The sequence below is a fragment of the Coffea arabica genome, chromosome 8c, assembly GCF_036785885.1.
Source record: "Coffea arabica cultivar ET-39 chromosome 8c, Coffea Arabica ET-39 HiFi, whole genome shotgun sequence".
In the NCBI taxonomy this organism is placed as follows: domain Eukaryota; kingdom Viridiplantae; phylum Streptophyta; class Magnoliopsida; order Gentianales; family Rubiaceae; genus Coffea; species Coffea arabica.
The window spans coordinates 42,995,123-43,133,115 of NC_092325.1; the positions used below are offsets into that span (position 1 = coordinate 42,995,123).

At 36.8% G+C, this 137,993-nt stretch overlaps 20 protein-coding genes and 1 non-coding gene across 41 annotated transcripts in view; 11 read left to right on the top strand and 10 right to left on the bottom strand.

Annotated features, from left to right (window-relative positions):
- Positions 1–5,765: 5,765 nt before the first annotated feature.
- On the bottom strand, positions 5,766–10,674 carry LOC113706401 (NAC domain-containing protein 7). The gene is made up of 4 exons (XM_027228307.2): positions 10,436–10,674; positions 7,664–7,847; positions 7,305–7,576; positions 5,766–6,692 (listed from the first exon to the last, which is right to left on the bottom strand). The coding sequence occupies exons 2-4, from the start codon at positions 7,821–7,823 to the stop codon at positions 6,039–6,041; spliced, it is 1,086 nt and encodes a 361-aa protein (XP_027084108.1). The 5' UTR covers positions 7,824–7,847; positions 10,436–10,674; the 3' UTR covers positions 5,766–6,038.
- Positions 10,675–21,764: 11,090 nt separating this feature from the next.
- LOC140013949 (U1 spliceosomal RNA) lies at positions 21,765–21,926 on the bottom strand. Its single transcript, XR_011820801.1, has one exon. It is a non-coding gene; the product is annotated as a U1 spliceosomal RNA (small nuclear RNA).
- Positions 21,927–27,879: 5,953 nt separating this feature from the next.
- Positions 27,880–29,201, top strand: LOC113703355 (auxin-responsive protein SAUR36). Its single transcript, XM_027224697.2, has one exon. The coding sequence runs from the start codon at positions 28,409–28,411 to the stop codon at positions 28,958–28,960; it is 552 nt and encodes a 183-aa protein (XP_027080498.2). The 5' UTR covers positions 27,880–28,408; the 3' UTR covers positions 28,961–29,201.
- A 1,144-nt stretch (positions 29,202–30,345) lies between these two features.
- Positions 30,346–37,293, top strand: LOC113703903 (ATP-dependent RNA helicase DEAH13). 2 transcript variants are annotated; one of them, XM_027225412.2, is made up of 13 exons: positions 30,346–30,518; positions 30,819–30,989; positions 31,090–31,177; positions 31,259–31,333; positions 31,428–31,477; positions 31,587–31,647; positions 31,722–32,102; positions 32,223–32,582; positions 32,693–32,923; positions 33,062–33,175; positions 33,315–34,547; positions 35,132–36,738; positions 36,840–37,293. In XM_027225412.2, the coding sequence occupies exons 3-12, from the start codon at positions 31,127–31,129 to the stop codon at positions 36,608–36,610; spliced, it is 4,035 nt and encodes a 1,344-aa protein (XP_027081213.2). In that variant the 5' UTR covers positions 30,346–30,518; positions 30,819–30,989; positions 31,090–31,126; the 3' UTR covers positions 36,611–36,738; positions 36,840–37,293. The 2 variants fall into 2 exon arrangements, with proteins under 2 accessions (XP_027081213.2, XP_027081211.2); XM_027225410.2 differs by lacking the exon at positions 30,819–30,989.
- A 724-nt stretch (positions 37,294–38,017) lies between these two features.
- Positions 38,018–41,683, bottom strand: LOC140013724 (legumain-like). Its single transcript, XM_072063722.1, has 9 exons — positions 41,361–41,683; positions 40,718–40,882; positions 40,487–40,643; positions 40,288–40,373; positions 39,990–40,192; positions 39,836–39,884; positions 39,540–39,749; positions 38,613–38,819; positions 38,018–38,517 (listed from the first exon to the last, which is right to left on the bottom strand). The coding sequence occupies exons 1-9, from the start codon at positions 41,577–41,579 to the stop codon at positions 38,341–38,343; spliced, it is 1,473 nt and encodes a 490-aa protein (XP_071919823.1). The 5' UTR covers positions 41,580–41,683; the 3' UTR covers positions 38,018–38,340.
- Positions 41,684–43,018: 1,335 nt separating this feature from the next.
- LOC113703237 (legumain) lies at positions 43,019–47,339 on the bottom strand. Of its 2 annotated transcripts, XM_027224536.2 has the most exons (10): positions 47,199–47,339; positions 46,846–47,114; positions 46,341–46,505; positions 44,985–45,141; positions 44,716–44,801; positions 44,432–44,628; positions 44,167–44,215; positions 43,873–44,082; positions 43,385–43,591; positions 43,019–43,296 (listed from the first exon to the last, which is right to left on the bottom strand). In XM_027224536.2, the coding sequence occupies exons 2-10, from the start codon at positions 47,089–47,091 to the stop codon at positions 43,114–43,116; spliced, it is 1,500 nt and encodes a 499-aa protein (XP_027080337.2). In that variant the 5' UTR covers positions 47,092–47,114; positions 47,199–47,339; the 3' UTR covers positions 43,019–43,113. The 2 variants fall into 2 exon arrangements, with proteins under 2 accessions (XP_027080337.2, XP_027080336.2); XM_027224535.2 differs by having other exon boundaries at positions 46,846–47,239.
- Positions 47,340–51,661: 4,322 nt separating this feature from the next.
- On the bottom strand, positions 51,662–54,135 carry LOC113706329 (uncharacterized). The gene is made up of 2 exons (XM_027228212.2): positions 53,996–54,135; positions 51,662–52,818 (listed from the first exon to the last, which is right to left on the bottom strand). Exon 2 carries the CDS (start codon positions 52,796–52,798, stop codon positions 51,887–51,889), a length of 912 nt encoding a protein of 303 aa, XP_027084013.1. The 5' UTR covers positions 52,799–52,818; positions 53,996–54,135; the 3' UTR covers positions 51,662–51,886.
- Positions 54,136–54,490: 355 nt separating this feature from the next.
- On the top strand, positions 54,491–58,153 carry LOC113706909 (hsp70-Hsp90 organizing protein 3). The gene is made up of 7 exons (XM_027228966.2): positions 54,491–55,583; positions 56,626–56,914; positions 57,033–57,118; positions 57,247–57,470; positions 57,575–57,641; positions 57,727–57,786; positions 57,910–58,153. Exons 1-7 carry the CDS (start codon positions 54,675–54,677, stop codon positions 58,021–58,023), a joined length of 1,749 nt encoding a protein of 582 aa, XP_027084767.1. The 5' UTR covers positions 54,491–54,674; the 3' UTR covers positions 58,024–58,153.
- A 6,106-nt stretch (positions 58,154–64,259) lies between these two features.
- LOC113706771 (elongation factor G-2, chloroplastic) lies at positions 64,260–68,539 on the bottom strand. Of its 2 annotated transcripts, none has more exons than XM_027228759.2 (4): positions 68,114–68,539; positions 65,753–67,167; positions 64,803–65,315; positions 64,260–64,551 (listed from the first exon to the last, which is right to left on the bottom strand). In XM_027228759.2, exons 1-4 carry the CDS (start codon positions 68,388–68,390, stop codon positions 64,381–64,383), a joined length of 2,376 nt encoding a protein of 791 aa, XP_027084560.1. In that variant the 5' UTR covers positions 68,391–68,539; the 3' UTR covers positions 64,260–64,380. The 2 variants fall into 2 exon arrangements, with proteins under 2 accessions (XP_027084560.1, XP_071919207.1); XM_072063106.1 differs by having other exon boundaries at positions 65,753–67,164; positions 68,114–68,535.
- A 5,114-nt stretch (positions 68,540–73,653) lies between these two features.
- On the bottom strand, positions 73,654–80,809 carry LOC113706207 (pectinesterase inhibitor 9-like). 13 transcript variants are annotated; one of them, XM_072063403.1, is made up of 9 exons: positions 78,456–80,809; positions 78,147–78,197; positions 77,793–77,886; positions 77,444–77,532; positions 75,943–76,065; positions 75,211–75,285; positions 74,871–74,958; positions 74,430–74,516; positions 73,654–73,987 (listed from the first exon to the last, which is right to left on the bottom strand). In XM_072063403.1, the coding sequence occupies exon 1, from the start codon at positions 80,582–80,584 to the stop codon at positions 79,967–79,969; it is 618 nt and encodes a 205-aa protein (XP_071919504.1). In that variant the 5' UTR covers positions 80,585–80,809; the 3' UTR covers positions 73,654–73,987; positions 74,430–74,516; positions 74,871–74,958; positions 75,211–75,285; positions 75,943–76,065; positions 77,444–77,532; positions 77,793–77,886; positions 78,147–78,197; positions 78,456–79,966. The 13 variants fall into 13 exon arrangements, with proteins under 13 accessions (XP_071919504.1, XP_071919502.1, XP_071919505.1 ...); XM_072063401.1 differs by having other exon boundaries at positions 78,448–80,809; XM_072063404.1 differs by having other exon boundaries at positions 74,934–74,958; positions 78,147–80,809.
- A 1,849-nt stretch (positions 80,810–82,658) lies between these two features.
- LOC113705449 (uncharacterized) lies at positions 82,659–85,948 on the bottom strand. The gene is made up of 9 exons (XM_027227300.2): positions 85,784–85,948; positions 85,531–85,677; positions 85,311–85,408; positions 84,528–84,600; positions 84,393–84,453; positions 84,216–84,301; positions 84,038–84,127; positions 83,202–83,286; positions 82,659–82,910 (listed from the first exon to the last, which is right to left on the bottom strand). The coding sequence occupies exons 1-8, from the start codon at positions 85,904–85,906 to the stop codon at positions 83,224–83,226; spliced, it is 741 nt and encodes a 246-aa protein (XP_027083101.2). The 5' UTR covers positions 85,907–85,948; the 3' UTR covers positions 82,659–82,910; positions 83,202–83,223.
- A 3,552-nt stretch (positions 85,949–89,500) lies between these two features.
- Positions 89,501–90,175, bottom strand: LOC113706422 (peroxynitrite isomerase Rv2717c-like). Its single transcript, XM_027228323.2, has one exon. The coding sequence runs from the start codon at positions 90,047–90,049 to the stop codon at positions 89,549–89,551; it is 501 nt and encodes a 166-aa protein (XP_027084124.1). The 5' UTR covers positions 90,050–90,175; the 3' UTR covers positions 89,501–89,548.
- Positions 90,176–92,066: 1,891 nt separating this feature from the next.
- Positions 92,067–94,457, top strand: LOC113707169 (non-specific lipid transfer protein GPI-anchored 7). Of its 2 annotated transcripts, none has more exons than XM_072063355.1 (3): positions 92,067–92,525; positions 92,976–93,014; positions 94,016–94,149. In XM_072063355.1, exons 1-3 carry the CDS (start codon positions 92,207–92,209, stop codon positions 94,060–94,062), a joined length of 405 nt encoding a protein of 134 aa, XP_071919456.1. In that variant the 5' UTR covers positions 92,067–92,206; the 3' UTR covers positions 94,063–94,149. The 2 variants fall into 2 exon arrangements, with proteins under 2 accessions (XP_071919456.1, XP_027085165.1); XM_027229364.2 differs by having other exon boundaries at positions 92,087–92,525; positions 94,113–94,457.
- Positions 94,458–95,765: 1,308 nt separating this feature from the next.
- On the top strand, positions 95,766–99,857 carry LOC113706883 (FAM10 family protein At4g22670). Its single transcript, XM_027228928.2, has 11 exons — positions 95,766–96,053; positions 96,394–96,445; positions 96,896–97,060; positions 97,151–97,238; positions 97,326–97,406; positions 97,529–97,593; positions 98,011–98,151; positions 98,387–98,503; positions 98,579–98,785; positions 98,976–99,033; positions 99,546–99,857. Exons 1-11 carry the CDS (start codon positions 95,944–95,946, stop codon positions 99,641–99,643), a joined length of 1,182 nt encoding a protein of 393 aa, XP_027084729.1. The 5' UTR covers positions 95,766–95,943; the 3' UTR covers positions 99,644–99,857.
- A 7,408-nt stretch (positions 99,858–107,265) lies between these two features.
- LOC140013229 (MYB-like transcription factor ODO1) lies at positions 107,266–109,686 on the top strand. Its single transcript, XM_072062413.1, has 2 exons — positions 107,266–107,777; positions 108,656–109,686. The coding sequence occupies exons 1-2, from the start codon at positions 107,515–107,517 to the stop codon at positions 109,224–109,226; spliced, it is 834 nt and encodes a 277-aa protein (XP_071918514.1). The 5' UTR covers positions 107,266–107,514; the 3' UTR covers positions 109,227–109,686.
- Positions 109,687–114,479: 4,793 nt separating this feature from the next.
- Positions 114,480–118,415, top strand: LOC113702870 (uncharacterized). The gene is made up of 2 exons (XM_027224028.2): positions 114,480–114,720; positions 117,454–118,415. The coding sequence occupies exon 2, from the start codon at positions 117,477–117,479 to the stop codon at positions 118,023–118,025; it is 549 nt and encodes a 182-aa protein (XP_027079829.1). The 5' UTR covers positions 114,480–114,720; positions 117,454–117,476; the 3' UTR covers positions 118,026–118,415.
- A 697-nt stretch (positions 118,416–119,112) lies between these two features.
- LOC140013879 (uncharacterized) lies at positions 119,113–122,708 on the top strand. Of its 5 annotated transcripts, none has more exons than XR_011820721.1 (4): positions 119,113–119,303; positions 119,935–121,647; positions 121,748–122,036; positions 122,122–122,181. XR_011820721.1 is itself a non-coding variant. In XM_072064099.1 (4 exons), the coding sequence occupies exons 2-4, from the start codon at positions 119,982–119,984 to the stop codon at positions 122,577–122,579; spliced, it is 2,037 nt and encodes a 678-aa protein (XP_071920200.1). In that variant the 5' UTR covers positions 119,115–119,303; positions 119,935–119,981; the 3' UTR covers positions 122,580–122,708. The 5 variants fall into 5 exon arrangements, 4 of the variants coding, with proteins under 4 accessions (XP_071920200.1, XP_071920201.1, XP_071920202.1 ...); XM_072064099.1 differs by lacking the exon at positions 121,748–122,036 and adding an exon at positions 122,554–122,708 and having other exon boundaries at positions 119,115–119,303; positions 122,122–122,466; XM_072064100.1 differs by lacking the exon at positions 121,748–122,036 and adding an exon at positions 122,580–122,708 and having other exon boundaries at positions 119,115–119,303; positions 122,122–122,466.
- A 3,716-nt stretch (positions 122,709–126,424) lies between these two features.
- Positions 126,425–129,994, top strand: LOC140013882 (flavonoid 3'-monooxygenase CYP75B137-like). Its single transcript, XM_072064104.1, has 2 exons — positions 126,425–127,518; positions 129,148–129,994. Exons 1-2 carry the CDS (start codon positions 126,574–126,576, stop codon positions 129,766–129,768), a joined length of 1,566 nt encoding a protein of 521 aa, XP_071920205.1. The 5' UTR covers positions 126,425–126,573; the 3' UTR covers positions 129,769–129,994.
- Positions 129,995–130,660: 666 nt separating this feature from the next.
- On the top strand, positions 130,661–132,989 carry LOC113703704 (flavonoid 3'-monooxygenase CYP75B137). Its single transcript, XM_027225155.2, has 2 exons — positions 130,661–131,996; positions 132,222–132,989. The coding sequence occupies exons 1-2, from the start codon at positions 131,034–131,036 to the stop codon at positions 132,840–132,842; spliced, it is 1,584 nt and encodes a 527-aa protein (XP_027080956.2). The 5' UTR covers positions 130,661–131,033; the 3' UTR covers positions 132,843–132,989.
- An 846-nt stretch (positions 132,990–133,835) lies between these two features.
- On the top strand, positions 133,836–136,034 carry LOC140013881 (geraniol 8-hydroxylase-like). Its single transcript, XM_072064102.1, has 2 exons — positions 133,836–135,100; positions 135,277–136,034. Exons 1-2 carry the CDS (start codon positions 134,129–134,131, stop codon positions 135,901–135,903), a joined length of 1,599 nt encoding a protein of 532 aa, XP_071920203.1. The 5' UTR covers positions 133,836–134,128; the 3' UTR covers positions 135,904–136,034.
- A 132-nt stretch (positions 136,035–136,166) lies between these two features.
- Positions 136,167–137,993, bottom strand: part of LOC140013878 (amine oxidase [copper-containing] gamma 2-like) — a 4,510-nt gene continuing 2,683 nt past the window's right edge. Inside the window, exons 3-5 of the mRNA XM_072064097.1 lie at positions 137,937–137,993; positions 137,070–137,617; positions 136,167–136,561 (exon numbers count right to left, since the gene is read on the bottom strand). The exon at positions 137,937–137,993 is cut by the window's right edge and continues 57 nt beyond it. Of these exons, the coding sequence (XP_071920198.1) occupies positions 136,351–136,561; positions 137,070–137,617; positions 137,937–137,993 (816 nt within the window). The 3' untranslated portion in view covers positions 136,167–136,350. The remainder of the gene's footprint in view (positions 136,562–137,069; positions 137,618–137,936) is intronic.

Genomic DNA, 137,993 nt, shown 5'->3' on the forward strand with positions numbered 1-137,993 from the left:
TGTGGTAGTCATCAATTTGCCATCTCTAGAGTACTGCAAAGCATTATGGTTAAGAAATGTGGTCCCAATCATTTGGAGTTTGATGAATTTGTGAGCTTTGAAAAGCTTAATTATGCCACAGGGCATCAATTGAAGTAATCATTAGGCCTGCAATCCTAATCCTTTTCATATTCCTCCTTATCCCCACCTCAAGGGCTCCTCCTGATTTTTAGTGCTAGAAAACATTGAACGGAAGATAATAACTGTTTCATTCACCTGCATAAATGTGCTAAATGTATTGGCAACCCAAATTAAAAAAAAAAAAAAATTGTACTCGTAGGGAATGGATATCAAGTGTTTAGCTTGAGGTTAATTCATTAACAAAAGGCAGCTTCTTCATGTAATATCTTCTAGCGCATCTCCTGGAAGGTTTATGACAATTTCAATTTGCACCTCTTTCGTTTCATAAATTACATCTACATCTCTTAGTTTGTGGTTTCATGTAGCAAAATCAGCCCGTGTGTTGTTAAAATGCTGCACCAAATGCAATAAAAGACATTAAGTTTCCAACTTCCCACTGCCCTCCCCACAAGGTTGTGAAGGTCAAAATATTTCAAGTAATTAACAACCCGCTTGGACTTCCCCTCTCCATTAGTGCTGTTTGATCTTTAGAGCATTAAACAAAGGACACTAGCCCACAGGCTCTCGTCAATTGGTGTAGAATAGAAATTTTAAGAAACATTAAGAAAATTTAACAGAATCTAAAAACAAGCAAGAATTAACAACACACCTAGAGAGTTGTTATACACATTAATTATGAAAGAAAAGTGTAAGTGATAGAAAAAATTCCATTTGTAACCACACTTGCAAAATATCAAATCAATTGTGCCCAACTCAATTCAACACCATTACTGGATATTTGTAGAGCTTATTAATTTATGTCACTGCCAAGGGAGGTAAACGTAACTAAACCAGAAGGGAACTAGTTGCGATAGTCATTAACCTTGATTTTTAAAGTTATCCATTTTTGTTGGTAGCATTAAGCGTTTGTATCTGTCTTTGGAGGCGATATTATTGACACTTCCAAATTACCCTCTCACAGTACTCTTGGGCGGTATTTTATTCAATGCGTAAATTAAATTGTAAGAGACAAATTTGAGAGTGTGAATACTACTTCCGGTCTTACTATCCATGTGGCATGTGTTTCTTTGCTATTCTGTTTGGATTGCTATCTCTTACCGTAAAATTTTTAGATTTTTGTGAGAAATTTTTAATCATTTTTTACGTTACATGCACCATATATTTATAAAATGTGTTCTGGTAATTTTTTCATCAAAAATTTTTCGAAGAATGCAATCCAATCGGGCTCTAAGTCTTTCACATAGTTAGAAGGGATAGGCAAGAAGCATATGATGTGTCAACCAGCAAGTCAAGGCTCGTAGCTAGCCATAGCTCTAATGATTAAAGAATTCAATCAAATTGCTTCGTCTTTACTTGTTGAATTCCCATAGATAAAGTGTGCACCAGCAATTCCCCAACACAGAAACTGCTGTCCCCGTTGTGGACTCCTCTCGAGAGTTTCCCATCAGCCATTGTGCCCTCTTTTCTTGTCAAGTCTATTTCCACAATTATCATCGCTTTTGTGTCAAAACTTTTTTACTGCTCGATCATAAAACATATCCACTTTACTACCAGTTTAGTCGTATTTCCTAACAACATAAAAGCAAAAAGAGGATACTTCGACCATATACGGACAAGTATATACTGGAAGACATTGTAATGGACTGAATATATAGGGACTCTAGGATAGGACAAACACTATAATTTCTGGAGTATTTCTGAATGAAATTGAAGGAAAAGTTTAAGGCGAATAAATTGCAACATTTCCTACTTAGCAATTCTTCCATCTGTAGGAAAACTGAGCAGGCATTTGAATGTACTTACTCAGGATGCAAACTCATCTGGAGAAGGCATAATTTGATTTCTTTTAACTAAATGCAATTGGACTGTAGCATGAATATATTATCTTTCATTAGTTTGAATAATATTCTTCATTGAGTATGCTGTGTAGTTATACGTCTGTACAAATCAACTAGAGTTTACAATCAAAGAGAAAGGTTATTAGATCAATTTGTCTAGGGTAGTGAATATTAGATTGTTTGTTGAAAAATTGCACTTCTTTTGATTCTGGATTTTGTTCTACTGTTTATTCCATACAACTAGTATCCCATTTGTAATCCATGCCATGCACTTACTTATTATCAATTAGTTTGAGTATGCTTCATTCTTTTTGAACGAAATTACAAGAATCCACAATTGGGCAACGCAAAACAGATTACAACTGAAAAATTACTGTGCCAATTACCAATTAACATGCATGTAGTTAAAACAAACTCACGTATAAATTCTATACTTGAATTAAGAATCTCTTGACCATTAAACCAAAATTATTTGGCATTTCCTCAAATTAAGTTCTCAAAAGTTTTGCAAATTGTATAAAAATTAATGACAAGCAGTACCAGCTTTAGTATGAAGGTGTATTTAACTTATTAAATTGACTTGGCTAGCTCCATCATGAACTCGTAGAGTACCATTTTTTGAACTCATGCACTGGCATTCCCTTGAATCATATGGTGGTTCTTGAACTTCATTGACAATTTTTTTTTTTAATGAAATTGGACAGTGCGGCCAAAATAGACATCGGCCTGTACCAAAATTTGAAGGTCAGTAAGTATAAAGATTTTCTTTTTCCCATGCTTTGACATTTTGCAGCAACTATGGGCTCTGCCTGTCAATGTTAAGAAAACTGAATGAGGAAATTTTTTTTTTCACGGAACTAGAAGCATAAGGTACAAATCCACGCACAATTACAAGAGAAAAAAATCAATATAATACTGGATACTAAAAGTGACATTTTTTTGCTTAGAGCTGTATCATATCACTTTTTAACTTTCCAACTCTAATTTGTAGTTATTTTGTCATGACTAAACCCTAGTTTCATTAGCAGATGATTGAGGAATTTTATTTGAATTTTGAGCCAAAGCCTCATCGGTATTCGTTTTTCGACTTTAGAGCAAAAAATCTCGTTGGTTAATCACGAGGATATGACAAAGTAAAAATACTTACCAAGAAAGCATAAACTAGTTTGTCTCTCTCTCTTTTTCTTTTTCATCTAATGTGCGTGAAATAGATTAGCGAAAAGGGCAATTTATGCATAGTTGAAAGAGTAGTCATTACCTATGAAGAGAAGTCATCTTTCGCTTAAACCACTGAGTCATGATTCAGTGACCACTAAAAAGAATGGATTATAAATTGAGAGTTCGAACCTATCTATTTTGAAAAAAATTTAAAGAGCACTATTTTGATCTAATCGGATCTTTTATTTGACTAGAAGAAAGGAAGCACTGGAACTTTATTTTTAAAGATTGAGTTAAGCAGTATAGACTGAAGGTAAGACTTATTATAAGTACCTTTCATTCATACTCGAGAGACGACAACCATTAATATCTCAGAGTATAGGAATATGAAAGTACATATATTATACGCACTACAAAAGACAGTCGTCGTACACAGGTGCACCTTTTTTTTTTCTGGGTTCTAATCCACGAATCCCTATCCTTAACGCGAGGAATTGAGGGCCAGCAAAGGTCTGGTGTCTGGGGAGCAAAAAGGCAGACAAATGATACATGCCCACATGGAATTTTATTATAATATAGTCAATCACAATTCAAAGGCACTTGCAATTTCTTGGCCTGCAGACAATGTGTTTAGTAACCCTAATAATATGGCCACACATTTTCACATGCAATGCATCAGTGCGCATGGCTTGACTTGCTTCCTCCTGAAATTTGCAGAAATCTTAGTGACACCATTGCTTATCATTCTTTAAAGCTAATCAAGAGACTGCACAAGTAAAATATTCAACACTTCGGGGGGAAAAAATTCCAATTGGACAAATGTTCCACAACTGTTAAAAGTGAGAGCTAAATGAGTTAAACTAAGAAGTGAAGAGAAACTAATGCCTTCCTCACATATATCCTATACGGGATATTGCATGAACAATCTATTAAGAATAGCCATTCAACTTAATTAATTTCCTCAATGGTTTTTTCTACCATAACCCCACTAGCCCTCGATCTTGCCCTAGCAAGCCAGCGTTCAACATGAGAGAGAGAGAGAGAGACTTATGAGCCCATGAAAGCACGCTCACTTATTGTGTCTGCTGTGAAATTGGCATTGCTTGAAAGGTACTTTCAAGCATGAATTCAAGCCAAGTAAAAATGATGTTACAGGTCAAACAAGAAAGATAATTCTTGTTTCTCACTTTCATTGCATAATAATGAACAAAACAACTACAAGTCTCTTTTTCCAAGTATTAAAAGCCAACTCGATCAAATTTTGTCTACCTTAGCTAGTTCCCTGATTCTTGACCTTACAGAATCTCCAACTCTTTCCTTTCAAACTCAAAACACCACGAGAGACTACTTTTCGGGTAGTTTAGGCCTCGTTAAAAAAAATGTCTACAGCAGGAAAGTAAATACTTCGTTCTTTTCTTCCTGTCTCTTGTGGTGTTCAAACTATTTTTCCTTCCCAAGTGCTCAGATTTTACCAATAAGGCCATGGCTTCCCTTGCAGCGCTAATATACCATATCAACTTCCAAAGTGTTAGCAGATAGATAGTCTGGTCATGTTTATTTATACCCAGTGAATAAGAATGTCTCATCACAATTATTACTCCATATTTGTGAACTTCATCCATCGAACAAGTATTTGACAAGTTTTGAGAGGCCGTACAAACATCCAAATTGACAGTCTTCTGGCATGAAACATTTAGGCGATCAAGGGGGTTTTGGGGCTGTGGTCATCCGGATGGTACAATACGCATGCATTTCTACTTGTCTAGCAAGTTATTCTTCGCCATATTCCACAATCAAATTTCATTGCTAGAACTTTTGTTTGGTGATAGTAACATAAAAGAAATGGCTTTTGTACAGCAGTTACACCGGCTAAAGTTGCAAACTTGTATGCACAATCTCTTTTTAGAAGAGTATTTTCCGAAATTGTTTGGTCCTTGAGGAGAGGAGGTATGCTCTCTAGGAAAATCCACAAGCCATGTAATAGAAGTTCCTAGTAAGCATCGACATGTGGATCATTTTTCTGTCTGCATGGCAATTGGTTGTCCACATGCATTTTTAAGAGTTAATTGTCAAAACAGGATAATAAGCCTTAAGAATAGCACTCTTGAGGCAGGTCGTGGAGAAAAATTCCAGGTAATTCGAAAACCTTTTGCTTTTGCTCTAGTAGTTTGAGGTCATCTGCGTGTATAAACCGGGGGGAAATTCTACCATGCCTTCTGCATTCTCTAGTTAATAGCAGCCCATTATTGGATTTCTCATTCATAGAAAGAAACTACGCGAAATTCAAAGATGCAGACCTTCTTCTACCTAGTATCTCAGTATTTCGACTCATGATAACCCCAAGGAAAAGGATGAAAAAAAAGAAGAAAACCAACATCATTTTGTATTTAGAATAGGTCGCAACTTGCTTCTGCTGCATGCGGTGATTGAGTTGTCCGTTTTTTCTATATATTTTTCAGTAAGTTCAATTCATGAACATCTCAAGGAAGAGAAACTAGTATGATAAAACATAAGAAAATATACAAAAGAAGGAATGATGCCATTGAGTATCTGTAATTAAGATTCCATTTTTGGACAGAGAAAAAGCCAAAATAAACTTCAAAAGTTGCAAAAAAAAAAAAAAAAAACCCATTTAAGTGCTTGTTGAACTTCAATAAAAGGAAACATATTCAACAATCCCACAGTAGTAGTGTCACCAGCACTTATAGCTTACAAACCATATACGCATCCATATATACTTACTAGTAGGTGTCTCTCATGAACCTATATATATGCCTCTGAACATTAGTACATTGTGTACAAGCAACCAAATAGCTACTTAGTAGTACTTAGCAATTTATTATGTACAGAAACTGTCGTCACATTTCTTTCTTCTATTTGTAGTAACTTCCTATGACTGATTACTGCTATATGTAATTGTAGTTAAATTAACATATTCTTACTTCCAAAGATCACTTGAGGACTCGGGGCGGATACACAGCCAAATTCTGGTGACGTCATTTCTTGTTGCTTTGATTCATCATTCACTAGCATATTCATGTGTTCTGCCACTTGAAGTGAAGAAGGTCCATCAGAATAGGCAGTCTGCTTTGCTGCATCTTCATGACTTAGCTGAGATGCGACAAACTTGTCGAGAACTCGCCAATCAGTCACTTGTTCAACACCTTGATCAGTGTTGTTAATGTAAACTATTTGGGCTTGGTGGCTTTGTTGCAGATGTGGTGCTTCATGCGCAAGTGTTGAAGACTGTAAAATGCTTCCACTGCTCCTATCAAAACCGTATGGTACCATTAAACTGCAGCTTACATTGGTGATCGACTGTGGAACTTTAGGGCTCTCAAGTTGAGGAAGCTGGAGGAATACATCCTGGGGGATGTTGTTTTGCAGTTCAAACTCTTGCTTGCAGGAATACTGAGGATTGTATGACGAATATGATTGAGGTATCCGCCTTGGAGAGTCAAATTCGGGCATGAAAGAAACTTGATCATCGTACCAACATAGTGACTCGAGGTCTCCTTCCTTCCGTACAGTTGTCAATCTCTTCTTGAACACCCTACACACAACCCATCCTTCTTCCTGGTTCAATCAGAAACATCTTGTATTAGGCTTAAAGTCTTCTTTGGTCTCAAAATAGATTAAGTACAGGTCGTCCTTTGATATAATAGAGAACAAACTGTTGCGATGCATTTGTTATTTCCATTTTCATGACGGCAAAGAAGGCTACAGGTATAATATATAGGACATGTAAATGGTACGAGAAAACTCCTGAAGTAGGTTTAAAGAAGGAATTGAGAATTAGATCATAAAACATCAGCACATAAACAAGCGGCTAAAATTAAAACTATTCTCCTGAACTTTGTTTTCAAATAACCAGCAGACCAGATAAATGCCATCATCTGGGTCAACAGGTTTAACCCCAGAATTTAGTATCTAAGTATTTCCGGGAGAAAAAAAAAAAGAAAGAAAAAACAGTTGATGCATGGAATCGAGAGAGTTGAAATTTTATTTCGGAAAAGGTTTTGTTCATCAAGATATACGCATCTTTATTTGAAGAGATAATTGTTAATTAAGGGCAAGGAGGAAATTGCCATGCAGAAGCAATGGAATGCTGATGTATGATATATTCTTTTATAGTTTTTGCAAGCTAAGCAGGCATCTCGGATGTATTAGTCTAAATTTAATACTTGCCTGAGGAGTCCCATTCTCATTGGTTTCTAGTCTGTATTCATGCATTATCCAGTCTGATTTTTGTCCATTTGGGGCTCGACCTTTATAAAATACCAAGGTCTTTCTCATGCCAATTAAACTATGCTTAGAGTAAATAGCTTTGTCTCTTCCTGTAGCTTTCCAGAATCCTGCCTTTGTAGCTCTATTAGTGCGTGTTCCAGTTGGATACTTCTTATCCTTATGACTAAAGAAATACCACTCATTCTGCTCCTCGGTACCTATCTTGCAAAGTTCTGTTCAAATAAAAATTTCAGGACAATGAGTGAGGGTTTTCTCCTGAATTCAGAAAATCATCATCAAAATTGATAAACAAATGCTACCTTGAAGATCCCATGGTTCGATTCTGTAAAGATCAACATCCTTAATTACATCTAGATCAATTCTTTTTGAAGCAATCTTCTTCCGTAGATAGTAGTCAACTAATTCTTCATCTGTAGGATGGAATCTAAAACCTGGAGGAACGTGTGAAAAAGTATTCATGTTCTTTCAAGTGCAGAGGAAGACCTGCATTGGACAAGGAGAAGGTGTTAGCCGTGGCAACACCAACATTAGCATAGAGAAATGTAAAAAGAAAAAGGGGGGGCATCTTACTTTGCCATCTCTCAATTGATAACTAAACTATGAATTGTGTTTCCAAGGTTAATGCAAGTATGCAACTTGGCAAAAAGCTTCTACTACCTATGACAATTATATGTTCACTTGCAATGTTATTCAAAAACTGAAGATGACTTGAGTTAACGCAAAAAATCTCCAAGGCAGGGAAGTAAGAATCCGTTTACAACCGAAAATACAAATCCTTCGTTCATTGTTCAAGTTTCTGCGCTTTTATATGTTTCATATACTGGATACCAGAAATAAGTTTAAGAAATGTGATTAATGCATAAAATATGGAACTATTAGAAATGAACATTCATTCCAAGTTAGCTAACTTCTCCAAAAAATAAAAAGAAAAATACTAGTCAGATTGGAGGGAGTTGGAGTACTTTTGTCTGAATGGACATCATCTACACCAAATCATAAGAGATCAAAGAGTGCGTAGAGTGAAAAGAAACAGATGAATGATCACATTCACACTTCAAATCGAGAAACTGTTTGCCAGTAGTCTCTCAAATGGGATAAAAGGACGATATTAGACAAAGTTTTGATCAACAAGGAGGTAGCAACTCTTAGAGAAATATTTTCTGAAGCCTAAAGCCTTTGCTACAATAGAAGCGTAGACAAAATAATGATTGAGAACGTGAGATTATAGTTGTTTGCTTGAAATTAGCATTGTGCAAAAAGAGGAGGTACAGACACAACTGTCTTCATAGAAAAAAGGAGGCGCCAAAAATTCCTCCAAAACTATACTTTAAGTAAAAGGTTGTCTGTTATCCTTTTATCCACCATGCAAAACTATATAGGAAATTGAGAAGGAGAGAGACAAGAGTATCGAATTTACACAAGCAGACACCAAGGAAAAATTAGAGGAAGAAGGGAACATATATATGGTTGAAGAAAAACTTTAGAAAGAAATCTCTCTTAATTTTCTAATTATTATGAATAGCTCTTTGCAGTCGAAACAAGAGTAACACTAAATTTACAGTGACATTGGTAAAAAAATCTTAAAAGGCTCCGAATGGACTTGTACTGGCGAGCAAAGGAGACTAATAGTCATTGCTGAGCACAGAACATGAGTACCAGTTAGGAGTGTACAGACAATCGCAAAATTTTTGGAATACTTTTGCTAAGAATGAAAATCACGAAAACTTCGTAAAAATCATGAAAACTTTTAACTGGGATGGTGAGAAGAGTGAGCATGGAATCCATTTGTACTTGGAAAAGGAATTTAAGAGGCAAAATACAGCAAGTATTACGGACAAAGATGAGTAAGAAGAAGTTGCATGTATTGAAGTACATTAATAAGCCCTATTTTAGTGGGAAAAGAAAAATTATGTGTATTTCTAATTTGCAAGTTAAAATTAGTTTCTATTAACAAAGGCCTGATAAAACAATGCTTTAGTTTATATGATTATGCGCCCTAAAAACATATGATTATGTGCCCTAAAAACATAAAAGCTCCTGGTTCTTCCTGTGCAAGCCACCAAGTAATGAAAGCTTGGATAAATCTGGCAAACATAAGCATGTCTAGAAGCTAAACTGTATTGAGGCCTTAATCCCAATCAAATTAAAGGTTTTGACGGTTAAGAAATGGATCAAAATCTGGATTAATTCTGGATTATTTGAAAAAATCAGATTGATTCAAAAAATCATGTGGCAAAATTAATTATTTAAAATCAAGTTATCAAAATACAGGCTCAACAAACCATATATGACCAAGAACTTCAAATGACCAGCATGTACTGCGTATGTGATTTCTGGAGGAAGAAGACTAGAAACTCCAAGGCGAAAATGTGAGCTTGATTATAGTTATTGGTGCTTGGAGGATGTAGGTACGAGTACTCGAGTTTGCTTTTCCTTGAGGCTTGAAACCTGAACGAAAACTGGCATAGAAAAGGCGTTTGCTCCACTCATAAAGTGAAACTAGCTAGGAATAATGCGTAATCAAAAATTTGTATTGCCTTTACTTTTTAAGAAGACACAGATGACGCATACATACGCATAACAGGCAGTAAATGAAAAAGAATGATTTATCATCAAGAATTTTCAATTATCCTCCAAGGATCTGTTGTTACTCGTAGCATCATGCATCCTTATGTCCACTATTTGAGACTAAAGTTTAGTTTTGTTTAACCTTCCTACATAGATTATCAACTAAATCGAAGGATAACAAAGAAAAAGATGGTAACAATAACAGCACAAATTAACAACAAAAAACAAGCATGAAAAGCCTCGATCAACATATGAAACCGTCTAATCGACATACTTGGAGAAAAGCCATCCTTGAAGACTAAAAGCTTTAGCTACAATTCTTTCTTTTTTTTTTTTTTCCTTTTAGGTTAGCTACAAGAGTTGGGGAAAGCAAAAACTTCAACAAGGATGAAAGAAAGATGGCATTCATGGCTTTTGAAACCAAGGCAGGCAAAAAATCTAATAAGAACCAAGATTGTCATCAGAAGAAGAAGGTTGAAGAGTTGTGAGGATAAGAAGACAACCTCGAGAATCCTTTAAAAGTACTGGAAAATTCTTCGGAAAATGTTTCTTGAATCCAAACTTCTTGCCAGCCAATCAGTGAAGTGAAAGCATTTAAAATTCTTTTTCTGGGAAGTGCTCGTCACTCTCTTGCAACTTTTGAGCCCACTGAAGCAGACAGAAAAAGAAAAGCCAAGAAAGAATGTTTGGAACAAAAGGGTTTTCCTCGGGAATTGAAGTATGCTCAAATTCTGGTTGTACACCTGACAAACTTTGTCTTCTTGTTGTCAAGAATGATCAGATCCCAAGGAAAAAGAGGAGAGAAAAGTTAGAAGTAAGAAAGAATATGGTAATCAACCAAGAAAAAAAGAAGCAAATTTGAAATCAAGCAAACAAAATGGGCTTGTTGTCCATTTTATGCTACGCTATACCTCTTCAAGAACCCTCTTCAACTGCCCTTTCTCTCTCTCTCTTTCTACCTCTCTCAGCTTGTGCATGTATTTATATGTTTCTCACACTAGGGATGCATTCTTTTTGAGCATATTGCTATGAGCTTGATTGCTGGAAAAGCTTTAATGCGGGAAAAAAGGGAGGCGGAGAAAATGGTGGCGATTGATTACTCCACCACCTCCCACCAGCAACTGATAGAGACCAAAACACACAAGCTATTAGCTTTGTCAGCTACAAAATACTACAACTGATCGATGAGGTTGGCTTAGGGGACACACAGACGGTGGTGAAAGAGCGTCAGAATCTGACGGCATGCGTCATTAGGTCTTCTTAAAGCCCTCCCCACAAACACACCCACCCGACCAAAGACTAACTCATGCTTTTACTTTTGTTTAAAAAAAAAAAATCTTCTTCTAGTAATTTTTTTTCCAACAATAAGTTTTTTTTTTTGGGAGGTGGGAGGGGGGTGGGGTTGGAGGTGGTGAAGTTAAGATAGCTTCATGCATGGATTAGAGTCTCATAAGTTGAGTTTTGTTCCATTCAAATTAGTTAGTATAACTGTTATAACTTTTAATGTAAACTCATATAATATAAATGTAAATTTGAATGTATTAATGCATACAACTAAATTGGCAATTACATCAAAACTATACAAATTTATATCATATATAATAAAAATTTGAATTAGACGAAACTCAACTTATGAGCAGGGGCGGAGGGAAGGGGGGGCAACCGCCCCCCTCCAATTGTTAAAAAAAAAATTTCTAAGTAAAAAAATTTTTATTATATTGTTTTGCCCCCCCAAATATTGATAAAAATTTTCACTTTGCCCCCCCTCCAATTGTTATAAAACTCCAATTGTTATAAAAAAATTTCTAAGTAAAAAAAATTTTTCTTATATTGTTTTGCCCCCCCAAAATATTGATAAAAATTTTCACTTTGCCCCCCCTCCAATTGTTATAAAACTCCAATTGTTATAAAAAAATTTCTAAGTAAAAAAAAATTTTCTTATATTGTTTTGCCCCCCCAAAATATTGATAAAAAATTTCACTTTGCCCCCTCCTAAGAACCCAAATAATAATGTTTGAAAGTTATTTGGACTTTATCCAAATAACAGAGACTCGCCCCTCCTAATTGCAATTCCTAGCTCCGCCACTGCTTATGAGACCCTCATCATATGTAATAATGAATACCCGTAAGAAAACTCCACCTAAGAACGTATGCAAAGAAATTTCGTGGAGTGTTTTCAATTATCATTTGTGTTTTTGGGCTTCTATTTCTCTTTCAAGGGTACAATTTTCCGACTCCCGAAAAACAATGGGAACCTCCTTTAAGCACGCTCCATGCACAATGAGTTGATATTTCCATAAAGTCTATGCCAAACAAAATATTTTTAAGAAACAAAAGAGACTGTACATTTCTTGATGCAAGAAACTGTGTTGTGTACAATAAAACACTCCGCACTGTAACGGCCCAATCATTTTAGAGTATTACCCGCATGCTGCGAAAATCAAAACAAGGTCTAAGGCTGCCCCTTTTGGTAATCCAAGGGGGAAAAAATATATACATATATCTACTGAAGTTAAAAATGCAATTTCATAAACTTATAAGGGGGTCCATGTGGTTCGACCACGCCAACCTTGTATCAAAAACAACATCACAAAGACAGGTCAGAAACTAAAAGCTGATTGGTCTACACCCTCTTCCACAACAGCTACCTTTTTGCGAGTTAAACAAGTATTAATTTAGCAAAGACAAGGGTACTCAAAGTACATTTCATAGAGAATGAAGCTATAAAATTGGTGTGGAAGAAGCTTTCCTAGGTTTTGGAGAGGGATAATAAATTATACGTTGAAGCCCTGACCGGCAACCGTAGGCAGACTCAGGTTGGTTGGTCTGCAATTTTTTACAATTTCCCTTTCACTAGTTGTAGGCCCCACGGACCGACCCAATCGACTACGACGGAGACCTCTCTCCAAATACGCTCACCTTTACAAATGATTAAGAAAATCAATTAAAAAATATTTTTGGAAACAAAAATTAAAAAGGAAATTGAAAAGGGCAAAACTAGCTTCTACCTCGGCTCGGCTTAGCCGTTATGAATATATATATATATATATATATATATATATATATATATATTAAAAAAACAAAAAAAGCAGGTCGAGTGTGAGGAGCCTAAGCTTGACTTGAACCCCGTTGAGATGTTGGACTGCGGGGCCCAATCAACGGAATGATGTGAGCTGTTCTCGGGCCTTCGTTGGACGTGGCGGCTAACGGCCCGGCGTGGGCTAACTCTTTGATCATTGAGTTCACAAGCAGGCCGGTTTGTGCGAGGTGGGCCCCACGGGGTTATCCTTCCCCAATTCGGCTAATTTTTTTTTTAATTACGGGCCCACGTTCCGAGTTGGGGTACTTGAGCTGAATGCCACGTATGCAATTTATTATAATACGTGAAATTAATTAAGTGCTTGTGCGTGCCGGCAAGGCAAGTTAATCCATCCCAGCACTTTTGCTCAATTGAAGGAAAAAGTGCACAAGAATTACTTATTTTATATATATATATATAATAAGTATTCTCATTCTTGATTGCTTTTTTATAGTAGTACTTACAAGTAATTCAGAAGTGAAGCTAAAGTCACAGACGGTAATATTGCGTGGGGTGGGCAGCTGAGCTCGAGTTCTAGAATTTTGCTAATACTGCATGGCATTTTTTGCCTTGGAATTGTAAATTATGAAACATTATTATAATTTGGTCCAACGAGGTGGAGATTGTTGGAGTTCGCTTTCTGGTAGGAGTGACAGTACATGAGTAATGTGTTTGGGAGAATAATTATTTTGTGAAACCTTTAATCATTTGTATAATTTTCATCATTAGTGGATACGGTCATGTCATATATATATATATATATATATATATATATATATATATATATATATATATATATATATTGGCACCATGAAATACACTGCATGTCATATATTAATTAGTGTATTTATTCTATACCCCTCTTGGAAGTGTGTGTGACAAATATATAGGAAGCTTTTTCGTTGCCCTGATAATTAATGTTCATTTCCCTATTGATTGAGCAAAGAGAAGGGATCGATCATTCGTTTCATGATATTTTGTATTTCTTGATCGATTATCACTGTCCAGGTGACTATATATGTAAAACTTGCAATATGCATAACAAAATTATATATGCTCTCATAATAGTCTGAGACGGTCCATAAGTTAATGCAGGCGGCAAAACCTCAGCAGCCAAAAAAGAAGGGACCAAATATACGTGCGTGTTAGAAGAGGACGCAGTTTGTATGGCAAAAGGGAGTTAGAACCAGAAGTGTCAACTTCTTCTAAAGCAACAGTACACCCTCACAAAAGAAGAAGTGAATGAGATCGAGTGCCATGGCCTTATCCTCCTTGGCAAGCGCAACAGCAAGATGGATTTTCTGAGCAATCCTGATATGAACAGGAGAAATAGGGAAGCAGAGGCGGTGCCTGATTGATACAGAACGGTGGTGCAATGTCTATGGTAGAAGAGAGGATGGAAAATCTCAAAACTCGTTCCTCATGTCAAGTTACAGTCAAGGGATGATAATATCCAAGTGGCAGTAATACTTTCAAGCTGATGCCAAAGTTTTACAAAGGAAGCCAACTTTAATGATTGCTGACATAAAATCATTATTGTTCGTCGGCTCTCCACGTTTTAGCAAGAGAAAGGGCGAACAATCTCGCCTTGAAAAGCCCACTAGTCTACTAGTGAAAGTGCGAGTGACTTTTGAATGTACTTCATTCCTTTCCCTTGCATGCTTCACGTTCACTCTCTTTGGCATATAAAAGAGTTTTGCATTGTAAAGGAGAAGAATTAGATTAAGTAAACGGGTCCACCATGTCCATTTCCTATTGGTTCACCTACCAATTAGATCAAGAAAAATAAACTAAATTAAGCTTTAATGCTGCTAATTGCAACAGAAACCCTTACTTCATATGATATAATAAAAAATATATGGACGAATTTCATAATCAAGCTTTAATTTAAGCTAATGGGGCATCATGAATCTAATTAATTAATTAGTGTCACACTGTCATTTTAGCACATCCTTATTAAAATTTTGAAAGTTTATTGTTAACTGTTAAAGTCACGAAACTTGGTAGAAATGAGATCAAAGCAACGTTAGAAATCGACCTTGTTTTAAAGTCTATTTTTGCTATCATGTCAAATATATGGTACCATTTAAGAGCACACAATACTTTCATTTCTTTTTCTTGATCCTGGCCTTTCCAAGTGTATGTTGGTTACCTGCTGAAGGGTATGGAGTAAAGCTTAGGCAATCTCGATTATACAAGTAGGCCATACGTTTCATTGCGATTTTCATTTTGTATAGCCATTGAAGTTTTACATCAAGAAAGACGACTCCTCACCCTCTATATCTACTACTCCTATATATGTTGTACACCATACCAGCGCCTTAGATTCGTGGTAGTTCCAATGATCATAGCATGCCTGGGATTATACTTTTCCCTTCCCTTTCAATTTGATTAGTTAATTAAATTAAAATTGCTAAACCGAGTTTATTTTGATATGTGGTAAAGTTAGAAATACAATTCATACACAGGGAATAAATTTGTTTGCAAAGTCCTATTATTACCAATGTGGTTAAAGACTCAGCTATTTCTGTTGTCGTCCATTCTATTAGCACGTGATTCTTTTGTTGTGAATGGCAAGACAAAGGGTGAATGGCAAACATTTGCTTTCAACTAGACTTTCCTTGTCCTTGCTATGTTAGCAGGGGAGGAACGGAACGGAATTTGGTATTCAAGAAGTGGGAGAGAAAAAAGGGAAATTTCAATCTTGAACTTCTAAATTTTAGAGTCTAAACTTTAATCATTAGACCAAATTTTCGTTGGCTCTTACGATGAAACTTCATTCAATCTGTTAAATAAGTATTATTTAAGAACAAAATTTTAATCGTCTAATAAAAAATGAAAAGATATCAATTTCAAAAGGGCGAAATTATAATCTACTACAGAGAATGTAGCGTGAAGTTTTTTCTTTCAGAATGGATGCCATAGTCATAAATAGCATGTAGATTAACAATTTACGTCGAGAAGTACAAAACAGGGAAAGTCACGAACTGAAAAAAGAGTGTGTTTGGACAAACAACATTTGAAGTGAAATAATTTACTTCATAAATTTCAATCACCTTTTTATCTCATATATATCACATCACAAAAAGTGCTACAATAATAAATGTTTCAAATGAATACTCTACTATATATCGCCTTGCAAATAAATTAATGACAAGTTGCTATAACGTACAACCTTAAAGTTTTTGGGAAAGAGCGAGATAGAAATAAAAGGAAGACGAGTAATTGTGAATAAAACGTCTCTTTTGCAATGAGAGTACAATTTATGCAAGACAAATTTCCATCGGCAACCCCTAACCATCATTGATCCTCAGCAAGAACAAAAAGAAGTAAAAGGTGGATGAAATTCATTGGGATTCTGAGTTCTTGCACTTGATCCATTGGACTAGTCAACTATGCCTCTCTATTTCCTGTGACACAAACACACATGCGCAAAACGGTGCCATCATGTAATGTGTGGTTTTCGACACCTAATGGGTCATGAGCGATGCAGTCTTATTGTTTTTAAACCCTTTTTCGGTTTGATTTTTATGTTGGGAATGGTGAAAGAAGGGAAAAGGGTAGCGAGGAATAATGTCATTAGGAAGAGATGGTATGATTGCTTTTTGGTTTATATGTCATCTTCAGAATTATACTACCAATTATGATAACAATTAGTACGCGATATTGAAAGGAAAACAAATAAAGGTGGTGTAGATTGAATCATTACTCTCACATTCAATTTTATCCGAGCAGCGTGGCGCCATTTGGAACAGTGGTCATCTAGTAAAGCTAAAATTATACGTGAAGATGCTTAGATTTGGAAAATGACAGGTAAATTGGACTCGTCTGAGAGGAAACAAAAAAAAAATATATGCAGAGAATAAAAGAGTCAACTGTTCCCATCAAAATGTATGGCCTACCCCGCCATCGATGCTTGCAATGTTCTTCTCTTCCGGTATTTGGTGCACTCGTATCAGCGTGGCAGTTCAGCTTTATATGATTATTACACATGATCCATCCTCAAAATGGTTAGTAATGTTTTCCTTTCTTTTTTTTTTTTTTTGTGTGTGTGAAGGAAACTAATCTTTTTCTTATTTGCCAGTAAGTTATAATATCTTGGTCTCCTTGAATTCATATGCTTTCCAGCCAGTCAGATTCATTTAAACTTAACAACGCGGATTCTATCAAAAAAACTGAGGAATTCCATGATCAAATGTACCATATAATATTAATAATGCCCATATACACCCACGAATAAGGTAAACTTTGAGTTTGTTTGGTCTCAGTTATATGTGGCACGAACTATTATTTTGATACCAATCACATTCGCACAACGCGCTTCTGAAACAACTAAGCATGGTGAAGGAAACCGTGTGCAAATCTAAAGCTGAACCATTGATGGACCTACTACTCGTGGCCAAGACCTCTCTCTTTCATATCCCTAAAAGCCAGAAAAACTTGTTGACTGATATTTTGAATCCAAAACCTGAAAGCCGAATGAACATTGAAATGTGAACTGTGTTTCATGTAGCTCTCAAACCAAATCCAACATAATCAATGACTTGATCTTGTGAGCTTGTCGCACGAAGCGGTCCCAGCGAATGGCTGTGGAAGGCAACGGGCCTTCAGCGTTGTGTGATGGGATCGATAGGCAGCCTGCCTTTTCCCCAACCGTATACACACTTCTTTTTTCAAGCAAAAAGTTTGGCCACACTACTATTATGAGATTTTTCTGTTGTGCGACCTAAGAGCACAAATTAAGTACACCGAAAGGAGGAGTGGATCCATTGTAAAATTTTACTAATATTATCACCTACCTACTCTCTGAATTCAAGATGCTTTAGCCATGAAACTTTAGAATATTATAGACAAAAATTAAACATAGCCCCACCTGGCACAAGTAGAAGAATGCTGTCATCAATTGGTAGTATTAATGTTAAAAGCCACGGTCTCAAAGGACATCTTCTATGGTGAGAAACGAAATCGCCAATCCAAAAGGCAGCATAAACAGTTTCATGGATAACTAACTATAAGTTACAGTGATGGTTGTAGCAGGGGTGCGCTTGAGTCGAGTTGCTGCTTAAGCTCGACTCGAGGTAAAATAACTAATAAGTTTGATATCGAACTCGATCTTGAACTCGACTTCAGTTGAATTTAATTAAATCTAATCGATTCAAATCAAACTCAATCGAGCCTATTCGAGCTCAATCGAGTCTAATTAAGCTCACGTAATAAAAATTAATATTTTACATATATTTTTGAATAAAAGATATTATTGACATTTTACGATAATAAATATAAAAAGATTAAAATATATATTATAAAAAACTCGATTAAACTCATTGAACATTCGAGTGCAAAATATTGAAACTCGAGCTCGACTCGCTTTTGATGTTTACAAAACAAATGGATGATACTGATATTTCTTCAAGATATATTTTCAGTTATGAAGTTATTTGATTCCATGAACAAGTGCAATTGAAAGAAAACAAAATATGCTGAAGCTATCGGACGCTCAAAAAAACTGCATCGGACGTCCGACAACCATTGAGTATCTTCGGACGCAGAAAACCAGCCTATCGGACGTCCTAAGGAATTGAAGAAAAATTTTCAATTTTACATCATACCTTCGGACGCAGAAAACCAACCTATCGGACGTCCGAAAGAATTGAAGAAAATTTCTCAAACTCACTGCCTGCTGTCGGACGCATAAAACAGGGCTATCGGACGTCCGACACTACCAACGGCTAGTTGACTGTTTAGTTACTTTCTATCCGTTGGAAGCATTAATGAGGCACTTTCTTGGTCCTATATAAATAGTGGTTGGTGAGACACTTCAAATAACTTTGGCACACTAAAGATACAAAAAGATCTAGAGAGATTTTAGTGAGAAAATACTCTTCAAAGAAGGTTTGTAGTCTTAGTGGTGTGAGATTCATTGTAAGCTTTTCATTTGTGAGTAAATCTTTCATGAGTGTAGCTCTGTGAGGGTTGTCCTGAGAGATAATAAAACATCCTGACTTGACCGAGTGGAGTTCGGGGCAAGGAGGAGGTGAACCTTTCTTTGTACACAAGAGTGATTGTAATTCATCAACTTGAAGTAGCTTGTTTGAATTAATCTACAAGCTCAAGAGAAGCTGTGTGGTTAATTGATTTGCAATTCTTTCCTTTTTATTTACTTACTGTTACGTTTGTGCTCTTTAAATTGATTATCTCTTCTACTCCCAAGCAACCTTGCTTTCTTGTTAATTGTCTCATTGGTTGTTTTCGGGCCTTACAAGCTCGACTCGAAGTAAAATAACTAATAAGTTTGATATCGAGCTCAATCTTGAACTCGACTTCAGTTGAATTTAATTAAATCTAATCGATTCAAATCAAATTCAATCGAGCCTATTCGAGCTCAATCGAGTCTAATTAAGCTCACGTAATAAAAATTAATATTTTACATATATTTTTGAATAAAAGATATTATTGACATTTTACGATAATAAATATAAAAAAATTAAAATATATATTATAAAAAACTCGATTAAACTCATTGAACTTTCGAGTGCAAAATATTGAAACTCGAGCTCGACTCGCTGCTTTTATCAAGCAGCTTGAACTAGAGCTCAATCTCGATCAAAACGAATTCGAGTCAAGTTACTCGGTCCACCATCACCCCTAGGTTGTAGTAGTACAATATAATACTATTGTAGTGCTGAATGCTGAGACAGCGAACAATTGTAGAATGATAGTTTTTTATTGTGTAAAGTTAGCTTTGAAAGTATATCAAAATTTTGGGATAATTGCAGAAACCTCCCCTGACTTTAATAGTAATGGCATTGACCTCCCCTATCAATTTTGAAATAGCATTGACATCCCCTATCAAAAGTTGGAGGTAATTTAATAGGCAAAAGTGGGTCAATTTACTAAAGTACCCCTGACATGATTTAATTTTACCAAATGAATGTGATGAGTACTTTCATCAAGCCCAACAAAACATTTGTTAATAAAAATTACACTAAATTAACTATTTCTGCATAGTTTAACTAATTAACTAATTAACTAATAATCTAATTAATTAATAACTAATTATCTAATTAACTATTAACTAATTAACTAATTATCTAATTGTTAATAGTTATTAACTAATCAAACTATTTCTGCATAGTTAAACTAATTAAATATTAACTAATTATCTAATTAACTATTAACTAATTAACTAATTATCTAATTAACTAATTTCTATTTATCTAATTAACTAATTAATTAATTATCTAATTAACTAAAGCTGTTGTCTGTCCGAAACTAACAAACTATTTGCATGTTAAACTAATTAACTAATTAACTGCTTAACTAATTAACTACCTAATTATCTAATTAATTAATTAACTAATTAACTAATTTTTGTTTATCTAATTAACTAATTATCTAAAGTAAGAATATTGATATTACTGTAACACTTTTTGAATTTTACTTACAAACATTGATGTTTTTATCATAAATTAAATGTTTGAAAGTAAAATACCCATAAAGAACCGATACTTTAAATAGATAATGCGTACTGCATATAGTTTAACATGCAAATAGTTTTTTAATTAGTTAGTTAGTTAATTAGTTAATTAGTTTAACATGCAAATAGTTTGTTAGTTTCGGATAGTCAACAACTTTAGTTAATTAGTTAATTAGATAAATAGAAATTAGTTAATTAGTTAATTAATTAATTAGTTAATTAGTTAAGCAGTTAATTAATTTAACATGCAAATAGTTTGTTAGTTTCGGATAGACAACAGCTTTAGTTAATTAGTTAATTAGTTAAGCAGTTAATTAGTTAATTAGTTTAACATGCAAATAGTTTGTTAGTTTTGGATAGACAACAACTTCAGTTAATTAGATAAACAAAAATTAGTTAATTAGATAATTTGTTAGTTTCGGACAGACAATAGCTTTAGTTAATTAGTTAATTAGTTAATTAGTTAATTAATTAATTAGATAATTAGTTAATTAGTTAATAGTTAATTAGATGATTAGTTAATAATTAATTAGTTTAACTATTAACTAATTAGATAATTAGTTAAGCAATTGTCAAGCAAATAATAATTGTCAAGCAAGTAAGGGCAAAATTGGAAGAAAATTCTTATCTCACTTCTACAAAAGCTGTCAGGGAGGTCTCTGCAACAAATTGTTACTGTTCAGGGGAGGTGAATGCAATTTTTAAACCTAGAGGGGAGGTCAGTGCAAATGTCAGAAATTTCAGGGGAGGTTTCTGCAATTATCCCCAAAATTTTTTGATTTAGGATTCAAATTTGCACTTATTATTATCACTTTTTCTCTCTTAGCTTTTCCTCCTTGATTGGAACCCTTATGCTGGGGAACTTGTTACCTAATTGAGAAAGTACTCTTTAATCAGGGTTGCAAGGGCGCAGCTTTCAATAGCATAATTGATAACAGAGTATGTAGGTAAAATTAGTATAACCCGAAAAAGGATTAAGTCACATTCAACATTTTAGCTAACAAAGACTTAAACACAAAATGCACCCTGGCAATGTTGGGCCTGTTCTGTAAATAGGCCCTTAAGTTAGGCAGACGGACCCTCATTTATGTTAGGCCTGTTCTATAGCTGGGCCTTTCAATCTGAGCTTATACTCGCTCGTGATCATTAACGTGTTCCATATCGGCCACGAGGGATAGGCTTCATTATTCATTAAATTGTTTTATATTGGCCTAGAATAATAGCTTTCTTTGTTTTGGGCCGTTCAGAGGCGGAAACGTTTAAGACTTATATTTGGGTAGGGGCCGCGCGAACGCAGGCCCCCGCTGCCACAAATTATGACGTAGGCTCTGCCACTTGGGCAGACCTTAGGCTGGCACCCCTCCCAAGTGCAATGGAGGTCACCAGACCTAGGCCATGGACCTGCTTGATCGCCCATCGACCCCGTCCAGGTAAGTATGTTTTCCAATTCTCCCCCTTCCCTCTTTATACTACTCAGTTGCCTATCCCTGCTGATCAACGCGTCGATGTGGGAAGGAACCTCTTAAAACGCTACAAAAATAAGCAGCTGGCTGCAAAACTCTCCTCCCCTTCCCCCTTGGATTGTTTACCTATTCTCGTTGTCATTCCAGCCTATTCCCAGTTTTCATTAATCCTGCAACTACAGCTGTAGAGGAAATTATCAGATCAATGCATCATTTGCTGAAAAAAGGTTTGTAAAACATGAATTAATCCTGCGCATGGCTAGCAAATTTTTATACAAAGTATAGGTTAATCCTCAATTTTAGTACATTGGAAAATGGATTTTCTTTGTATTTGTGTGTTTGCACTTTCCTTTGTCATTTTCTTTTTATCTTCTTTTTTTTTTTGTTGGCTTTGGGAAGGAAAATTAAGATAAAAGTTCTGATAATTTTTCCTCATTGAAGTCACTTCTAAGTACTCTGTATCTGTTCTCTTGCAACCCACTTTCTCTATGTCATCTTCATTAGATTCTCATAAGCTTCTCGGGGAAATTAATATAAACGTGCACGTAGTGTATGACTTGAGGAATATCCAATGGGCATCTATTCTTCCTTCCCAGAATTTTCTTCAGGGTAATGAAATTGCAATTTTAGTTTCTTGATTTGGCTTGCCAAGATTCATTGGCAACGCAGCAGTATGGTTTCAGAATTCCCATTGTAGCTAAGATTCTATACCACGAACGTGACTTGTAACATATTCTACCCTTCAACATTCAGCTGATGATAAATGCCACGCCTGGCATTTTTTAACTTATGTATGACCAAGCTTCGAACGACAGGTAGTAACAATCAATCAATATTACTGATTGGTTAAGTGCAGACATAATTAAAGTTCATGGTATTGTTGAAGGTGATCACCCCTGCAAAACTGCTTGGTTGAATCTAGGCAAACAATAATGTATTGTTGAAGTTGATTATACCAGCAAAACTGCCCGGTTGAATCTAGACAAACAAGCAGGGAGACCAACATGTTTGCTTTTCAATTCACTGGATGTCGACAGAAATTTGATTCACTGCTAAAATTTCAACCCTGATGATGAAATATGAGCAGTAGATGGATAATGTTTCAGTCAAAAATGTGCCCAGGAGAAAAGGGACCAAATTTAGAGACAGCGCAAATAGAACTGTTAATTATTAAGATATTTTTGGCTGAAGTCTATTAGCAGGCAGCACCTAATGCGTCCTTCGATGCCGGATCCAAACTCTAAAACATAGAGAAATAGAGAATATTCTAAGATAGTGGAAATAAAAAATTATTTGAACATTAAGGATAATCTAGCGGTTTAGAGGTTGAACAAATTAAAATTTAGCAGTGCTGATGGGTGGTGAAAAATTTTTTATGTACTTTCTCAATAATTAATCTTGTTTTTTAATTTTGGTGGGAAATGATGGTTGATTCGTGTTTAGAATTTTAGGGATGTATGTATGTAGATCCCAATAATGTGTAAAGCTATGTACAGTTTCAACAACAACTTCTTCTTGAAATTGAAGCTCCTTAATAAATTTTACAACCATTGACCAAATTAGAATACTCCAGAGTCAGAATCACTTGCGTTCCTCAGACAAAGTTGCTTGCTGTCTTCTTTCTTTCATTTTTTGTTTTTATTTGAAGAACATTCTGGTGTGAAGTTGCTTGCATTCTTGCTTACAAGCTGAGTAAGTTTCATGGAAACAACTGATCCACAAAGTTTCAGCATAGAATATTACTTGAAGAACAGAATACAGATCCACATCTGAGCAGACAATTGGAACACAGAGTAAATCTATTGCATGCACTCGTGCACTAATTTTAGTACCAGTAGGAGAATGACAGTTTCCTAGACACATAGATATGTGCGAAGCTGAGTCAGATATGAAGCTTTAAAGATCCCTGTGTGGTGCAGCCTAGACAAATTGGCAGAATCTGAGGAAGACCAGCTGCCTTCTTTTGTGTGTGTGTGTGTGTGTGTGTACCTTCTTTAGACAATGACGCTGGAAAGACCGTTTCGTATGTACTTTCGGTCGCTGTAAAGCTCCTTTGTATTGCTTAACTTTTTTTTTTCAAGTTTCTTTTAATTCCTTTCAGAAATTGTTAAATTATTTGACTTGTTTAATTTTGATTAAGCACCGCAAGAAAAGCCTAGATTATAGGGACAGCGCAAATGTTCAGGATGCATATTAATGACACCAAAAAGTGTGACATCAAAATTTTTTCCTTTTTTTTTGTATTTTTGAGGGAAATAGTAACATGAGAATAGTTTATTTTTGAATAAAGAAAACTGTCACGCCCTTTCGAGGTTGGAGCGGGTAGTAGTAGTCCAGTTGGATGAGTACCATCGTCACGGTTTCAACTCCTGGTACTACCGTGGCTGGTGATGCTTGGGGCGGGCCTCTTCTAGCCCGCAGTGGGATTAGTTGGATCGTACGGTAACCAGTCCACGGGCCCAAATATCCACTATAATGACAAAAAAAAAAAAAAATGAAAACTGTCACGTTCTCTTGTCCATGTCTATCTTGGAGTGTGTTTGATAAAACTGAAATTTGAAAACTAAAATCTAAAGTTTGAATACATTAACTTACTCAATTATTAAGTATTAAATCTAATATATTTGATTTAGTTATCACTTAATTTTGGGAGCAAGTTTTACTTAGGAAATTCAGTGTCACTTAATTAATTCAGATGTTCAATCTTTTTATTATCCAACAGTCTGAATATGTTAAGATCTGAATCCAATAAATTTAAATGTTGAATTGGATTATCAAACAGGATCTTCGTCTTCTCAAAGTTCATTGTATAAGTACGGATCTCATTATCTAGTTCCGGGCAAAAGCTCCAGAAATTCTTCGAAATTGTTGAAATGGAAACCTAGAAACGAATTTAAAAGGCACAGACAAATAAGCAAGTAGAATTTTCATTCATTTGCAATTTGCACATAGATTGTATCTTGAACCTTAGCTAAGAGATTAATGTGTATCATTCAGGTTAACACGAGTGTTTCAAGGTATTAGCAATCATATTCAGGCTATACGCGTGCAATTTAGCAGAAATCATCTCATCATAATAGAATTAATTGATAGTCTATAGTGACTTCAACAGAACCACTCTAATAAAATTCAGATTTAGATTTTATGGTTTGGTCCACCCAAAAGACTGAAATTTTGTACGTTGTAAATTCTTTTAAATCTAGCAGCTTGAATTTTAGCTAAACTAGCCGAGACAATGTGAACTTTTGGGACCGACAAGACTTGTGCGTTTAACCGAATTTATTCAGGATATTTCTACAATCTAGTAGGGTATTTTTCAATTTCATCCACAACCAAAAAGGAGAATTGGACCATTCCATCGCTTAGACACGCCAAAAACATCTGCTTCAATATGTATTCCCAGCTGCTTGTTGGGGTTCAATGGCTTAGCAGTGGTTTTTTTTTTTCAATCTTTTGGTCATTTGCCACCTCAACAATACATAGAAGTTTCATCGTATCTTAGGGGACAAACTCCATTTTGCGCATTTGAATTTGTATCACTTTTCTACTTTGCTCTCTAAATTTTAATTTTGAACATTTTTTTGCCTTCAACTTTCAAATTTATCCTATTTAAATCCAATCAATGACAATTTTAGCAAAATTAACGACATAGAGGACTCAAGAAATCAATGATGATGTACCAAAAGTAGTTAAAAGTGCCAAGGTATCATAACAAAAATAAAATAATACATTGTCATCAGTTTACATCATTTTTTTATCTCATTAATTTTGTTAACAATATTGGTCATTGAGACTTTATAAATCAATGATAATATACTAAAAGTGGTCAAAAAAGCAAAGAGATAGCAGTTAGAACAAAAATAGTACATTATCATTGATTTGTACCACTCTTTATTTCATTAAATTTGCGATTGTAGTCATCAATTGAACTTAATTTGGATAAATTTGAAAGTTAAGGGTGCAAAGTGTTCAAAATTAAGAATTTAAGATGTAAAGTATCCAAAATTGAAATTTAGAGTGTAAAATGAAAAAATGATATAAGTTCGAGGGTGCAAAGTGAAATTAGTCCTATCTTAGCAAAAAAATGCACAATTGATTAGCTTTATTTACATATACATATATAAAACAAAGGCCATTATTGTTAATAAATTAGTTAAAATCGTTCAATACGATTTACTTCATAAATATCACCGGCTAATTTAATTCTTTTTTCTTTTTGGGAGCTTTAAAGTTCAAACAGCACAGATTTCAAACAGTTCCCACAATTGGAAATTTCAAATTGCGAAAGTAAATCAAGAGAATATGCAAGTAACGAACAATTTGGTGACCAAAATTTTCATGGAAAGGAAAGGCAAATACGCGTAACTTTCCCGCATAGGTTCCTCAGTCTCACGTTTATCATTCATTTCCATAACCCATCACTGTTCAAGTCCGCTACGTTCCCAGATGGTCAAAAATCAACCTTTCCGCAAAATCAAATTCTGTTCTTTTTCTTGACCTAATTTCGGCTAGGTATTTGAGTTCTCAGTTGACAAGTATGACACGGATTTCATTAAGGGACGTTGTGAGGTTCCAAGTCCCCGGCTTCGCTTTGCCTCATCTTTATTGTGTAAATTCCAAAAAAGCTGCAAAACCGGAATCTAATGCGTTAAAACGAGATAAACATTTTGTGAATAGGGAACCACCTGTTTGGCTGATTGAGGCGCTTCATACTCTGCGGTAGGAGATGCGATCTTATGGTCCCAGGCCGTATGTATCCTGAAGCCATGAAGTTTTTAGCCAGTTCAGTTTGATCTCAAAAGTTATATAGAGAAATTATTTTTGTCTGTTTTCAAATACATTTTTATGACATTTCATTTTTACCCCTCCTCCTCCTCCTCCTCTCTCTCTCTAAATGTTACTATCAAATTAAAGGAGGTATATGTAATACTCCCTCCGTCCCACTTTGATAGTCCTGTTTTCCTTTTTTGTATGTCCCAAATTGCAGTCCACTTTCCAATTGAAGAATGTAGTTGTATTTTTATTTTCCTAAAATACCCTTATTCAATACAAGTTGTTGTTGCTATAAACCTATCCCATTTAATGAGAGTTGATTCTTTTTTTACCATCAATTTAAGTTTCCATAAAGTTGTACTCTATTTAATGTGAGGGTATTTTAGGAAAATAGCAATCTAAATTTACTTTTTCAATAAAGTTAACTATTTTTTCTTAAACTGTGTGAAAAAAGAAACAGACTATCAAAATGGGACGGAGGAGTATTTTAAATTCAGCGGAGTTCAGTGAAATGGTCAGAAACTTCGTCTGAAATTATCCCCAAAATAAAGGTCAAAGATTACCTTCATCAGTCACTCATGGCTGAACTTGAAGCCTCGAACATGGCCCGCAATTCCGCAAACATATCCGTAGCTCCGTACTGGCACAATTATCTAATCCGCGCACGGGTCTTGTGTCTGCGTTACGTGGCACAGATCTGGTGCTGCACACCTACCGTCAGAACTAAATAGGGGAGCAGTCACTTTCTTTGTCTTTTTCTTCTACTATTATTAGTTGAATCCTAGTTAGTACTTTCCTTCGTACTCTTCTATTATCTCCGTATATGAAATTTTCTCAATGTCCGAGATAGAGACTCAAATTAAGCGGGGGAACAAAAAACAGCAGCCTATAAAATTTGCCACATATATGGAGACGTGCCACAAAAATTTTCCAGTACCACTATTTTATGCATCTTGTACTCGAAGCAATATATATATATATATATATATATGTATTGGAAAGGTACTTGAAGCAATATATATTGCAACATAAATGATAAATCCTTTTATTCTAACATGATGTCATGTTGACTCCTGAGACACCATGCAGCCGCGGAGCAGCCTAGCGTCCATTTAGCTGACCCCTCGTGTTTCTGCATTAGATTATTAGTCCATCTCTCTCTCTCTCATTTCCGATTCAATAGTAGAGTATCTTTCTTCAGCTATTCTCTTCCTTTATATTGCCTTTGTTTGCCGACCACTTCCCTTATCGTCCCCCCACCCCCTCTCTTCAAATTCTTCCAAATCCAAATTTGGCTCGACCTTCCAAACTGTTATGAAAGCTCTGACGAAGCACCGCTCACAAACAGAACCTTATTCTTCGAATCCCAACCATCTTTCATCAGTCTTTACACCATCATCAATTGCATCACTCCTGGAGTCTTCTTATCTTCATCTTACACTTTCTACAAAAGCCAAATAACCACAACGGACAACAACATTTAGCATCCCAGAAGAAAGGAAGAAACAAGAAAAACATTTTAGTTATCCTCTTGAAAAAAAAAAAGAGGGTATTTTTCATGTATTGTAAATGGAGTGGAGAATTCTAATCCTCCATCCTTGACATTTTCTACGGCCAACCCATTTTAGAGCAGGATTTGAGGAGCAAACCCTTTTGATTTTCCAATTTTTCGTCAACTGCAAGGATGCGAAGAAGTAGAGGACTCAGGCTCGGACGCAAAATGGGTCGGGTCTTTAAATGGTTCATTAATCGAAGAGCGCAGACGAGAGCCGCGTACCCAAGGCTGGGGTCATCTAGCTGCACCGGAGGAGCCTTGTCAAAGCTCTGTAGCTGGGGCCGTTCGTTGAGGCTTGGAGCTAAAGGGCTATGCTTTGCGAAGCGGAAGCCCGGTTACATTCGGGTCGGGCAAGAACCGGTTGCGGAGTCGAAGAATTCAGTGAGTACACCCAAGGGGCATTTGGCTGTGTACGTGGGGGAAGATGATGATGAGACTTGCAGAGTTCTTGTGCCCGTGATTTATTTTAATCATCCTCTGTTTGCTGACTTGTTAAGGGAGGCTGAAAAGGTTCATGGGTTTGATCATCCTGGTGGAATACAGATTCCTTGTCAGAAATCTGAATTCGAAAGTGTTAAAATGAGAATTGCCGCTGCCGGTAGCGGTGGTGTAAACAGCCGTGGTGGGCGGAGCTGGAGACAGTTGCTGATGAGTAATCGGCATGAGAAATTGGACAACTGACGAGATAGTGATGTGGAGGGTGCCGTCCGCAATTCTCGTTTGGCTGTTTGTCTTTGATCAATTTGGGGGAAAAAATATCAGGCGCCCTTCATGTTCTTTTTTTTTTTTTTTTGAATTAATTTTCTTTCTTTCCCTGTTGCTATAGTCTTAGTTGATGTAATAGGCTATGGTAGATTTTCTTGTGCAAACATATTCTCCTTTGGGCCAATTATGAAAAGTAACCTTATTTTGAGTTTTATAATTAGTCCATTGCGCAGTTCTCCTCGTTTCAATTTACAATGCAAAATTTGATGCACTATGTTTGCATAGATACAGATTTTCGAGCAACTCTAAATTAGTCAATTACATGTTTTACAAATCATATTTTCATATATTTTATTTTTTTTAACGGATACGATAAATCTATTTTATCTTATATTAGGGGGTACCCGACTTAAAGAGATCCAAGAATAATTCGGAGGGGACTGATCCACCACCGGACCAGACGAATACACTATGCATCCGCCTGGACTTTTTAAGCAAAATCACTTAATGTGATAATTGATGGGAGGTAAGGGTCACCAATCAAATTTTAATGTTTTGGTGGCTGCCAAACGCCGGAGCAAAGGCAGGTGGTTTACAAATCATATTCTCATATAATCAGGGGGCTTTATGAACTAAGGTCTGACAAATTCAACCTAAGCTCACTTCAAGTATCTCGGTTTCAATCCAAAACTAAACTATCAAAGCTTGAAGAGACGTTTGGCCATTAATATTGATTGATATGGCAAATGCAAAACATAGCAGCACTCTTTTTCAAATCTGCCTGTTTTCGATTGAAATCCTCTAACAGACAATAATGTTTTAAGCAATTCCTTAAAAAAATATATACATGTTTTAATAGTGTCTATGTTTTTGCCTTTTAAATAAATAATAAATAAATAACTTTGAGTCGAGACCATATAGATTTCTACCGTCAAACATGTGTAATGTTATGTGTGATGCCCTAAAATAAGAAAGAAAAAAGATTTTTTCCTAATAAAATCAGAACAAGGAAGTATATGACCTTGTTCTTGCTTGTTTTAAATTTTGCAAAATATGATCACGGGAAGTAATTATTGAGCATAATGGCAATCAAGAAAATTTACTAATTATGAATTTTGATTTTTTTTTTGTTTACTAACAAAACTTATAACCTGAATACAAAAGTGTTCAAGAATGTCAAAAAAATTAATTATCTAAAATCAAAATTTATAATTAACTAAAATAATCAATTGAGAATAAGACCTACTGCATTTCCATCACCAACGAAGAAAAGGTTGTGGGGTAAAATCGTCTTTTAATTAAAGAACAATGACCGGTTACCCAAACTATAAATATCGGTTTTTAAATTATTGACAGGGTTTACTCTTCGCTGGGTTTTAGCTGCATACACTTCTTAACGCCGTCGCTCCAACCGCCTTTATCATCCTTCTCCACCGCAGAGCCACCACCTGCGGCCTCCTCCGACCGAACAAGCAAGAAACCAATAAGCTCGAACTTGTTAAAGCTATCAAATGGAGGCCAAAGAAAATCCCTCGTAAGATGTTTCTTTTGCATTTTATAGCATATGGTGCAGTTTGTTAAATTTTCTGTTTGTGGAGCTATGGTGCTACTATCTTTATAAGGGACTTCAAAGAAGCTAACTTGGGACTAAAATTTGACTCTTTTTAGCTGGAATAATTCGAACCCTTTTTTCTTTGTGGGGCTACTATATAGTTTTAATTGATTTTTTGCATTTTATTCCTTGTCTTTCCTCCTTGACTTTTACCTAGCTGCCTCTGCCGTCCATGGGTTTTTAGTGGAAATGCTAAAAAGAATTCCTTTTTCGAAAATGCAGAATAAATGGGTTGATTAGGGGGCAAATTTGAATTGAACAGGAAAAATGGACCTTGTGGCCTTCATGAGATAGTAGATTAAAGACATAAATTTTACGAATTGGGCAGCAAATTGGGCAGCTGAAAACAATTTTGAAGTTTCGATCAACATTGATTTAGCTTCAGACTTTCTGGTTGGTCTATTACTTGCTAAAGTTTGGATATTTAAGTTGTCTCCTATTGAGTTCCTAATCCTCTAATTGTTGCCAACTGAGTCTTTTTATGGTTATACAGTATTCAGGTGGACAATGAGGATACCAACAAGATTATAATGCCAGAAAAGGAAAAAAACAAGAATCAGAAGAAGGAAAAGAAAGATCAGGTATGTACAGCCAATGTACAGTACTTTTACTTCTTGTTCTGATGGAATATGCGTGAAGATTAATGGTTTTTATATCTCTAGGTGCCTGGAAAGCTTAGAGCTATATCAAATCCTAAATTAAGTAAGTCCCAGAAAAGAAAATTGAGGAGGCTTGAGGTGCGTGCATCTTTAATATTATGTCTGTTTGGTTCTTTAGGTTAGGTCCTAATTGTTTTGGAAGGGCTGAGGTATTTGTTTTTCTGATGTGTAGGAGGAGAAGGAGAAGGCCTCTCTTTGGTCGCAAAGCATCGAGACCCTAGAGTGCGATCCCTTTCTCGTTTTTTTTTTACTTGTTCTAGTGTTGTTTCTGAGACAAACACCAACTAGTGCTTGAATATCAAAGTGAATGCTAGTATTTTTTGGTTCACAGGAAGTACAAAATAAGAGATGATGTCTATTCACTTATGTGGTCTTCACGAAACTTGGGCCAGGTTTATACAAATGTTCCCTAATTGGTGAATCAGGTTGATACTGGTTTATTAGCTAGCTTTGCTTCAAATTTCAGGTTGAAACTGTGCGTGAGAAACGCCAAAGGGAGGTGCAGTTTTCTAAAGCTGGTTTAGAATTGCCACATGCTGTTCAACCTTTCAAGAAGAGGACCATCAATGATTCTGCTTGTGAGATCGAGCATTGTTCTGATAGAATACATGTTGCTTACAGCAATGAATCAGCTAAAGATAAAGAAGAAGCGCTAAATGCCATTTCTATCTCCTCACCATCATCTGAAGGACTAACTGTCAGAAATGAAGTTGGTACCTTTACTGGAGATGCTGAGATTATGGTTAAGAAAGTACCCCATGACAATATCACATTGGCAACTCCACAATCAGTGCAGAAGTGCCCATTCAAATGCAATTCTGATGATAAGGATATCAAAAAGTTAAAAGTATAGTTCTATTCCTATATATTAAAGTTTTTAAAGTTTAACTTCATCATGGATATGCAATGGTTAGGCTATAATTTAAGGCAAGGTAAATACTATCTATTGGCATTAATTCTTTGACAGGATAAGGTTGATGAAGATCCAGAAGTCAAATCTAAGAATAAGAGCATTTTAGCTAACTCACCTCCAGAAGGACCTATTACTGCCCTGGATGGAGTGGATGTGTTCAGGAGGAAAGAGGATGAAGCACAGAAAAATAGTCTTAACTGTTCCAGTTCCAGACCTTTTGCTAACTCTCCCCAAGAAAGGGCTTTGGTTGCCCCAATGGTGGTGCATGTATCTAGATCAAAGAATGTTGAGAACCAAAGAAAGAATCTTCCTATTGTCATGATGGAGCAGGAGATAATGGAAGCTATAAATGAGAATATGAGTGTCATAATTTGTGGTGAGACTGGTTGTGGCAAAACCACTCAAGTTCCGCAGGTAAGCCAGTTATTTTCTTGATACCACTGGTATATTTTGAGGATACGTGTGTTATGCTGGTTAGGTCTTTTCCGGAAGAAGTTCTCTTATCTCTTGCTTTTGGTATTTAGTTTCTCTATGAAGCTGGTTTTGGTTCGAAGCATTCTAATACTCAAGGTGGAATAATTGGTGTGACACAACCACGCCGAGTTGCAGTCCTTGCAACTGCAAAGCGAGTGGCATTTGAGCTTGGCCTTCGTCTGGGCAAGGAGGTTGGGTTTCAAGTCAGGCATGACAAAAGGGTTGGGGAGAATTGCTCCATTAAGTTTATGACTGATGGAATTTTACTTCGGGAAGTCCAGGTCTTTCTCAACTAATGCTCTTGCTCTTGCATGAAATTTTTTCCCCTTCAAATCATTTATACGACTTTTTCTTCTCTACTTTACACCTTCCATGCTAGGGTGACATCTCTAATTATGAAAATTTCCTGTATGTTGCAGAGTGATTTTTTACTGAAACGCTATTCTATCATTATACTAGATGAGGCTCATGAGAGAAGCTTGAACACTGATATACTCATAGGAATGCTTTCTCGTGTTATACGAGAGCGGCAGGTAATTAAAGTTATTTAGATTTATCATGCATTCATTTCCTTCCATCTTCCATCTGACCTGAGGCTATGAGAATGTTGTAAAGGTACTTGTGGTCTTTTTTTCTTTGCTTACGGGGGAGTTTGTAACTTTTTAATGTCAGAGAGAATTTGAGGAGCAGGAGAAGAAGGTTGTTTCAGGAGAATATATAAAGCCGGAAAATAGGATATACCCATTGAAATTAGTTTTGATGAGTGCTACTTTGCGGGTTGAGGACTTTGTTTCTGGCAAACGAATTTTTCATGTTCCTCCACCTGTAATAGAAGTCCCAACTAGACAATATCCAGTTACTATACACTTCTCCAAGAGAACTGAAGTCATAGATTATGTCGGCCAAGCGTATAAAAAGGTCTTGTCAATTCACAAGAGGCTGCCACCTGGTGGGATACTTGTATTTGTGACTGGGCAGAGGGAGGTGGAGTACCTTTGTCGGAAGTTGCGTAAAGCATCTAAGGAGATAGTTGATAAAGTTTCTAAAGTAAAAAATGATTCGACTTCAGTGTCTGGTGAGAATCCAGGAGAGTTAAATGACATGAAGGAGATAAATGAAGCATTCGAAGGTCATGACGATTCCGGACATGACATAACAGACCGTTTCAGTTCTTATGAGGAGGATCATGAGGATGTGTCTGATAATGAATCAGATTCGTCCCATGATTCGGAAGATGACAGTGATTTGGAATTCTCCAATCAAGATGAGAATTTGTTCAATCAGGAGTCTATGGAGTCTGACAGTCAGCTTGCAAATACTCTACAAAAGAATGGAAGCCTTGCTTCATTGAAGGCAGCCTTTGAAGCTTTGGCCGGAAAAAGAACTTTTGACCCTGACTTGGAGGGACAAAAGACGAGTTCGGTTGCACCACAAGGAGGTGTAGATGAATCTGGTTCCACAACAGGAAATACAGGGAAAATAACAAACGATCCTGTTGCTGGTCCAATATCTGTTCTGCCTCTTTATGCAATGCTTCCAGCATCTGCACAGCTTCGGGTATTTGAAGCAGTCAAGGAAGGTGAACGCCTGGTCGTTGTTGCCACTAACGTAGCTGAAACCTCTTTGACAATCCCAGGTATTAAGTATGTTGTTGACACTGGAAGAGAAAAAGTAAAGAAGTATAACTCTTCAAATGGCATGGAAGCATATGAAATACAGTGGATTAGTAAGGCTTCTGCTGCTCAGCGTGCTGGAAGAGCAGGAAGAACAGGGCCTGGGCACTGTTACCGCCTTTATTCTTCTGCTGTCTTTAGTAACATATTTCCTGACTTCTCATCTGCTGAAATCTCAAAGGTGCCTGTTGATGGGGTTGTCCTCCTTATGAAATCAATGCATATTGGCAAGGTAAATTTTGGTTCGAATTTGAGACTCAAGTCAAAAAATGGTTGGTTTGCAATTTGGGATATATTGTATTGTCATGACTTACATTTAGTTAAGGTTGGATCCATTGAGTTCAACAAGGCAATGTGGTAATGTGGAATTCCCCCTGTCAATCTGTGTGCTAACTTTAAATGACCTTTTTTAAAAAAATTTTTAACGGTTGAAGGGGAGAAGCTTACAAGGGAAAAGGGGGAATTTTGGAGGGGGGGGGGCTTGTGAGTCGAACCAGGGGTCTCACTATCACTTGATTAATGTTCCTACCAGCTAAGCTAGATCTTGAGGTCAACTTACCTTTTTCTTTATTGTGTCTATTGTCATCCTCTCTTTTATCTCCCCCTTCCCCAAAAATTTTTTCGCACCCTCTTGGCTCTTCCAATTGTAACCATTCTTGACCCATTGCTATTTAATGCTTTAACTCATGAGGGTCTCATTTTGTTCGGTACAATCATATTCAGTTTATGTCTTTCTAGCACCCTCATTTCTTTGGCACAATCATGTTCAGTTTTTGTCTTTCTAGCACCCTCGTTTTTACCGTCATTTAAATTTAGGTTGCAAACTTTCCTTTTCCAACTCCTCCGGAAGCCACGGCCGTAGCTGAAGCAGAGCGTTGCCTGAAGGTGCTTGAAGCTCTTGACAACAAAGGGCGGATGACTAGTATGGGGAAAGCAATGGCACGATTTCCTATGAGTCCTCGGCACTCCCGAATGCTCCTAACGGTAATTCAGATCATGCGAAATGTGAATGACTATGCCCGGGCAAATTTAGTTCTGGGTTATGCGGTTGCAGCTGCTGCTGCTTTGAGCCTATCAAACCCTTTCAGCATGCAATTTGGAGGAAACCACACTGATGGGGATGAATTTAAACAGGGTGAGAAGGCAGGCACTAGAGAAAATGGAAAAATTTTAGACAGGGAAGAAAAACAGCGGAAAAAGAAAATGAAAGAGGCTGCCAAGGATTCTCGTGCTAAGTTTTCTAACCCTACCAGTGATGTTTTGACCACAGCTTATGCTCTACAATGTTTCGAATTGTCAGCAAATCCAGTTGACTTTTGCTGTGATAATTTCTTGCACTTAAAGACGATGGAGGAAATGTCCAAGCTGAGGAAGCAGCTTCTTCACTTAGTATTTAGCTCAAATTCCTCAGATTTGCAGCATGATTTTGTCTGGATTCATGGGGGAGTAGATGATGTAGAAGGCGCTTGGAGGGTTTCTTCAGGGAAAAATCCTCTGTTTCTGAATGAAGAGGAAATTATAGGCCAAGCTATCTGTGCAGGTTGGGCTGATAGAGTTGCTAAACGGACTAGAAGTGCTTCAGGATTATCAGATGGAGATAGAAAAGTCAATGCCGTTCGCTATCAAGCTTGCATGGTAAAAGAAAGAGTTTTCCTCCACCGTTGGTCATCTGTTTCCAAGTCCGCACCTGAATTCTTGGTGTACAGTGAATTACTGCATACCAAGAGGCCATATATTCATGGGGCCACTTGTGTGAAATCAGAATGGCTTGTAAAATATGCTCATTCCTTGTGCAGTTTTTCTGCACCTCATTCAGATCCAAAACCATATTATGACCCTCAAACTGACCTAGTTTTCAATTGGGTCACTCCAATTTTCGGTCCTCATCTATGGCAGCTTCCACTTCACGGTTCACCCATCAAAGATGATATGGATCGGGTGGCTGTATTTGCCTTTTCTTTGCTTGACGGCCAAGTTTTGCCATGCCTAAAGTCTGTCCGGAAATTCATGGCTGCACCTCCAGCTAGCATATTGAGACCAGAGGCATCAGGTGTTAAACGAGTGGGAAATCTGTTGAGTAAATTAAAGAGCGGAAGAAGAGTAATTGACAGTCGTTCTATGTTAAGACAAGTGTGGAAAGATAAACGTATGGAATTGTTTTCAGAATTGCAGGATTGGTTCCAGGAAGGATTTCATGACCAATTTGAAGAGCTTTGGAAAGAAATGCAGCGTGAAGTTCTCTTAGATCCCAATGACCGCTTGAGAAAGTTAAAAAAAGCAAATAGGAGAGTATAGTCTCCTCTGACTTCTGATACTGAAGAGATTCCAATGAGGAGATGTTTATGATCTTTACATCTTCTGGATGAGCGGAGCATCTTATGCCTGCTGTTATATGATTTGCTACCATGCTAGATTGTTAAGAGGTAGTATTCTTACCTCTGATTGTCCTTGTTTATGAAGTTTAGTTCTTTGTCATAACAAAATATTACTTTTATTGAGCTGAAAGCTCGTGAATAATCACCAGGATTGCATAAGCTTGCAAGAATATGCTGGAAGACTCCCAAATCTTTTGATCTGGTTCAGTAAAAGGTGGCGAGATTGACACTCAGTCAGCTAAAGCGCTATGTTCTTCTTGCAGCCAATACAACCGCTGCTTAATTTGCACGAGATACAGAGACCATAACTACTGGCAATCTTTAGGGGATGGCATTCGCCAATACCAGTTGCTGTCCTCAACCGGGGAGTCATCAGGCTGCCCAAACAAAAGGCCTGTCTTTGGTTGAGAGTGCATTCTGTCATGTCCAGTTACAGGGATTTTGTCTGATGACCAGATGTTGTTAGGAGGGAAATGAAATGTCGAACATCTCTTTGGTGTTATGAACAATAGAGATAATTATGATTTTCATTTGAATTAGACAAAGCAAGAAATTTGATTTTGAAGATCAAATTACAAAAGTCTTGAGATTTTAGTTCTTAAATTTCGAACTCTGAATGGTTTTCCAATTCTTGTCTGTGCTGAACCGTTTTATCAAGCAGAATTGGATGTTCAACTGGGGTTCTCCAAAGCCAGCTATTTGCCTTTTATTGATACGTAGAAAGCCTTGGAATTCAGTGTTAAACCTCATATTTCTAAGATCTCTATTCTGGTGGTCTTGAATTTTTTCTTTCCTATCAGGCTCTAGATGATGCTAATTTAACCAAATTACTAAGGTGTTCTCACTGAGTGCCGACTTCAATATTTGGTGACAAGACCTTCCTCGAAAAGAAGTATTCCCGTTATGACTCTGTAAAGTTGCCAGCGATGCTCTTGCACCGGATACGGGGCAGGGACGGTCATCAGAAGGACCGTCTTTGGACAGTTCACGGTTAAGACTTGACCAAAAAAATTGTACGGTTCAAAATTTATCTTGTATTTCAATTTTAACATGTGTGGGATTCACAAAATTAGTTACATGTTGTTGAAAGTATGCTACATCGCGTGCAAACAAAGTTACGCAACCGCCGGTGGTCCGCTTGCATCAATGCCGGTTTAATCAGCTCATGCAGCATACTTCTGTGTTGATATGACTTTATCAGCCTACTAGGGACCCCTCCAATCGCAAAAGCTGATTAATATGAACTGCTGGTCGATGTGAACTATCTGCACTGGTGACCCCGTCATAGGAATGTAAGATTAGATCAACGATGATTATCTCATAACTGTTGACAAAAACTGCGCGTTATGTTCATGAAAGCTGCATGGTGGTCCTGTGGTTCTTATCTTTGACAAGATAAGCAGGAAAAATGTTTATTCGAATTTGCATATCCTATTGCAATCGAAATGGATCATTTTTTCTTTTGTAATCAGAGTTCTTATTGGAATTTTCGAGCTCTCCAAGGGATTCTGCGACACCATGCCACTTCGGAAATTAAAGGACACACTACTAAATTCAGGAGATTAAAGGGAGATTTTGATTTTCTAAAGATAATATATAAGTGTTTTACGAGAGTATTGTATCGCCTATAAGCCTTTCTTTGATCAGGCATTAATATGGCGTTTTGCAGGATCCGACCTCCCCCAAGTCATGACCCTTGCATGCAGACTTACAAGCTGCCTCCATGGCAGACAGGGTGATTCTGTCGTTGCAAAGGTTTGCAAATGCTCGCATGTGTTTCATCCCGTATTGGGTTAACGGACCACAGTGCGTCTCAAAAACTCGAACCTGGCAATCAAAATGCATAATTGAACACCAAAGCGAAGCATCTAGATCCAAACAATATTTCATTGAGTTGAGAGACACATATGGAATTTTCTTACCATTGACTTCAGACATTCCCAGTCATCAACAACAGGCAGACCGGGTGCCCTGACATGAGTAAGAACTGAAGGACTCCTTTCCTGACCAAACAGAGAAGCTCCAATGATATCTACGCTCCCATCCAAATGTTTTCTGTAATTCTCCATGTTGGTAATTTGCTCGAGGAGCTTAACCTTTTCTGCAGAGCCATCTTTCATTCTTTTGTACTGCGAACGAAGGACATTCTGCATATCAGAGGTAAGACAGATACTGGATCCATAATAGGAACACATCATATGCAAAAGGGGTGGAATACACTCTTTTTAATTGCCAGAACGCTATGAAGTCCATAAGGATAGGTTATTAGGAGATTAATTGTCCACTGGCAGTTTTCTCACATTCAGTTATTTTATCATCGTAGGACTAGGCTGGGACTACAAATGAGCCGAGTTGAACCGAACTTTGGTCTAATTGAGTTGAATCTTGACTTAGTTTTATCAAGCTCGAATTCAAACTCGAATTTGATGAACTGCCAATTTAAAACTCGAATTCGAGCTCAAACTCGAAAAAATAAAAAATAATTATTTTATTTTTAAAAATATAAATAAAATAACTTTTTTTCTTGATAAATAATAAAATATTAGATATATATATTTATGTAATTTTACGTTTAATATTTTTAAACTCAAATTCAATTTGACAAACTCAAACTCGACTTGAGCTCGAGTCGAGCTTTGACTTGCCAGCAGCTCAATTCGTTCGCAGCAACAGAGAGTAGGAGTCCATTGTGCTATACGCCGGGTCTTCCTATGAGTCGACAAGACAAGAAGCCGTGTTTGTTCATTGTTGTGAGGCTGATTAAATAGAGTTACTCCATCTGCCAGCAAATATCGATTGTGGCTTGCAAGCATACGGAGGAAACAGAGAGCGAGAGAGTAGGAGCTCACCCGATTCCGCAGGAAGAACAGATCCGCACTTCTCTGCTCTACAACGGCCATGTGGACGGGTGAGTCCCTATCGTTTGGAGGGAAGCTTTCGGTGGCTGGATTGAAACCATGGTACAAGTACAGCTTCTCAGCATGCATTCTCGTGTTCCCATATTCCGTGACATGAGACCCATCAATATAGGTGTGGTTGTTGGATGTCCTCTCCTTGACCTACAGAACACTTTCCAATTTGTCCTGTATTGGAGTGATAAAGGCAAGTATTTCGATCCAATTCTAAAGTTCAAATGCTTGCTCACCTTCTTGAACTGCTGTTTTATTGTCTCTTTTTTCAGGTTGTGAGACTCGCTGCAGATGAATTGACTTTGATGAAATTCTGGTTATCCCTTGTCGAAGTGCAGAATGTAATGACAAAATTCGATTAATTAGGTCAATGAGGGCTAGGAATTATACCTGTCCTCCATCCAGGAAACACTGTACAAATCCCCTAGGCATGGAAAAACTTCTGGCTCTCCCGTTGCCGTGTCAGGAAAAGAACAGTATGTAGCATAGCTATCTTCTCGTGCATTGGCAGCTGTGGTGGCGTAAATGCTTAAATTTTGCGGCAGCAGACCTTCAAAGATGCTCCCACTTTCACATGCTTCGACATATATGACCTGTATGACCATCGCTACCATCTTAAGGCCATCATATGCTTATCATAGGTACAGAGATAAGATGCAAAACTAAAAAGATGGTGACAAGAATTTACCATTTCTTTGTAGGTTCCTGAGGCATGTTTCTTTTTCAATACCTCGTTGAAATCATTAGCATAAAGAGGATCACCACTGGGCATCCCTGGGACAGAAAGGGTCCATGAACCTCGAAGTCAATTTCAAAGAAAGCATGTAATCCATTCCTGTCTCAACATCCCGAATAGAACGAAGGTAAAGGATGGCTTTCCAACTCACCAAGGACTCCTGCGCCTCCATGATCAGAGTAAAAGATGAATATTCTGTCTTCATTTGTACTGTTGACGACCTTCCCACTCCCACCAGTTAAAGCCATCTTATTTCCAAGGAGCACAGCATAGAAATTCTGAGTATTTGCATGCTTCCCTGTATAGTCCTGTCAAGATTATTCAGTCAAAGTGGTTAACTGGACCCTTATAAATTATAATACTTTTTTTTTTTTAATTTTACCTTGAGAACACCCTTATAAACATCATCCCCATGAGGTCGATTGATGATGACACCAGGCTTGGGATTTTCTTGATTATTGGCAATGTCATCGTACATGAACACTACAATGTGTTCATCTTTCAAGCCTCCTTTTTTCAGTATTTGGTATGCATGACATACGTCAGCCTGTTTGACAAGGAAAGAAGCTTGTGTGTCAAATATAATAGTGTGTGCATTTCTAGGTGTTTTTGTGTGTGAGTATGTGTGCGATTGTCAAACAAAAATTTGTGTGTGATCTTGGATTTGATTGGGGTGTTGAGGTTGAAATAAATCTTAATCGAAACCATTTGCCAAATAAATCCCATATTGGATATGCCTAGCAAAAATGGGAATCGGGCTCATTTGTCTGTCCAACCAATTAATGTATTTTCGTTTTATTTTGTAAAATTCCATGTGGTTAATTACAAGTAAAACTTCCATTAAATAACATGCATTGAATACGTTGGATTATTAGCATCTTACTACAGCTAAAACAAATGCATTTACTAGCCAACCAAATGGGATGAGCACTTTGGATTGACCATCTTCCATGCGGATAATGATCCATCCCAAAAAATTCTTTCCATGGATCATAGGTGATCTGTGCTCGATGAAGGTTCTTTACCTGATGGCGGTAATTATACCACTCATTGGAACCGGCCACAAGGACAGCCCATGTTTTTCCTCGGCATTTTTCCGGTTCAGGGTCATCGGCAGGTGGAGGACTCAATGACTTCCAAGCCTGGTCAGGAAATCTTGGTCTGTTCCCCATAGCTATTGAAGGTGTTGTCACCATCTGAAGCAGCACCATGCTAAGACACCAAAAGATGGCATAAACAGCCATTCCTTAAAAGCCAACCAAACACAAAAGAAGGCCAACCAAATGAACAAGCAAGAAAATAGAATTGTAGAGAAAATTAAAGGGGTTAGAGGATTATCAAAGTGAAAGTTGCAACCAAAGCTTGGAGAAGTGAATAAAAGTTACCTACTTATAGGCAGAACAATGGAAAGGCACTTGGGAGGAAAAATAATAGAGCAATGGGTCAATTAATGCGGAAGCTTACTACTTATCCAAATATATATATATATATATATATATATATATATATATATATGTTTGTTATGATATTTGACATTTTGGGTTGGAATGTAATGACATATTACAGTAATCTATGATTGTCTAATTTGTTACCAGAGCAACTTCTTTTATTGCTGTTCAATTTACAAGGACTTTTTCTTAGCAAGTTGGGCTGATTGATGACCAAATTATAGGCTAAGCAATCTGTGCAGCTGGGTATAATATGGTTGCTAAGAAAACGCAGTTCATTATCCAGCTTGCGGTTGGATGACAAAACAAACCCTTTTCCTCCATCTTTCATCATCTGCCCCCAAGTCTGAACCGCACCATAAGAAGGAAGTGTAATTACTAATTAGTGGCAGTCATTTCAGAGTCGATAAAATGCCAAGGTTTTTAGTTGAAACGTGTGGCTAGTACATAACTGCTATGCATCAGTTTAGTGGCATGTCCGACCAAAAAGAGTTACTATAGTGACAGCATAGCGGCACTCAAACTAAACATTAACATTTTGAGACATCAGTTAAAGAAAATTTACTTGTGCTGGTCGGTCCTCAATGAAGTTTGTTCTTATGAAATTCTAAAACCAACTTGCCAGGTAGAATGTCATCATCTTTGGTTAACGTTAGAGATTTTGAAGTTTGAAGTCATTGCTCAAATTTATTTGGCACAGCAATTTTGTCAAAAATTTACTCTCCTATAATCAAGATTAATTACATTTAAAGTTTTGAACTTGAAAAGGGTAAATTGTGTCTGTCTTCTTCACAGGGATTATTCTCGCATTACAACTTCGTTCTGGTAGTATGATGAGGTTAAAACTTTTCGAGAAAGAGGTAATTGTTGTTCAATTGCAATTATTGCCACCAAATACTAGAAAAGGAAGCTACTTCCCCGGGGGGGGGGGGGGGGGGGAATTACCTATCTGGCAAGGACAAGTTATCTGCCCAATTATTCAAAGAATCAAAAGTGACCCCATAGTCTTTGCCCAACTTTTCGTGTGATTGTCAATTGTCAAGTACTCTTTGCTATTGTTATTAGTCATATTCAGTTCATCCCGTCAACTTTTGAAGTGCACAGAACCGACTATGGAACCTGCAGCACCATCCATTTATAATGTTTTCTGAGAAGAACAACTTTTTAAGGGAAACGATTTACAGACCTGATAGATACAACCAAATGAATTAGGACAGAGGAGATAGGGAGGGTAATTAAGTTTCAAGAACTCATGCAGAAACCTTTTATACTGGCGTTAGAGCAAAATGTATGTAACAGGGAGGGTACATGCCCACTACAGCCCTTTTAATCAAGCACTAAAGCCACGTTTTGCAGGATCCCACTGCCCCAGGTCATGGCCAGTACATGCTGCTTCACAAGCCTCCTCCAAAGCAGCTCGGCTGACTCCGCGGTTGCAAATGTTTGCAAATGCTCGCATGTGTTTCATGCCATACTGTGTTAATGAGCCACAATGCGTCTCAAAGATGCGAACCTGGCAACCAGACTGCAAACTTCAATACCAGAATGGACATTTGGGTTTTAATCGACTTAATCAAGAGTAACTATGGTCTAGTACTAACCGATGACTTTAGACAATCCCAGTCATCAACAATGGGAAGACCACCATGCCTAACGTGATTAAGAACTGCAGAACCACTCTCCGGACCAAACAGAAAAGCTCCGATAATGTCCATGCTTCCGTCCAAATGATTTCTGTGAAGCATTGTGTTGGTAATTTGCTTAAGCAGCTCCCCTTTTTCTGCAGAACCATCTTCCATTTTCTTGTACTGTCAAGAAAGGCAGTTTTCTACGTCAGCTAGGAGAATACTGTTTCGATCTTAAACGCCACAGGTCACATTGTAAATGGGAAACCAAAACAAAAAGACATTATTTTGGAGGACGTGTCTGAATATGATTCAAATCAAAGCATGCTAAATTTAGCAGTTTGACATAGGCCACAAATCTTGAGCTTTGTATCATTCTGTGGCAACTCGGATACGGTAAGAATTGAGTGCTAATTGTTATCAACTAACTCTTGCAATGGAAACAGAAGCAGATATAAGCTCACCCTATCCCACATGAAGACAAGATCTGCACTTCTCTGGTTAACCACATCCATACGAGGGTGAATGTCTATTTGGTTTGCAGGGTAATTCTCGGTGGCCGGATCAAAGCCCTGGTACAAGTAAAGCTTTTCAGCATGAATGCTCTTGTTCCCATACTCCATCACATGAGAACCAGCATCATAGGTGTGGTGGTTGGAAGTCCTCTCCTTGACCTACAGAATTTACATTTTGAATGGATGGAGGAGCTCTAAAAGCAAATAATCAGACAACATTCAAAAAAATTAAAAACTTCTTACCTTCTTGTACTGCTGTACTATTGCCTCTCTCTTCAGGTTGTGAGATTCACTGCATTTGTTACCAAAAGAAAAGAAAAATGGGTAGAACCTAAACTCCAGCTTTGAATTGTCTATTAAGTGCAGAAGGACTACAAAAGTAACAATTTGTCAAACATAGGAGGAGATCCAGTTCTTGGTCCACTAAAGCAGAATCAGGAATTAAAGTAAAAAAACACAATCCAATGACTAAACTGGATCGGCAAAACCCGGGGTAAAAGCAACATACCTGTCTTCCATCCAGGCAACGCTATAGAGATCCCCCAAGCATGGAAAATGTTCTGGGGGTGATGGGTCCATATCAGGACAGTATGTTGCATAGCTACTCTCCTCTGCATTGGATGCTGTTGTCACATAGATGTTCAGATTTTCAGGCATCAGACCTTCAAAAAAACTCCCACTTTCACACGCTTCAACGTATATAACCTACAGATACAGGGGAATGCTTGTAATACATTTCTAATCATGGTAGTCAAAGACATGAAATTAGGGAGATACGACGTGAAGTTCTACCATTTCTTTGTAAGTTCCTGATGCATGTTTCTTTTTCAATACCTCTACGAAGTCTTTGCCATAGAGGTAAGTATTTTGTGGCATCCCTGTCAGAAAGAGAGGAAGTTAATATCTTAAGTTAGTCTCACATTACATTGACTGATGAATTTAAAAAACTAAAATATCTCGTCAGTTCAGGGCTTGGAGGCTTAGAGGATTCATTAGTTGAGATATAATTCCATGTAAACATGCAAAACAACACAAAACCAAACGATGGGTTTCAAACTCACCAAGGATTCCAGGGCCTCCATGATCAGAATAATAAATAAATATTCTGTCATTACTTGAACTGTTGACAACCTTCCCATTTCCACCTTTCACAGCACTCTTATCTCCAAGGATCACAGCAAATAAATTCTCAGGACTCACCGCCTTACCAGTGTAATCCTGTCAAGACAAAGATGACGTGATTGACTATGAATGCTAATTTACATTTAGCTGAAAAATCATGCATGCCACTTCCTAGTCCAAGTCTCCAGCGTCAGCATCCAAGTCAACTTGTGCTAATCAAGTTCAAACCTAATTACCAGCCTTCTCCACATAATTTACAGAAGATGACAAGAAAAAATGAATGAGCTACCTTATAAAGGCTTAATGCAGAACCCTGATTGAAGTTTCACTTTTACTCTAAATATTATCCCTATGAATTAACTAGTACATTTGCATTGGCATGGACAATTGCTGAAGTAAGATCAGCAACACCATATAAAGCGAGAAGAAAGCAGCAGGAGTCTTGATGTTCCTAATTAAGTAGTACTACTTCAATCACACGAATTTGGCACAAGAATTATGTGCAAGCCAGGATCAATGAGCAACTCCATCATTCATTCACCAAAGCTTGAAATGTGGAAGGCAAAAGGTCCTTGCTTTTCATCTTCTTAAGAAGTGGAGCAACGATATAATTCCTTCTCACTAACACTCAATGCAAGTTTGTTACCTTTGACAGAGTAGCGCACTCATTAGTTCGTCAATTGCCACACTTCATCTGTTATGGAAACACACAAGACTAAGACTTTAGTTCAATGTGAAAAAGACATCAATACACTAATTTGAACATCCAAATTTCGCAGATTGACATGGCCCACAACTACTTTTCTTTCCCTTCTCAATTATCTGGAGCGGTCTTCAAAGGCAAGAGGATGGCTTATGTTCAGAACAAAATGAACCAAAGAAGAATAAAACCATTTACTTTCTTCCTCTTCTTTTGCACAATTTGTGAACGACTTCGGCTTGGTAAAGTCTGCAATCAAGTCTTGACATGTACTGTCAAGTTCAGTTTCCTACCTCCTCCCTCGTGATCAGTTCACAGGTGAATGAGTTCTATATTGTCATTAAGGCAACTGTGATGCTATAACTAGTGAAAAGCAGAATACAACAATTAAAATCTCATCAATCCCATAGTTTGTAAAGTGGCCACAAGTATCCTGAGTTCTTGAAATAAAACAATATTCTTGCTGCTCCTAATGGATGTTGAAGCATTTCACCTTTGATAAAATTAGTATAACAGCCCTGGTGCTTTAATTCTTTTATGGGACAGTAAGGCAACAATGACAAATTGACAAGACCGCTGTCTGATCATAATTTACCTTTGGAACACCGGCGTAAACATCATCTCCATCCGGCCGATTGATTATGATGCCAGGCCTTGGATTCAACTTGTTATTGGCGATATCATCATACATAAACACCACAATATTCTCATCCTTCAATCCCCCTCTTTTCAGTATTTGGTATGCATGACAGATGTCCGACTGCATCAGATCAAAAACCATGCTCGAGTTAAAAGATAGAGATTGACTAAATCTTTGGCTTATAGCCTAATCTTCAAAGGACATCATTAACCGTGATTATTATCAAAACTGTACAGATCATTCAATTAGTATTTCTTTTTCTATTTCTCCAGAAAATGTGGGCCGGGATATGAACTTGACACTTCAATCAATGTCGATCTTCAACTTCACCCAAGATATAAACCAACACAAACTTGACCGTGTACTATTTCCACATTGATTTACAATTGATACTACAAGTTAAAATTACCACTCCTCACTAAATAAAAAATCTTGGAGTAAGGTTCTTGGCATATTTTACCTGATGGCGGTAATTTGCGAACCCATTTGAGCCAGCAACAAGAATAGCCCACCTAATACCTTCATTTTCTTCGGCTTCAGGTTTACCAGGGTCATCCACAGGTGACCGGATTAAGGGGTCCCAAACCCGATGTCCAAATGGACCCCCTGTTGCTCTGCTTCTTATAGACATGCTAACAAAAGGCAGTGTAATTAGCTGAAGCAGCACCAACCACATGACACCAAAAGCAATCCTATGCACAGCCATGATGTTGAACCCGCCAACGAGCACTTTAGACACCGAAACAAGAAACTTATCAGCAAAAATGTTGGAGAGGAAAAGGGGCTAAAGACTTAAAGAAAAGGCTTGAGCACCTAGCTACTAAGGATTGAAGGATGAAGCAGTGGTGTTTCTACATTTTTCAATTGTTGGTTATTTATCGGCGGTGGTCACTGGGCTGGCTTGCCATGCAAAACTAGAGGGTGACACCTGGGAGAGGAAAGCAAAGCAGTGGGTCCAAGAACAGTGTTTGCATATACCATGTGGGAGGATTATGTAAGCCATTTAATTTCAGTTGGCTGTGGCGGAATACTCAATACAGTAACCTGTGCAATATGTTGTCTGATTTGCAAAACTTTTTCGGTGGCATTGGCTTATATATATATAACCACTGATGTTTATCCATTTAAATAGAAAGAGAAGCTTCTTTTTGGTTATGAAGTTGTAAATGTAAATCATTACCAAACAAGGGCAGAAATGGCGAGTGAATATTCTTTCTGCAAGATGAGGGTTCAATTTTACACTAGTAACCTCAATGTGGGATTACAAATTTGAATCTTCTTGAGTTGTACTCGTTGTTACAAAATGTATGTGTAATTGGAGTTGGTTAATGAAAATAAGATGGAGTATGTCCAAAACTCTCAACAAATACGAAAGATCAGCCGAAGTTTGATAGAATTTAGTAACATGTTGGCAAAGTTGATGTGTACTAGGAGTTGCAGCAGGAAAGAAAAACTCTTCTTTCTTTATTTTTTCTTTTTCCTTCTTTTTCATGTTTTTAGAGAGAAAGTAGATAAGGCCTAAACAATTGTCAAACATGAATGGCGCCCTTTCTCACCTTAAATGGTCTCATCAATCCGAACATAGTTATTAAACTCGGTCCTAAGCTTGATCAGAAAGTTGATCGAGCCACCTAATTGGCTGTTTAATTGTGAGTTACATATTGCTTATATACTACAACAATATATCTTAATTATAAAATTAATAAAAATTTTAAATTAGTTGTTTAACCGACAATTCAATTGATGATTTTTTCGATTCACTAGCTGAACCATCAAATCATTGACTAGTTAATGGATATTAAATCCGATCCAAAACTTAATCTAGAAAGTTGATCGAGTTACCTGTTTGATGGTTAACCATGAGTTGCATATTAGTTATATTATATAATATAACATATATTAAATTATAAAATTAATAAAAAATTTTAATTAGTGATTCAACCAACGGCTAAACCAACATTTTTTTAATCACCTATTGAACCGTTAAATCATTGACTAGTTAATAAATTTCTTGTTGGAAGAAGGGCTTGTTTGGAAGCTCAGTTTTTCACAAGTTTGTATGCTACTAGTTTTTTAACAATTTTTGCTACAGGAACCCCAAAAATTTATCAAAGTTTTTAACCTACACAATTTAAAATACCAAAAATTTAAAAAAAAAAAAAAATCACAACCCTTATCTTTTTCTTTTTCTTCCTCCCCCATCCCAACCTACCACCACTTCCATCGCCAACCACCACCTCTGGCGCCGAGGTCCTTTTTTTTTTGCCTTTCTCCCTCTCCCCCTCATCCTTCCCCTTTACCCAGTTTGTATGACCCCTTTTTTTCCTCCTCTCCCTTTCCCCCACTCCTTCCCCACCACCCACAAATGAAACTCTTAAGTGTTATTTTGTAAAACCCACAAATGAAACTCCGGCGTCTGTGAAAACCCACAGATGAAACTCTTAAGTGTTATTCTGGTCCAAGGCATTTCTGGAACGCCTTGTTGCGATAACCATGGAATATGCAGAACGCCTTTCCCCCACTCCTCCCCCACCACCCATTTGCACCAGATTGCAGGGAGGAGGAGGGGGAGGGAAGGCTGAAAATTGCAAAAAAAAAAAAAAAGTTTCTGCTGGGCATTGACTGTCGGGTGGGGAAGAGGGAGGGGGAAGGGCAGAGGGGAGGAGAGGGGTGGTGGGTAGGAGATGGGAAGAGAAAATGCGAAAAAAAAAATTTTTTTGCTAGGCATTGATTGCGTCTTGACTGCTGGGCATTGACTGCCGGGCGAGGGAAGAGGGAGGGGGAAGGGCAGAGGGGAGGAGAGGGGTGGCGGGTAGGAGATGGGGAGAGAAAATGCACAAAAAAAAAAAAATTGCTGCAGATTGCGGGGCTGAGGGAGAAGACGGGGGGAGGGGGTGGCGGGGCTGAGAGAGAAGGCGGGAGGAAGGGGTGGCCGGGCAGAGGGGGAAGGGGGAGGGGGGTGGCGGGGCAGAGGAGGTGGCGGGAGGAGAGGGGTGGCGGAGGTAATGGGGAAGAAGAAGAAGAAAGAAAAGAAAAAGGAAAGAAAGAAAAAGAAAGAGAAAGAGAAAGAGAAAAGGAAAGAAAAAAAGAAAAGGAAAGGAAAAAAAATTTCACCTTACAAAAACTTCTACAAAATTTTTTCAAAAACTTCTACAGTATACTACAGTAATGTTTTAGATAAACTCCCAAAAAACTCAGATTCCAAACAGGCCCCTAATTAATAGTCCAACCTAATCTTATGCTGGTTCACTGGGTTGACTGATTCGATCACCAAACCAAACCGAATCAAGTTTTATAACTATGAACAATCCAACGAAGCATAAGGTCCTCACCTCTTGCATGGATAGCATAAAAGATTTGGAAACATTCGACATCGACATTGTTCTCATGATTTCATACAGTTTTGTCATCAAATGACCTCTCTGCTAAGAAAATTGACCTTGGAAAAAACTGAAGGTGGGAAAATCATCAAAGTTTGAGGGCAAAACGGAAAATATCTTCTCGGTTTCAATAATCCCTGTCTCAACTGCAATCTGTCCTACTTCATCTTTAGTCACGCAAAGGCCTCTCTAGCTTTAAATTTTAAGCAGCCAAGTGAAATTGCTCCAGCGGAAATATAGGGCCTGTTTGGAACCTAGTTTTTTGGGAGTTTGTCTAAAACTTTACTGTAGTGCACTGTAGAAGTTTTTAAAAAAATTTTGTAGAAATTTTTGTAAAGTGACAAATTTTGTAGAAGTTTTTGTAAGGTGAAAAATTTTTTTTTTCTTTTTTTTTCTCTTTCCCTTTCTTTTTCTTTTTCTTTTTCTTTCTTTCCTTTTTTCTTTTCTTTCCTTTTTTTTTTTTTCTTCTTCTTCTTCTTCCCCGTTACCTCCGCTACCCCCAGCTGCAACTCCACCTCCCACCGCCCCCTTCTACCCCGCCTTCCCCCTCTCTCCCGCCGCCCCTCTCTGCGCCACCCTCCTCTGCCCCTTCCCCCTCCCCCCGCCTTCCCTCTCTCCCCCGCTGTCCCCCTCCCTGCCCCTTCCACCTACCCCCGCCGCCTCTCTCTCCCCCGCCTTCCCCCTTCCCCCTTCCCCCTCCCCCGCAGCCCCCCTCTGCCCCTTCCCCCTCCCCCTGCCTTCCCTTTCTCCCCCTCCCCCCGCCGCCTCTCTCTCCCCCGCCTTCCCCCCCGCAGCCCCCCTTTCCTCGCCACCTCTCTCTCTCCCGCCTTCCCCCTCTTCCCGCTGTCCCCCTCTGCCCCCCTCGCCGCCCCTCTCTGCGCCACCCCCTTCTGCACCGGACGTAGAGAGAAAAAAAAAACAAGAGAGAATGATGGCAGGGGAGGAAGAGGGGGAGAGGGAAAAAAATGGGGAAAAAAAAAAGACCGGCACCGGCACCGGCACCGAAAATTGGTGATGAAGCCGGCAATGGAGGTGGTGGTGGGGGAGGAAGAAGAAGAAAAGAGGAAGGGAATTTTTTTTTTTTTTTTGTGTTTTGGATATTTTAAGTGTGTAGTTTAAAAATTTTGATAAGTTTTTTGGGGTTCCTGTAGCAAAAGTTGTTAAAAAACTAGTTTTATACAAACTTGGTAAAAAACCAAGCTTCCAAACAGGGCCATAGTCTCCTAAATCAACTTCATGCAGAGAAGTGTACCTCAACCAAAAACCTATTGAGATCTTCCTTGATACTCCCTCCGTCTCACTTTGATAGTTCCATTTCTTTTTTCACACAGTTTAAGAAAAAGTAGTTAACTTTGTTGGAAAAGTAAATTTAGATTGCTATTTTTCTAAAATACCCTCACATTAAATATGATACAACTTTATGGGAACTTAAATTAATGGTAAAAAAAAAAATCAACTCTCATTAAATGAAGTAAATTTATAGTAACAATGACTTACATTGAATAAGGATATTTTAAGAAAATTAAAATACAACTACATTCTTCAATTGAAAAGTAGACTACAATTTGAAACAAACGAAAAAAGAAAATGAGACTATCAAAATGAGACGGAGAAAATATATACAACTGTCGAGTACTACGGTGGTACGGTATACGTAGGCAGCAGGGGAAAACCTTGAGCTTGAAATATAGAAATATTACTTATTTAAAAAAATATTAAATAAAAAAAATAAATGGCAGTATATGACAAGATATGGCCATAGATCCAGTATGTCTTGCATTCTACTATTGCTTCAACCGAAGACAAAATTGGTTGGCAACCTAATGAAGTTAGTTCGTGGATTCTATAAGCAAAAACTCCTTTATTGTGGGTAGCCTTGTGGATTCTCATTTGAAGTGGCATGGAAGATAACCGCCTTTATTGGCAAAATATTAAGGAAACAAATAAATCTACTCCGGGCACTATAATCATAGTTACTCGACTCTCATACTTATTCCTACCAGTATCATGAGGTAAGTGTGCCAGGAAGCCAAGGGAATTCATGCCTTTTGTAATTTATACTTGTTCCATCCATCCAGCAAGAATTCTAACTAATTTGCACATCACCAATTTTAGTAGCTTTCAGTATTTTCCTCTCCAAGAATACCACTTCAATTTTATCTGGAACCACAAAGGAGGAGTCCCTAAAATCCCTCGATTCAGCCTTGGATCAAACACATCAAACTGCACACGGCTTAGAGAATCCAAAATGGCCTCAGCAGGCACAGAAGGTAGGAGTACAGGCCGAGCCTCGGCAGGCACTGTTCCGTACAACTCACGGGCTTTTAGCAAATGCACATTGGCTACAGATGCTATTTCAAAAACTGCATTACATATTCCCTCACGAGAATCAATTTGAATCTCTCTCCGACCACCCTGATTCACCAGCAATCCATGCTTCTCCGCCACCTGAGCAGGTATGTAGGAAAAATGACGGTTGCGACTGGCATGGTAAGACAATGACCTGAGCAGCACAAGGAGACCGCTAGCCTTGCCTATATGTGATGCAGCATGATCTGCAGCAGTGGATGTAATACCACCAGCTTGAAGGGTTATGTACAGTAGTGTGGATGCAGTATCCTCAGCATATCGCTCTAGTTCTTCAATAGCTTCTGGAATGTTAGTAACCTCTCTTTTGGCATCATTTATGCGAGCTTCCACTGATCTTTTCAGCCAGCTTTTGCTTATTTTATGCTCAGAACGGATAGATGTTAAAGCCTGGGCAACCGGATGCTCAATTAACTCGTGGGAGAAAATTTTGTCTATGGCTTCTTGCCACCATAGTAGGCGCACAAGGCCGATTTTAGGATCAGAAGCAACATCCATAGCTCTAGCTGTTTCAACATTAAAAGCACGTAATGCAAAGGCAGCCCTTCGCATGTTTGGCGGAAGTTCAAGAAGGCAAAGGTAATGAGGATAATCATAATTTCGTACTTGCTGCACACAATAGGAGAAGGCCGCTCTTAGGCCACTAGATGTAGAAGCACCACTCATCTGATGTAAACAATGATTCTCTGCCAATGGCAATTAGAAAGTCAGAAGCTAAATACTTCAATACAAATTAGAAGACAAAGAAGGAAATCAGTCAAACACAATGACAGAAATGGAAAGTGAAACTCAAGTTTCTAAACCAAGTATTCTATGTTGATATGAAGGGGAAGAGAGCAAGTATTTTTACTTAAACGACTAAGAATTAACTGCCAGGCTTTTGCTTAAATTGACCCTTCATTGAAGATTTTCATTAATCAGCCATGAGTCTGACTTGAATTGCTGTACGTGATTGGACACTATTACCATACATCCAAGACATAATCTTGAAACTAAAAAAGCACAACTGAAAGCTTACATATATTAAGAGGCAAGTATCAACAAATGTAGAGATCATTTTTCTTGCTTAACAATAGCGCACATAGTCCAGTAGGATCTATAATTTTTCTAATTAACTCAACCCGGCTGACCAGTAAAATTCAAAGCACAATTAGCATTTTAAGTTGATAATTAAAGAACAACCTGAGTATCCTTTAGTAAGAAAACTGAAGCTCTTAAGACTAACCAAGTATAAGAATGAATATTACTGAATATAATCCATGTCCAAATCCATATTACTGAATTTTCTTTACTTTACTCAAGCAAACTATTTCAGAAAAGTTCTTATCAGGTAAAATAGTATAAATCTTCAATGAGCCAAAAGATATGATGTCTCCAAACTTATTTTTCGTTAATATGCCATATATCTGCTCTTTTACACGTTAATTGCCATATCTTTCTTATTCAAACACATTAACCAAATTATAGAATCTTTCTTTTCCAATCACACCCACCTGACTCCTGAGGGCAAACCCCATTGACAAATGGTTACCAAAAAAAAAAATAATAATAATAACCTAGGTAAAAAGCAAAGCTCATACATGCACATGTGAAAATCAAATACCGTCAAGGAGAAAGAAAGAACCCATTTAAATCAACTCAAGAATGCGTACAAGAACAAAAAGCTAAAAGCTGCGAAAAGGGCCAAAATTGTTCTTTTTTTTTTTTTTTTTCTTTTGGGGAGGGGGCAAAAATTGTTCAATAGATAAAATCCCATTGTATCTACATAAATTCTAGCAATCACCAATTTAGAGACAAATTCATCAATAACAATAAAAAAAATGCATTTTTAAGTACTACATACAAGTAAATGACAGTACTGACCTTTAAGAGCAATTGAAGCAGCATCCCATAAAAGTTCCCAAGCGGTAAATCGCAGAGAGAGAGAAAGGTTTAAGGGGTCAGTGGAGCAACCTGTGATATTCTCCGATCAGAGGGAGGAAATTTTATGACGTCGCCGGAGAAGAAAGTTGCCATCCGCAATCGGAGAATGAAGTGCTAAGGGAGAGAGATGAGAGAGAGTTATGTCTGTAACTGTGAGCTAAATAACCCAAGAAAAAATATCCATGTTTAAGATGACCCGTTTAGGATCCGCGTCTCAACCCATCTCTGCGTGGAATTAGTATTGGAAATATTAAATACTAGTCTGACTGTGCCACTTTTAGTATTTAGCAACAAGTATTTTGTTTTTCCTATCGTTGAGAAAAAAAAAAAAAAACAAGTATATTTATTTTCCTTAGGAGAAACTTAATTCCAAAATCCCGCCCGCCGAACATTCCAGAACACCACTGCTTAGTCCGGAGTCACTGCTTGACTCCTAGAATCCTCTGGTCTCCTCGTCCTCCTTTTTTTTATAAACCTCTCGTCCCCAAACCCCATCTGCCAATCCATCTGCTCTAAACCCACCTCCCCCCAAAAAGAAAAAGAAAGAAAAAAAACAGAAGCAGCTTAATCCTCCATACCCAAGATTAGCTTCTTTCTAATTACTTTTATTGATTGATTAATGGCTGACGAAGCCAAGGCCAAGGGCAACGCCGCCTTCTCTGCCGGAAAGTATGAGGAGGCCATCCGCCACTTCACGGAGGCTATTAATTTCTCCCCAACTAACCACGTCCTCTACTCCAATCGATCCGCCGCCTATGCTTCTCTTGGTAAGTATTCCGACGCGCTCCCCGACGCCGAGAAAACCGTCGAGCTTAAACCCGACTGGTCCAAGGGCTATTCCCGTCTCGGGGCGGCTCATTTAGGTTTGCGTCGCTACGACGACGCCGTTTCGGCGTACAACAAGGGTCTTGAGATTGACCCCAATAATGATGCTCTTAAATCTGGGCTTGCTGATGCTCAATCTGCTCAGGCCCGATCCAGGCCCGCGCAGCAACCTCCAAGCCCGTTTGGGGATGTTTTCTCCGGGACGGAGATGTGGGCGAAGCTTACGGCGGATCCCTCAACGCGGGCTTTGCTCCAGCAGCCTGATTTTGTGAGGACTATGCAGGATATTCAGAAAAATCCCAGCAGTTTGAATACGTATCTCAAGGACCAGAGGGTAATGCAGGCTCTCGGGGTGTTGTTGGGCTTGAAGTTGAATGCGAGAGGTGGGCCAGAAGAAGATACCGAAATGCCCGAGTCGTCGCCGGAGCGCAAGAGGCCTGCGGAGGCTGAGCCTGTGAAGGAGGAGAAGAGACCTGAGAAGGCGCCCGAGCCGGAACCGGAACCAATGGAGCTTTCAGGGGAAGTGAAGGAGGTTAAGGAGAGGAAAGCCCAGGCCCAGAAGGAGAAGGAAGCTGGGAATGCTGCCTATAAAAAGAAGGATTTCGAAGCTGCAATCCAGCATTACACTAAAGCTTTTGAGCTTGATGATGAGGATATTTCCTTCCTCACCAATAGGGCAGCAGTGTACTTGGAAATGGGGAAGGTATGATATACCAAAATTTCGAAAGCTTTTTCTTCCTTTGTCAATTTACGGTATATGCATTATTTAGAAGTTTATGGCTATTTATGCATTTGATTGGTGCATATGTCTTCCATTCTTCTACAGTTTAGAGCTTGCCATGTTGGGGTGTGTGGTATATCACTAGTTTAGGTGTATGTGATACTTGATAATTTGGTGGTTTGATTTTTACGTGGATATTGGCATTGTACGTTAGAAGTGTTAGAGGATTGAGTGGAGTCCCAATATTGATTGTCCTGATTTTGAGGGGAGTATCTCCTTTTGGGCAATCGATATGGGAGCTGGTGTTGGAAGTGGAGAAGTTGATGTTGTTTGCCCTGGGGGAAAACAGATAGTATGTGATTACAGAACAAAAGTACAGTTTGAAATTTCATGAGTTATTTGGTTGGGGGTTATTCAGCGGGGATGATGTATCGGGTAATTGAGGATATTATGAAGTACCTATTTTCCACCGGGTGCCATTTTGCCTATATTCCTGGGAGTGACATCTTTACGTGGCACTTTTTGACGATACAGTATTATTTTTATTATTTTGCTTGCTGTTGCTTTCAAGTTTTCTTCTTACGCACATTGAGAAGTGTATTGTGATTCTAGATGATCTTGACTCTCTTTCAAGTTTGTTTCTTGATCAATTATTTGACTGCAATAAATTTAGCATTTTTGGCTTATGTCTTGGATTTGCTTGACTGGCGTCTGTAAGGAACATAGTTAGTATGCTGGGTTTTGGAAGCGCGGATGATTTTTGAGATACTGGTGTTTTTACATATTGAGATGTTAGTATAAGAGGCCTGCAGGGATTATTCTAAAGACAACAGATGTAGGATGGGGAGGGAAAAAAAATTCAGTTTTGCTTTGACTCGTTTTAGGGATGCCATTTTTGTACTTCCCTCAAAGGTAGTTTATGGAATTATTGTGAGACATGACTTCAATCAAATGTGTAGTCTACTTTTTTATTTCATTAATTTTGATTCACCATCCTTGATAATTGTGGTTGCATGAACAACAGTATGAGGATTGCATTAAAGACTGTGACAAAGCAGTTGAAAGAGGAAGAGAGCTGAGGTCAGACTTCAAGATGATCGCAAGGGCTCTGACAAGAAAGGGAACTGCCTTAGTCAAGATGGCAAAATGTTCAAAGGATTATGAACTTGCTATTGAGACTTTCCAGAAGGCACTGACAGAGCACCGCAATCCTGACACACTGAAGAAGCTCAATGAAGCTGAGAAGGCAAAGAAAGAACTAGAGCAACAGGAGTATTTTGATCCACAGATAGCTGATGAGGAGCGTGAAAAAGGTACCCTATCCACCCCCAACACCCCCCTTGGGTGTGTGTGTGTGTGTGTGTGTGTGTGTGTGTGTTCTTTTTGTTGCCCCAATGTAGATATTAAATACTTGCAATATTCATATTGTAGGGAATCAGTATTTTAAAGAGCAGAAGTTCCCAGAAGCTGTCAAGCACTACACAGAATCCATCAAGAGGAACCCAAAAGATCCAAGGGTATTTCCTTATCTCAAGATTGTGTATTTGGAAAGTTAGGCTGCGTAAAAGAACATATGCTTCTGTGTTGGATAGTGAACTCTTTCTTTCAGCTGTCATAATGCATGATTTATTTGCTTTGTTTTCAGGCTTATAGTAACAGGGCTGCTTGCTATACAAAGCTAGCGGCTTTACCTGAGGGATTGAAAGATGCTGAAAAGTGCATTGAGCTTGATCCAACATTTGTCAAGGGGTATACAAGAAAGGGTGCTGCCCAGTTTTTGATGAAAGAATATGAAAAGGCTTTAGAAACATACCAGGAAGGATTGAAGCTTGATCGCAACAACCAGGAATTGCTAGATGGCGTTAGAAGGTAAATTATATGATACACCCTTGAATGTCTCTTCTTTTGAATAATACGTTTGCAGCATCTTCAATCCAGTGATGATTGGGTGACTGAAAAAAAAATCACTGCAGATGTGTAGAACAAATTAACAAGGCAAGCCGCGGGGATCTAACCCCTGAGGAGCTAAAGGAAAGACAGGTTTGATCATCTCCTCCTGTAGTTGATTACTAAGATATGTTATATGTAAAAATCTAATATGGGGTGGGGTCATTGGGATTTGCAGGCCAAGGCAATGCAGGATCCTGAAATCCAAAATATCCTCACTGATCCAGTAATGAGACAGGTAGATTTCTAGCATCCATGTAGTGTTTCCTACACAATGCCAGAGCTCTTGAACTTGAGTCAATGTGGATTTCCAGCGCCCATCTGCTGTCATGTTTCTAATCCGGATTTCTTGTTTGCCCAGGTGCTGAATGACTTCCAGGATAATCCAAGAGCAGCACAAGAACACATGAAGAACCCTCTTGTGATGAATAAGATACATAAACTAGTCTCTGCAGGAATTGTCCAGATGAAATGAAATGACAAGAAACCAAATTGGAAATAGGACACAACAAAATTCATCATGTGAATGTTTTTGTGTGAATTTCACTGGTTTGATGGTGAACTGGTCAACATTTTAATAATTTTTTAGATGCTTCCTTCTTGAATCCCTTTTTGATGGTAACTTGTTGGTTTTCTTCCTTTTTTTGGTTTTCTTTTGGATGTTTTCTAGCTGATTAAAGATACAGACTTTAATTTGGCAAAAATTTGTCTTCAACTGAGTGTCTAAAAATGTCTTTTCATCTCTGTCTAATTAGGCCAATGGCCTGCTTTTGGATCTGACTGACTGGGTTAATTGGCCTTGAATCCCACACCATTTCTATCGTTAATTTTTCTTTCAATTTTTTGTTTGTCAGACTAAAATAGAATTTTAAATACAGTGTAATAAGTATTTTCTGTCAAATCTTCCCACTGAACCAGTGGAATGCCCAGCGCCCGTCTGTTTGCCTTTCATCATGTAAACATTTCTTCGCTGCTTCGAGACGCTTCAGTAACGAACATCTGTCTCTATGGATGCGTGATCTTTTGCTTCTTCCGAAGGGGTCGCTTGCAGGCAAGCCTTAGAAAAATCTTAGAAACCGCTTCTTAAGTTTTTCATAACTAGTGTTTTGAAATGATATTGTATATATATATATATTATGGTACAGAATAATAAATATATATACTAAAAATTTTAAAGAAGATATGCTTAATATTTTGAAAAAAAAATTAATATATAATGATTTACATGATAAAAGAATTGTTAATGCATTTAAGGAGAGGGTTAGGTTGGATGGTAAGGTGAGAAGAGTTTTCTTAAAAAAAGTCAATTTATCAATATCTAACAAAACATATTATGTTATATTCATATATCAATACTCATAATATAAAAAAATAAATTATAACCAATTTATTTTCTTCCATTTTTAGAAAAAAAATCTTTCTCCTATCTTGTGCCCCTATAATTGTTGAATGCATTTAGATTATCATTTTTCATAAACTTTAACGTATATTTAAAAAAAATCTACGTAATATGTGTTTTTAGAATTCTCAAAATTATTAAAAATCACCATTATTTCTCTCTTCCCCTATCCGACACCTAGTCATGAGATGTCTCCTACGACTTTCATATCTTCTATTATGGTACCACTCTCTCTATTATTATTTTTTTGTCATCTCGGTCATATTCCTGCAATCCCATTTCTCCTTCTCTCCCTTCTCTGCCCATCCTTGTAATCCATATTTTTTTTTCAACTTTTCCTGCCACTTTTCAACTTCTCACCATTTTCTTCCCTCCCTCCCCTGATACCTAACCTCTAAATTCATATCCCTGCAACCCAATATATTTAACTTTTTACCTATCATAATGAAAATATAATTTTGAAAATTGATTACAATGGTTGCAATTATTAGTATCTAATAATGGGAATGAAAAACTGATAATATCTATAATATCCTCAAGTACTACAATCAATATATATATATATATATATTTAACATAGCAAATACATATTTACATATGAAGACAGCAATAAGAATACATAAATAATTAATGATATCAAAAGTTATCCTTAGTGTTTGGGTTTTGCACTCTTATTCAAATCTAATGTCAAATTTGGACCAGATATATACAAATTAAGTAGTATTTTAGGGTTGAATGTTCTATATCTTTCTCTTAAACTATAATGTTACTTTTTAAAAAAAATTTGGTAGAATTGGTGTTGTTATTATCATTATTTTTTTTTACCAAAAATGAATATTTAAAAAAAATTCCACATTAAAAGGCTAGTAGTACTTTGTTTTTTATTTAGTGATTTCATAATTTGGATTTCACGAATAGTACCATTCTTGATTTTTTAAATCCACGACATTATTTCATGAATATTTTTTTATTTAATTTTACCCTTTTACTTAGGATTACTAAGTTAAAAGATAAAATATTGTCATTTACTTTTTTACTTTTACTAAGTTTGGCAATGCTTTCTTTTTATTTACCTTCCCACTAATAAACTTCAAACCAAATTTCTGTATAAGTGGAGTCACTACTTTTTTAAATTAGAAAAGCATGGAAGTCACTTCTTACTTAAGAAAATATTATTTGCACTCCATTTTTTATTATTTGCAATTCCACTATTTGTTTTATCATATAGTATAATTAAGGAAAATTATATAACCAAACTGATTATTGAAGTGTGAATAACAAAAATGAAGTGTAAATAATCTTACTTATTTAAATTAATAAGAAAGTATGAAAAGATGTTCTATTTGTTTTCTTTTCTTATGATCTTATAGAAGTTTTAATTGTTGTAGAATCATAAATACCGCAAGACAATCGGAAACATGATGGGTTGAAGTTCAAATAGGATAACATGCATATTAACCAACAATTTGAAATGAAATGATTTTATAAGGTAACCAACAATTTCAAATGTGAAGAGTAGATATGGAAGTTGAAAGAAATATATTTTATAAATTAAATTAAATGTGAAATGCTAGAAAAATGGAATTGGTAGTGGGAAGATGCATGGAGGCTTGTTACTAAAAATCCCTTGTCAAATTTATATAGATATAGATATCATTGCTCTCTTGAGATTTTTAAAATATCAAATGTGTTAAATGGATAACATTATCTTTGCACTCTTAATAACTATTTAATCCAAAAAATCAAAACAGAAAGAGAATTTTCAAATAAAAGAATATACATAGAAAAATGATCAAATTGTTATTCAATAATCATTCATATTTTTCTATATTGAGGGGAAATTTTAAATAAAAAATATAGATAGAAAAATTATGTAATTGCTTGGACAGGAGATTATTTGCCTAAATATATTTGTTTACATCATCATTACAATTTTTAATATACTTTTTTATCTTTCCAATTATTTTTTTATTTTACATACATCACATCACAAAAAGTACTACAGTAAAAATATCTCAAATAATTTACAATCCAAACACACTAGGGCGATTCATATTTCTCCATATCGAGTGGGCAAAGGATATAGATAAATTAAATCTAGATAAAATTAACCACTTACAAGAATTTTGTCAAGTAATTAATATTTTTAAAAAAATAATAGAACAATTATAAGGAAGTTAAAGTATTCTTTTAGTGAATATATTTTAATAAATTATGTACCAAAAACACGGGTCAGTATAGTGGTCAGAGGAGGGGTTTAGAGTCTTTTTTATTATCAAATTTACATATCTACGAATATTTTCTTTGTGTTAAAACGGCATTCATTATACTATATAATACCTTAATAGTTGTTGTATATCTATAAAATTATTCGTTATAGCATTTATAGTCGCTCATATTTTCATTTTTTTTTACTTTTTAATCTCATTTTATTTTTTATTGTTGTTGTAATCATTATAAGTTGCATAATATAAGGATAGTGTGAGAACAAAAATTTTATCTATCTTGCATTTCCTTCTAAAGGACTAAAATGTTACAAACAATGCCAATTTGAAGGGAGGTATGTGAGATTTTAAAAAAATATTAAAAGATTTTAAAAAATTAAGAAATGCTAAGTGATATTTTGAAAAACGTTAGAGGAGTTTTCTAAAATTATCTTTTTCTTTTTTTAAAAAAAAACTATTCCAACAGTAAGTACTAGTAATTTTTATTTCATAAATTCATTTATAATTGGAACCTGTCGAAGCTTGCAGCGGCGAGCTTATGTCATCTCCTTCACCATATATATATATATATTTTTCGACGCAGAGGTGTCCGGATCAATCTTTACGGGGTTCGACTAATCCCCTGCGGCCTGGACCCGGCGCCCCAACCCGACCCAAACATAATAAGTGCGGGGAGGAATCCAGCAGAGCAGAGACTCGATCTTGAGATCAAATGGTCACCAGTGGGAGGTGCTACCGCTGGACCATTCGCACAGGGCCATCTCCTTCACCATATACCACCAAAAATTTTAGAAGGCCCTCGATCTAGTGTAATCTCCTTGACCATATACCAGTTGGTCATTATCCGTTTATGAGCAAACAACCTAGAACTAGAAGGACCTCGACTTGATACGTTGTACACTTTCATTGCTCCAAACCTCCAACTATTATTTGTACTATAGGTACTTGAGCTGTGCAAAGCACAGCTTGGGCTCCCTAGAAATTTAGCCAAACACATAACATCAAATTATTTTGGCACATGATAAATCAATAGAAATATGGGAGAAAATTGGGCCTCAGAACAATTAAAATTAACAAATGTTATTTGAACTCTCATTTTTGTTAATCACATTTTCACTATTATTTTTATCATATAGTTTTTATTTATTGTAGGAATACAATTAATAAAATATGAAGTATAAATAAAATTTCCCTCAAAATTTGTTGTGAAGAGAAATTCCATCTATGAAGTTAATACCCCTATTTATTGTGATTTGAATAAAGATTTTTGAACTATTATTATGATAATACCCAAAAAAGAGAGAAAATCAATACACTACAAGTGCATTACTGTATTAATTAGCAGCATAGTCTTAGTTGTAACTAAATCAAAAGCAGTCATAATGCTTCCAGTATTTTAATAATGAAAAAAAGTTTAGAAAGCCACTAAGACATGTCACAATCTTCAACATCAATATAACTTACTCTAAAGTTTCACATTTTTCTTTCTTTATTTATTTAAATCCCGTTTAAAGGTGATAACATTATCCTGTAGCTCCAAAATATAAATAGCAAGGTTAGATAAAAAAATATGAATTGCTACGTTTCCATATCTACATATACAAATTAGAATTGAACCATTTTTTTTATTGCAAAAACATCTTCCTAATCAAAATTGAATTTTCTAACAATTTTTAATTGTGACTTCTACCACCAACTACAATTTTTATATGCCAACCCAATTGATACTACAGAACCTGAATAATTAAAAAACAATCAAAAATTAACGTTAGTTTAAATATATACAAAATCTTATAGAACACAGAGGTAGAAGAATGCCTAACTAGATTTATCTTGGTGGAAGCATCACATGATATATATTTTCTCTTTAAAAAATACACAAAATTGTAGATAATTATAAAATGTAACCAAAAAACAAAGAAAAGGAAAAAAAATGTGAAGTAAGAAATCAAATCATGGGAGGAGAAAAGAAAAGAAAGAATTATTGTTCTATTCTTCATAGAAAATGATCATTGGTATAAAATGAATTTTAAGATCTTTTTACATATTTTAATATTTCACATTTTATCCATGAAAAATACCAAATAATAGCATCATCCTATAAATTTAACAAACAAATGCCAGTTGACTATAACATTTTGATCGAAGAATAGAGCAAATATGAGAGATTAGACATGAAGAAAAAAAAAGGAAGAAAAGAAAATGTAAAATGGGATAAAAAAATAATAAAAACTTCTCTTTGTTAAGTAGCTAATCATCTCGACGAAAAAAAAGGAACATGGCAACAATTTTAGTTAGATTAGTTTTAAAAAATAAAAAAAAAACAGCACTTGTCGCAAGAAGAAGAAGAAGCGACGCAGTTGATTTTCTGAAGGAGAAAAAATATTTTAATTATTTTGGTCCAATTGAATCAAAAAAGGGAAGGAAAAATTTAGCTAAAATGACCAAGAATCCACTTGTCAAAAATATGTGCAATACATGTGTCAAAAAGATGGGGTGCTATAGTAACTTGGCTTTTTTCTTATATAATAGGTAGAAGGAAAAGTTTAGCTAATATATATATATATATATATATATATATATATATATATATATATATATATATATATATATATATATATATATATATATATATATTAACCCTTTTTATCAATTTCAGCTATTATTTCTAATGAAATCTACCTTAAAACAATATAATTTTGATCATCTTCAATCCCCCAATCATCATGTTTAATCCTCGCTATAATTACTAACCGTCGATCAACGAACTTAGTATTGTCAAATTTAGATGAAATCACATTTTTAAACTCCATTTTTTACCTAAATTACAAAATTGGACCTAAATTTCTATGAATCTTGCTAGTTATGAGTAGAATATGCCTTGTGTATTGTGGATGGTACACTTTTTGTTGAATAGTTTGAAGGCTAACCAGATAATTTACCCTCGGTTTACATTCTTGATTCTACGGCCAAAAGTTTTATTTCTGTGCACGGCAGGTGTAAGGGCAGTAAAACGCCCAAAAAAATTCATGTCAGATCGCGGCCGAAAGCTTGAAACGCTTGGAATTATGAGCTACACCCGCTTGCTTTTCTACCAAAACTCGTATTCAAAATTTCAAATATCAACACTTTTAGTACAAAAAGAATCGACTATTTCAAGTAGTATTTGGCATTGCTCTGCATCTACAGCTAAGTAATGCAAACCAGATTAAGCAGCCACAGCTTCCTCCTTGACTTGAGAGAGTTGATTTTGGATGTGTTGAGGAACCACGTCAAATTTGGCTAATTGCATGGTGTAGGAAGCACGACCTTTTGTCATCCCTCTCAGGGTACTGACGTATTGGAACATCTCTGCTAATGGAACTAAGGCATCAACAACCTGCATTGACAAAAACCATGATCCAATCAAAATTGGAATCCAAGCAGAAATATTTACCATATTTACTTAATCATGTCACCGAGGTCTCTGATTCGTCAGTAACAGATTGAATATCTCATGACATAGCCCTGACACTTTACCTTTTTTTTTTTTTTTTTTTTTCAATAAAGCATGGAAGTTGGTGTAAATAATGCAAACCAAAATCAAATGGTGACTTGATATAACCACAATAAGGTATCCTACAAACCTACCTTAAGGCCACCAGGTTTGTCACCAAATGTGTTGATCTGGCCTCTTCTTGAGTTCAGATCACCAATCACATCTCCTAAATGTTCTTCAGGGGTGACAACTTCAACCTTCATTATCGGTTCCAGCATCCTTGGAGCAGCTTTCCTCATCCCCTCCCTAAACGCTCCTCTAGCAGCCAGTTGGAAGGCCAGAACGCTTGAATCAACATCATGGTAAGAACCATCCACCAACACAGCACGGACATCGACCACAGGGTACCCCGCCAGCACACCATTGCTCATGCACTCTTCTAAACCTTTCATCACACCTGGAATATATTCTTTTGGCACAACTCCTCCCTTGATCTCACTCTTGAACTCATATCCACCACCAGGCTCCATGGGCTCAAACCTTACTGTGATGTCAGCAAACTGCCCTGCCCCACCAGATTGTTTCTTGTGGACATACTTTGTTTCGGTGACTTTTGAAATGCTTTCCCTGTAGTTTACTTGTGGTGCACCAACATTAGCTGCCACCTGCAAGCAATCAAAGCAGAATCAATACCGGTGAATTGTCAATTATCCTTTGCTTCAAAGAAATGAGTGCAGTTTACAGCGCAAGGACTCAATAACCATACACACATATCGTATAAAACACAAAACATTGACAAGCCTCCAACAATGGTGAATATTTTCTTCCCCAATTAGTTAGCTCATCTTCATTCCTGGTTAGGCAATGAAAGTTTAAATCTAAAAAGCTGGTTTTAGGTCTTACAGGAAAGCATCTTCAAAAAAGGAAGAGTACAAAGAAAGACAAAAATTAAGATTGCTGCTGGTTTGGCATTTTATTATATCATTTCTGTTCATAAACGTGGATGCCAGGATTAAGGAACTATAATTCGCTGAAACAATTTAAGTTTGAAGAAAAATGAAAACTATTGAAGCACGAAGGGCAAAAGATTGCATTATCGAACCTTAAATTCTCTTTTGAGCCGATCAACAATAATCTCAAGATGCAATTCTCCCATTCCTTCAATAACTGTTTGATTTGTCTCTTCATCCCTTGAGAAGTGGAAAGATGGATCTTCTTGAGCAAGCTTGATCAATCCATTGGCCATTTTATCAACATCAGCTTTGGTCTTGGGTTCAATTGCCACCTTAATGACAGGATCAGGGAAATCCATTCTTTCAAGAACAACAGGACTATCAGGATCACATAACGTTTCTCCAGTAATTGTATCCTTCAAACCAGCAAGAGCAACAATATCACCAGTTAAGACTGCCTTCACGTCTTCTCTACTGTTAGCATGCATTTCCAGGAGTCTACCAATTCTCTCTTTCTTACCTTTGTTTGCATTCAATACATAGGATCCTGCTTCAAGCTTCCCTGAATAGACCCTAACGAATGTTAGGGATCCCACGAAAGGATCACTCATTATCTTGAAAGCCAATCCAGCAAAAGGCTCACCGTCATCAGCAGACCTTTCAATAGTCACTTCTGGGTTCTCAGGGTCAGTCCCCTTCACTGCTGGCACGTCAAGAGGAGAAGGCAAATAATTCACAACTGCATCAAGAAGAGGTTGGACTCCCTTATTCTTAAAAGCCGACCCACATAAAACTGGAACAAAACTGCCAGAGATAGTTCCTTTCCTAATTAGTTTCTTGATTGTCTCCTCGTCAGGCTCGACTCCTTCCAGGTACTTCTCCATAGCACCATCATCCATCTCAACAACAGCCTCAATCATCTGCGCCCTGTAATCATCAGCTATCTCTTTAAGGTCAGCTGGAATGTCTTCATAGCTAAATTTTGCACCTAATTCTTCCCCAGACCAAATGACTGCTTTCATCTTGACAAGATCAACTATTCCTTGGAAATTATCCTCTGCACCAACTGGAATTTGAATCACAAGTGGCTTTGCACCCAAGTTTGTTACTATCATGTCTCTTGTTCGAAAGAAATTTGCTCCAAGACGATCCATTTTGTTAACAAAGCATATCCTGGGGACCCCATATCTGTCAGCTTGTCTCCAAACAGTTTCAGACTGAGGTTCCACTCCTGCAACACTGTCAAACAAGCAGATTGCACCATCCAATACCCTAAGCGCACGCTCCACTTCAAGAGTAAAGTCAACATGCCCTGGAGTATCAATAATGTTAATCCGATGCTTGTCCCAAACTGCAGTAGTGGCAGCAGATGTAATGGTGATTCCTCTCTCCTGTTCTTGTTCCATCCAATCCATTGTAGCTGTTCCCTCGTGCACCTCACCAATTTTGTAGTTTCTACCAGTATAATACAGAATCCTTTCTGTTGTAGTGGTCTTTCCTGCATCTATATGAGCCATAATTCCTATATTACGGTAATCCTCCAAAGGAACTGTCCTCTTCCCTGCTGCAGATGATTCAAACCAGAAAAGATATTTGGTTAGCTAGGTGGCAATACTATTTGACCATATAACACTGTTTGAACATTGTAATCTATAGTTACTCAGAATAGTATGAATAGCATATAACTGCCTCGCTTCAAACTTATTATTATTTTTTATATATATAAAAGGAGAAGCATAGAAGTCCCTGTGCTGTTTTACTCCATTGAATCATAAAAGCATTTCCGCAAAACTGAGTATGTTGCAAGCAAAAGGCATAACAATCAACTTGTTCAAATACTTCATATTTCAACAACAAGGAGAATTGTACATTCATGCATGTCCCAGAACCAGGAAACAATAATGAAAATTTTCTTTCTCATCTCCCCTCCACCCCAATCATATTATCACAGCTCATAAGTTCATGGGCTCGAGCTCACAGATAATCAACAGTAACTGAATTGCAAGCTAAAGAGAATCATTAAAACATGGAACCCCACTGTAAACTTCCCACCTCATAATATCTTGAAAAGCTAAGCAATTAATCAAACATAAAGAAGAAACAGATTCTTTCAATTAGATAATTCGAAATTGAACCATTTTCAGTCGAATTGCCAAAAAAAGACAGTAAAGATAACAACTTTATCCAATTTCTTCAACAAAAACCAAAAGGGTACCCCAAAATCACAGCAACACACACAGAGGCAAGAAGAAGCTATTCATCAAACACAAGAACAAAAGGAACCATTTAATCAGATAACTGAAAACCAAGAACTAAGAAGCACTTTCACTCAAACTAGCAAATGACAATAAATATAACGACTTTATCCAATTTCCTCGGTCAACAGCCCAAAGGGTATTCAGAAATCACCCCAAAAATCCAAATTCATCAAATATGCATCCCAACAACATAATAATCATAATTCCACAGCACATATCTATAAGACCAGCGAGAGAGAGAGAGAGAGAGACCGTCAGCAGCCATGGCAAAGACTGTGAAGCTACTCCGTTGTCTCTGCTTTTGAGGCATAATTGAGAGCTTTGAAGTTGAGCTAAGCCGCAGGGTCCCAAAGAATTCAGATAGAGAAGAAGAAGTAAGAGAGCGGACTCTAGCACTGTTGGCACTAATACGACGGCGTAGATGCTTGGAAGGAACTGGCCTTCTTGATGAGCCATTGAAGTTACAGAGTGGAGAAGCAGCTGTTGATGATGATGCAGATGACATCTTTAGCAATGCTTCTGCTGCCATTTTTTTTTTTTCTCTCACTCAAACACACACTACACTAGGCTAAGGCGTGTGCTTTATTTTCTGTTTTGTGTGCTTCTGGCGGTTGTTTATAAGGAGGGGTTTGGCTATAAGATTGAGTTGAGGCTGGGGATAACGAAATCGTATGAGATGGGGTGGAGGCTAGATGGGCCATTCTAATGCTTTTGTGGAGCAGTGGACCGGGGATGATTTTCTGTGGCCGATAATATAGGATTTATTTTCCTTTTCTTTTATGGTGCATTTGCACTTTTTTACTCGGATATGATTTTTGTTTTCTTTTAAAAAGGAACGTAAGAGTGACAAATAGCTTGGTCACTACTTTCTTATGACCCGGTTAAATTGTATGTTATATGAATATTTGTTTAAAATTTTACTATAATTTAGTGTAATTATTTTAAACACAATGTTGGCGTTTGTTAAGCACACTTTATTTTTCCAATGGAAAACAGCCGCCCCCCACCTTCCCTCCTCCTCTAGTCCTCTCCCTGCCATGCACCACCGCCAATCTCGCCAACCATCATCGACGCCTGCCTCTGCCACCCCTACCCTAAAACTTTTTCTACAACTTTTGGGTGTTTTAGAGAAGAAATTTTTGTGTCGATTTGGATCAACCTAGTTGATTTTTGACTAATCACATATTACCAATTAGACTTATAAAAATCCTACAAATTTACTTGAATTGTATTTAATGTAAAATCAGTGGGTTCCATAATCTAATCTGGAGTATTTTGATTCGTCTAAAATCTAATTACTGAGTTTGTCAAGGAATTGGTGCCAACCAAAATAAATTTAGCAGCTGTTACAGTAGGTAGTGTTTAAAATAAAATTTATTTAAGTTTTCTAAAACAAGCCATCCGAACAAACCTTTAATTACAGTGTCTACATAGATATGACTCTGCTCCATCCAACTTTGTCTCTCCATTTCCCTTGGTTGCTCCGGTTTGTCCATAAATGAAGAAGGAAGCTTCGTTAAAAAATAAAAATGAACAACAAAATAACCTCCCATAAATATATTTAATATTAAAATTCGGTTAGCCGTTTGATCAGCCAATCGCATGAGATGGCAAAAACAAAATCCACCAATCGAGTGATGATGGTATTAAAGATGCCACGTCCCGCCAGAAGCCTATACCCTTTGAAGTCCACTTCTCACTGAAGGGTATTGACGTTGGTAATGGCGGCCCTCCTAAAAGCCCAATCTCAGCAAACTTGGAGAGTGCAGCCCTGCAGGCTGGTGATGAACCACTTAGTAGGTCCACTCCTCTTGGTTTCATTTTCAGTTTCAGATATTCATGGGCGAGTCTACACCAATCGATTTTCGTCTTTGGATGCGAAACTCTAAAAAATGTTTCTGAGCGATGAGGTGAGTGAGGTGGAAGATGAAGAAATGGCCGTTTAGCATTTTTAATAAATTGGTAAGAAGAAGCGACAACCCAGTGGAGTAGTAGCAACTATCAATAGAAGATGTTCGCTGAAAAGATCATAAAATGTCCAGCCTAAACTCCAACGCCGTAATTATTGTGAAAATCCGAGATTGAAACGGTTGTCAGTATAACCGTCTCCGGCGGTTTCGCAAATTTCATTAAAATGTAAATACATTTATTTAAAAATAAATTAGTTTAAATATAAGCTAATTCATTTTATTTAGACCTCAGACATATCGTTAAAATTGGTATATATATTTAGAGGTGGCAAAATGGGCGGGATGGGCGGGATTTGCTTGGGTTTGAGATGGAACCGAGTTACATGGGTTTGGGCCCAATCTGACCCATATGTGTTTTGGGACTAACTTGGGCGGGATCACTTTGAGATGGGTTTAGATTGATCCCGCCCAATACCCAAATCTATTTTGTACATATTTTTTTTCCTTTAATTCATTTTTTATTTTTTATATAATTTTAATATTTTTGACTTATTAAATTTCTTTTAGTTTTATTAAATAAACATGCAAGTGCTTTATACTTAGGATCCCGCCAAAAATTGGATTAACAAATAAAGGAAAAAATAGATATACACCCATATTCCAACATATATCAAGATGGCCAAGGTATTTAGGGTGTTGAATATTTATCCTCGTCATTGTCCAATAATGACAGGTCTAAACTGATTGAAATGTTGGAAATTCTTGTGAATAATGACTAGAAATACTACTAGATTATATTCACTGGTGTGACTATAAAAATTGTTAAAGATAATTTTTTAATCTAAGACTCCGTTTGGATTGACTATTTTTTCAAAAAATAAGTTTTTGAAATACAATGTTATAGTAATATACAATAACTCAAAAAACATCCCATTCATATTAGTATATCAAATATTTCAAAAAAAATTTATAGTAAAATTTTTTCATATATACTACTACAATAAAATATTTCAAAAACACCCCCAAAAAATAACTAATCCAAACAGAGCCCTTACTATTTGAGCCCAATGGGTACCCAAGTATTTTCCAAAATTTACCATCAATTAATGGGTACAATTGGGATTTATCCCATTTTAAACCCAATATTAAATTTTAGTACCCATCCCGCCCAAAGTCCCTATGGGTATGGGTAACCCATTGGGACTTGGGACAAATTGCCACCTCTATATATATTGTAATTTGAACGTGTAATGTTTTTTCTCCTCTTGACCAAAAGACTCTTGACTGTTCATGACGGATGCTGTTGTAGCCGTCCTGCCCCGAATTTGGTAATCGTCTGGCTGAGCTGCCTGTACCATACCAATTACCAACGTGTCTACTTTGTCGTGTGCTTCCAAGATACGTGTCGCGTTGTTTCCTTACTGGCTGTCAGACTTGTAAGTAGACCGGCCCACAAACCCTAAGTCCACGTGGCCTCATCGAGGACCTTTTGATCACTTGTTTCTGGACTCCAAACCCCACCATTCCGTAGCGGCAATCCGGCTTCACGTGGTCACTGTGGGGTATATCATCCATTTAAGTAGTATTTCCCTTATTTATATGTTACTTGCTTTCATTTTATACCTACTACATAGATTCCCACCCTCTGTCTTTTTATTTTTAAATGTCAAAAAGAAATTGAGTAGGTTCGATCCCAATTATCGTTATGAACCAGGACTTATCCTCGAAAGCATAGATCATTTGCAGGAGTTTCTGTAGATCATCCATTAATACAGTACTCGACTTAATAATATAATTAGAATACACAACTTTTTATAAGAAAATAATTCATTTATGTTGATTGAATCAACTTGTATTTACTTATCCTCTGCTCATGTCCTAGTTTCCTTGCACTCTGTCTTGGAATCCAGGTGTTTGTCGTATTGGTCACAACTCACAAACACGAACACTTAATACTCGTGTTTACTTTGCCATTAGCTTGCATCTAAATTTGGTTTAATTACACCAAAATTTTGTTCGACCAACCAAGTAAATCGATTCTCTAGCGTATGGAGTCACGTCATATAGCTAGCACGAAAAGCGTCGTTAGCACAACAACTGTCATATTCTAATAGTATTTTTATATTGTATACATTAAATCATTATAGTATGTTTTTCTATTTAAAAAAAATTCAGAAAATAGCAATGCAAACGAGCTACACATTTATTGAACAAATGGTCTAGTAAGTTAATGATAGGAGTATTACAGAATTGTTTGCTATCTGCATCAAAAAAAAAGAGGGGAGATTTCGCATGGAGAATACTAAACCAAATTTGTATAAGGCCTGCAATTTGGAGAATGCGAAGCAGAGAAAACACAAACCTCTTTTTTTTTTTTTGGTAAGAAGAGAAACACAAACTATTGGGGAGCAATGAAAATTGACATTTTCTATGATAGCCACCAGAGAATACAATTTGCACCCTCTTAGTTAATTAGATTGCAAAAACATAAAAATGGTTGGGAATCAATACCACCAAATTCTGCCCATAAAAGAAGTACTCCAAAGCGTCTCCATCTCTTTTTTACTTCCCAAAGCAAGCCCAAAATGTCTCCTGAAGCTGAAAGGATTTTAGTAGAGCAACTTAGGTTGAAAACGAGACTCCCGGTTCAAATTATCTTCAGCATTTCCCGCAGTCTGAGGCGAAAACTTTTGATTCCATTTTCCAATGCCTACACCTAAATAGTACTCCGTATTTATTTAGATACTAGGAGGTATAAAACGCGCTATGCGCGTAGGCAACCAAAGATAATATGCCCTGCCAAATATGCAGATTAAGGGAGTGATTGAATTTTGGTGCATTCTTCTTTTATCCAACATTGCATGCAAATTCTTTTTTGTTTTTTTTTTTGTATATCAGTATGAATATGCATGGCACTAGACAGAGGGAAAAATATCATTGAGCTATATAGATTAATGTTGATAATCCAAAAGTCCATTAAACTTCAAGGCAATGCAAAGACTTCAAATCCATTGCATGACATGAATTTGGCAACGATGATGACAATGTACCTGGCTGCTACACTGGATAGTAAAATCACAACTTATAAAGCGAGCTATTCTCTACTTTTTTAGAAAACCTAATAACTTGCAGGTTGAAGCTTTGTAAGTTGATGCTATATCTTTTCTGGATTCATCACCCGTGGCTTGTATGTAATTTCACAAAGTAATTGAAAGCAACTAAAACTTATCCATTGCTGCAGAAATAGTTGTAGCAAAGACGGATAAATTCCTCAAGAAGATACTACTGGAGAAAACGGGGAATAACCTTACATTGCATTTCAACAGAAGCATTAAAACATGGAAGATTACTGATACAGTAAAATGCCAGAATACTGATACATTACTGAAATGTGCCAGATTAATAATGGCCTAATTGAGCTGAAGATGAAAATTAAAATGCCATGGATACATTTTTTCGATTGAATACAACAACAGCAAAGGATGGTCAGCCCAAAGATTGGTAACTGCTCTTCGAATGCATTAACTTGAGTAGATATCACAATGTAAAATATTCATGCGATTACAATCTTTGATTCATTAATTCGACCAAAAAAGGAAGAAAAAGCAAAGGACCTAACAGTCCTGTTCATAACAGAATTGGAACTTAAAAGTAAATGATATACGACAAAATATCCTACTACAGAAAATTTTGACCAAAAGAGACAACACTCAGATAATTTTTCATCAGAGATACTGCAGTAGTTTACAACAACAAAGACAGACCTGGATCTAGATAGCCTAGCATCCCAGCCCATCAGTAACTCAAAACAATATCGAATTGTAACTGAAAATGGCAAATCTCATGTAACTAAAGTGGGGTAACAAGCAACTGCTAGTATGATTAAACAAAAGAATTAGTTGCAAAATTGAATTTCTGGCTACAGTGTACAATTTACTGTTTAAGTTTAGCGTACACTATATAGAAAATGATAAAGCTTCTTGAAATGTGACATAAGAGAAAGCATCACTTAGAAACAATATTTGGCAGTAGTTCTGCAATTTTACCATGATCAATACAAAAGTATGGAGAAACAAACCTAAGAGACTTATTTAAATATGCAAGAATAACAAAAGACAAATCCTGAAACAGCTACAGCTGATGGATTTACACACTTTTGTGAACGCAAAGGGCATAACATTCTATCTGGAGGCAGTGGAATTCCCTCCTTTGCAACCTGTTTCAAAATGAAGCAATAATCTGTGTGTGAATATCAAATGGCTATAGAAACACAAAGTTCATAAAGTCCTTTATATTTTTTAATCCCTATCCTTTTCTTTCATTTTTTTTTCAATTCGTGTAAGAAACCTAACCATTATAACATCTCTGCACCTATGGTTCTTATTTTTTTTTCATTTATTACCATCAATGGTGCCCCCATGCAAAATTTTCCCAAGACCTGGCAAGGGTGAGCCATATGTCTCAGATAGGAATAACTCAAATATGGAAACTATTCATATGAAACATAACAATTACCACGACTTTCTCACAAGTCATAAAAGAATATCCTATATGCAAAAAAATATACAAAAGAATATCCTACATGCAAGAAAATATAATCTTAACAAGCTACCAACCATTCACGGAACTTCCTACACAATAAAAGAAAATAACCTCACCTTTGGGGGAGGAGAAGGCGGTGGCGGGGGATACACTGTTGGAGCAGACATTCTCTCCTCAGCAGATTGGTACCACCCTTCCATCATCTGACATGCACATCAATAATGAAAAGTTATGAATTTTATCAATTATCTTGTGTGGATGTCTGTGTTTCTTTGAGTGAGAGAGAAAGAGAGAGAGAACAGGACAACAATGAAAAAGAAAATACAACTAATTAGGTGCATGATTCAACATGATCAAGTCTGAAACAAACAGAGTTTTTAATAGAATGAAAAACAGTCCCCAGATGAAGGGGACTTTAAAATAAATAAAGAAGAAGATGAAACCAATAGAAAAATCAAATGAACCAATGATGATAAGACAATGACATGAAGATAAAGAAAGAATCAAATAAAGCTGCTAATGTACGATTTGACATAATCTTGGTGAAGTGCTCTTACTTTAAAGAAAAAATACTGTAGCAATCAAACCAGTTTGTGCATAGTCAAGAACTGCATACATACTGCTTAGAAGTGCGCCTTGTACTGCCTGAATGCAAATAGCCAAGTTATTGATCATAGAACCTTCAAAATAGTCATTGAATTTATAGTTTCAAAAAAATGACAACCACTAGAATCTTAGAGCCAAATTTGTTGAGGTTCAGCAATATGATAGATAACATGATAGGCATCTATATGCACAATGCTTGAATAAACATGGTAACTGCTCCATGTAATCTCGGACTATTATCAATATCCGAAATATCAGCATAAAGCCATTAAGAAATATGGAATCACATACCTTCAGCCAAGGGGGGCCATGGAGTCTCTCACGTTTGCGGCTCCTGATTTTAGAAATTCTTGAAGATATATCTATCTACCTTGACAAAAGAAAGTGCCCATGCTCAAAGAAATGGAAGGAAATAAGTAGAAATATAACTGAAATCAATCCATAATAAATGCACTGCTAGGTCCTAAAGAAAGGTTTAAAGATGGCTCAACTAATTCAACTAACAACTACAAGTATGTCTAAGAGTGGTTTGATTGAACAAATAAACACTTTCTCCATTTTGAAAACAAATTTTCTTACTTGATCTTTTCCATCATAACTGAAATCAGTCTATCATAAATCCACTGCTAGGTCCTAAAGAAAGGTTTAACGATGGCTCAACTAATTCAACTAACAACTACAAGTATGTCTAAGAGTGGTTTGATTGAATAAATAAACATTTTCTCCATTTTAAATACAAATTTTCCACTTGACCTTTTTCTCAAACTACCAGCTCTATGGAGAAAATTATAAGACTTATATGAAAATGCACCTAGTCAAGTGTTAGTTTGATAGTTAAAGTACACATAGAAACAAAAATTTTACAGTAAGCAACATTAATGGTTTGAAAATAGGCATGAATTTCCATGCAAGATCCTATATAAGTATAAATTACCAAGTTGTAAATTGATATAGACAGCAAAGATAGTCCACAGACAAGAAGGATGACGGTAGATCTAATAGATTGGTCCACATGACACATACCTAGAAAAAGTACCAACTCCTGGCTTTAGCTGGACAAACATGAATTCCAAGAGCGTGTAATCTCAAAAAGTAGAACCCAGTAGCATCTGGTAGAATATAAAAGCTGATAAGCAAAGGACAATCCTGCAAAAAAAGGATCCCAATGGATTTGGTTGTGAGTTTGGTGGCTGTCTTGGCACCCCAGGCTTTCCAACATTATCGTACATTTCTGTAAAATCCCAAGATTAAGAATATTTTTCTTCCCTGTTTAACCAAACCAGGAAAACAATGGCAGAAAGAAATGCACACAAAATGCTAAAGAAGAAAAATAAACCAGCGACCACAAGCATGAGCATTCAAAAACTTAGCAAGTCAAAAAATCAAAAGCATACAGGAATTGCAAGAGACACAGATAAAAAAAAAACTTCTTTACAGATCAAGAGGGAAAAAACAGATCTAACCCAAAAAAAAATCCACCACCACCAAGTGAATGAAAATAAAAAGTCATAATTTGTCTCATAAGACCTGATGTTCTCTATGTTGACAGAAAAATAGAAGCAAAATTAGATAAATAAGATTAATGGAATACATAAGTTTCCAATTTTTTAGGAAAATTGTAGAGGAAAATTGTAGAGGGACAAAACTTCTTTCTTCTTGTAACTAAATCAAAAAGATACTCACAGAACGAAAAGCTTCAAAGCTAAATAAAGAAAAGCAAAACCCACAAAAATACAAAAAAACAGAACATAAAAGATGTTTGCTCCAAGGAATGAAAGTTCAAGCATCATTTGCACTTGGTATGAAAAATTATTATTCTAATCTTTACAAATTGTAGCCTCACATATGGTCTGATGCGAAACTTATTCTTTCCAAAATTGACTTATGATCTGAATGCAAAACTTATTACTCTAAATATGATCTGAATGCAAAACTTACAAATTGTACAGTACAACAGCATTAGTAATGCAACCACAAACTGATTAGTAAAAGGCATAACAGAAGGGAAAAAATTTCCAACAGCACTGACGAAAAAGCATCACAAGCCTGATAGCAACTCAAAAAAAAATGATCAAACATGACACAAGAAAAATGTGCAATAGCTGCAACACAAAAAAAAACTGTTAAGGGAAAAACAACCACCAAAGAAATCACAAACCAGTTTCCTAAAAGCAATGAAAAAATTGCTTGCACAGCTATTAGCATCAAACAAGTTTTAACAGAGGAGGAGAAAAACATGAAAACAGAGCCAATCTAAGGTAGGAAGACAAAATATGTATTCCAGCAGGAAATCCAAGTCATGGGGATTTCTTTATTTTTTTTGCCTTTTTTAGGGTGGAATCCTAGAACTAAAAAATAACCCAAATAGCACATGAAACAAGCAAAAAAAGCTTAAAAGGTATTATGAAGGAACTTTAGTCAAAGAAAGGAAAATGGATGGTCAGCATATGTTCATTCAGACCCAAACTTTTCGTATGAAAGAAACAAGAAATGAATAAATGTATAACTATGAGCTGGACCTTACACAGAGGTGTAATTAGGCTTTCTAACTCTGGGCATCAAAATCAAAGCTTCCCTGCCTCCTGAACGCTAGGCAAACCGAGCATTTTAAATCTGTAATATCAAATTTTCAAAAAATCAACTTTCAGTTTATTCACTATTAACAGGAAGAAATACAACGGGGAAAAAAACTAATCAAAAAAATGCATAAAAATAGTAACAAAACTCAAAGAACATAAAAATTGTTAAAATTAAAAAAAATATATAACAAGAAGAAATACAAAGAGGAAAAAATGAAGCACAAAAATACATAAAAATAGTAAGAAGACTCAAAGAACATAAAACTTTTTAAAATTACAAAAAATAAACCATACCTTACACAGAGGTGTAATTAGGCTTTCTAACTCTGGGCATCAAAATCAAAGCTTCCCTGCCTCCTGAACGCTAGGCAAACCGAGCATTTTAAATCTGTAATATCAAATTTTCAAAAAATCAACTTTCAGTTTATTCACTATTAACAGGAAGAAATACAACGGGGAAAAAAACTAATCAAAAAAATGCATAAAAATAGTAACAAAACTCAAAGAACATAAAAATTGTTAAAATTAAAAAAAATATATAACAAGAAGAAATACAAAGAGGAAAAAATGAAGCACAAAAATACATAAAAATAGTAAGAAGACTCAAAGAACATAAAACTTTTTAAAATTACAAAAAATAAACCATACCTCTAATCCAGGGCTGCTGCGACGGTCGTTGATTCCCTGAAACTAAAATTCCTAAAAAACCAAGAGATATATACAGAAAACTGTGAAATTATATCGATCTATTGAATGTAGGGCTTTTCGGCAACTACAAGCAAATCTGTGGGCAAATAAAAGAGCCACAGATTTTGCAGTCCTAGAGAGCCCAAAAATTTTCTAAAATTTAAGGGAGAATCGAGGGAACATTAGCTTTGCAGTTGATCGGAGAAGGAGAGAGAAGGGATTGACAACTTTTTTTTAGAGGAGAGGGTATAAGTGGGCTTACGAACACACCGAAACCAACTGTAGTCAAAGTGATGCCTCTGTGAAGCATTTCATCCAACACCTTACGGGCATTCTTTAGGTTCCCAGTGAATTGCAGGTTTCAGATTGGATTTTGGAAGCTGCAGAATGGAGGAGTTGTTGGAAAATCGAGAAAGCAATATGGATTTTCCTGCCTGCAAGGTGGGAGCATATAAGTGACTGATAAACGCAAGGGTCAAGGTGGATATGGAGGGTTTTGATGTGCTTTACGAGCATTTCTAAATTGGTGGGCAATGGAGAGAGATTTGAGGATGGATTGGAAAGTAGCAGAAGTGTGCAAGAAATCCGGCTGCTGAGAGGCCCAGATAAAGAAGCCAAGAGTCAGGTCGGGAAATGCAAAATAAATAAGAACGAGAGCAAGGGAGAGAAAGAGAGGAAGAGAAAGGGAACGGAGAGAGTTTGTGGAGAAGAGGTGTATCTAACCCTAGAGGAATGGAGAAAGAAAATAGAGAAGAAAAGGAAGAGGGGAAGAGGAGAAGATGAGAGGATGAGAAAGCGGCGGCGACGGAGGAAATTTACGAAAACCCTAGAGACGAAGTATATGCAGACGTCTGGCGCATCGCGCGGAAAAAAAAAGCTGGTGACTCACATGTGCGGCACGTGAGAGGACGACGAAAACAGCCACGTCAGAAGAGCTCTTCGGCTCTTATTCTACTTATGTTGATAACTGTATATGTGTGTATCCAAGTGCAGGTGAAGAGAAACGTCTCAGATACTACTGCAATTGGAAACTACACATAAAACAGTGAAAGCGTGCACATGAATTTGCTCTTTAGGGTATCATCCAAGTGATTAATGAGGGTTGCCACGGATTAAGGTGGAACTTAAGTAGTAGGACAAAACTCTTAAAAAACGGGACAACCTAACCTTAATGATCCCCTACAATTTACTACTAATTTAAGTTTTAAGCAACTTCTCAACACTCACCTCCTAGATTTACTCCTAGCTTTGCACGGAATGATGCCAAAACGCTAATACAAGTTGATAAAGGATCCACCACTTCCTGACAAAAAAAGTCATGTATTTAAATTTTGCTGCCGTTGACGTGAGAGTTTTGTTAGTGATTAATCTATAAGTAACTTGTAAGGAATTAATAATCCGGGAAGCATATCTTGACTTGTAACAGCGACCTGAACAGAAATCAATAAATGATTGGAGTAAAAAATAAAAGTTGTCTTTGCCACAAAAGTTGTCTACTGTATCTATATGATTGGAAAGAATCACCTTAAAATTATATTGGGCTGGGTGGAAAATTAACGGAACTGTACAGAACTACTTTCCAAAATCATTCAAAGGAGCAAAAATTGCATGTCACCGGCTTATTTTTCTTCGCTGAAAATGAACTGATTATGACTGCTTTTGTCGAGTGAAAAGCTCTTACAACAACATGGTACAATTTCAAGAAAACAGGAGTAACATTTACGAACACAAAAGTCACAAAACATTAAGGATGGCACACGTACAGTAGTATATTACAACATTCAAGGTGCATTCGAGGTGGAACCGGACCGATGCCTTGTTGCTGCAAAGCGATTAATCAAGGCAAGAGCATTACTAGTAACTTGAGCAACATAAACAACTCTTCTTGTAATAGGAGCCTTCACTTTTCCATTCATGTAAGACCCAGAAAACCCATCAAGACAAGTGCTTTCATCAGTTAAAGCTGCACTAACCCAAGTCTGCACATTACTCATGTGCCACGTGAAATCCCGACTGGTTACCTGATTATTCAACCGGGCGAGTTCTTGCATAGATTGGCTGAGCTGATCAAAACTATCAACCATGTTGTCTTTGCAGTCTTTAAGAGCCTGAGATTCTCTAGGGTTCAATCCTGTGGAGTTGGAGAACTTGGCAACAAACAGTTTTGTGGATTGAGCTTTGCTTAAGGCGACTGTTAAGGCAGCTCGAACTAACTGTCTTTCACTTTGTTGGATGGTATTGGAATAGGGTGCAAGCGATGTAACGCACAACGCATAAAATCTGGTGGTTTTGCAGGCTGCTTTGATGAAATCTGATGCAGAAACAGTAGGATCTGAAGTGGCTGGATTGAAGTAGTGGAAAGACAAAAACAGTAGCAAGTAAAAGCCACAGTTGGCCATGCTAATTTTTCTTCTTGGAAGTTTTGGTTTATTGATTGGAGTTGGGCCTTTCTTTTTCTGAGCTAGGTGAAGTAACAAGTACAGCTAAGGAAGCACGTATATAGATCTCTTGAAGAACTGAAAAAGAAGGCTGGAAAAACAGAAAACATTTCAATGAGGTTAAGGGTTGTCACATGCCAATGCTGTCTTTACCTTGTCTTCTCTTTCCTTGCCTTTTTTTTTTCTTCTTCATTATTTTAAATGCTTATCTATGATACTAACTTGCAAGGCATTTAACTAGTCTATAATCTCACTGGTTCGGGAGAATCTCACAGGTAGTTAGGTAAAGATGAACTCCTTTTTTTTTAAAAAAAAAAAAAAAAAAAGGAAAGGATAGAGATGTACTCAGCGACCAAAAATAAAATAAAATAAAGAAAATGGAGGTACACTGATTAGATTTATGTTTTTTTTTTTTAAACTAGTTTATTGATGCCAGAGCTTTTCTTCTTACATGTCAACTTGGCAATAATATAGTAGTATGATTTATGACAAGGAAGTGATTGAGATTTGGTACCAAAAGCACTAAAAAGGAAGATTTGCTTTTATGTAAAGGTTCCTTTAGACAAATGTTCAGGCAGCTTGTTAACAGTCATCACTCATCATTCAGTTTGAGTTCAAAAGCATGTTTCATAATTCAATTTGAGTTCACTCATGGTTTTTTCATCTTCAATTTGTCAAACTTTTTAGTTTTCTGAAGGGCAAAGTAATCAGAGATGGCAAATGGAAAGAAGAGTTGAATTTCAAGATGGAGAACAATGATTACTGCTCCGATTTCTCGAATTATTGTCTTTGGGTACGGAAAACAATCAAGAACAAGAAATGGAATGAAGAGGGTTAGAATTGAATATGATTTCAAGATGTTGAAGAAAGAACCCTCTTTGCATACTACGGTGCAAATATTTTTTTACTATATATTATGATGGCCTAACTGCAGAAACTTAAATTCAACCCAAAAAAAAAAAAAAAAACTAAAAGGATAGCGACGGTTGTTCGGCAGGTAAGTGGCTCCAAGTTTTGGCAAAAACCCTTTTAATCTCAAAGTAATTTTGAGAATTTTCATTTGGAACTACCTTTTTCCCTTAGAGTTTTAGAAAAATTCAATTGCTTCACCCACCTAACTTTTGTTTGAGGGAAAATATTAACTTCTTCAAATATTTTTGGACGGCTATTAAATTAGTTAATCTAAAAAATGCAACTCCTCACTAAATGCTCTAATATTAAGTACATATTATGTTCTTAAGATTTTGTATATTGTCGCTAAAGACATCTTTTTATAAACATACACAATGAACGTTTGTAACTAATTGGCTATTCCATTTATGAACTTTGAATTAGAACTTTACGATATTTTTTGTTGTCTATAATTTGCTATTGAAGTGTAGTGATTTTATCTTTTTGATTTTTCGCACAGACTGGTAAGAAAAAGAAGATAGAGACACTAATAATTATATAAAATATGATATATTAACACATATCTTAAGCCATTATTGCGCTTTTAGCTTCCTGATTATGTTGTGGACTACTGCTTTGTTAAAATTTGTGTTTTGCATGGGCTTTGAGCATATAATGTCATATTAATTTCCAAATGATAAGTTCATTGGGAATCATCAGGGTGTCATGCTTGCTAAAATGTTCCTTGTAAAAAATTCTGATACGAGTTGATGACTTCCAACAGAGTTGAGGGACTAAAATTCTGATAAGAACTCTACTCTCTCTCTCTCTCTGCCGATTGGTTGATGGTTCTGGATTGCTCTTGAATTGATCAAAACACTACGCAATGAAGATAATTGTAATGCTTCTTTGTCCCCTATGCCAAATGATTTTGAAGGTGTCTATTAGTAATCTCGATCAAGGTAAAAAAAAAAAAAAGAAAGAAAAAAGTTCTTGGTTGCTTGGGGTGCATGCCGCCTCAATGTCCAGGTAGCATAGCACCTTTAGTTTTATTCATGTAATCATGTCATGCCACTTCATCGTCCATTGAATCCTGATGTTTTGCCAACAATAATGTTTTTTGCATGCACAGAAAGAAAAAGGATTTTCCAAACAAAATATTGTTCCAGTATTTTAGTGGCAAATCGAAGTTAATGCTTGAATCTCAGAACTGTTTGCAGCCAACGATGCAAAAACAGTATATTTTTCATCCATATAACAGCTAAAAGTAGGATAAAAATATAAAGTAAGTAAGAATTCCTGAATGGCAGCTCCATAGCCATAATAGCACTGCTCCACAAACCTAAGGGCTGTGGTAGGAAACTTCGAATCCAAACTAGCACTGCGGTGTTCCTATCTGATTTGGTTAAAAGAAAAAAAAAATCTAAGATCAGCCAATAAAGTTTCGAAATAAAAGCAATTGCTTCATGATTAAACCCACAAATAGTAGAACTTGAATGTACCAGATGCAATCCAAGTGGTAATCCTATCTATTATGTTTCATATCTAAACTTCAACAGTGATCTTAGCTTCTTAAGCATATTATTCGGTTAACTGGGTACAATTAACCATTGGAGTGTGCATTTTTGAAGCGTGGTAAATATCAGATATGATTGTGAGCATTTGACCAAAATGATAGGAAGAGTACTTGATGTTTGTCCAATCCGATGCTAAACAGTTATATACTTCAGCACAGCACCCCGAAGCTTTGACATATATTCTGCTGCTTCCTTCTGCATGTCAAGGGAAAATTTCCATCAGGTCAATAATCACCGTGAATTGCTCAATGTTCCACTGATGTACTGAAACCCAAAATTTCTTCCATAGCATCAAAGAGTTTGTCTAATTTCTCATAGAGTACAAGTAGGAATGCTTGTAAGTTTAGGGACCTTCAGTTGAACAATTCAATCCTATTTAGATGGGCAGCCATCTGAGGTACAGAGCCATATGAAATGAAACTGACATTGCCTAAATGATTGAAGTAATAAGAAAGAGCAAAGTGTCTCCTCTGAGAAATAGGTTATCTTAATAGTGTTAAAGGAATGGTTAGCCCTTCAATTAAGTACTTGAATGCCTTCAAGATGACGACGGCAATTACTCTTGTTATAATATTCTTCTTCTTCATTTTCACAAATCAATCCTAGAGGGATTCATATGGTAATATGGTGCGTAGTGAAATATTGAATCATTAAGAGACAAATGTTTCTTGGTTGAGCCGGGCCAAGCCAATAAACCATGAATGGTTTCTCTACATTATTCAACTAAATCAACCAGCAAGTATAGCTAACATGATGAACTCCTTCTAGACAATACTTCAAACATATGAACAAGGAAAGAACTACTAATAGGCATCAGCTTCAATCCTGGATACCACATAAAAGGATTCTCATTAAGATTTTCAAAAAATTAAAGTTGACAATAGGACAGAACAAAACAAATTGCAGTATTTGTTAGCTGACAAATCATTTTTCTGATGTTTCATACCTGGTTAGCGCTGAATGCATTTGCAATATTCTCATCGAGAAGTGTCAGTAGGGATCTATTTAACTCATTCTTCTCAACCAACTCCAATAGCTGCAAGTTGAAGGTTGTAACTAGGTAGTACACAGTTAAAATATAAATTGTTCTATGAAGAGTTTCTGGTGAAAGAAAGAGAACATACAGTTGTCTTTACATCCTTTGATGTCAAAATCTTGGCCAAGCTGTTCTTTGCTGTTACAAGGTCTGCTTGCAATTTATCATAGGCTTCTGTAAAATGACAAGGATCAGAATTCTTGTGGCTTTCTAGAGAGGAAAAGTTGCAACAATTTAATCATAGTGAGTTTAGTGGATTTGTAACCTGTTCCTTCCTGAAGGGCTTTTAGCAGAGCTTCTAACTCAATTTGTCTATCCTCCATATCCTAGAAAGAACAATCACCAAATTATACCATGAAACAGACTCATCAATGTGCTGATGTATTGATTTTTGACAAACCTGAGTTTTTGATACAGCAAATCTCAACTTTCCCAATTCCAGCTGAATGTGTGAAAAGAACTCCTCATTCAATCTACAAAATCGTTCAGCATGTCACATAAATAAGGAACTCTTTTTCTTTTTTTTTTCTGGACACGATAGATCTATTCCTACTCTATACTATGGGGAGGAAGCTGACCCAACAGGATCAAGGGGGAGGGGGGGATTCGGGATAACTGAACCACCACTGGTCCAGATAGGTATTTACGCACTTGTTGGCGAAACATTCCAAGAAACCTTGGATTTTAGAATGCAGGTCAAGGGATTGACACCCAAGTAAAGCCTTAAAACTCCCTTGGTGGCCAGCTACTCTAACACTAGTTGGTTCACAGAAATAAGGAACTCACAAACCAATTTACTGATTGAACCAACTTGCATAGAGTAGCATCATAATGAAGCTATAAAGGGATGTAAAGAAATGCCAATTAATATAACTTAAACAAGATGCAGGCATATTCTAAGTAGTCATGAGACCAGAAAGTAGAAAGATTTCCAAGTAAATTACGATTAGGTCCTTTTAGAGGAAAATTCTATTCTATGCTTCCCATATTTTGCATTTTACGCTGTTTGGCATCTAGGAGACTAGGAAAGTCACCAATTGCTACATACATCCTGATCAAGCTAACAAGCTTATGTGTAAGTATCGACAAATCTGTTCATATAATCGGAAATGGGAGATCAAAATGTTAGGTACTCATATTCCCTGTGCATTTTCCTTTAAAATCACGAAAGCAAAGAACTCACCGAGGTCTCAACCTAGCAATCTCAAATTCCAGCTCTCGAGCTTCGGTATCAAGAAAATACTCGACGAGTTCTGCAACAGTATCTGGTACAGCACGAGCCTGAAAAAAAAAAGAAAAAGAAAGAAAGAAAGATGAAGCCATTTAAACACTATAAAATCCAATTGATCGTATATATTCAATGCAGTCAACTACTAGTATCAGAATTCAAAGTACTAACTTACCTCGCGAACAGTGCGGCGACGCTCTTTTTCTTGGCGAACCTGGCGTTCAAAAGCATCTCGAGCATCGGCATCTTTTTCCAGGCGCCTCTTGAACTCCAGTCTTGCGATGTGGCCTCCTTGCGCTGGTCCTAACACGCCTTCTGGGTCCTTTCTTTACAGTTTCCATCAAGAAAAAACACGAAATTAACATGAATCAGACATAGTTCTTGGTCGATAAATACAAGTATCTGTAATTAGAGATAGAGGGAGATACCCATCCTATGCAGCGAATTTGGGTTGAAAATTTTCTGGGTTTCGCCATATTTGTCTGTTGGAAGTGAGCTATGGAGGTGGCCGGGGCGCAGGAGGGAAGGCGGAGAAGGAGAGAGGGAGCCATAGTTATGAGTGGTTATGGCAGTTGTTGATAGGGAGCCATATTTACTACTGTCTTCTTATCCATTTGAAATGCCCACCAAAATTAACAGACTGTAAACCGTTAATCTTCCAACCGAATGACTGTTACCGGACTCTGTAACCAAACGCCCAAATACTGGGTTTGTTTGGATTGTGAATTATTAGAAATATTTTTACTGTAGCACTTTTTGTGACGTGATGTATGTGAGATAAAAAGGTAATTGAAAAGATAAAAAGATGCGTTGGAAATTGTAATGATGATGTAAGCAAATGTATTTTGATAAATAAATCGCAATCCAAACAAACCCAGTACTGTTTTTTCACATCTAACCTATATTTATTTCTTTAGTTTTTAGTTAATCTTACCTGTATTAAAATATTAAAAAATCTTACCTATATTTATTCCTCTAGTCTTTATTTTTTTTTATAAGAAGATGAATGGGATTTAAGGAGCAAAAAAAATTAAGAGAAAATTGAATCCAAAACCTCCTATTCTTGGAATAACCTTAACAATTAGAGCAAGTGTTTCTTGACTATTTCTTTAGTTTTTAGTTCGCAAGTAATACTTGGCCCTTCTATTAATCCATTTGGTTTATGCAACAACTACTACAAGTTGAACTCGTAATAATTGGAACATAGAGTTTGGTTGCAATATAATTAGTTACAATTTTATTTTCGTGGCGTTTAATTTGCAAGAAAATAATAAAGTTTTTTATGCATTTTTTGTCCTACAAATTTTTAGGATTTTACGAGAAAATAGTGGGTTTGGGGCAGGTACATTTAGGTTTAAGTGCGATTCGTATAATTATTGTATTTTGTTCATGATTTGATGTAAATTTACATAACTTTATTGTATTTCTTGACATACAACACAAATTATATAAGTGTAACAAATCATGAAATATAACAAAGTTATGCAAATGTACACTATATCATGAAAAAGTACAACAATCATACAAACTGAACCTAAGCCTAGCCGTACCTGCTCCATTCCCGAAAATAGACCCGTTTGGCAAGTGAGTTTTTTAGGTGTTTGTCTAAAATTTTACTGTAATTTACGGTAAAAGTTGTATGAAAAAATTTTAGGATAAATTTTTTTTTTCCTTTTTCTTTCCCCCTATTCTCCTTCTCCCTCTCCTCCTCACCCTCCCAACGCCATAGAACTCGCAGCCATGGATTTTTTTTTTTTTTTGCTTTTTCTCTCCCCCTCTCCTCCCCTCCCCCACTCTCCTCTCTCTCCCCCTAGCTACTATCTAGTCACACGACTAGATCGCAGCCCCCCTTCCCTCCCTCTTTGCACGATCTAGTCAAGCGATCAGATTGCAGTTAGGGGGAAAGGGAGGGTGGCGAGGGAGGGAGAGAGAAGAAGAGAGGGAGACAGGAGGGAGAAAGAAAAAAAAGAAAAAAAATGGGAGGACCAACAGATTGGTCAAAGGGGGAGGGAGAGGGGATGATAGGAGGAGAGGGGGAAGGGAAAGGGAGAAAAGAAAAAAAAAAAAGGAAGGCTGGCACTGAAATCGGCGTCGGAAGCGGCGGTGGAGGTGATGGCCCGCGACAGAGGACGTGGTGGGTTAGATGGGGGAGGAAGAAGAAAAAAAAAAGAAGGAAAATTTTTATGTATTTGATACTTTGAAATGAACATGTTAAAAATTTTGATAAATTTTTTTGAATTATTATAATTAAAATTATTAAAAAATTAGCAACATACAAACTTGATAAAAAATTCAAGTACCAAATAGGGCCATCGTTACGTAAAATAACCCCAATAGCTACAACAATTACGAGTTTTCTCCTACTTTTTTATTCAAGCTGACATGCGGCCCAAAGTAACTTTTGGATGTTATTGATTCAAGCATGGGTGAGAAAGCTCTCAAGGCCTTAAAATTTAATGAGAGTTGGGAAATCATGGTATTGTGTTTTCTGAAATGGAGCCCATTTTCTTTGTGTAAACGCCAGACTCGGGCAATCTAGCCCCGTGAGTATTGATGAGGTTTACAGGATCAGCTTTCTATTGGGCTTTTGTCAAGGCCCATGATAATCTCCTTCGCGATGAAGGTTTTTTTTTTAAAAAAAAAAAATTTCATGAACATGAAGCTTGGTTATTTTATGCTAGAAATATGGACTTAAATTACAAGTTCTCGAACGGTTTAATTGGTTATTTATGTACTTCTATATAATCTTCTTATTTCTGACAATTGTATTTATGCACTACATTCTAATTGATTTTTATCCTCCATTTGCTTTTCCTTTTTCCTAACCCTCCACTTCTTGTTGTGACAGTCAAATTCTGTTCCATGACTGCCCGCATTTGTTGGGTAGAAAGGTCATATTTATGCAAGGAGCCAAAGAATCATCTTTGAGTGAGAAGGGAGTCAAAGAAGAGAAAAACAGAAATGAGATGCTGACAAATCAACGCGTTTTCTGAAATTTTGGAAGTAGACTTGGTCCTCTCCTGAGTCTTTAAATTCCCAAAACTCTACGTTTCCAATCTGATGAAAGGACAATTGTTCACGATCTTAAATGGTCAGCAGTCAATAACGTAATATGAACACGACTTTGATACCCCCCTTTCAGTCTTTTTTTTTAATCCATTTGGCTTGTTTCTATCAGCCTTGGATGGTACCATTTATTGCCATGCCACCCCAACTAAGCAAATTTTCACACTTCACGTTCACAACAGATATTTCTTCTAGTAGTTCTCAAGATTCCAAGTTCCAGCTGGTTGTTCTGTCTTTTTACTAATTTCCCAATTAATTTTCAGTTTCCTGCATTTTGAAAACCCTTATTAGTAGCATAGGGGTTATTTGGGACAGGCCAATTAACTAGTTATTCTTTTTTTTTTTTTGTCGCAACGATAATAGTTGTATAACCCATACTGGTCTAGTCTGGTTTAAGGAGAGGAGGAGTCGATAGATTATATTCTAATCTAATCTAAGAGGAGAGAGAGTCAGCAGAAACCTCATCGAAGGAAATCAATCGAAGGTGACAGTCACAATTAAGTGGCAAGTTTGGTGGGAGGTCAAGGAGTCTTGAGGTTGCCAACGGCCCAAGATGCTGCTATTAACTGGTTATTCAAATATTCCTACGTCTACTGAAAAAATTAAAAAGAAAGCCCTTATTAGTACTAATCAGCGGTGCGATTAATTATGTCAAGCGAGCTTCTTCACTCAACCAATTGTTTGGTTTGATGGCATGTTAGACGGCGATAATTTGTCCAACTTTCAACGTCCGATTTAATGTAGACTCTACTAAAGTCTTACGGTGGAAAAAGAGTAAAGTAAAGGACAAAGAATTGAACCACATATTTCAAGTAATTCTTTTGAATAAACAAACTTGATTAATTTTCAAAGATGGCCGTAACTAATACAGTAGTACTCTAAATTCTAATCAATACTCCTTTTTTTTTTGAAATGGTACTCTAATCAGAACTCGAAAAAATTATTATAATAAACCAATCAACGGCACCCATAATACATTGCCAGAAAAAGATTGAGTTGGATGGTAAAATAAAAAAAAATTATAAAATCTCCCATTTAGAAAAGAAAAAAAGAAAAAAAAAACTCATAATCCAAGATCGTACAAGTAAAGCACAGGCATTAACTTCAATAATTTGGAGGAGGTTACATTAGAGCTTCTTGAGAGAGGCTTTGAGGTGCGACTGTAGACTAGTAGCAGTAGTGGCCATTTCAACGACATATGTTAATTCATCATTGACCACCTTAAACCGTCGACTAATCTCTTTCACCTTAGTCGCATTCCCAATTAACTCGCTTCTAAGCGCCACGATTTTCTCCTTTGCATCAAATGTCCCTTTCTGAACTTCAACCAGACCCGTGCTTTGAGCGATCACGACTTCAATTGTGCCATCGGGCTTTGGTCTCCAGTACCCACTCTCGCCGTGCATGGGCTGAGCCTCGCCGGAATCTTTCAACTTCCAAGTCTTCTGGGAATAAGCGACCACGGGCTTGCTGGGGTGGTGAGAAAAAGTCACCTCTTCAAAGTATTGAAATGGGGTGATGGTAGGGAACCCACCTTCACCTTGGCCTTTCCAGGTCCCTAGCAGGAAGGACAGAGGTTGGACTGCTGGATGTGTTGTTGGTGTCGCCGCCTCGCCACCGCCGTCCATCTCTTCCTTGGTTGAGCTTCGTATTCTGAAGATGAGAAACTGGAGAATGTGTACTTATCTTATGCGGGAATCCTCCAGTCCTGCTGCAACACGTATCACACGTACCCTTAGCAATTGTCGATTACTACAACCAAAGGCCTGTGTCCGTATTGGGCCGAAAACAATTTTTGATTACTAACAAAATTTCGAGGCTCTCTAAGCTATTGTTGCATAATCAAATATTCGACAGACAAATTCATTCATATCTTTATTGACAAGATGTCAATTCAAGGGTCTGTAAAAAAAAAAAAATGTAAATTCAGTGCACCGAATATATGTAAGTTCACACTGAATATGTTAAACATTCGTCAATCAAAATTATTCAATTTTGAAAAATGCATTCATGGTCGGAATATAGAATGGTCAACACTGGTCATCATTTCGGCCAGATGTTATCTCACACAGTGAGTGCGTTTGGTTAAGACTTTATTTAAAATAATTATTATAATATTTTTTATAATATGATATATATCAGATAAAAAAATATTAATAAAATAAAAAAATACATTGAAAAATATATTTGTAATGTAATCAAATAATTTTTTGTATAAATAACAACTATCCACGCCCAGTGTTTTTACCTATTCAACATGTGATTGATTGGCTTAATCAAGGGTTTTTTTTTGAGTTCAAATTTTCTGCTTAATTTACCTTAAAAATTTTTTTTTAACCTCTAAGGAGGGATTTGTTCTGCTTAATTACTCGAATAAGCCTTGTTTGGATTGCAGTTTTCTGTCTAAAAATTACGTTGTTTTTCGTAATCACAATTTTCTATTGCCTTTTTTCTTTACATACATCAAATCGCTACAGTAATTTTTCCATGAAAAATCATGAAAAATGCAATCCAAACATATGGTAAAATTGTGACTCTGGCGATCTTTTTACTCTCATCGTGTAACAAAATGCTTGTGTCGTTTTTTTTTTTAAGTATAAAATTCAATTCCGACTAGCAGCTGGCAAATAGCCAAATATCCGAGTGTTTTTGGTTGGCCTTCCCGTGTTTGGCAATTCCTGCCACAATGACGAGGGCTAATCTTAATGGTCGTTTAAACAATTTGATTAACTAACCTTCATGCTTATGGGCAAGTCGATTATTTGAGCGTGGACCGACAACCCATATGAACATATTATTGATTTTTTCTTCGGCGGGACGATTTGACCCAATTTTTTTAATGATTGCTCCCATGCGCTGGCAAAGATATGGAGTTTTCATGCGTTTGTCTACATCTGTCCATGTACACGCATCACGAACTAGAAATAGTTTTAAGTGTTAATTATTTAAAAATTTTAAATTAAATTGACAAGTGTCAAAATATAAGTGGCCAAAATCTAGCAATTTTAAATCGAATATATTGACCTTGCCAACTGAACAGTTACAAAATTTTAAGCTTCCATTCACTAGAACGGTTAATGACTCAATTTCATACAATTACCGTGGCATAATCTTAGATCAGTTAAGTGGCTGGTCGTTTTCGTTGATAGCCAAAGTCGGAATATATGAATATTTGAATTTATTAATTTTAAGTGTTAAATTGAGTCATTAATGTCATCTGCTTGATGAGCAGTATACCAAGTTCTATAATTTCGGTATTAAGCGAATGTTGATTTTTGCCATAACAAATAATAAGAGACTCACAAATTTGCCGAAAGTAAGTTAATCGGTAAAATGAATTTAATTTTTCTTCTTTACTGGTTGGCCAAAGGAGCCCAGTAGTAAATGGATTTCCAGAATTTTTCTGTCTTGATACAAAAAAGATTTCAAGCAGAATTTCGGACTGAATATCAGAAATGGAATTAGCTTGGAAGTTGCTGGAGCAATTAGCTCCTCGAATTGAGAGATTGACCAATGTATTTTAGGGATATAAAAGATCTCCAAATCCGAGTGCCAAAATTAAATAAAGTACCCCACAATGGAAACAGCACAAAAACAAAAGCATTGGCCAACCAAAAAGAACTGGCCAATAGCGAACTGCCTAATGGTCTATAAATAATCCCACGAGAAAGCTAGGCCAGTGAATAAAAAGGCACTTGTAAGAAGAACTCCACCGGGAAGAAGGCACTTGTAAGAAGAAGCTGCTCAACTCAAATCCCACCACCTAGACACACAATAATAAACATATGGTTTCCTCCAAAATGTCTGCACTGATCACGGTGGTGCTAATGATTCTTGTGGCCACCACCACCACCAAGGTGGCGGAGGGGCAGGGTACACCGTCCTGTGCTTCAAATTTGGTCCCCTGTGCCGACTACCTCAACTCAACTCACCCGCCAGCCTCGTGCTGTAACCCTCTCAGAGTAGCCGTCACCACGCAGCTTGACTGCCTCTGCAAGCTTTACGAGAATCCTGCACTATTGGCTGCTTTTAAGATCAATATAACCCAGGCACTCAAGCTTCCGGGCTACTGTGGCATCCCTGGGAATATTAGTGCCTGCAACGGTATGCGAAAAGTTCTAACATCCAAGCCGAATTCTTGGCCTGGGTGATTCTTTCAATCTTTTAAGGATTAGATTATTATGAAGTTTTAATGGGTTTGCTAGATCTTTTGATCGAGAGTTAAAGGGATTATCTTTGCTTCGATCTCCTTTCCACGGTGACCAATGATTCGTTAGATTTAGACTGAAACTTGCATTCCCTTCTCTCTCTTTTTCTTTTTTGGTTTTTCTCTTCCAAAGCCACATATTTGCTCTGTCATTTTTAACTTTTGTTAGTCACAACAAGAGGATGTTGATGGATCTAAAAAAGGTTCCCTTTTCAATTTTTAGGGCAGTGTTTATAGTAGTAGTAACTAGTACAAACAAATTTTTATTTGTTTTTCCAAAATAAATTTAAAAAAAGAATTAATAATATTAGTACAAGTTTTTATGATGTTTTGTTTTTGTTTTACAGCCCAGGCTCCAGGTTCCTCAGCATCAGAGACTCCTCCAGGTAACTAATTTTCCTTCCCATTCAAGTTCTCCCTTCTTTTTTTTTGGTCGTATTTTTGTGTGATGGAGTATATGTACAAATTTGATTCTTAAATTGCACCACAGCATCCACCCATCTTGAAACGTCACAAATTTTCTCTTATTTTTGTAAAAAATGAAACTTCTGCCATCTTTTCAATTGTCCCCTCTGATATGATATGTTTTTGTGCGAGTTTGGCCTCCCCACCATTAATTACTTTGATTACTCCTCATTATGTTCTTTTATGCAAAATTTCAGTTTTTCCCCACCATAGTAAAGTCTGGTTAAGGTTTAGTCAATAACTGCTTGGTCAAACTTCCAAGTAAGAGGATTGGCTACCATGTCCGCACCCCTCCCATTTTGACAATAATATGCTTATTGACTTTTATCAACGTTTCATTTGGACCGGTTTGATCTGGGGTCTCATATATTGTTTAGATAAGAAATTACTAGGTGAAACACACATAATTGTTATTGCTTGCCTTAGATAGGACTGAATCTTATAAATCATGTTTTGGAGTTGATTTATTGCTTCTGCTTTCCTCCAATAACATGTCAATACCTGTGACTCTGTCAATGGTGCAAAAAGATAAGACAGCCAATAAGAACTGGTTTGACAAGTGAAAAACTTGATGACATTAACAGCCTGTTAATGTTAGCTACCTTGCGCACAAACTATGGAACATTTGATGACAATACAAGCTAAAAATTAATTCCAGGAAATTCACTGTCTCGTGATCAAGAAAGGTGTTGTAATTTACATGTTCCCAAAAAAGCTCAGGAGCCTGTTATTTTACTTGTCATTGACAGAATACGAATCATGAAGTACTGAAAAGCAAATTTGTAGCGTGCTTGAACTTATCAGTATCATCTTTCCTATCTTTTTTTATTATTGGGTACGTGAAAAAGTCATGAAGAGTCTGGAAACAGGGAATGGTGATTGACGTGTTGACAAATACTCCTGTTTGATTAGTCTCTCCTAGCGCAATCTGTTCCTTTGTTTTCTTTTTACAATTTTGCAACCCAGTGACTGTGCCGGCCGTTACTGTTTAAGTGACATTATTGTTTCTTTAATTGCAGCGCAATCTGGTGGAAAAGATAATAACGGTGTAGGCAAGATTGCAGGGACTGGACTGACAAGTTTGCTCTTGGCTTTGGCTTCCTTGATGCTTTCTTAGATCATTTTTGTGCCTTTCTATTATTTGGAAGCACATATCTGCAGGCAATTGATTACTATAGAGAGAGAGAGAGAGAGAGAGAGAGAGAGGCTGTTTATTCTATCATCCGCCTTATATGCATATTCGCGTTCCATCACACTGGATGATTTTAGGACATACCTGATCTGATTGTACCCTTTTGGTTCCTTGGAACTATGTGGATTCTTGGTGTATAAACTGTTTCAGAATAATTTCGCTCTTCCTCTCATTCAAGGTTATGCTACCTTAATTATCCCTGGAAAAAATAGCGTCGTCGTGATTTACAGTAAGCATTGCTTCTCGGAGGAGGAGGATGCCGAGAGCTTCTTATGTCATCAAAATAGATTTCTTCTTACTCTCAAAACGATAGCCGCCTCAGGTTTTCGATCCTTACTTTTGTAAAGGCACCAGATGACATGCCGGACTAGGGTAGTTGCAAATGGTATCCTCAAATTTCTTGTAGCTGCAACAATTTAGGCCAAAGAGCAGCAGAGGAATGACAATAACACGGGGTATTTCATTGCATATGAAGTCCTCACTTATCCGCGTCTCCAATTTAACTCGATCATGTTACTGAATGAATGTGAGTATAAAAAAAGAACAAAATTTTGTGCTTGGCTTTTGCCTTGGGGGAAACCAACAAGAAAAAAAAAGAGAGAGGGAGGGAGGGAGAGCCCCGAAAGCAGTACAAGTATGAAGGAAAAAAGAAAAGCTAAAAAGATAAAGAAAAAGGGAAAGAATACCAAAGTTGTCGATAAATTTCAGGAACCTCTCACGAGGTTTTTGATTACTTCACTTAGTTTCTTTAAAGTTTTAAAAATTATATTTATCTCTTTTGATTTGACACTTTAGTAATTAGACGTTAAAATAGAGTCAAAATTTTAATAAGTATCCAAAAGTGCCCTTATTATAAAATTTAATTTATTCTTATAAACAATTGTAAAGTAATTTGATATAACTATAAAAGAAATGAGTGTCGAGTTTTTCATAAAAATATTTGTTGTTTGATAATCAACTATAATAATAAATCTTTTTGCTATAATAGGCTACTTTTCATAGTATCTCATTGGGGATATAGGTTCTCTTTAAGATAGAAAAGAAAGTGTCATTTTATTTTTTTTTAAAAAAAATTTTATGGACTAGCTTTTAGTTTTTTTTTGAAGAAAAGCTGATGGATTAGTTCAGTGATGGAACTACTAGAGTCTGTAAATATCACTAGTTTAACATTTGACTGCGATAGAGATTAGGGATAATATATATTGATAGCTCTTCTATATTTCAAATGAAATATGAGAGAAATGAATAAGAAGGAAAAGGGAGAAAAATATAAAATCCATCATTTGTATAAACTTAGCAATACGAAAGTTTCATTAAAATGTTAAGGCTAATATTATTATTATTGTTTTAAATGAATAAGGGGGTAGGTTCATTTTTCGAAACTCTTGGAGTACTACGTGTGAAATTGTAGGGTGGTTTCTGAAAATATCCGATAAACTAAAGAAAGAAAAATTAAAAAAGTTTTATCGGATACATGGAAGGTAAGAGAAGCTGCTAGAAGGCGTCTAGTCAGCGTTCAGTCCTGCAAAACAAAGCACCGACTCTCACTCTAAGCAAAGCAAGTTCCCCCAAATCATCACAAAATCATCAAAAACCCATTTTTGACCGATTGATTGATTGGTTTGATAGCAGAGTAGAGCAAAGCCGGAAGAGAAAACATGGACGCGGCGAAGTTGGAAGAATTGGAGAAATTCATAGATCAATGCAAAGCAAACCCTTCCATTCTCTCCGACCCCTCCCTCTCCTTTTTCCGCGACTACATCGAAAGGTACAACTGAATAAGACCATGTCTCATTATTAACGTGTGAAAAATGCGTTATTTTTGTTGCATATTAATAGCAGTAGTTTTGAGGCTTTATAAGTTTTAGGGATGCAGAGCGTGTAATTTTGTTTTGTTTTGTTTTTTTTAAAGTTCTTATTTGGTTAATTGAATGTCTTTTGTACCTAATTCGATTTAATTCTTGCAAGGCAATGTGAATTTGTTTATGTTGTTAGTGATTTGAGTGTTTGATTATTTTGAGTTTCGTTTTTTCCGTTTTTCCATTGATCGTTGCTTTAGTTGTTTTGTCATTATAAGTGGAAGTAATATTGTAATTCTCTGTTATTAGCCTTGGGGGAAAGCTTCCACCATCTGCTTACAAGGCTGGAGAGTATAAGGCGGTAAGCTTTCTGGCCTTTGTTTTCTTTCTTTGTATAGCGTTTTCCCGTGGTCTGCTTTCTTAATCCCCAAAAATTGCTGAAGAAACGTAACAATTATTGTTGAAGTCATCGTGCAAAGTTGAGAATGCACATCTATTTAATGTGTCCTGAGCATCTGATTTTTCTCTAATGTTGCTTATTAGACATAGGGAAGAGAGAAAGAAATGGAAGAGATTTTTGATGTGCCACTAATCAGAATGGCTGAAATGGTCGAGTAATAATCCTGAACAAGGGTGTCCACATCCCGGTTGCACTGTAGTTTGATACAACCTTGAAACATTAATTGAAGGAGCTAACGTTGTGTTTAGAGTCCAATTATTGAATTTCTTATATTAGCATGACCACTATTGCATGGAGATACACCAAACATTTGAGTAAGCTCATTTTGTAGCTTATGATTTGATTTATTAGAAGTCTCATGTGGCCGAGGATCTTGATGAGGATATGGATGATGTTGAGGATGAGGATCACTCAAAGGTGGGTGCTGATGAAGAAGAGGAGCCTGAGATAATCGAATCTGATGTTGACCTTGATGACACTGAAGTTGTGGAGCCTGATAATGATCCTCCGCAACAGGTTAGCTTCTAACACATTGTTCTTAATGTCAAAAAAGTGGTCGTGTATGTCAGTGCTTCTATTTTTCAAATTTGCCACTGCATTTTATAGATGGGAGACCCTTCGGTTGAGGTTAGTGCAGAAAGTCGTGATGCTTCTCAAGAGGCAAAGGCTCAGGCAATGGAGGCAATTTCTGAAGGTAAATGCCTATGGATGTCTTTACAGAGAACATGTTAGTGCATATTATTCTTTGATCTACTTGTCAACATTGGTTTTTTGCCCCCAGGAAAGCTGGAGGATGCAATTGAGCAGCTTACAAAAGCAATCTCACTCAATCCTACATCCGCAATCATGTATGCTACCAGAGGTAACTTTGCCTAGAGCCTTGCAGTTGCTGCCTCAGTTGTTATCATTATGTTCACTTGTACTTGATCGTTTGTTGACAATGTCCAGCATGTTCACATGACTGTTTTCAAATTTTTTTTACAGCTACCGTGTATATCAAAATGAAGAAACCAAATGCTGCAGTCAGAGATGCCAATGCAGCTCTGGAGGTTTTCCTTTTTCTTTGATTTTTTTTTTGAGAACTTTTCATGTTTCTTGTTGGTTTAATTTCATGTTTATCCACACTTTGTTGAATTACATGGGTGTTGTAACTTTTCTGCGGCTAAGAACTATGGTTTGCGCTCATAGTTGCTATGATGTGTGGCAATAAAAGATGAAGATGTGACGTGTCAATTGCATGTGATCTCGTGTGCAGTGACTAGTTTCTACAAATCCATTCCTCTCATCGGAAGTATGACACAGGAGGAGTAGCTGCCAGTTAGCTTTTTGTCATGTTAACAGTCTAGGCATTGTATAATCAGAATTTTATTGTCTATACAGAAGTCAATTAATCTGTGCTTTGATTTTCTGGTTTTGTTGTTAATACATGTTCAGAGTCATCTAATATAATTTTATTTATTTTGCAGATTAACCCTGATTCTGCTAAAGGGTACAAATCCCGTGGCATCGCACGAGCAATGCTTGGCCAGTGGGAGGAGGCTGCCAAGGATCTTCACGTAGCTTCTAAGCTGGATTACGATGAAGAGATCAGTGCTGTACTGAAGAAGGTATTTCATTTTCAACAACTGCACCATGCATATACATAATAAGTATGTTTACATACTCATGCTGTGCTACCAATAATTAACAGTTGTATATTTTTTAAGTTGATGGTATTATTAGTGTGTTCCTGGTTTTATTTGGCCAAAAGCCCCTAAACTGATAGTTTCTTAAGCCCCTAAGATGTCAACTTTTGTGTTGTTCTTTTCGGTGCATTACTTAAGAGTTCAACTTTAACCTTAGGTTGAGCCTAATGCTCACAAGATTGAGGAGCACCGTAGGAAATATGAAAGGCTTCGCAAAGAAAGGCAAGATAGAAAGATAGAACGAGAGAGACAGCGTCGCAAGGCTGAAGCTCAGGTTAATTTGCTTTGTTGGATGTACAAGAAGCTTTATAACTGGCTTATTAATCTATTATTATATACTCTGCCTTAGGCTGCTTATGAAAAGGCTAAGAAGCAAGAGAAGTCATCATCAAGTGGAAGACCTGGAGGCATGCCAGGTGGGTTCCCAGGTGGGATGCCTGGTGGTTTCCCTGGAGGCAGCATGCCTGGTGGTTTCCCTGGAGGCATGCCTGGTGGTTTTCCTGGGGGCATGCCTGGAGGGATGCCTGGGAATGTTGACTACAGCAAGATATTGAATGTAAGTGGTGTTCTGTCCTCGGTAAACACTATGTGAGTGGTGTGTAGCTCAGATTACTGTCCATGGTACACAGCAGATATGAGTTTTCATCTGTCAACTTTTGGAAATTTTCTGATTATTTCGCACAAGTGAAGGTATCAGTTGCCAATAATAATTCCATGTTTTTACTTTATGTTATTGTCTGGAGCAGGATCCTGAACTAATGGCAGCATTCAAAGATCCAGAAGTCATGGCTGCTCTCCAAGATGGTATCTTTCCTTCCTGAAATATTTTCCTTCCTATCATCTGATACTTTACTATTTTAGCGGTGGCCATTTGCTTTTTAATCAGAAAATATTAATGTTTAAAAACATTAGTGGGTACATTCTCACTGTTTTGCTTCCAAGAATACCATGAACTTGTGGTGTTTGTTTGGGCCTTGTGGGTTAATAAGGCACTTGGGATGTCTCATGTACATGCGTTTTGTGTTTCAGTGTTAACCATTAGAAGGGCTGACAATGGTTGGCTTTTCAATTCTTACGACAGGCAAAATTTACAATTTATTGTCATAATATTGGGATGCATCCGTGAAGAATTGTTATATTCCTGCTTTTTGTCTCCTTGACTTGCAGTTACATAGAGGTGCCATGTAGCAAATTAACTGGATGTTCAACTGCTTGTTTGCTTCTGGTGCTTAGGATGACCATCGTTGTTCACGAACAACGTCTCGTATTCATGATTTTGTTCTTTCTTTCCACTAACTTGGGGAATTGTTCTGCAGTGATGAAGAATCCTGCCAATTTGGCCCAGCATCAAAATAATCCAAAGGTAGCTCCCATCATTGCAAAAATGATGAGTAAATTTGCGGGACCAAAGTAGATTCCTGGACTAGTGTATTATCTGGTTTTCCACACTCGGACATCCAGGGTGTCACGCGGTATCCAAGCTGAAAGTCAGTGTGCATCTTTGCTTTCCATGTATTGCAATATGTCTTTACTGCAGCAGGAGTTGAGGTTTTCATTTTGTACACTATTTATGTTGGAAAGTTTAAATTTTTAAATCTCCCATAATGAAGATTATCGATTGATGGGAATGCTGCTCAGTCTTTTTGAAGAACAGTTGGCCGGTTTTGTGTGGTAGATTGTTGGTTATATGTAGCTAAAATCTATTCCCTCGTGCTTTTCTTTTGGGCTGGGATCTGTATTTCTTGTCTTTTTAATGTTGGGCTGCTACAAGCAAAACAAATGTAGAACAGGTATGAGCTAAAGCATTTTCTGGAGATGGCGATGAGATTACGTTGGAATTAGGGAATTTTTTTCTGCAGTCGTACTTTCTTACAAGTCTTGTTTAAAAAAAAAAAAAGAAAAGAAAAGAAAGAGCACAATCAAATTATTTTTTCAACTTGAAAATTCAAAGCAAAATAATGGATTAGAATGGGATTATATTGTTGACATACATCGTTTTCAACTTGGGATCTCGGATGGTTTGCTTAATAAGTTACAGAACGGGAATACAAGAAGGGGCAAAAAAACTAATAATAATTGAGGGAGTTCGGATCCTGACATCTGTCCCTTTAGCGTTATTTCGCGGCAATTGCTTATAGACAAGGTTACAAAGAGCGGTTGTCTGCTGGCAATCGGGCCACCATTCTGGTTTTGGATCTAATGACACACCTTACAAAATCTAAAGCTGGGCGTTCGAGGCTGATAAAGGTTGCTTGTTGCATGCAAAAAAAGTATGTCGGCAAATAAATCTTTTGGTCTGCGTCATTTTCTATATTATATTTCGACTGTAACCCGAACCTGATATCTGAAAATTTCTGCCAAAGGGGTTTAGGATAGTGAGTGATTCATGACTGGTTTTTGTGAAGAAGCAGTCCAGGTGTGGTATGGTTCGCCAGCAAACTAGTGGTGAGACTTGTACAGAACCAAAATTTAAACAAGAAGCAGACTCCTTTCGAGAAAACAATTAGCACTTACCAACCCATTAGGATATTGATTTGTTTATTATTCATGGATATTGATTTGCTTTTTGCACGATTTTTTTGTCAGTTTTGGGATCAAATTTTAGACCCTTTTTGTCAGTTATTATTCCTTTTTTTTTTTTTTCGGGGTCAAAAGAACACCAGTTCTTTTGCAATGTGTTCTTAAATGAAAATAGAGGATTGGGCTCGTCTCTCATCCCACCAATAATTTGAACGGCAACCCGCTACTCTTTCATCTCCCAGGAAAAGAACCGTTGGTAGAAACGCACTAAGACCAAAACGCCATCTCTATTCCACCACCTGGTTACATTACATCTCAATAAGATCATATAATAAGAAGTTTCACCTTATTTACTAATTTTTTGACGAGTTCAAAAGCAAGCAACTATTTATTTCGAGTTGCCTGAGAATTCAGGCGTTAAATTCCGAGTCGGTCGCCTGCTAAAGTTCTTCATCTACCCCAACCGTGTATGACTACCCTGTCTCATGCATCTTTTCTACGGCTCTTAAAAGCATTTCTTACCTATGATCCATCCTGGGTTGATATGTATAAACAATAATATATTCATGATGGCTACGTATAACCTTTTCCGATCTAACCTGGGGGGGTGCGTGTTTTTTTGTTTCGAAAACCTGTCAAGCATTGTGTTGATCAGAATTTCACTCGTCACTAGAGGCTTATATTTTTCACAACCAGCCAATCCTTTGGGTACCCCAAATAATTTGTTAGAACGAGTTTTTGACGATACGTGTCCTCCCACAATCTGACCTTTAAAATGAATTATGTTTTAGTCTGCTCATTTTCTTTTTCACATTATGTAAGGTGAAAAATTCAGTTCCAAGAGTACTTTTTCTTATTTCAAGAAATCTTGTGCTAATTAGACATAAATTCCAACATATTTAATAACAAAATCAAAATATATTGCACTAAAAAAAGGACATAAACATGACCTTTAATTACATATGAATATATGAAATTTGTATATAATCTTTGCAACTTCAAAAAAAAAAAAAAAAAAAGAGAGAAAATAAAGATTTGCAATTTAGACTCTAGAGTTTGACCACTTTCACCTTAACTTGGGAGTTAGTAGTAAGCAGTATTAAATGCCAAATTTCTTGCCATCTAACAAACATATCTAACTTTGCTTACTATTTCCTCAACAACCTCCATCTTTCCATGCCTTTAGACAAAAAGTACTATAAACAAACCATAACATCTAATCTACACATTCCATCTTCTTGAACCATTGATTACGGAGTTGATTATCTGAGACATTTCAGTTCAGTTCTAACACATTTATTCTGACCCATACTTGAAATCTCCCCATTGATTAGTTCATTACAAATCATCTGGTAGGCCCACCACCCCTACTTTTGTACACCATAAAGTGAAAGACTGATTGTTTAAATTCATAATAAGGGTTGATCTAATCCTTGAATCTAACGAGCTTTGGTAGCTTAGAGATAAAACAGTGGAATTAATTCAATTGCTACTCAAAAAAAGTCTCAAATGGGATTCATTTGCATTCATTTTCTTGACTTTAAGATGTCTGTTGGTTTGCTTAATGACGATTGCATTACGTGCAAAACGCATCATTGAGTCTTTGGCACACTAATTAACAATTCTAGCTCTTCCTTTGTGGGAAGTAGAAACAGTTAATCCCATGCCAATTTTTTTTTTTTTTAAGTTTATTATTATTATTAATTTTTTTGGGGGGTAATTTTAGTTCGATATCTGTACTTTTGATTTGTTAGCTCACGTGTCGCTTTAAACGTGCTTCATGATGGTGCTTAAGGCATAATGGTGTTAATCTTGCCCTTAAGACCTATACCCACAAGTGGAGACATTTCTTAGGATTAGAAATTAATAAACCTTCACGATGCCGATTAAAGTGGTAAAGAAATGAATAATTGCTCTTAGAATGAGTTTAGTCATTTCTTTGCTTTGGTGGTAAGTTGTATCCCGGGGACAATTTATCTGGCATTACTTTCTGTACAAGTAGAATGGAACAGAAGTCTTGCTCCCATAATTAAGGTTCCGTCTGTTGGTCCAGATGAAAGTGAACGATGAGCAAATTTAGGCGAAATTTCTTTTTTCTTTTCTTTTTTGGCTTCCCAAATTGTTCGAGGTATCTATCAGCTGCCTTTGTCCTTCGATCTCTTAAATAATGAGATATGCCATTAATTAATTAGTTTCCAAATACACATCGAACAAAAGCTCAATGAAAAACTGATGAAAGTGGGCACACATCAAGACCATTATATAAATTGTACAATTTGCTTTGAAGGCAAATTGTACAATTTTTTTTTTTATGCTTTGAAGGCAAAATAATATATTTGTTGTCACATTTCTAAAAGCTTATTGAGTATAATAATATTCCTTCACAGCTCCATATGTATCTAAAGCGTTTAGATAATATGTCAGACTGGATGTCACTTGTTTTGGGATCAAGTTTATTTTGAAAAATTCCTAATCAAACGCTGCCATTTTGCCCAAAAAATTAGAATCTATCGCGCAATTTTGCTTAGCCAACATGTTTTCAGAGGAAAAAAAAAAAAAAAAAAAAGTCCCATACAATTTTTCAATTTTTCACACTGACTAGCTTGCTATAGCATTAATATACACCGTCCTTCTTTCTTGTCCTTCTCTAATTTTCTATTATTGCATCACAGCTCAGATGACCCAAACCACCTACTTGTTTTTGTACGTGGCGATGGTTTTAATTTTTTAGAAACTTTTTTTCGACCCCAATTTGTGCTTCTAAAAATTTTCTTTTCTGATTTACCTAGCTATCATATCCCCCACTTAATTAATTATCACGTACAAGTTTTTTCCCTCTTATGCAGGGGCAAGAATTTGCCGTGCAAAGGGCAAAAACGCTCAAGAATCAAAAGATAGGTCATAATCAAGGGTATTTATTGTACTAGACCGCCTTAACAAGTAACACAAGCCGCCTTTGACTATTAGAATTGGAGGATAAAATGAACATAAGTTGGAAAGGTACGACTAGCCCTTAATTTTGGAGGATTGATGGATCGGACGATGATTGGAGAGAAGAAAATGTGAGTAAGAGATTTCGAATTCGAATCATTTCACTTACAAAAAAAAAAAAAAAATTTAAATTACAGAAGAGCAAATGCTAGTTAAACATACAAGTGTTACAAATTCATCCCCCTTTTAACACACTCGTCTAGCATTCAAACACACTCCTCCTATCTAAATGTTTATCTCATTTATGTGCTTATTCTCGTTAGCAATAGTCAGCCCTAACCCCTTACTGATTCTTGTCTCTTCGCGATGTTGGAGTATGGCGGTTGTTGCAGTGATGACATGACTTCAACAATTTGGAAACAGTTTGGCCACAAAACACTAAAATTTACCAAACAATACTCGTCCAATTCTAAATTGAACTCATCCTTTCTGTTCCGTGTCTGGTAATAGTCATACATGTTCCATTATTTCTTCTCAATGGTGGCGCTGGATTAACAGAAGACACTTGTATAAGTGATAACTAGTACGTAATCTCAAGCGTATTATCCAGAAGTGTGTATATATATATATATATATGTAGTACTCTGCATGGCATTTTAGGTGTCACCAATTTTAGGTACGTACTCGTTTCACCCAACAATCCATACGTGGCTGATGATGATTTATGTTGTTCATGTTGGAGAAAACTAGAGTTTCATACGTGGGTTGCTCGTGAATGTACAAGCACATCTTTCATTTCTGCAGGGTTTGCGAGCAAATTGCATGATCTGAAAATCTATCATCTACGATAGTTACTTGAACAAATTTAATATTCACAGGGCAGGTCCAATGTTCACCCAAGAGGAGACGATTAACCTTCCTTGAGGGGAAAGCATATGTGTTGGAACCAAATCTATAATTGAACAAAGAAACTACAGAGTGGTTTTATTTTATGGTGCAAAATGCAAATGCTCTTTTTTGTTTTTTTTAAATGGTGCAAACGCTCTTTTTTTTTTTTCAATCAGAAATTACGAATAATAGTTGCCGAGTTTGGTGATTCACAAGCCTTTATAAGGAGAATTATACTCCTCAGGTGCTTCGAACATCTGCCGCCATAGAATTAAAAAAAGTCCCACAAGTTAGCAATCTGGGCAGTCGACAGTCTGATGATTTGAGACTCTTATCATTGAATGAATGGGAACGGACCTGTTTCGTCTTGGTTAGTACTAATTAATAATGAGGGAAGCCGAATAACTTGAGCGACTATTCCTTTGACCTCAAGAGTCAAGACAGACAGCAATCAACCAAAACCGAGAGCCTCACAAGTTCTGGTCTGCATCAGTGTTGTCCTTGAGGTGTAATTAAATAGATGTACATAAATTTAAGTAAGGTATAAATGAGTAAGATTGTGATGTAAAAAAAATTACTTCATTTTTAATTGGATTGAAATAGAACTTGTGAGGGGGCCGTGATCCCTTTGTTTAACTTTTGCTTCTTGTGCTGATTAAATAATTTTTCTAGAAAGATCGAAAAATCTAAGGTTTGTTGTTGCTTACCTGAGATTAACAGAATGGACTTTTGAGTACGCAGTTGAAGGACACGGTCCACAATTATCAACAACACACCTAAGCCTAGACGCACAAGTCAAAAACCAAGCATTTGGGCAACTACCTGCCCCCCCCCCCCCCCCCCCCCCCCCCCCTTCTTCTCTTGTTATGAACAGATAATATAATGTATTGCAATTTGTGACTAGTAATGATTTAGGCATCACATAGCAGAAATCTAAGGAATTAATTGTCATACAAGAAATCCCTTCATTATGGCACGTATCTGTCCATCTATTGGTATGCCCATCTGGCTTCTCTGTGAAGAACAACACTGAGACAAGTCGAAGCTTTAGCCCATCCAATTTTTTCATGGGTTGGGGAAAGATAAACATTCATGAGGGACACAATTTGTTCGCTAATCCGATTGGCTAACCTGAAAAATAATTGTATTGGAACAATCCAGAGTTAAGCTCTGATAAGGAGACAAATGTGATGGCAGGCACATGCCATGATTGATTAACAATGTAATATGGTCCACTTGAAAAATGTATTGATCCATTACTCATGCCACAGGACAACGTAATTAATTGTCCGTCTCTCTCTAGCTAAGACATGCACGGTTACGTATAAACTTCAGGTGTATACTAACGACAGTATTCGGTGGTCTAGCTTGCCCTATTTTTAGACGTGATCAGTTGCATGAAATTAATTAGTGAACTATATATTTTCCACTGAAAAATAAATTGTGCAAGGAAAGATGGCAAACCAATTATTCGTCTGTAGAATTACTTGATAAGGTGGCCGGCCCGCCCTGTTTTGACCAGGGACTGTTATTCATCCGCATCTCAAAAGAGAATGGAAAGGTTTATTTGGTCGAATTAAGCGTGAATTCTTTTCCCTGCTCGGTTTTGCAGATCATAATGTGTAACTTTCCAACATGATAATTAATTCAAAACAGTAAATTCCTTTTATTAATGTAGCAGAAAATTTGAACAGTGGATTCAAAATCCAACGAACCCATTACGACTGCGAGAAGACGAACTGCCCCCGGACCTGTTTAAAAAATTAGGCTGATGGAAAAGCAAATACTATACTGGCAAGCCACCTTTCTTTATTATCAAAATAGCCTGGTCTCCAGCTGCTATTGGTACGGAAATTATACATAATTGATCACCTGTTTCTGATCATTTGTATGTACTTGGCTAACATGAAAAATAAACGTTATGTTTTCCGCGTCTTATTTCTTTTAAATCTCATACTTCATCTTATGATTTTTCATATATATATATATATATATATATAACAACACAAAATATGTAGGGCAACAGCATAAAACAAGTCAATATGGACACCGAATTAAAGAATTGATCAATATGGTAGTACGTAGATTTTGCAGAACCACTAATTTAACTCATGATAGATTGCTTGCAATTTATTCCAGCAAATTAATTGATCGAGTTAATAAATTCCTGATTTCTCCCATTTGTTGAGGGATAATTAACCTCAGAGTTTGCTGGAACTCCAAATGAAAAAGTTTTCCCGGGGGGGGGGGGGGTTATCGGACGTCCAACTCTCAGGCTTACTTGTTAGGCCAGGGTGACTGTAACACAGAGGATCCCGGTCGCCAAGAAACGGACACGTAGACGTGGTGATGACGAAATAGGTGATGGAATGGTTGAGTAAGAGTGCAATGAGGGAGTGGTTTGTGTAGGAAAATGGGAAGAAATATTTTGGGGAATTGCTTAGATGTAGCTTTGTGTTAGGGTCACCCCTTTTATCAGTTTCACTATCATCACCACCACCTTTGTCTAGTGTTTCTAGTCTGATTTCACCAGAACAAGATGATTTTAGTTCATCTGTACTTTTCAATAAACCAATGGTGGGCCATGGAATCCCTCCCTCTTTCACCCATATTAATTACTAGTGTAATCTAAACATATAACATATATACACTATTAATTTGGCAATATATACACATATATGAAAATTTGCTAGGATGGGAATAGGGAAGGTAAGGCCAACACCTTTACACAAAAGTTGGTACCAGTATATATAGGTGGGTAGGGGACATTTGAGTCTTGGCAAATTTTCGCTTCATCATATGATCTCATATCATATAGCATATGCATATTGGGAGACTAGCTACTTCATATATTCCATTGCGATTGGTGATCAGAATAGTAATATATAGCTAGTATTCATCTTGGCTTGGCTTGGCTTGCTAGTAACTAGCTCATAGGTAGCGGTCATGGGGAGACAACCTTGCTGTGACAAACTTGGGGTGAAGAAGGGGCCATGGACGGCCGAGGAAGACAAGAAGCTTATTAGCTTTATTCTTACTAATGGCCAATGTTGTTGGCGGGCCGTGCCCAAGCTCGCCGGGCTTCGCCGCTGCGGCAAGAGCTGTAGGCTCCGGTGGACTAACTATCTTCGGCCTGACTTGAAGAGAGGCCTTCTTACTGAAGCTGAGGAGCAATTGGTCATCGATCTTCATGCTCGTCTGGGCAACAGGTTCCACCATGTTTACAATATTATTATTACTGTCTTGAATTCTTTAGGTGCATTATGATCAGCATGCATGAAGCCGAGAAAATTTTTTGTTTTTCTGTGGTTTAAAACAAATTTTCACTCGTTATCTTGACAAACAAAAATTGGTTTCATGCAACTATTTTGAGATTTTTTTTTCCTTTCAAAGTTCTTTTACAAATTGCATCATCTTCTGCATGTCTTCACATGTTTTTTTTTCCCTTAATACTGACTGACTAGTCTAAATAACAAGTACCATGAGTAAATATTATTGATTCAATTGAAAATATTTTAGATAGTTTCTGTGGGCAACTTTCCATGGAAAATACGTCAATTATGGCCCCCGGTTCAAAAGTTTCATTTCTTGTATAAACAATAATATTGAGGATGAGCGGTTCAAAAGTTTCGTTTATTGTATAAACAAAAAAGTCCGTGTAGTAATGATGGATGTCTTATTACAGCAGATTTTTGGGTCTTATTACAGCCAATCCAAAGAAAAACATCTTTTGCTGGAGGCAGGCATCAACGTCTGGTTTTGCCTGCCTCTTGTAAGCTAGTGGAGTATTCTGAGTTACTCTTCAACAAGTAGCAAATAATAAAAGTCTCAATGAGACTTTATTGTTACACTTTTAGTACGTATTATTCTACATGCATATGTATCGACTGTTCGTCATATGATGTAGGATCAAATTTTAATATATATACATGCAGGCCACTGTTGGCTTCAAAATCAAGTGTTCATTAAGTTAAAATTATTTTAACTGTGCAGAATTTTCTTCCATTCGTAGGATTCGAAACTATTAATTATGTTAGCTAGCTACTTCTTACGTCACATGATTGATTCTTTTCTTTTTTTCATTTAGGTGGTCCAAGATTGCCGCAAGACTGCCCGGAAGAACTGACAATGAGATTAAAAATCACTGGAATACTCACATCAAGAAAAAGCTCCTCAAGATGGGAATTGATCCTGTCACTCATGAACCGCTTCAAAAGGAAACTAAGGTGGCCGAAACATCGCCTGATGCGGAATCAGAGAAGCATCAAAAGCTTGAATTGCCAGAGATAAACAGTGGCAGCACTATCAGCGCTAGTGCCAGCTCGGAAGATCAGAACTCTTGCTCTCCAACTGAAAACTCATCCTCCGATGAATCCCGTTTACTCGATAACATTCTTGAGAACGTTTCTGATTACGATCCATTGATAAGTTACCTACTGGAGGAGGAAGCACCAGTACCTCCCGTAGTCGATGCTCCATGGGAATTTCCAGCTGCTGCACAAAATTTTGATAATCCTGGGATGCCACTGTTGGATGACAACTATTCGTGGCTATTGGATTGCCAGGATTTTGGCGTTCATGACTTTGGGTTCGATTGTTTCAGTGACATGGAAATCTCAAATGTGTTGGACACCATAGAGATGGGGAACAAGGAGTGAGCTGTAAATTTACCAAGCTGGGGGATCGGAAAGAGAAGGAGAGTAATCATGAAAAACACAAGAAAAGAAAAACCTTAATTAGTTTGCTTAGTGAACATGTTACACAACAAGTATCATGTCTGCCTCAACCTAATTAGATCCTTAGTGTAGAAGTAATTTTGTATGTAATCCTTAGCATATCCTTAGAGCGAGGGTTGTCAAGTGAAACCTTGTTTCTTAAGAGGTTTCTCACCAACCATACCAAAGAGTAATCAGCAATGCCAAGACGACTGAGATCGATCCAAAAATGTGATGCAATTGGAAAAGAAAAGGAAGAAAATCGCTGTTGTATTCCTGTGTAAAAATATGGGGACACAATCTAGGATCAAAGGGCTGATGTGAATATGATACCCTTTGTTTGTATATCATGCCATGTAATTATATATGTTGGACATTAATAAAGATAAAAGTTCATATGTCATTATTTTGCCAAGCTTTTCTTTTCACAAGTACGTGGCTTTGAAGTACGTCTTACTTTCAATATATCCCCATAAAATGCAAAAAATGGAAACCCCCCCCCCCCCCCCCCCAAAAAAAAAAAAAAGCATTGAGTTACTTTCAATCAAATATATATATAGAACTTTTCTTACAAGCATGTGAGTGTAACCATATATAGAGTGAGTGAATTTATTTAATTTTTTTTTTCACAAAAATAATAATAATAAGCATTGAGATCGAGTCGACTATATATTTTTATGTCAATTAGTCAATTTAATGTTAAATCCTTTAATTATTTATGAGTATAATCCAAGTCACTGACAATAAAATAGTTATGGATAACTTAAAGTCTAAAATCAAAGATGGTCATGATTGAGTGAAACCTAAACTCCTGAATAATGCGATGACATTATTGATATAACGCAACATACTAAAGAAACTCAAAGTTTCAAGCACTGCCTAAATCGTGAAGCACGCACGCTGCTGGCTGGCTGCTGAGCATGAATAATAATGCTCTGTCGCGTCACCCTTGCGCAATTAAATTCCCAAGTGTCAAATACCCTACTAATTAATCTACTACTTCTACCACCTTGCCACTCTCAAGCCTCAACCACTACTACTACTACAAATTTCCTTCTTGTACACACACACACACACATATATATATATATATACGCGCGCACACACACACACACTCACTCACTACTGTTAAGGATGGGATGCACCAACGTATGGAATTAAAAAAGTGGCCATCTATGCCATGGTGGTACGGTACAGCCTAATAAAGTCTCCAGCTTAGGTTACTTCTATAAAGCTGTATAAGCACTTTCTTTGGTCCTATACATCACGTACAGAGCTTCGCCATGAGGCATGAGAATGCCGCCACGGTTATCTTATTTCTTGATTCTGATATATATAGTACTATTTATTTTGGCATGGTTGGCTCAATATATAAAACAGTGCATCCACTTAGTCTAACTTGTCATCTTCTCATGATCGGTGGGATTGTAAGAGGGATATATTGATCGATCAGGAGCCTTTGTGGATGTTCCTTTAATCTTGGCACTAAAGATATACTAAACAAAAGAGCTAGAGATGCCAGCCAATATGATCGATATGATTTCCACCATCAATAACTACTCGATCATTTTCGTTGAATATGAGCGTGCACAAGGCATGCATCTATATATATACCTGTTCTAAGTACCTGAGTCCGATCGATGAATGATGTTTTTGGAGCTCTTCCTTGTGAATGATGCTGTTGAAATTTCAGACATTTCTTCTCCCACAATTTCATTTCAAGAAACTTTTTATATCTGAATGTGACTAACATTTCTATGACGACAGAAGATACTTGTCTTCAGTTTTTGAAAATTGATGAGAACGCCTTGGCGGCTAGTGTTGCAACATCTTAGCCACGCTCGGAAAACAGAAGGAATCAATCTTAATGTCTTCCATTTTAATTTGCATTGATTGATCAGATTGTATGTCTTTTCGTTTCCAACCATTTTAAATGAGGTTGACACATTAAATTATACTCATCTTTTTCCAATAATTTAAACACCAAAACAGCCAATTGAATACATTGCTTAAGCGTTCATGTGGACGCTTTCTCATGTTACAAAAGAATACATTTGGGAGCGCGTCAAATTCTCTTGCTTTCACTATACAACTGTTTCGCACCAGAAACTTGCAATCATCCTCTCATTTATCCATACGTCTCTTCGAACTCCTTATCCGGAAGGCTGTTCAAAAAATTAACCCATGTTTTGAAAATAAAATTTGGTAGAGAAAAAAAAACTTGTTGAGATACTTTAAAGGAAAGTCTTCTTTTGAAGTGAAAATCAGTTGGCCAAAATTGACGAAGATGAAATGAAAACTGCCATATGATTTTTTTTTTTTTTAAAAAAAAAAAACTTTCGATTAACGAAAATGACTATCAAGTTAGTTAGTACAACTGATATTATTTATTATTTGTTTTATTAAAATCAAGAAATACAATTAAAATTATTCTACACAATATATTATTTACTAAAATATAATTAAATCATCTCCAAAATCAAATTCAAGTTCGAGCTCAAATTCGAAATCGAGTTCGAATTCGGATCGTTGAGACTAACAAGCAGAGCTCGAGCTCCAACTCGAATATTCACACAAATAAATGAATTAAATTTGAGCAATACTTATAACTTGTTAATATTTGAGCCGAATTCTAACACTAATCATATGACATAGGATTAGAGCTTCAACACTAAGGCCTTGTTTGGACTGCAATTTTCTAAAGAAAAAGTGCTACTTTTTCCATGAACACATTTTCCAATCACCTTTTTATCTCACATATATCAAATCGCTACAATAATTTTTTTTATGAAAAAATCTAGAAAAATACAATCCAAACAAGTCGTAAGCACTTGGCTCAATTTGACTCGTTAAAAGCTCTAATCAAGACCCTCAAACATTGATATAACCAAGGAAGGCCATTTCATCTATCACAAAGGTGCTCATTCATCATGTAAAGTTGTGGAAAAAGATGGTCCACGGCCAATAGGAGGAGGATTAATTAGTTTATGCAAAAAAGCGGACATGATGAGCAGACCCTACATCACGGATTCTCAATATCTCATTGCTGCAGGTGGCTCTCTTTTCAGCCCTTCAAGAACTTGATACCTCAGTAGAGTGGAATGTTTGAATCATGCCTATGGTAGCTGGTACTTTTGGGCACTTGGAATATAGTACTACATGCTGAACAGTGTTTTAAAAGTTAGACGATGACAATACTACTGACAATGCTACAGAGTATTTTACTCATTCACTTGATAATGTACAATATAATTTATCCCATTTTATATCCAAACAAATTTTTTTGCCACCTCTTCATTTTGGAAGGGCTCTCTACCAACTTCCACCGACCATACGATCAATCATAGTTGAGAAGCACGGAAGATGGAGGAGGCTATATTATATGGCCAGTCATGGCTTAGTGGAAAATTTGGATACTTTTACACAGAACAAAGAAAAGCGTCCCAGAAAGGGGAAAGTAGAGCAGAGAGAGCAACATGAAGGCACGTTAATTTTCTTTTTTTCTGGAATCCTGGCTAGTGGAGTTTGTTCAGGATAGTGCTGGTAATAGCACTCACTGTTTAACGTTTATGCCCCTTATCTCATTTACTCCTACAATTTTGAACTGTTTCTCTGCTAATAGAACTGTCCCTGCTCAAACCATTGTTTACACCACAAGCCCTGCTTCCATTATACCAACATATATTTGGCTGAACTCATATAATTTTGGTTGAAATCAAACCTGTTCCCAATGCCAATTTCTGCTGGTAAAAGACATTATTATTCAAGTGATATTATTGAAACTCTCGATTCGATTCTCAAACTCTCTCTCATTCCTTTACTCGTTTCAATCCTTGTACCCCTAAAGTATCAGTAAAAGTATTTTGGAACACCAAATACCTGACATATTGCCAGGTAGAAGAGGTTTGTGTAAGAACATCAAAATGCTTGAAGGGAAATCAGTTACGGAGAAGGCCTTTCTAATTATGACAAATGTTAACGGCAGTAATGCACTGCACTTTTTTCTTAATGATATTTTTGCAAATATAAGTAAGGTTGTTTCCAACACATCAATGCCAGCAAAAAATATTGATCAAATATGAAGAGTTGGGGTATGAATAATATTAATGTTAGTGAACTAAACCTCATTTGAGTCCTTAGGACTAAAAGAGGAATCAAGCCACAAAATCAATTACTATCAAATTAAACTTGAATCAGTAAGAGCTTGTTCGAATGCGGTTCATCAATTAATTAAGTTATGCACGATTACATAATCGTAAATTTGATTTATATGTAAAAATTTCATGTTACCTGAGTTTGGCTCTAGTAAAAACTTATTTAAGCTTGAATAATTCAATTTTACTTTTGTTCAAATAAATAAGCAAACTTGATCATTCGAGTGTTAGCTCGATTACACCTGTGCATGCTCTTATAAAAAACAAGGGCGGCAATTTGCAGTCCGATTGCTTCATAGTCTGTGGTAAAAGTTGCAAAAAAAAAAAAAAAAAAAAATGCAATGTCAGTAAAACAAGTGAAGTGCCATTACCATTTCCTCCACAGGATAACTAGTAGCAACATTTAGCCATTTAAGTTTTCTAAGTATATCGATCCAGTTCTTTGTACATGAAAAATTTAACAACATGCATGAAATAAAATCATATAATTAGCTTACTAAGACAAGTAAAATTGAAACCAACTAATTAATGTTCATTCTATGCAAAATCAAAGTTCAAGCATTTGCTCATAGAAAATTAGAAATAATTCCATGATGTTACATTTTCTAATTTTATAGACTAATATACTCCCTCCGTCCCATTTTGATAGTCCTGTTTTCCTTGTTCGTTTGTCCTAAATTGTAGTCCACTTTCCAATTGAAGAATGTAGTTGCATTTTAATTTTTCTAAAATACCCTTATTCAATGTAAGTTGTTGTTACTATAAACTTACCCCATTTAATGAGAGTTGATCTTTTTTTACTATCAATTCAAGTTTTCATAAAGTTGTACTCTAATTAATGTGAGGTTATTTTAGGAAAATAGTTACCTAAATTGATTGTTTCAATAAAATTAATTATTTTTTTTAAACTATGTGAAAAAAAATCAGAACTATTAAAATGCGACGGAAGGGTATAATTCTATCTTAAAGTTTCAAAACTGGTCCGGAACTAGGCGGCTTCACAAAAGAAATACTCCTCCTTATTAGGAACAATCTAAAATTTGCCCACGACAATAGTAATAATCCATTTTAACCATTTTCTTTTTACCGTCAGCGATTACTGAACCGACCCGTGAGACCGATGGTTTCTTTCTACCATTTCTGCCCCTGAGCCCTAAACTTCACACTCGACAGCCTCAGCTCTCGATCCAATCGCCCTCTACGTCGGCGTGATCTTCGGCAGGGAAGCGAAATCGAGTTTCTAGAGTCGTACTAATCGAAGGACTTGGGCGTTGGAATCCGAGGTAAAATTCTAATTGATCGTGCAATTAGCTGTTTGTAGGCCATTTATCTGTATATGATCGAATTCGTGTTTTGCTGCACTTGTATTACGTTTTAATCGGTATAGGAAAACAAGTTGAATCCTACGATTGTCATAGAATTTACAACCATTTTCCGCCTATGAGATTGTTAAATTGCTCCTCGCATTGTTCATTTTGTTTTATCGATTAATTTGTGATTCCCATCGGAAAAGGATGGGTGGACGGCGATGAAATTGCATTCACGTTTTTTTTTTTTTATCATTTGATTTTTTTTGCTTTTAATAGGCTGCCTTGGTTGAAGGTTGAGGTTGCAACATTTTTTTTTTGTTTTAATTCAAATTATTGTACATATTTTCTACTGCTATTAATTAAGTGAACTTGACCTGGGATTAACGTAATTCCTGAATGAAAGAGAAGGATAACTGAAGTTCTGAATGTATCAGTTTGCCTATACTTTAGATGTTTCTGGGACGTTATGGGAACTCTTGCTATCAGGCTTTTGGAGTTTGGAGTGTCTATCATCACTTTTAGTAGCTGTCAGTGTGGTGTGTTTGGTTACTTGCAGTAGTTTATCGCAAGGGATTAGGCTCGAATATTTATTTCTTTTAGAATTAATTGTTGAGTAAAGCTTCAGTTCGCTCTTTGAATGAGAATGTGATAAGGAACTAATGATGTTACAGATAAAAGTTAGATGCATTGTTATATATGTCGTTTGTCAATTTCATTTGGGCTTATGAGGTCCTTAGTAAATGACTGGTATTGTTATCAATCTACTGTGACCAGCTTGTGAATGTGAACAATCTTCTCCGTTTATCTCGTGCTTATCTCTGTTTATGTGAAATTGTGAAGAGATTTAAACTCCTGTATATTGTTTTCAACTCATTGTTAATCCTCACATGCCCCAATGTTTCCCTTTGGGGGGTGGTGCTGTCTTATAAGAATGTTAAAGACTATTAAAAGAAGTGGACTGGTAGTGCATTGCTTATAGCATTTGTTAAGTGAGAAATTCTTTTGCTGTTAAACCATTTTCTTAGGGAGATACATTTAATCATAGTGATCCCTTTTGTTTGTAACCCCAATCTCTTAAAAAGTGTAGTAATAAAAGTGTAGTAATAATACTACACATTTAAAAGTGTAGTAATAACCCTAATCGTCCTCTTTCTTTCCTTTGAGGCTTCTTCGAAATAGCTTATGTAATTAAAATGACATTTACACGAAATTCAATATGCCAGATTTTCTCCACTATGTAACAGTGTAAACTTAACTACTGGAGAGTGGATCATGTTTCTTTTGAAATAGCGGAAGAATTAGGAAAATCTGCTTAGGAATGGCTTTAGATGGTGGCAGATGTGGTTTAATATATTAAAGCAATTCTGTAATTATCTTACAGAGCTGAGTCTGAGATTGGGAGGGGGAAGAGCTTTGTCGTCAAAATGGACAATCTACAAAACCTTAGAAGGAAGAAATTGCAATAAGTGTTTGCATGCTGCAAAGAAAAACTGCCATTATTTGATAACATATGAATAGTTTTTGAAGCTGCTGCAAATGGAAATAATTGGGCCTCAAATTTGCTAATATATTGCTGATATATATCATGTATAAATGGTTAAAATTCCTGGCAACAGGACTGCCAAAACATGTTTGTTATTACTTTTTTGCAATGCTTTTGATAGGGAACTGTTGTTTTTGCGAATTGCAAAAATATGCATATACCTCTGACAACTGTATTCTTTGATGGCTAATATTGCCCATGTTTGGCGTTGATTTTTTTCTTTTTCAGCTGCTTGGTAGGTCTCGTTCTATAGTTATGTCTACTGGACTTGCTGATTGTTCCTGGGCCATTTCCTCAAATATTCTTGATTACTCAAACAAAAAAAAAAAAAAAAGAATCCTATTGAAAATATAAATAGTGTTTTACTATTTTGGTGTATATGATGTTGTACATGTTGACTCTGTGAATGTGAATAAGTTCAGAATATCCTGGACCATTAAGCACAAGTATGTTGTATAAGTTGTTGCAAGCTATATTTTTGTGAAGTTGTGTAGTTTTGCAGCACTTGTACTGGTAATTTTTCCAGTTTTGTAGTTTGTATATCATGACAGAAGGCATTGTGTCCACCAATGTTTGTATATCACTGAAATGACTATTGTCTTGTGCATGTAGGATGCTATTTTGCCTTGTCAGATTCTATTTTCTACAACATTCTAGCAGGATTAATGCATATATGCAGTTTTTTCTGGTGTTTCAAATATTTATTGCTTTTATATTGCATTTAGTTTGGATTAATCTGCTGGCCTTGCTTATGTTCCCTCTTTTTTGTAATTCCTTCTTGAAACACCTGCCTGCTAGGAACTTTTAAAATTTTCTGTTTCTGTTTTTGTTTCATTTTTAATTACTTTCTTTCTTTGGACTTGACTGTAGTTGAGAAGTTCTCTTTTGGACTTGATAAAGAAAAAGCCTTTCACCTCTTCCTCTTGCAGTGGGGAGGGGGGAGTTTGATATATGATGGGGACTCATGTGAGCTTATAAAATTCTTTGTCATCAGTCAATTAACCTTAGGTGTATTTGGCCTTTTTTTGCAGTCATAGCTAATTAGCCTTTTGGCTGCATTCCTGCTGAAATTTTTTAAAGATGAATATTGTTTGGTTTTAAAGAGTCAATTTGTGGTTGATGCTTATTTGACACCTTAGCTTGATCTTAAATCTATGTTTCAGGTAATTGTTGAACTTCTGGCATCATGGGGGAATCATCCTTTACAATTCAGATTAGTACCAATTTAGTTGACCAGCTAGCTGATGATAGTGGAAAGCGGAAAAGGAAAACTAGGAAAGCAAAGCCAAAGCTGCCACAGGATGCTAAAACTCCTCAGCAATCCCCTTCTAAGCAAAAGCTGGTCTCTGATGATTCTAAGATCCTTAAAGTGCCACCTGCAGCTGGATGGCCGCTTCAGCCTCCTCTATACTTGCCGCCTCCTCCTGTGCAACCTGCTAATGCAGAGTTAGAAGCAATTCAGTCTGTCCTGAAAGACAGTGAAAATGTTGTGGAGAAGCTGCAAAAGCAGGAGGCCGACATGCTGCAGGAAGTCACTGAAAGAGCTAAGGATCTCCATGCTAAAGAGTTCAAGCTTCCACAGCAGAAGCCCGTGCCCTGTTTAGAGAAGTATGAGGCCTGCCTGAAGTGTTACAAGGAGAACACTCGGGACTCTCTAAGATGTCAATTTTTGGTCAATGATTATGCTGATTGTGTGCGTAAAATTAGGCGGTTAGTCAGCTCAGAGGATAAATAGTCCATGTGAAAGAAGAGTTAATACACTTGATTACAAACTAATTGCAGTTTTCTCGAATCTGAGATTTTGTGGTGCAAATAAAGCATACCTCTTACTCTTGCCCCATGTTTGGGATGGAATGCCTGCCATTGTGCTGCTCTGGGCTCTCTCGATATATCATTTTGCTCATTAGGCCTTTGATGCACTTTTCTCCCTACTCAGTTCGCGATCTGCCTCAACTGACATTGAGAAGACGATTGTAGCTAATATCTTGTTGTACTAACTAATGCTTGCCATAATGGCTAGCTGCATTTCCTCCCTCTGAACCAACATTTGTTTGATTGAGAGCTCATTCGACTGCTTATTTCTATTTTGAGTTCGTGCATGGCAGTGGCATGTGCTGTTGTATTACGTTTTCTTTTTCCGATGTTTATCAATCCTCCTTTGTATGCCTTTGCCTTTGCCTTTGCCTTTGAAGAGGTTGGAGTAGATGGGGTATGCAATAGCAGGGAATGAAGCAGCACGACTTGGTTGAATCTTGCAATGGTCACAATTTACAGCTTTGCACTAGTACGGAGTAAAATCATGATGTATTCTTATGCTTCATGCTCGGAGGAAAAAGGGAATCTATGAATTCTTCTCCTAGCACTCCAAAGGCAAAGATAAACTTAAAAGGCAAGCGAAAAAGGCAACGACAAGTAATCCTAAGCAAGTAAGAAAAATATATCTGCGTCCTGGGTTGGCTTGGCTGGTGCTGGGGAAGCCTCTTTAGGTCCTGGCATCGAGTGGTCGCGGTTCGACTCCTGTTAGCGTCTTGTGTCTCTTGGAGGCGGGGGTACAAGCGCAGTGAGATTAGTCGGGGCCGGATTATTACTCCGTTGAATCCCGGATACCCACTGTGTCAGTAAAAAAAAAAAAGTAGGAAAAATATATCTTTTTATTTAAAACTAAAATAAATTAGAAAATTGAGAAAGGATCATGCTAAAAGAAAAAAAATTAAAAATAATAGAGGTGTATGGCAAGGAAAAAGAATAAAAAAAAGAAACCTCCACCAGCATCTGCAAATCTTTGTAGAGCAAGAAAAAAGAATAAAATTCACCGCGCACGCATGCAGCACGTGATAAGGAAAATAGCCGATCTGTACGGGAATAGAACTCCTCGCGACGCCCTCATTTAATCGGCTTGGCGAGGATAACAAACTCATCGCCGTTGTCTTTCATTTCCTCGGCTAACCATACGTCAATTCCTCTCCGACCACCGTCAACGTTCACCCGGCACCTTCTTCTCAACCCTTTTCAAGTAGGTGCTTAGTTCCTCTCTCTGTATCTTACTTTTGTTTGTTTTCCCCTTCAAAGACTTATCTAAGACTGAGCTCCTGAAAACGTTGTTGAAATGCAAATTAAGCTATACGAAGTTCTTTGACAAATATGCTTTCTTGCAATAAATTATTTGGACATTAAAAAGAGCACAACTGTTCTCTTTAATGGCATTCCTGCTTAAATTGATTATTGTGTTATTTTTCCTATTTATTTACTGCATTTGGCCTGGTTTCTTAGAGTTCAATTGGTAAATTTATGGGCAAAAGTGATCCTGCTGGACTATACTTCTTTTCTTGCCTATACCCTGCCTGCATGTTAAGGTAAATTGTTTGAATGCCATGAGTCCTTTTGTGAGTAGGACAATGTGATTATTAGTCAACCTAGTCCCTCTGTTATATATAGCGTTTTTGGCTTTTTTTTTTTTTTTTTTTTTTGGTCAGGATGCATTTGATTGCATCTCAATTAGGATGATGCTCCAGCTTTTAGGATGCATACCCAGGAATGTGATGCTTATTACTAGCAAATAGTGTTTTGTTGCATTGGCAAGTTGTATCCGAAATTGAGTAGCTAGACTTACAAATGACGTCTGAATCAAGATGGTTTGTTGACAGGGCAAAACAACAGAATCTTGCATAATTTACTACTTAAATTAAACATAATGGTTCGTGGGAGAGATGCCTGTTGGGAACATTGTGTTCTAGTTGATGCAACTAGGCAAAAGGTTAGGTGTAATTACTGTCAGAGGGAGTTCAGCGGAGGAGTTTACCGGATGAAGTTTCATTTGGCACAGATAAAGAACAAGGATATAGTTCCATGCAGTGAAGTACCAACCCATGTTCGGGACCATATACAAACTATACTCAGCACACCCAAGAAACAGAAGACTACTAAGAAACAGAAGGTGGATCAAGTTGCCAATGGTCAGCAGCATAGCTCTTCAGCTAGTGGTGGTGTCCATCCCAACCATGGATCAAGTGGACACAATGATAACACTAGCCCTTCTTTGTTATTCCCACGCTCTTCTCCAAGTGGACAACAAACAATTGATAATGCTCAAAACCAAAAGCATGACTATGCTGATATAAAAATTGCTGCCTTCTTCTTTCAGAATTCCATTCCCTTTAGTGCTGCCAAATCAACATATTACCAGGAAATGGTGGATGCTATAGCGGAATGTGGGGTGGGCTACAAAGCACCAAGTTATGATAGGTTAAGGTGTAGCCTCTTGGATAAAGTAAAGGCTGATATAAACGTGACTTACAACAAACTAAAAAATGAGTGGAAAGAAATGGGTTGTACACTCTTGTGCGATTGCTGGTCTGATGGTAGGAGCAAAACGCTTGTAGCTTTTTCTGTTACATGTCCCAGAGGAACATTATTTCTTAGGTCCATTGATATATCTGGCCATGCAGATGATCCTCATTATTTGTTTGATCTTCTTGAATCTGTAGTTCTGGAAGTTGGTGTCGAGAATGTTGTTCAAGTGATAACAGAAAGCACTGTTAGTTATATCTATGCAGGCAGGCTTCTCATGGAAAAATATCCTTCATTGTTCTGGTCTCCATGTGCTTCACATTGTATAAACAAGATGTTGGAAGATTTTAATAAGCAAGATTGGGTGAACAGAGTCTTGGAAGAAGCAAATACCATCACAAAATACATATACAGTAATGACTCGATTCTTGCTATGATAAAAAAGTTTACTTCTGGAGCGGAACTAATTAGGCCAAAATTTTCAGGAGTTGTAGCTCATTTCCTCTCTTTGAGGTCCCTTGTGATTCAAGAGGATAATTTGAAGCACATGTTCTCTCATACAGAGTGGTTATCATCCTTAGACAGCAGGCAGTCTGAAGCTCAAGCTGTCATTTCACTGTTGCACCTAGAGAGATTCTGGAAGGCTGCCCATGAAGCTGTTGCAGTATCTGAACCACTAGTTAAGATCTTGAGAATTGTAGATGGGGACATGCCTGCCATGGGCTACATATATGCAGCAATGGAGAGGGCTAAAATTAGTATTAAGACATACTATAGAAGTTTGGAGGAAAAATACGTGCCAATGTGGGAAATAATCGACAGAAGATGGTACATGCAACTTCATTCCCCACTTCATGCAGCAGCTGCATTCCTTAATCCTTCTGTATTCTACAGCCCTACCTTTAGGATTGACTCAAGGGTGAGGAATGGTTTTCAAGAAGCCATGATAAAGATGGCTACAGAGGAAAGGGACAAGATTGAAATCACTAAAGAACACCCTATATATGTAAATGCTCAAGGTGCTTTGGGGACTGAATTTGCTTTAAAGGGCCGGACATTGAATGCTCCAGGTATCATTTTCTAAGTGCACTGAATTTATCTAATGATATATTCCAGAAGCTACTCTGCAAGCAGACTTATCTCATGTGCTATTTTATCCTTTGATGATAGGAAGAAAACCTGAATACAATAGGAGAACAGAATTTGCATGCACCACAATCATGAGGTGTCAAGTCCACAAAAAGTTGATCTACCATGGAAAGACCTGAGAAAAAAGAAGTCAAATAAGATATTATTCTAAGATGGAGAACTTGGTGGTTAAAGGGGAAAGGAAAGGAAAATTAGAAAAAAGAGTAAAGCAAAACTAAGTTGAACTTGTCTACATTATGCTGAGACAAAAGAGATGTCCTTTAAAGTTCCCCTATGCTATTGGCTGGAAAGCTCCTTACATATCTCCTTTGTAATTTTTCTATCTTGAGATGTCTTTTGAGCCTATTTGTTCCTTGATGAAATCATCACAAATTGATCCATTTTTGAATCTCTAGGTGATTGGTGGGCTGGATATGGTTATGAAATTCCTACACTGCAGAGAGCTGCTATCCAAATTTTAAGTCAACCGTGTAGCTCCCACTGGTGTAGATGGAACTGGAGTACTTTTGAGAACATGCATAATAACAGACGTTTTAGAGCAGAGCTTGACAAATCCAGTGATTTAGTTTTTGTACACTGCAATCTCTGGTTGCAGGCAATTTCTAGAAGCAGAGACGGCAAGAATAGGCCAATCAATTTTAATGAGGTAGATGTCAGTTCTGAGTGGCCTACAGAATCTGAAGCTTGCTCCCCTCTTTTTGACGATGCATGGTTGGATTATCTTCACCCTGAGAGTAGAGGTAATTCTTTTGCCAATTATGAAAATTTAAATTGAAAAATTTTGTATATTTCCTGTTATTCATACTAGTGATAAAATATGTTTGTAGCTAATATTGCAAATGATGATGAGTAGGTTCAAGATGAGTCTGCCATTGAGTTTTCTAGCTAATGTTTATTCCTAGAAGTGCAGATGTATCAGGTAATGTATTGGTAGCTTATATTTATACTGATCTTCTGATTAAAATTGAATGTTCTAGTTTCATGTGATGATATTTTAGGTAAGAGCTGTGACGATATGATAGTGTAAGATAACTTTAGAGCATGTTGAAGAAAGTCACAACTTTGTGTATCTCTTCAAGGTTTCATGACAGACAAAGGACAGATTGATATTTAAGAAGTTGTTCTTGAAAATTTACTTTCTTAGACTGCTTAATATTGGTCTTACCTCTAAAAGTTTTGGAGGAAAGTAGGTCCTTGGTACTAAACCACGCTTAGGTAAGTGCAAAGCCAAAGCCAACCTGTTGTCGTTGATGTCAAGTTCCATTGAGTAAAAGCATTGACAAAAGAAAAGGTTTGACTTTTTCTGAAGGAAGTTTTAGTTAACCAATCTCATAGTGGCTTCACTAGCTTTGTATTGTACTGAAAAAGTATTTTCTTCACACGGTGATTGGTGGATGTGCAAATGAAGAATGCAGGCCTTTAAAATGATCCAAACTAGGTGAAACTTCTTTTAGCTGTCGAAAAATGTAACTGTAGTACAGCCCTACCTGCTAAAAAACAGTTGACAAACTGGTGTGCCTCAAAAACCGCTTTCAATATTTTAAGCAGGCATGGGAATCTAAATTGTGCTTGATCTTTCAGTAATTATGGTCAGATTCTAGCCATAGCATAATGATGCAATCTGATATCCTAGGCAGTTAAAGTATTAAAAAGAAAAAATAAATAAAGTTATAGCATTACTCTCGTTTCTTGGTGTTTCATTCGCTGCTAATGCCAGCAACATGTTCTTATTCTTTTACTGTATACAAACACTAGAAAACTATTTTTTGTCATTTGTGCAATTTCTGAATCTGTTTGGCTTGTCTGGTTTCTGCTTATTCATGGTCTCAACAATGTCTAATTCTTTGTGTTTTTTAAGTCACAAAGTTTACATTTTTATTTGAAACAAGGAAAATCGTTCAAAACGTCCCTCACATTTTGCAAAATGACTTTTTTTGTCCCTTATTTTTAAAAGTATAATTTTACATCCCTTACAAATTCACATTCATCAAATTTGGTCCTTACCTAAGTTTCCGACTAGTTTTGTTACAATTTATCACGTGCTTTGCACTTGATCATTTTTTAATGGTAAAATTGTCAAATCAAATTTTACATAATTCGATTCATAGTTCCTCACATTTCACAACATAAATTTTTTGTCCTTAACATTTTACAAAATGAATTGTTTTGTCCCTCATATTTCACAAAATGAATTTATTCATCCTTCACAATTTTCAAAATAAATTTGTTCATCCCTCATTGATCATGTGTACGAACAATTTTTTTTCTTTAAACCCATGTATATATCTATTTGATTTCACTTGAATAGTACGAATAGCATGTAATATATCTCTATTTAATTTCACCTAAACAGACTAATCATAGTTGTACACATGTTATTCAATAAATATATACAAGAATTTAAAATTAACAATTTTGTTTTAAATTCATGTATATATTTATATGGTTTCACCATGTGAACTTATTCAATATTTGTAGCCTATCTCTTTTGATAATAATTTATTTATTAAGTTGTATAATAAATCATTTAATTAATGGGTCTTAACTCAAATTCTATAGTCGTACTAACAAATTGCAATATAAATATAAAGTTTTAACTCGCCATTTTTAAAACCAACAGTTAAATTACTTGCCTTGCGATTGTACTAAAATTTAAAAGTGACAATCACTTATTTTTTTTGTTATACTTTTCCTTTGTTTTTTTTCTGTCCAAATTTAATTCGATATATACATTCGATAATATTTAGAATTAAATATCTCCTTTATTTTCAATTTTCAAGTAAAATGAAATGAATATGAGTTAAAAACTAACAATTTTTCTTAAACTCATGTATATATCTATTTGATTTCACCTGAACAATACGAATAGCGTGTAATATATCTGATGAAATCAAATAGAAATATATTACACGTTATTTGTATTGTTCAGTTAAAATCAAATAAATATATGCATGGATTTAAAAAAAAATTATTCACACACATGATCAATGAAGGATGAAAAAATTTATTTTGAAAAATGTGTATGATGAAAAAATTCATTTTGTGAAATGTGTGGAATTATAAATCAAAATTATGTAAAATTTGATTTGACAAATTTGTTCTTAAAAAATAAGTGCAAGGCACATGATAGATTCCAACTAAAAACTAGTAGGAAACCTAGGTAGAGATCAAATTTGATTAATGTGAATTCGTAAGGAACGTAAAATTACACTTTTAAAAGTGAGGGACAAAAAAAAGTCATTTTACAAAATGTGAAGGGCGTTTTGAACGATTTTTTCTTTGAAACATATAAATAATCAACCATGATCTCTTAATTCTAGCTAAGAAGAAGGGGGAAAAAGGAAAAGAAAACGAGACAATGATCTCTTAAACAATATTACTGCATTGTTATATCAGGAGTGAGCTTCAGTTTTTCATTTGTGATCATGTTATCAAGTCAATTGATCCGTGAACCACCTGCCGAACTCTTCCAGTCGTTCACGTGTACTGTTTTGCTCCTTGTATCTTATATATATATACATGTATATCTGCTGTTATATATGGGGTGTCCATCTTCCCTATTTTACTCATCCCCATAGATTAATTCTTGGATTCCCACTCCCCTATTCTTCATTTCCCTCTTCATCCTTCCTCTTTCTAAACACAAAAAGGAAAAAAAAAAAAAAAAAGAAAAGGAAGAAGAGATTTTGTATCCTATTGGCAAAAAGACCGGCGGATTCCAGTATTCAATGATTTGTTATTGAAAGAACTGGGACCGGCATAAGAGAGTAGATGAGTGGAATCTAAATCAATATGATGCGTTGAACCATCCAGCTATAGCCTATATGTGGACAACTCAAGATTACGTGAATTTTGTGCTGCTTAACTCTGCAAATATCTCTTATCGTTTGGGGAAAAAAAAAAAAACTCTGCAAATATATATAAACATAAAGATATGTTCATTATTGGGACAAAAACATTGTGCACAGTTCCTTCCGGCCCAGAACCCCGCCACGTGGCCAATTGTGGGAGTCGCAGCCTTGTGTTTTTGTATGTATGTGGGAAAATGCTTTTTGTTTTTGGTGTATAAACGGAAAGATATTTTTTTTGTCAAAAAAAAAATATGGATTCATCTATTTGGTGTATAAACATAAAGATATTGATTCATCTATTTGGTGCTTGAAGGCACACGGTAAGAAATGGGTTCGGTATTAATTTTTTCTCGGGAGTGTAAATTCTTCCGGACAACGTTGTAATTCTAGGGGGTGTGTGGTCAAGTTCAAATATTAATAGTAAATTCACCTTTTCTTTTTTTCTTTTTTTTTTATTGGTTTGCTTGTCAATGTGGTCTTAGTAGGGTTCCAAATAGAAAGAACCTAAAGATATTTGGTTTGCTTTTTTTTTTTTTAGTGTAAGTGGGAGGACTTGACTCCTCACTTGTGCTCGCTCTCTGAACCCGAATCCAAATTCGAACCTGTTTAAATAAATTAATAGTTATAAAATATATATAATTATTAATACAATAATACTCATTATTGTTATAATAATATATATACTTATTATACAATAAATTAATAATTATAATATATATACTTATCACAAGATTTGACCCATATTCAATTCGAACCGTTGGATCTGGATCCAGAAGATTAAGTGTAAGACCCGTCGGGTCGGATACATGGGTCGAATCCAAAACATCTACACTGAAACTGTCTAGGTTCGGAATGTTCAATTACCGCCGTGCCCGACGCGTTGACAAATATATGTGAGAGCAACGAGCAAGGCAGAAACTGCTTTTCATATTTGAGCAGCAAACGCCTCCCTCCCTTGTCTCATCGCCTGAAGAAAGAGTCCTCAACCTCCAAACCATGATGTTTCAGATTTTTCTCAACGCCTCTGATGGCAGCAACTCTGTTAATGATCAGAATCTTGTGCTTCTCTCTTGCGCCCTTGGCGGGCTTGCCTTATTATGGTTTATCTTGATGTTTATCTGGAAACCAAATAAGGGTCAACCACCATTGCCACCAGGTCCTAAAACTTTGCCCCTCGTGGGGAACCTCCTGTCTCTTGATCCTGAGCTTCATACATACTTCACAGACCTGTCTAAGACTTATGGCCCAATCTTGACACTCTGGCTCGGTAAAAAGGTTGGAATTGTGATCAGTTCCCCAGCCTTGGTGCGGGAGGTGCTCAAGGATCAAGATACAACGTTTGCCAATCGTGACGTTCCTGCAGCTGCCAGGGAAGCTGCCTATGGTGGCTCAGACATAGCGTGGACTCCATACGGCCCCGAATGGCGGATGCTGAGGAAGGTTTGTGTGAGGGAAATGCTGAGTAACGCCACTTTGGATTCTGTTTATGACCTCAGGCGCAGGGAGCTTCGACAGACGATTAAATTCTTGTATAGACAGGCGGGGAAGCCGGTTAATGTTGGTGAGCAGATGTTTTTGACTGTTCTTAATGTGATAACTAACATGTTATGGGGTGGTACAGTCAAGGGAGACGAGAGGGCTAGCCTTGGAGCAGAATTCAGGCAAGTTGTCAATGAGATGACTGGCTGCTTAGGTGCGATGAATATATCAGATTTTTACCCTGCTTTGGCAAGATATGACCTACAAGGCGTCCAGAAGAAGACCAGAATTTTAGCAGGAAGATTTGATAAAATCTTTGAGAGGATGATAGATCAAAGGGTGAATGCAGTTGGTGATGATGGTAAAGAGAGCAAGGATTTTCTACAGTTTCTTCTGCAACTGAAAGATGAAGGAGATGCCAAGGCACCTCTTACCATGACTCATGTGAAGGCCCTACTCATGGTATGTTTATCTTTTCCCATTCTTTGGCCTGGATGAGAATATGCCATTATAGCCTAGCTAATTTAGTGTGTTAATAGCAACAACACCAACTTAGTTCCGATGAAATTGCTAGCAATTTGCCAACACAAAAAGGGATATTGCTACGTATTTCTCACACTCATCCTTCAATTTTGATATTAATCTGTTGTTGTAGCCTCAGTTAATTGCTTAGACTTTCTTAGGGAAAAAGGAAAAAAAAAAACTGAATTCTGCAGATGTATGAACAGCGCAGTTACCTAGTTTTGGGCAGGTGTCATTTTCTTAGGCCGACCAAGACTTTCGACTTAATCCTCCAAAAAGGCAGCCAAATTTGAGTGGTCACAACTCGTGGATTGAAACCGGCAACAATAATTCATTTGTTGACGCTTTATTTTCTGGGATAATTTCAATAACCTCCCTTGAGGTTTCTAACAATTTCACTCCCCTCCCCTAAGTTTTAAAAATTTCACTTACCTCCCCGTCAGTCATTTAAGAGTTAAGACCCAACATTACAAATGGCTAAATGACTTATTTCCCTTATAATTTAGAATAATTACACATATATGTGAAGGAAAAGAGTTAAATGATTGCTAACTACATTAACCAAAATTTGGATAGTAAAAATGTTAATTAATTTGTCATTTAAAAATAGAGCCAATATTAGGTGGATCTTTTTTAATTTTTATATACTTGACAAATAAAAGAAATCAGACGTAATGCAATTGATAAATTAAAGGATTTAGACATGAGAAATAATTAAACTGTGTACAAACTAAATTAACCATAATTTGAAATGTAAAAAAGAAAATATAATTTGACATCTAAAAAGGGATCCAATACTAGGCACCTTTTTTCTAATTTGTGTACTTGATAAATAAAAGGAATCAAATATAAAGAAATTTTAGTTGAGCTAGTTTTTCTTATAATTGTGGTGATAGCAAGAATCTTAAGGTGTGGAAAATTTGTTTTGTTAAATTTTGAAGTTTTTATTTTTTCGTTGTGGATGATGAAAAATTTTTATTGACCATGTGTAGTAATGGCATTATAAGTAGATTAAGAAGTTAGATCAAATACTTAACCTAACTAAAATAATAGTTGAGGGGCACTTTTGATATAAATAAATCTTTTCACACCTGAAATTATTTTGTGTTGTTGCCTTTTATGAATTGGGCTAAATTTTTACAATAAAATTAGTTTCAAGGGAGGTTAGTGATATTTTTAGAATTTCAGGGGAGGACAGTGGAAACTGTCAGAAACCTTAGGAGAGGTTTATGAAATTATCCCTTATTTTCTAGTTGGGTACCACTATGATTTTCTCATTGCTACAGAAGTAAAACTGGTAACAATAATTCATTTCTCGACACTTTATTTTGGAAGAAGATCATAGCTTGATCCGTATCACACATACATAGTATGCCATAGTATTATGGTGACACATCTCGAAAAAATCACACATACATGAAAGACAAGACTACACTGGAACAATATGCCATAGTATTATTTATGTCAATATTCAATAATGGTGACAACATTCCACGCCAAATGTCTAATAGCATAAAGCAGGAAGCCATTCCCCATAATTTTGCGTGTGATGTTTCATGATTTTGACAGGATATGGTTGTGGGTGGAACTGACACAACTTCTAACACGGTTGAATTCGCATTGGCTGAGATGCTGAGGAAACCAGAAATTTTGAAAAATGTTCAGCAAGAACTGGAGACAGTTGTGGGCAAAGATAGGATAGTAGAAGAGTCTGACATTCAGAAACTGCCATACTTGTATGCAGTGATGAAAGAAGTTTTGAGGTTGCATCCAGTTCTACCACTCCTGATCCCTCATTGCCCAAGTGAGACCTGCATTGTTGGAGGATATACAGTTCCAAAAGGTTCTCGTGTTTTTATCAACGTTTGGGCGGTTCACAGGGATCCTTCCATTTGGGAGAACCCTTCGGAGTTTCGCCCTGAAAGATTCCTGGATGGTAAATGGGATTACAGTGGAAATGACTTCAATTATTTCCCATTTGGCTCGGGGCGGAGAATTTGTGCTGGTACTGCAATGGCTGAGAGGATGTTCATGTTTTCACTTGCTTCGCTGGTTCATTCCTTTGACTGGAAGGTGCCTGAAGGAGAACATTTAAACCTGGAAGAGAAGTTTGGAATTGTGTTGAAGAAGCGAATGCCTTTGGTTGCAATACCAATTCCACGATTATCTGATGCATTTCTATATGAGTAACAAGAAAATTGCTGCCTCTGTGTATCATTTCACTCTGCTGGTTAGTTAAGCCTAGTATTGAAATCAAGGAAAATCTACCACAAGATTGCTATTTTGCTCTATGTCAAAGACAATGGGGCAAAAATACCGGCAACTAGATCTGAGTTTCTTTCACCTTTTTGTACCTTACATTTTCAACCCAAAAAAAAAATCTTTCTAATTTGAAGAAGGTGAAGTTAGTGCGCAAGGTCTAAATTCTTAAAGAGGCATAGGGGAGAGGACTAACCCGTATGCCTCTTAAGTGATATTAAAAAACTTCAAACAATTCAGCAAACTTTACAGCATAATATTGAAATGTACCATGGAATTGTTGTGAATTGAATGTACCTAATCGGCTGGCCGGAGTAAAGGATCTGTTAGGTTGGGTGTAAAAGTTTTTTAAGGAAGAATATTTTTCTGCAGTTGACGTTTTAAATGAACACTTTCCTGACAATGCGTCCCTCTTGAATTCCCATTTAATGCTACTTTCCAATCGTAAAGCCATGGTCTGCATTTTAGTAAGTATATATTAGATGTCATTTGCATTATACCATAGCTCTATCCATATGTATTAGTGCAAGGTAAGTGCAACTCGACCTTTACAGTCCACACTTCGAGAAGATACTGTGAAGGGAGATGGACATTAAAAATAAATAATGTCTTCGGAAATGATAAGGTTACATTTATCATCACCAAGTCTAATAGATGTAGAGCGATTGAAGCTTTGAGTAACTTAAATAATAATAATAATAATAATAAGCACATCAATCTTCAATGTTCTATGGATTTCTTGATTGGTACAATCTAGGAGCACAAGATCAAGAGGCGAGGAATCAGACAGCAAGGGAGCGCATTTTCCACCAAATCCTTGCAAGAATTATTCCTGCATTGGGTTCACATATATGTCCAAAGATATTTCTTGTCTGATATATTTGTCAACTTTTCACGCCCAAAGTCAGATGTCTTATCACAAGGAATCTGTTAGCGCCTAGCGGCCGCCCGTCCTTCCCAGCTATAATTTTTTATGTCCTAACAAATCAGAATTCAGAAGCAAGAATCGTTGAACTGTAAACCAGAAGAAGATCCGCTTTGTACATTTCTATGATCTACTGAACTGTTCATTCTTGACTCTTGCCTTGCACGTATAATCTCTCCTTTCCTTTTGTCTGATTCCTTGTCTTTCCTTATAATATATGCCATACGCTGAGCAGGTTTGTTGCTTGGAGTAGTTCAGTTGATTACAGACCATGATTACCATGTTCCAGTACCCTCATAAACTAAGCACTTTCTTGAATAATGTTGGAGACTTTCTTGGATATCCAACACTAGTCTTCATGTTTATAACAACATGGCTCGCCTGGATACTTTTCAACATAGCAAGGGGTCAAAAACCACTGCCACCAGGTCCATGGGGTTTGCCTGTGGTAGGAAACCTTCCATTTCTTGATCCTGAACTCCACTCATACTTTTCTAACCTGGCTAAAACCTTTGGTCCTATCTTCAAACTCAGGCTTGGTGGGAAGGTCAGTGTTGTGATTGCTTCACCAGGCATGGCACGCGAGGTGCTCAAAGACCAGGATGTAACCTTTGCCAACCGGGATGTCCCTGTGGTAGTGACAGCAATGGAATATGGTGGCCGGGACATAGTTTTTACGCCATATGGCGCTGAGTGGAGAATGCTGAGAAAGGTTTGTGTTCGCGACATGCTTGGCCATGCCAATCTTGATGCTGTCTATTCTTACCGAAGACAAGAAATCCATAACACTATAAAGTACCTTTATAGTCGAAAGGACTCTCCTGTTAACGTGGGTGAAGTGATGTTCTTGAACGTTCTCAACGTAATTACAAATATGCTATGGGGCGGTACTATTCAGGGAAAAGAAAGGACTAACATTGGAGCCGAATTCATGCAAGTGGTTGCAGAGGTTACTAAGCTTCTAGGGAAGCCTAATGTATCAGATTTCTTTCCATGGTTGGCCTGGTTGGATTTGCAGGGTGCAAAGAAACAGATGAAAGTAGTCACCTCCAAACTTGAGAACATATTTGACAAGATAATTGACCAGCGAACACGGATTGATGGACAGAAAGGGATTGGTAGCAGCAATGGTAACACAGAGAGCAAAGACTTTTTGCAGGTTTTATTGCGGCTGAAAGATGCTGGTGATGCCAAAACACCTCTAACCATGGACCATGTCAAGGCATTACTCATGGTATGTTTTACCGTCCCTTTTTCATTTGACCTCACAATGTCGTGGTAATACTCGAACCTGGCTTCAAAGGACTATGTTATGTTGTACTGGAGAAAAGTAGGTAGCCTGGTGATTAAGAGCCTTGTGTCATGGTCTTAAAAGGAGGAAAAATGATTTTCACCACTAAGCAATATATGCTTGTATGGTTTGAATTGTATTGCTTAATTGCTATTTTACTAATAACAGGATATGGTAGTTGGGGGGACCGAAACAGCCTCGAGTACGGTTGAGTTTGCCATGGCAGAGATGATGAATAAACCTGAAATCATGAAGAAAGTACAGACAGAATTGGAGAATGTAGTTGGAAAAAATGCAATAGTAGAAGAATTTCACATTCAGAAACTGCCTTACCTCTATGCAGTGATGAAAGAAGTCCTGCGCCTGCACCCGGTTCTTCCCCTTATGGTGAATCACAGCCCCAGTGTATCAAGTGTTGTTGCCAATTACAGAATTCCAAAGGGTGCTCAGGTTTTTGTTAACGTGTGGGCAATTCATAGGGATCCCTCCATTTGGCAGAGTCCACTGGAGTTTCTACCAGAAAGATTCTTGAATGGCAAGGGAGATTATAGTGGAAATGATTTTAACTATTTACCATTTGGCTCCGGCAGAAGAATCTGCGCAGGAATGGCAATGGCAGAGAAGATGGTTTTGTTCTCCCTTGCTTCACTTCTGCATTCCTTCAACTGGACATTGCCTGCAGGAGAGAAACTTGAAATTTCTGAAAAGTTCGGAATAGTTTTGAAGAAGAAGACACCCTTGATCGCCATTCCTACGCCACGGTTGACTGATCCAGCGTGTTATGAGTAGACACAGAAGCATAGGATGGTGCATTTGTTTGTGTATCAACAACCATAGCTGAGAGTACAAATTGTGGAATTTCTCCAAGAAGCAATTTGATATGTTCTAAATTTGACAATTAAAATTCCAACAATTTCAAGGCACAGTTGTATCTCATTCAATCGTATCTCTGCTTTTGTAGAGACTCCCATCCAATTACGAAAGGAAAAAAGTGAGCTAACCTTTTAACATTCAAAATTTCTGAAAGTGGTCAATATCTAGCTGTGGCTTTCAATCCTAATTATTGACTAAAAGCCCGGACTTACATTGGACCTTTATCCGCTGATGATTACAGATAAGATCTTTGAGGGATGCCTCCATCAGTTCCTTTTCCTTTTTTTTTTTTTTTTGGAGTTAAAAAGTACAAGGCTACGTATCTAGCAAAGTCTAAAATTTATGACCAGGGGGCTTGGGGCATTGATGGCCGGGTTGGGCATTGATAAGGGCGCGCAGTTTGTCTGAAGGCTTATTGTTGGCTTGTCTGCGATGCCTCCATTGTTGACTATTAGTAATGCTTTTCTGAGAACTGATACTCAAATTCTATTTTGAGTTAGAAACGAATTTGTTATGGCTCTAAAGGATATCTATCGATTAAGTACGTTCTTGCACAATACGAGCGTTGTAGATGTTTTCTTGCATAACACGAGTGTCGTAAGAGCCCAGTGAAAAGAAGGCAAAAGTTGTTCAGAACTAATTGTAACTGGGTAGCAGCCAATTCAAGTAACCACACTATTTATTGAATGTGATGTGGAAGGGATCCATCCCTATAGCAATTCCCATCACAATTCCAGTTAATTTGATAAAGCATCTGGTTTACTACCTTTAATCGTAATAACGATGGATAAGATATTAGAGGCAATAAGATTCTCGTATTTGTCCTTGTTGAATTGAATTGCCTGTGGTCTCAAATCTCTCAACGTAAGCTACTAAGTTAGTCATGCGTGTTGTTCAAAATTGTGGGCGATTTGACATCAACGATAATTTCAGGCACATTCATATTATCCCTCGAAATATCCTGGAATGGTATCCGCACAAACTCTAGCCTGTAGCTATTATCAGCTATACCCATTCATACTATATATCCCTGACTGACTTATCTTGGAATGATACCCACATTTCTACATAGCGGTGGGCTAATAAAATTCAGATACGTAATAAGCTACTTCCTCCTACATCTTTACACTAATAGCCAAGAAGAATCTGGTCCTTCTTGAATACTCACCGTTTTCTTCACTCAGCTCTTGGATATTCTCAATATGATTATGCACACAATTCTTGCAAAATGTGCATGGTGGCTTGAAAACAGCAACAAAAGAGACATGCTTGTTCAAGCAGCTCTTACTGTCTCAATTGCGACAATATTCCTTTTCTGGTGTATAGCGGCGTTCATCAAGTCCAGGAGGGGAAAGGTCTTATTACCACCAGGGCCTCGCGGCTTGCCAGTTGTTGGGTACTTGCCATTTCTCGGCACCAACTTGCACACTGAGTTTGCGGAGTTGGCTCATCAATATGGTCCAATCTTCAAGCTGCAGCTTGGAAACAAACTATGCGTTGTACTTAGCTCACCACCTCTCATCAGGGAGATAACGCGAGACCAAGACGTTGTTTTTGCTAATCGTGACCTTCCAATTGCTGCAGCGGCAGTAACTTATGGTGGACTTGACATTGCTTGGTCCCCCTACGGCTCCAACTGGCGTAATATGAGAAAGATGTTCGTGCGAGAGATGCTGAGTGGAAGCAACCTTGATGCTTGTTATGATCTTAGAAAATCTGAGGTAAGGAAGGCAGTCGAATACGTTAGCACAAAGGTTGGAACGGTGGTAGACATTGGTGAATTGATTTTCCTAACAGAGGTAAAGGTTATTATGAGCATGCTTTGGGGAGGTACACTTGATGCGGAAAAGCAAAGCAAAGTTGGACCCGAGTTCAGGGGTGCGGTTGAACAAATTGTGGGAACGATTGCGAAACCAAATATATCTGATTTCTTCCCTATCCTTGCCAGGTTTGACATACAGGGCATAGAGAAACAAGTGAAGGCTCTTCTAAAAAAAGTTGATGAAATTGTGGATGCTGTCATAGATGAAAGGATCAAGATGGTCCCTAACAACGTGGAGGATCCAATCAGGAATGAGGCGGAAAAAGACTTCATCCAGATCCTACTTGAGCTGGTGAAGCTGGAAAATGAGGGAGAAAAGATCACTTTGACACAAGTAAAAGCCATTGTGATGGTAATTCTTCTGTTAATGCAATTTTGACGTCGATATATCTGTGTTTCCATGTTTCACATTTTCATTCCTTTTAGAATTGGGGCACGTGAAATTACTCAACAAATGCAATGAATAAATTAAAAAATTTTATGAGAGCTAAATTGTTCCGGATCTAATTCTAGCTAATTCGTGAACAGGATATTATGGTTGGTGGTACAGACACTACAGCCACCATGGCCGAGTGGGTGATGACGGAGGTTTTGCACGACAGAGAGATAATGGAAAAGGTCCAGAAAGAATTGGAAGATGTTATAGGGATCAACAACACTGTTGAAGAGATACATCTCCCCAAGCTACGGTATTTGGATGCGGTAGTAAAGGAAACTTTTCGCTTACACCCTGCATTGCCTCTCCTCGTCCCAAAGCGTCCAAGCCAATCTTGCACGGTTGTGGGTTTCACCGTACCGAAGGATACTAGGGTCTTTGTAAACGCCTGGCAAATACATAGGGATCCTGAGCTCTGGGATAATCCATTAGAGTTCAAGCCAGAAAGGATTCTGGCTACACCTAGCAAATGGGATTACAGTGGCAACAATTTTCAGTATATTCCATTTGGATCAGGGAGAAGGATATGTGCAGGCATTCCTTTAGCAGAGAAAATGCTGATGTACATCCTGGCTTCACTCTTGCACTCATATGATTGGAAATCAACCAAAAGCAAACAGGCAGACCTTTCAGAGAAATTCGGGATTGTCATGAGGAAAAGCACACCATTATTAGCGATTCCTACCAAGAAATTGGATAAATCTGGTGTGCCTGCATAACAGAGCAGATCAGCCACCCCAACATAATTGCTGTTGGATATGATGTTAAATAAATTATCCGTTTTACTGCGTTGAAGCTTTTATTATCTCGTTATAACATTGCTGAATGATATATATTCCATTTTTCTACATCTCACAATTATCCCGTTATAACATTGCTGAATGATTCAAACTTCTCGACATTTCTTTATTGTCAAAAGGAAGTATTAAGCGGAAATGAGTTAAGAGAGGGAGAGAGCCACCACAAGTTATTGATACAAAGATTATCAAATGAGAATCCAGTTTTATTGATACAAAAACCTGATATTATTATCTTGAATGCCAAATCATCACAAGAGATTGTCAATGCATCCTCATCAAGTGAGAAAATCAGGATACAAATAACAATCTTTAGCTCGTGAGATGTTTATATATGTACACAGTTGAGAAGAAAGGAACAGTCCATTGTTAAGCAGAAGCCGCAGCATTGCAAATTGGCAGATCCTTTTCAACATTAGGAGGGATGTTGAGAATAGGATTACTCTCAAAAAAATTGACTGGCTTTAGGTCAAAGCTTGATGACACGGTTGGCATGATGGGAAAGTCCTCTTGACATGGAACATGATGGAAACCTAATGTATACCACAGCACTATGTCCTTGTTCTCAATTGGTCGATTTCTGCAAGCAAAAGAAAGAGAATGCAACTCAGAAATTTGAGAGTTAAAATAAAAATCTTCAGTAAATGACACTTTTTCTCGAGGCACTACTAGAGAACCCTTCCTTTTTGGGTTCCAAGTGAAAGGCAAATAATTGCTAAGAATTCAGTTATTTTTTATATATAATATACTAACAAGTTTTTTGGTCTAATTATAGAAAATGGTACAGTCAAAAGAAAAAATTGAGATGCAATAAGACCTTTCCCTTGCCATTATGTTTAGTGACAGAAAAGTTTAGAGCGGACGCAGAGAATTAACATTAAGTTTGACCTTGCTTCTATGTTTTTTCCCTGATCCGACAGGTCACAGAACTAAAGCTTTGCAAAAACTTAGTTTTCAAATTTTGTGATGTTATCGGAGAAAATAAATCCGTTCTAATCTTAGTCTTTGCCGTTTCTTCTTCCAATTCCCTCAAGACAATAATATCTGCATAAGAACTTGTTCATAATAGGACTATCTTGGGATTTTACCTGTTAGACCATACCGCAAGTGTATCGTCACCCTGACTCTGATAAACGAACAAGCCACCAGCCCATTGCTCTTTCTGATTATATGGAGTTACCCAAATCTGGTTATTCGTAAATGCTCCCCTCTTTTGAGGAGGATCATCCAGGTCAAGCAAACTAGCTGCTGTGCCAGAAGCAACCACCTTATACCCAACAGGGTTTCCCACTCTTGTTTCCTTGGACGGATTGATAACATGGAATTCTGCCGGATCATAGAGCTTGAGCTTTATTTGTGCATCTCTCTCAGTCTTAGCAACATTCTTGACAGCTTTCAAGTAGCTCCTTCTTGGTGACACTTTCGGTGGATTATTCGACCTCTCGATGTTTACTTTCACAAAGGAATTATTGGAGCCATCCACATCCATGTCGAGGTAGAATGCAATGTAGTGATCATGAATGACACCGATAACATTTTCGGACAATAGTGTTCCAAAAAGATTTTCCTGTTGGTTCACCTGATTCATGTGTACATAGGAAGTGCCCTTCACCATCAATATACCACTCAGTCCAACCTGTGATCAATTATCCAAAGAAAAAACCAAAACTTCATCAGACTTGATGGATGTTGAAATTGGAGAACCTTTTGGCACCATTTGTCAGTCTAATTCCACTCTTTTGTCAGTCATTTTCAAAGGAATATCTCACAAGTAACTAACCGGATATGGATCAGGCCTCAATTATTGGACCAATTTATCTCCAATAGCAGGTAAGTAACTAACATCCTTTGCACGATTGAGGTTATTAATACATGTTTAGGGGATGCCATCTTGGGCGGCGGTGTGCAAACTTGTCATCATAAGGTGATACGAGTAAAAGCGATTAAAATCTTACCTTGACTCTGATAAGTCCATCCGTTTGAAACTCCCAATCCACAATGTAGTCATAGTT

Bases quoted from the DNA above. Each gene is read 5' to 3' on its own strand.
- LOC113706401 (XM_027228307.2), bottom strand. From the start codon at position 7,823: ATGAATACTTTTTCACACGTTCCTCCAGGTTTTAGATTCCATCCTACA. The intron at 7,577-7,663 runs GTAGCATTTGTT...TTATTTGAACAG, and splicing joins CGAACCATGGGATCTTCAAG to AACTTTGCAAGATAGGTACC. The intron at 6,693-7,304 runs GCAAGTATTAAA...TGATTGAACCAG, and splicing joins ATGAGAATGGGACTCCTCAG to GAAGAAGGATGGGTTGTGTG.
- LOC113703355 (XM_027224697.2), top strand. From the start codon at position 28,409: ATGCGAAGAAGTAGAGGACTCAGGCTCGGACGCAAAATGGGTCGGGTC.
- LOC113703903 (XM_027225410.2), top strand. From the start codon at position 30,496: ATGGAGGCCAAAGAAAATCCCTC. The intron at 31,178-31,258 runs GTATGTACAGCC...TTATATCTCTAG, and splicing joins AGAAGGAAAAGAAAGATCAG to GTGCCTGGAAAGCTTAGAGC. The intron at 33,176-33,314 runs GTAATTAAAGTT...TTTTAATGTCAG, and splicing joins GTGTTATACGAGAGCGGCAG to AGAGAATTTGAGGAGCAGGA.
- LOC140013724 (XM_072063722.1), bottom strand. From the start codon at position 41,579: ATGGCTGTTTATGCCATCTTTTGGTGTCTTAGCATGGTGCTGCTTCAG. The intron at 40,374-40,486 runs GTGAGTTGGAAA...TTTCTGTCCCAG, and splicing joins TGGAGGCGCAGGAGTCCTTG to GGATGCCCAGTGGTGATCCT. The intron at 38,518-38,612 runs GTAAGAAAATTC...TTTGATTGCCAG, and splicing joins GGGAATGTCTGAAGTCAATG to GTTCGAGTTTTTGAGACGCA.
- LOC113703237 (XM_027224536.2), bottom strand. From the start codon at position 47,091: ATGGCTGTGCATAGGATTGCTTTTGGTGTCATGTGGTTGGTGCTGCTT. The intron at 46,506-46,845 runs GTAAAATATGCC...GATCTGATGCAG, and splicing joins TCGCAAATTACCGCCATCAG to TCGGACATCTGTCATGCATA. The intron at 43,592-43,872 runs GTGAGCTTATAT...CTTTCTTGACAG, and splicing joins TTGTCTTCATGTGGGATAGG to TACAAGAAAATGGAAGATGG.
- LOC113706329 (XM_027228212.2), bottom strand. From the start codon at position 52,798: ATGAGTGGTGCTTCTACATCTAGTGGCCTAAGAGCGGCCTTCTCCTAT.
- LOC113706909 (XM_027228966.2), top strand. From the start codon at position 54,675: ATGGCTGACGAAGCCAAGGCCAAGGGCAACGCCGCCTTCTCTGCCGGA. The intron at 57,471-57,574 runs GTAAATTATATG...AAATCACTGCAG, and splicing joins TTGCTAGATGGCGTTAGAAG to ATGTGTAGAACAAATTAACA. The intron at 57,787-57,909 runs GTAGATTTCTAG...TTGTTTGCCCAG, and splicing joins CTGATCCAGTAATGAGACAG to GTGCTGAATGACTTCCAGGA.
- LOC113706771 (XM_027228759.2), bottom strand. From the start codon at position 68,390: ATGGCAGCAGAAGCATTGCTAAAGATGTCATCTGCATCATCATCAACA. The intron at 67,168-68,113 runs GTCTCTCTCTCT...AATCATCTGCAG, and splicing joins CTTTGCCATGGCTGCTGACG to CAGGGAAGAGGACAGTTCCT. The intron at 65,316-65,752 runs GTTCGATAATGC...GATTGCTTGCAG, and splicing joins GGCTCAAAAGAGAATTTAAG to GTGGCAGCTAATGTTGGTGC.
- LOC113706207 (XM_072063403.1), bottom strand. From the start codon at position 80,584: ATGGCCAACTGTGGCTTTTACTTGCTACTGTTTTTGTCTTTCCACTAC.
- LOC113705449 (XM_027227300.2), bottom strand. From the start codon at position 85,906: ATGGCTCCCTCTCTCCTTCTCCGCCTTCCCTCCTGCGCCCCGGCCACC. The intron at 85,678-85,783 runs GTATCTCCCTCT...CTGTAAAGAAAG, and splicing joins AAATTCGCTGCATAGGATGG to GACCCAGAAGGCGTGTTAGG. The intron at 84,128-84,215 runs GTATGTTCTCTT...TTCAACTTGCAG, and splicing joins CAAAGGATGTAAAGACAACT to CTATTGGAGTTGGTTGAGAA.
- LOC113706422 (XM_027228323.2), bottom strand. From the start codon at position 90,049: ATGGACGGCGGTGGCGAGGCGGCGACACCAACAACACATCCAGCAGTC.
- LOC113707169 (XM_027229364.2), top strand. From the start codon at position 92,207: ATGGTTTCCTCCAAAATGTCTGCACTGATCACGGTGGTGCTAATGATT. The intron at 92,526-92,975 runs GTATGCGAAAAG...TTTGTTTTACAG, and splicing joins GAATATTAGTGCCTGCAACG to CCCAGGCTCCAGGTTCCTCA. The intron at 93,015-94,112 runs GTAACTAATTTT...CTTTAATTGCAG, and splicing joins AGCATCAGAGACTCCTCCAG to CGCAATCTGGTGGAAAAGAT.
- LOC113706883 (XM_027228928.2), top strand. From the start codon at position 95,944: ATGGACGCGGCGAAGTTGGAAGAATTGGAGAAATTCATAGATCAATGC. The intron at 96,446-96,895 runs GTAAGCTTTCTG...TTGATTTATTAG, and splicing joins AGGCTGGAGAGTATAAGGCG to AAGTCTCATGTGGCCGAGGA. The intron at 97,061-97,150 runs GTTAGCTTCTAA...TGCATTTTATAG, and splicing joins ATAATGATCCTCCGCAACAG to ATGGGAGACCCTTCGGTTGA.
- LOC140013229 (XM_072062413.1), top strand. From the start codon at position 107,515: ATGGGGAGACAACCTTGCTGTGACAAACTTGGGGTGAAGAAGGGGCCA. The intron at 107,778-108,655 runs GTTCCACCATGT...TTTTTCATTTAG, and splicing joins CATGCTCGTCTGGGCAACAG to GTGGTCCAAGATTGCCGCAA.
- LOC113702870 (XM_027224028.2), top strand. From the start codon at position 117,477: ATGGGGGAATCATCCTTTACAATTCAGATTAGTACCAATTTAGTTGAC.
- LOC140013879 (XM_072064098.1), top strand. From the start codon at position 119,982: ATGGTTCGTGGGAGAGATGCCTGTTGGGAACATTGTGTTCTAGTTGAT. The intron at 121,648-122,121 runs GTATCATTTTCT...TTGAATCTCTAG, and splicing joins CCGGACATTGAATGCTCCAG to GTGATTGGTGGGCTGGATAT.
- LOC140013882 (XM_072064104.1), top strand. From the start codon at position 126,574: ATGATGTTTCAGATTTTTCTCAACGCCTCTGATGGCAGCAACTCTGTT. The intron at 127,519-129,147 runs GTATGTTTATCT...TGATTTTGACAG, and splicing joins ATGTGAAGGCCCTACTCATG to GATATGGTTGTGGGTGGAAC.
- LOC113703704 (XM_027225155.2), top strand. From the start codon at position 131,034: ATGATTACCATGTTCCAGTACCCTCATAAACTAAGCACTTTCTTGAAT. The intron at 131,997-132,221 runs GTATGTTTTACC...TACTAATAACAG, and splicing joins ATGTCAAGGCATTACTCATG to GATATGGTAGTTGGGGGGAC.
- LOC140013881 (XM_072064102.1), top strand. From the start codon at position 134,129: ATGATTATGCACACAATTCTTGCAAAATGTGCATGGTGGCTTGAAAAC. The intron at 135,101-135,276 runs GTAATTCTTCTG...ATTCGTGAACAG, and splicing joins AAGTAAAAGCCATTGTGATG to GATATTATGGTTGGTGGTAC.